This window comes from Pollicipes pollicipes, unplaced genomic scaffold (genome assembly GCF_011947565.3).
Source record: "Pollicipes pollicipes isolate AB1234 unplaced genomic scaffold, Ppol_2.1 Scaffold_5724;HRSCAF=6776_pilon_pilon_pilon, whole genome shotgun sequence".
NCBI lineage: Eukaryota > Metazoa > Arthropoda > Thecostraca > Pollicipedomorpha > Pollicipedidae > Pollicipes > Pollicipes pollicipes.
This window is the reverse complement of record NW_023596746.1, coordinates 14141619-14284370: the sequence shown is the minus strand read 5'-3', so window position 1 is coordinate 14284370 and position 142752 is coordinate 14141619. Positions and strand designations below refer to the sequence as shown.

At 53.5% G+C, this 142752-nt stretch overlaps 3 protein-coding genes across 3 annotated transcripts in view; all 3 read left to right on the top strand.

The window, feature by feature from the left end:
- Nucleotides 1–16705, top strand: part of LOC119102699 (uncharacterized) — a 26139-nt gene extending 9434 nt beyond the window's left edge. Inside the window, exons 3-13 of the mRNA XM_037226157.1 lie at nucleotides 586–717; nucleotides 2016–2093; nucleotides 3530–3667; nucleotides 5207–5281; nucleotides 5603–5842; nucleotides 6033–6174; nucleotides 8438–8650; nucleotides 11645–11799; nucleotides 12312–12432; nucleotides 13990–14126; nucleotides 16686–16705. Of these exons, the coding sequence (XP_037082052.1) occupies nucleotides 586–717; nucleotides 2016–2093; nucleotides 3530–3667; nucleotides 5207–5281; nucleotides 5603–5842; nucleotides 6033–6174; nucleotides 8438–8650; nucleotides 11645–11799; nucleotides 12312–12432; nucleotides 13990–14126; nucleotides 16686–16705 (1451 nt within the window). The remainder of the gene's footprint in view (nucleotides 1–585; nucleotides 718–2015; nucleotides 2094–3529; nucleotides 3668–5206; nucleotides 5282–5602; nucleotides 5843–6032; nucleotides 6175–8437; nucleotides 8651–11644; nucleotides 11800–12311; nucleotides 12433–13989; nucleotides 14127–16685) is intronic.
- Nucleotides 16706–17195: 490 nt separating this feature from the next.
- On the top strand, nucleotides 17196–46381 carry LOC119102489 (uncharacterized). Its single transcript, XM_037225861.1, has 11 exons — nucleotides 17196–17253; nucleotides 17508–17643; nucleotides 19680–19822; nucleotides 20646–20750; nucleotides 26343–26429; nucleotides 31507–31608; nucleotides 37907–38060; nucleotides 39347–39498; nucleotides 39993–40097; nucleotides 45222–45326; nucleotides 45999–46381. Exons 2-11 carry the CDS (start codon nucleotides 17573–17575, stop codon nucleotides 46160–46162), a joined length of 1188 nt encoding a protein of 395 aa, XP_037081756.1. The 5' UTR covers nucleotides 17196–17253; nucleotides 17508–17572; the 3' UTR covers nucleotides 46163–46381.
- Nucleotides 46382–62706: 16325 nt separating this feature from the next.
- LOC119102698 (uncharacterized) lies at nucleotides 62707–131175 on the top strand. The gene is made up of 19 exons (XM_037226156.1): nucleotides 62707–62840; nucleotides 72662–72766; nucleotides 79854–80029; nucleotides 81504–81604; nucleotides 82663–82714; nucleotides 89346–89517; nucleotides 98830–98959; nucleotides 109125–109211; nucleotides 113267–113294; nucleotides 115214–115285; nucleotides 118031–118217; nucleotides 120164–120265; nucleotides 121667–121740; nucleotides 126484–126563; nucleotides 126618–126678; nucleotides 127429–127573; nucleotides 128087–128247; nucleotides 130348–130446; nucleotides 131155–131175. Exons 2-19 carry the CDS (start codon nucleotides 72697–72699, stop codon nucleotides 131173–131175), a joined length of 1818 nt encoding a protein of 605 aa, XP_037082051.1. The 5' UTR covers nucleotides 62707–62840; nucleotides 72662–72696.
- Nucleotides 131176–142752: the final 11577 nt, after the last annotated feature.

Sequence of the window (142752 nt, the reverse complement as noted above, 5' to 3'; positions counted from 1 at the left end):
TTTTCTGAGAAAAATTCTGGGTACGTGCCTTTGCTTATCAGAACCACTTCACACTAATGGGATACGATTCAACGTGACGTCGTTGGCGCCGAAGCTACAGACTCCAACAATGCCACCGGTTCGCACAGCAAAGTAAGCGAGAACGTATTGTGCTAACAATGACTGTAGTTTAGAGGAATGAAGTTTGACGACATCTGTATCAGTCACAACCCCTTCAAGACACTTCAAAAGAGAATGAGTAGTTTTCTGTTATTTATTATGCATTCGTTTGTACCCGGTACTTATTTGCGATCACAAGAGTGTGTGGTCACTTCTTCACATTCCATAGGACAGGGTAGAAAATACAAATTTAGTCACGCAGTTTTCGCTAGCTGGTCTTTTTAGTTCTAAAACATAATGATGCAGCTGCTTAAAGATCGGATGCACGTTGAGCAAATTCCAAATTGAATCGTAGATCACTACAGGAAAAAGTAACGAAAACACCAGTTCAGCATTTGAAGAAACTGAAGCGCTGAGGCATTTCTGCCTCCAAGTATGTCAAGTTGCATCCCGGGACAACTTTTAACTGGACATTTCTGTTTTCAGGGATCGGTGTGCTGGTGTTGCCCTGTCTAGTTCAGACAAAGGTCATGCAACATTATTCAAGGGCAACACGATCATACACTGGCTATACGAGGCTGTCCAACGCCAAGGAGATTTTGTCTCGTCTTGATGCATGTAAGTTTCTCTATTCTGCTTTTGTCAGCAGGCCGTCATAAGCCAATGACAGCAAGGTACCTTCCTGTTTCTGCACGCAGACACGCCCCGAAAGACGCGTGTCGGTACAGGACCAAAGTTTGATACGGGACCGCGCCTTCTTCTCTTGGCCGGGCTAATAGATGACGGGTATACCAAATCAAGAACTAAGATTTCTGTATTATACTATAAATCTACTAGTCATGCAATTGTGTCGCAGAAATGTAGTTTTCATTCATGCATTTCGCAGGCTTTAGCTGAAGGCTAAAGGAAGCATGTTGCCAATGTTACAACAGTGAAAATGTTTCGAGTTCAAGCGTTCTTATGTCCAGGATGTTTGTAACAAGATCTCTAGGAACTGAATACTGCGTAACACCGACAGGGTGCGTCTGTTGTTAGCATACAATCCAACATATATAGAAAACAGGAAGAGAAGCTCCGGACCAACTCAGGCACGAACGCATGACCTTTCACTTATGGGCCCGACGCGTCGACGACTGTCCTCAGTCCGGGAGGTGCGCCTCGAGGCTTGAAAGTCGGAAGATTTCCGACGAACGATGCAAGAAAGCGTGACGCGGTTGGCCATGGAGCTTGGTATCTCTAGACAAAAAGTGACCGATAGATTGGCGCAAGATGCTAAATCAACCTTTCGTTTGATGGCGGGCTCATCGGCATTGGCAAAAAGAATTCGTCTACACCTCTGTGAAAAGTATGGCGAAAACCATATTGACTGGCAGGAAAAGAACGCAGCGGAGGTGGATATGCTAGCAACATACTTCAGTGGCGGCCGGTTTTGAGCAGACTGACCGTCACTGATTCTCTCATCTGGAATTTGTCTCCAAATCGTAACACTTACACTCGCCCCCCCCCCCCCCCCCTGTCCTTACAGAGGCCGCCGGAAGCGTCATTTGTCCGCAAATGTTTGTCCATCACTGTGGTTATTGTCTCTCATGGCGTGATTTTTGCTTTCACGCTTAACAAGCTGTTTTAACGTTCCACGTATATTCGTCCCGCATGCATTTCATTCTATCTGGATGTCAGGTCAGAGACGTCGATCATTGCTTGTTCCGATTTGATGAACACGTGCTGAAATAGTAAGCGAGGCGCCCGGAAAATATGAGGGGAGCGCACGAGAGAGGCAATCATAACCGAATCAAGATCATACTAAAGGATGCATTTCGTGTTGAGTTTTCTAGGATGCCAAATGATCAAATAAAAAAAAACGTTGCCAGCATATTTTGCCAACTGCATGACACTATTAATTGAGCTACGTATTTCAGGTGGTCCAGACAATGTCGGCAATGAGTGTGCGTCTCTTCATGGATTGTGGTATACTGCAAAACCATTCAAACGAAGCGGTATGCCACCAATACACTTCAGTTGTAAATCTGATGAACAGAAAGAAAAATCATTCAGTTACTGTACATGTGTATAGGCCAGGAAGCGTTACGGACCACGAGCCAGAAAAACACATGAGTTTTTTAAAGATAAACTCGGATTAGATCAGTCAGTGGATTACGAATACGGGTGGAAGGTTGGCCGATACAGCCATACACGTGACATTTGCCGGATATTTTGATAGTCCTAACCACAAACGTTGGGGTTCGTTAGTCCATGACCAACAATGCTGGCGTGAAAATGAAGTCCGGTTAGTTACACACAGTTTGATAACACGTACACAACGATTGAGAGGCGCTATGTGCTTGTGCAAGTCTTTAAAGCAATGCTTTATTATTGTATACTGCATCTGTTAAAGACTATACGTCGACTTGTGCTGGAACAAATCGCAATTTTTCCGCAGCGACATCACCTCGGCAGATCGTCGTCTCATGCCCCGATCACTCGGAAGTCTCATGACCTCTGGGACATCCTACTAGCCCTGTGACGTCACGCCGTGTCGGGTCGCCCGATTCCCAGGCTGCTGGTAGTTCTTGATCGAGTTAGAACCCTGACAGATTTTAGCGCACTTTAACAGAGTTTAAGCCAAATGGTTTGCTCGGGTAGTTGCGTGGTGATATTGCACATACATGTGGATCAGATGAACCGCTTGTCGTAAGCGTGCGTCATGAACCCACCACTCAGTCGTAAGCGTGCGTCGTGAGGCCACCGCTCAGTCGTAACCGTGCGTCATGAACCCACCACTCATGTGGGTTCTTCGGGAAGTTCTGTGTTGACTACACTGTTTATTGGTTGGGGAACAGTGTTATCCTTTCTTCCGTTCACAAAATAAGACAGGTGCTATTCCACCTGACAGTGGTGAGTATCAGAAAGGCGTTCAGTCCTGGTTTGCAACAGTATGTCATCAGAATACTTATGCTGAGTTACCGACCTAGTTAGGAGCTACTCGTTAAGCAACGCCTTAGTGAAGACATTGCATAAATTGATAGCACTTGACGCTTCAAGCTGCGCTTGTACTTACCAGTCTCGTGTGGGAGGTAAAGACCCTGCACTGATAATGGCTATACTTTCCTTCGCTAGACTGGCATTCATGACGCATCATCTATTCGTAATTGCTGCCAGTCTAATTTTCAGTGACGCCATTGTGGACATTGTCCTGAAGTTTAAGTAACTAGATTTAATTAGTGTTCCACCAGCCTATGGTTTTGGCATGTGCAGTGCAGTGCCAGTGCGGAGTGATGAAAGTAAAGTTCTTGAGTGCAATATTCCGAAATAATGAGCACCAAACGTTGCAGTAGCTCTATCACTTAGATCAGTTTGTAATACATGAATAAAATGCCTGGTGAAAGTGATAGGGTCTAAAAGTCGTACAAACGCATTGTTTCATTGATTTCAGAACGTTATGGAGACCTTCCGGTTCCTCAAGATCGTCGAAGGTTTTACCGCTGCCGTGGAGACGTTGTCACAGTTAAAGACTGCGGCAAGAACTATTTCTTTGATCCCAAAAGGCGATACTGTGTTCCAGAAATGAAAGGCAGGTTGACCCAGGGGCGCATCGAACTGTTTCAAATGGGCTATGAATCCCTTAAGATCTCCGAATGAAGACGCCTTTACCGGAATTAGTTCTCGAGTGACCCAGCAAACTTCGGAGCCAAATGATCGATGTTTCTCGTAAATGGGTACATGTACATAAATATATAGGCAAAGGTAGCAATCACAAGGGAACTGATTAAGCGCAATAGCCACTTGCCTGATTATAGTTCAGAGGGGGAAAACTTTCTAGTCTTTGACGTGAGGAAGAGAGAGAGAGAGAGAGAGAGAGAGAGAGAGAGAGAGAGAGAGAGAGAGAGAGAGAGAGAGAGAGAGAGAGAGAGAGAGAGAGAGAGAGAGAGAGAGAAGAGAGAGAGAGAGAGAGAGAGAGAGAGAGAGAGAGAGAGAGAGGAGAGAGAGAGGAGAGAGAGAGAGAGAGAGAGAGAGAGAGAGAGAGAGAGAGAGAGAGAGAAGAGGAGGAGAGAGAGAGGAGAGAGAGAGCGAGAGAAAGAGAGAGAGAGAGAGAGAGAGAGAGAGAGAGGAGAGAGAGAGAGAGAGAGAGGAGAGAGAGAGAGAGAGAGAGAGAGAGAGAGAGAGAGAGAGAGAGAGAGAGAGAGAGAGAGAGAGAGAGAGAGAGAGAGAGAGAGAGAGAGAGAGAGAGAGAGAGAGAGAAGAGAGAGAGAGAGAGGAGAGAGAGAGAGAGAGAGAGAGAGAGAGAGAGAGAGAGAGAGAGAGAGAGAGAGAGAGAGAGAGAGAGAGAGAGAGAGAGACGAGGAGAGAGAGATGAGAGAGAGAGGAGAGAGAGAGAGAGAGAGAGAGAGAGAGAGAGAGAGAAAGGAGGACGGATAGAAGAGAGAGAGGAGAGAGAGAGAGAAGAGAGGAAGAGAGAGGAGAGAGAGAGAAGAAGAGAGAGGAGAGAGAGAGAGAAAAAAGAGAGAAGGGAGAGAGAGAGAGAGAGAAGAGAGAAGAGAGGAGCAAGAGAGCGGGAGAGAGAGAGAGAAGAGAAGAGAGAGAGGAGAGAGAGAAGAGAGAGAGAGCGAGAGAGAGAGAGATGGAGAGAGAGAGAGAGAGAGAGAGAGAGAGAGAGAGAGAGTAGAGGAGGAGAGAGAGAGAGAGAGAGAGAGAAGAGAGAGAGAGAGAGAAGGGAGAGAGAGAGAGAGAGAGGAGAGAGAGAGAGAGAGAGAGAGAGGAGAGAGAGAGAGAGAGAGAGAGAAGAGAGAGAGAGAGAGAGAGAGAGAGAGAGAGAGAGAGAGAGAGAGAGAGAGAGAGAGAGAGAGAGAGAGAGAGAGAGAGAGAGAGAGAGAGGAGAGAGAGAGAGAGCGAGAAGAGAGAGAGAGAGAGAGAGAGAGAGAGAGAGAGAGAGAGAGAGAGGAGAAGAGAGAGAGAGAGAGAGAGAGAGAGAGAGAGAGAGAGAGAGAGAGAGAGAGAGGAGAACTTAATGATAATAAGTTTAGTCTTGGTGGCATTGAATGTAAAAAAAACAACAGTAGAGTGTTCCAAGACAGCGCAATTTAATATATATTCGGCGCCTCCAACTCGCCAGAGACGACCAAAGAGAACAAGACGAAGCCAGCGGAGGAGCAGGCGGCAACCGCCGTCATCAGCCTCCCACCTCCAAGTGAGTTATCATTCAAGAATGCTGACATGTGGATGCCATCCTCAATATTCATGGCTAAGCGTTTGTTTTTTTGTTGTTGTAAATCTTTGATATTAAATCACACATACACGAACACACAAGCATGCACGCACACACACACACACACACACACACACACACACACACACACACACACACACACACACACACACACACACACACACACACACACACACACACACACACACACACACACACACGCACCAATCAGTTTTTGTGTTCACCTTCATAATTCTACCCGTGCCGTTTGAGGGGCTGACTGAGACGTGCCGATACTGACAGACGGCTGGGTATGCACCGGGCAAGTGCCGACTTCCGACTGGGACAGCACCACCACCTCGATGGACCAGTGCTGGAAGAAGGCACTCGCTCTGAAATCCGCAGTTCTGGTGGTAGGACCCTCTGGTTGTCAACACTGGCCGACACTTTCTATAAAAGTCTCCGTCGAGAACTGCTCCAGCACGTCCATCCACGTTCTGCAAGTGGGTGCCTTTCGGAAGGACCTGACTCGTCTGAGGCCAGGTGGGCACTGAACCACCGGATGTCATTTTGTGATGCATTGCACCATTTCTGTTCACGTATGCTACTATAAGCTATTGTGGCCCCATCATAGTGCCAGTGCCTTTCAATGGCATGCACGATTTGTATAGCACATTTGGGGGGCACATACCAACTTTTTCTGGCTAAGGTAACACGTCACCTTGATCCTCAGAGTCCGAGGTTTGGATTACAGCCAAGCGAGCGGCCGGGGTAACCTGGCAATCCGTTGATGAGAGTCCTGTCGATGGGACAACACTGCCAGACTGCGTCGAGCGCTGTATGAAGATAGCCAGCGACTTCGCCCGCGTTGAGAGGTGAGCAAAATTTTAATATTGATTCCGAACCGATGCGGTTTTATAGAAAGGCAGCAAGGATCACAGCCCTACAGCCCTTGAGATTTTCATGCACCGGTTGATGTAGTTAAGCATCTGTACATGTACATAGAAATAGACAACTGATGGGAGACTTGTGGCCTATTGGATGCTAATACTGCCGTAGCCGCGACCGGAACTCTATGTTCCACAAGGCAAAACGAACGCCATGCACGTCATCGCGGCCTCTTTTTATGGATTCCTCATTTGTGTAGGGTTTCAAAATGACAGCCATTTTGAATATCATTCAGTGCAGTTCACAGCCATGTCCTTGTGAAAGTGTAGACCGCTATTGTCTCTGAGCCTAACCCCGCGAACTTGTACAGACTTTTCCGTGCACGCCATTTCAAGGTCACCCAGACATGCATGACGCCGTACAAATGTGATACAACTACTGCCATCTCATTGCACATCTCGTGTTTAAGGTCATCGAATAATTCGTGTCTGGCGTACGTCAGCACGGTTTCTGGCATCAACAGAGAGCAAAAGACTGGCAACAGACAGGCGTCAACTTTTTAGTAAACATCCTTCCCAATACTCGAATACTCCCCCCCCCCCCCCAAATACTCCCTGTGTCGTGTAGCACAAGACGTAGTTCGTATCTGAAGCCTACACTGAGTACTAAACACTGATTAAGAGCCAAATGAAGCCCGTTGTATCTGGAAACCGTGCTCACGTACGCTAGGCATGGATGACCGGGCCATTAAATATGACTTGGCTTTGAATGCGGCATGGCCAAGGTGATGGTAGCATTCGAATGACGTTTCTATGACGTTACACATGTTTGAGTGCCCTTTAAATGATTTACACAAAATGGTCTGCAAACTTGGCGAGCGTACAGCTCGGAAATTTGAGCTTTTTTAAGCTTTAAAGAAGTGCTCCAAATTTATATGGGATCTTGAACTGAAATGCTTATTTCAAAGATTATTCGGTGCAGTTCATAGCCCTGCCCTTCGAGTCTTTAAGACCTAAACCCATCTAGTTTCTGGCCACACGCCGGCGAAAATGTGCAGACTTATTCGGGGAGACTATTTCAAGGCCCCCCAGGCATCCATGACGCCATCATAACGCTCTTCCAATCTTGTCATTTCGTTACCCATGCAGCGATCAAGGTCAATACAAATTTAATTAACATCTGGCGTTCGTGAACACGACTTCGAGATGCAAAGGACGCCAATTGGTTCACAAAAGATGTCGTGCAAGGCACACTGACATATTGAGAGGCGTATTTACTTGACAAACAAATTGTGTTGTCTAGAGCAGTCTTTTTTGCTTAAAAGTATACCAACGGATGCAAATGAGCTTACTTCATTTTACCTGATGCTGGCGTCAACATATTCAAATGTGAAACGTTCTGTTTGAGAAAGGCGGGGCTGTGAACTGCACAGAATGATCAGCAAGATTGCTGCCAGTTCAAAACCCTATTCAAATGTTTAACCTTCCTTTAAAAATAGTGTCAACACTGAGCATGCAAATGTAAGTAAACAAAATGAAATGATAGACAAATATGCAATATTTGTCCATCATATCGCTAGAAAGGACCAAACTACGAGCGCATGACGATATTCCGCACCACAAACAGGCTTAAACGACATACCGCTACCTTTCGGTAAGTTCAGTAAGGTAGGTACTTCTGCTTACTTGTAAGTACCACAAATGAGCCAGCCTGTCGCCGCGTTAGGAATTTTGACGCGGCCTGTCTGGTAGCCTCTCTGACGTCATGAAAACGCTCCATAACGTAGTTAAATGATGACGCATTGATGAGCTTATTTATTAAACACGAAATTTTCGCTGTTAGAGAAATTTTGCATTTTAAAGCATACCAATAGTTGGAAGTGAGTTCATGCCATCATATCTGATGTTTGCCAGAATATCTCCAAATGTGGAACATCCCTTTAATAGCAAACCAGGAATTATAAGTGGGCTTATTTCATCATATCCAATACTCGCATCAATGTCCTCAAATTTGGAGCATTCCCTTTAACTTGCAGGGAGCACGTCTCAGCAGGGATGCTTCCCGGGTGTTCCGCTTACATGCGAAAAAATATGCCCAGCTGTAACGAATGGGAAAGTATGCAAAGGGCAGCCACATATACATATATATACATACACATATACATGCCATGTAGCGACAACATCCGCTATTGCCATGGCGGGGCGGCGTGCTGACTAATCCGGCCCCCTCATGAGCTATGCTCGCCCCCAGCCAAGGGTGCTCGTGCGGCGAGCAGTCCGGTCCGAGCGCCGCCGTCCATCACGAGGACGTGCACTTTGGCCGGACACCGCTGGCGGATGTCGACCCGGGCTTCACGCTGCGTGTGCGGTTTGGTCGAGCTGACTGTCCGCTGAGCAAGGCGGACAGCGCCGCCGACAAGCTGCCAGACTGCGATAAACAGCTGAAACCGAACGCTACAGAGAGGTGAGGCTCTAGAGCTTCCTCCACGCTTCGCAGCGGTCACCAGCCGTGTGTGCTTTGCTGTTCACGTGACAGGCGTCTGGGCCAGAGGGCAGCGGTTCAGTGCATGCACTTGCACGATGAAGGTATTCCACCCTGGGTACAGTAGATCTGATTTTGTTTTATGCCATTGGAGAAACGCTTACATATTTTCATAATGAATGCAGCGAATGCGCAAAAACTTACATATTCTGCTGTATAACACTTAGCGAATTTACTTTTTAGAATCTGCAGTGGGCGGGCTCTCTAGAATGTAATCTGCCAGCCCATCCGTCATTTTTATAGTTTTGAATCCAATTCTCCCTGGTCCAGCTAGCCAACATGTTCATTAAAAATGTCCGCCCAAATCCATCTTGAAGATTTGTTTACCCTGTTATCGTAGAGATAAATATCGCACATCTCATAGCAGGAATTGGCTTCTCTTTAACTTATCCATTATATGTAAGAAATATCAATACATTTAGGTTGATTTGGATTCGTTTGGCCTCAAAATGACGCAAGTTTTGAAGTGCATTGTTGAGGAACATTATGCATATATATAAGGCGGTAGTGACAGCATTATTCGTCGTAAAGAACAGGAGAATGGAAATGTAGATGCGTTGGTATTTCGGCAGCATGCCCTTATCGAAATGAGTAGCAGAGGTAACTTAAAATTTGCCTGCCGACGATTCTGCTCGACTTGTTAGATTTAAGAAACAGACAAGTATAAGAAGCTGATAAAAAACATGCAAACTCAAGTACAATCACTGACAGGCAACTTTGGATTTACTTCTGCGATTCGCTTTGAGAAAGACATAATGTCAAATGTCGTCCCATCCTTATCTTCATTCTCCTGGTTTTTGTACATGGAATAAGGCTATTACTACTATCTTATTGATGGGCCTCAAAATATTTTTTTACTTGAAACGTCCTGCCTTTTCTAAGAATGTGCATATGTTATACTGCATGTAGTGTTAGCAATGCACAAGATTGCGAGTTCCCTCATAGGTCCAGTAAATTTTCATTTGATTTCTTTTCGGCTCGGAGAGACAGGTTCTCGTTCTCTGACGTCCTAAACCTTGACCCTCTATCGCCTTAAATTATAATGACCAGATTTTCTCGCTTTTTTGTATTACGCCAGTATTACGTATTAGTAATCATCTATTAATACGTATTATTACGTATTTACGCATTACGTATTTACGTATTTACGTATTATAAATCATCTTGGCACTAGCGTCTCCTGCGAAAGTGTGTTTTGGAAAGACATTACAGCTTTTTTGCATTGAAGTTAGGTGAATACTGGGGGATGATTTATGAATACTAAAAACTACATTTAAAATAGGGAATACGTTAGAATGCTTTATTTACATTACATTTTTTAGTTTTTCGTTGTGATTCCCCAAATCTCATGCAGTTGTACTGTGGCAGTGGTGTCACCTATTGTTCCCGGAGTCTTCTGTCGTCTTGGCGATTTGATGTACTGTCACTATGCCTCACCTAAGACATATTTGCAAGCAACTCAAACTTGACCCGCGCCGACCAGGGGTCGGAGACAACCACACCCGGCCAGGAGAAGTTGATTTCTCCACTGAAATCCTCATTTTCTAGACGCTGTGTTTCAAAGGTCACGTCAAATCATGACGAATGCACGCTCAATTTGAGATTTTAGTTTAGGTATGAGGTTACCAGTGGTCACCAAAGGTAAAAAGATGCTGATAGATGCACTTAAAATCTATGTCAACTTGTCATAACGGATATTATATATCCGCAAAAGGCTAAGCGTGGTCAAAGGTTTAAAAGGTGGACCTATTTGACCTGGCTTAGGTACCTGCTCCTGGTAGCTCAAAACTTCAATTTGCACAAAGGATACTAAATTGATAGATGTGCAGGCTTCACTCATAACACAACTTTTATTATATATGGGATGAGAAGTGAGACATGCTCTTTAATCTGCTAGTTATGCGGAAATAATTCTCGTAATCGAATAAGTTGAGAATAACGCCATAACCAAGTGTGTGAATGCAAGAAAACATGTTTAACTCACTGATGAATGTGCAGGAACACCAGAGAAGGGACAAAATACGAATACATAACGATATTTGGCCCAGCGAACACTCCCAGGCAGTGCTGCTATCTCTCGACGAGTTTGAAGTACGAATGGCAATATCGCACCGGTAGTGTTGCAGCACCTCATGTCAAGCAACCTTCTATGACGCAATCGAACAATGCTGTATTTTTTTTTTTTAGCATATTTGCTAAACAGAGAACATTTGTTATTGAGGGCAGCCTTTTCCATTTTTTAGTACGCAATACTTATAACTCACCCTATTTCATCACATGTTTGCTTAAATATCTTCTCGTGATGAACACTCACTTTAATACCATTAAAATCAAACGCGACGCATACTCATGGAACATCAAGCCTGATGTTCGCTCCAGTATCTTCTCGTGATGAACACTCACTTTAATACCATTAAAAACAAACGTGACGCTTACTCTTGGGATTTGTTGGTGCTGGCCGGTTTGGGGCTGGTGTCTAGCTAACCAGGGACCGGCGGCTAGCAGGCAGGCTGATTTCGAGGTAATGATGGCTGATGACTAATGCAAATTGTCATAATTGGTTCTACGTGTTTTTGTGAAATTCCACCGGCTCAATGGCCATGGTCTGAAGAACCTTACTATCTTTTGGGTGAACGAAGGAAATAAATGTTACTAATAAAATATTGTCATCGCATGCCAACTAACGAAAACCGCACCTGGGTTTCATGATGTAGTCGCCTGACCTTCACAAACTAAAATTATTCACAGTTATAACCATAATGATATATTATGGAATGCATATGTTGTAATTCTTGGATACTATAGCTATAATAATAGAATTGTTCACAAAATAGCCGGAGAACTGTTATTGCAGATATATTTTCTCAACCGCATTAACGGTGATCACTGTACTTAACGAACGTCGTCTCTTTCCAGGTTGCGGGCATGCGCTTTTAGCAGGAGACTAAAGCGTCGTTTGACACGGGCAGGGTGTGAAAAGCGCAAGGCGTTCACGATCAAAAACAGATCGCTGACAGGACTGACATCGGAACACGCAAGAAATATCAAGACAACGTACCTTTATAGAGAAGGCACATACAAATCCTTTTCGAGGCAGAAAAGATGGATGCTTTTAACGCATACCTATATATATCTATAAACTGGATTATATGGGGAGCAACGTTTCTCTCATGCTTTGTTGGTTGGGGAGCACAGCGTGTCTTTGAGCAAGGTCATAACATTTCGCGTTTTTGACCTACTTGCTCGTCATAAGAACGCCCAAGAGGATGTAAACATGGAATTTTCTCTGATATGCAATAAACAATACATATATATATATATATATATATATATATATATATATATATATGGGGTGGGGGTGGGTGGGTGTGGGTGTGGGTGTGGGCGTGGGTGTGGGTGTGTGGGGTGTGGGTGTGGGTATGGTGTATGCGTGCGTGCGTGCGTGCGCGCGTGTGTGTGTGCGGCTTCAGAGAGCGTCAACTACGCTGATTATCTGCACCCGGTACCTTGAAAGGCCGAAGTTCCTACATGCCTATGTTTCATGTGTTTATGCCATGACTTGATGACCTGCCGTGGGTTTCAGACTTAAGGCTATGGTGGGTCTCCAAAATCCCCCTCCGGCTAGTTTGGCGATCTCCTGGATACGTCACTACTTTGGAAGGGTGCATGGAGGCATGCACGGATCGCTTTGTAATAGCTGGGCCGTGAGTGCTAGTTTTAAGTTGAGCCGTCCCGTTTAAAGCTGTTATTTTCCAATCTGACTGCCGTATTGTATTGTGTTGCATTGGATGGGATTGTGTCGTATTGTATTGTGTTGCATTGGATGGGATTGTGTCGTATTGTATTGCTCGTCCTGAGTGTCCACACGTCGTCGACATTGAGCTCTACGACGCACTCAGCCGCTGAGGCTACATGGCGTCGCCTGCCGTCACCCTGGCAGGGTTGGCTGCCATTGCGGAGAATCGAACCCGCACCCCTAGTTTCCTAGGTGCGCAATAGTTAACGCAGGCGCGTTAAAGGAAGTGATCCACATTTGTATGGGATTTTGAACTGGAACAGCTATGCTGAACCTTTCGATACCGCTCACGGTCATGTCCTTTTTTAAGACATAAAACTTTCTGGCTCCCGAGCCGAAAGGGCGTTAAATTTTGTAGAGTATTGGTGGGAGGGACTTCAGGGTCACCTTGGGATGTATGACATCATAATAACGTCATCAGAATGCTGTTATTCCATTATCTATTTGTCGACCAAGACCAAGAAAGATAAAATTGTCGGGTCGTTCATATCTGCTGCTCGTGAGCACCATTTCCAGAAAGCAGGGCCGCCAATCGGCTCCTAATTAACGTTGTACAAGGTATAATGACGCAATCTAACAAACACGTATTGAGGAACATATTTACTAAATAGAGAAATTGTGGTGTCTGGGGCAGTTTTTCCACTTAAAAGTATATAACAGTTATGAGTGATAATTTTTAACGTATTCCCTGCTTGATTCAATATCTTCAAATGTGGAGCACTCCCTTTAACCACTACCTTACCGGCACCCCCAGGTGTTCAAACGGTTAGCGTCTATCATTGTTCAGCGTGAACAGAACAATCAAGATCTATATCCTGATAGGTGGATATCACAGGGAGTATCACAGGCAGACCGTAGACGATGGCTTTCGCACTTCCAATTCTATGACACAATTGCCATCCAAAGTAAACGCATCTCTTTGATCTTGGATGATTTATGAACAGGCAGCCGCTCATGCTCACCTGTCTTATACCCATAATTGCGTCAAGGCTCGCCCACTTCACGTTAAGATGGTTCACATATCACGTAAATAAAGAGACCAGAACAGATATGAACACCAAGGTGCCGCTCTAATTGGCACGGCACGTGACCTTGGCCGTACCTGACGAGGCGCGCGTAACATTGAATACCTTCCCATGTAGCAAGTTTGATCAAGGCGCAGTAAATCCACACAATGAGATGCGCTTCTAAATGAAATACGTCGTGGGAGTGGGCAGATATTCCAAAGCGGCATTGTTTCAGAATTTGACCTTGGCCTATGACCTTAATACAAACTTAAAATCAAGTTTGTTGCGTGGTTTGAGACCGCACGCTACGGTGCTATCGGTTGCGATTTAACTTTGTGAATTCGGTCCAGCCATTCTTGAGATAAACAGGGGAGGGGTGAAATCTATCCCCGCCAGCCAATGGTGTGCCGCTGAGGAGCCCGGTCAATGTCGGGTTAACTGCTGGCGGATGCACCCAGGATGACCTGCGCCTGTGGAAGCCTCAAGGAGGATGACCCTGAAGTCGACGTTGAAACATGGGTGGAAGCTCAAAGCAGCAAGCCGCTTTCACCCGGAGAAGGGTTCCTGCTTCACGACAGAGAAGCGTTCGTTAATGGTATGTGCGTCCAGACCCTGTCAAAGAAAGTTTGATTTCAGATTATGAATAAAAGGATGCGAAGCGGTGTCTGTTTATTTCGTTGGCTTCTAGGAGTGATCACGTGCCCTAAAAACACTGGTAATACTTAGTCAATGAAAAAAGTCCGTGCTTTTTTACATCTTTTAGAATTAAGAGAACTCGAAAGGTTAGCGCTTTGCGGACTCTACGATGCATGCAGATGCATGATGCAATGCATGGTGTAATGCATGAGCATTCGCATGCAGTGCGGTGTAAATGCAAAGCAGGCAGGCGAAGCAGCAAGCAAAGCAGGCAACGCCCGCAAATCCCGATGAACTGTATCGCTCTCCAGTTCCAGGGGGATGGAGCTGCTCAACGGAGCCAGTGAGCTGGTCGAAACACCCCGTCAAGCTGTTCCGGCACTGCCTGGACGCCTGCAATGCAGCTAAAACAGAATTCGCTGCTTTTGGAAAGTAAGCACGGCGATGCAACCATCCAGCTTCCTTGGATTCTTGCATTCATCAAGACCAGCATACATTCAGACCAACTTGTGCGCATGTCCGTGCCAGTAAGACAAGGTGTGGCGTGGCACGAGGCAGGAAACTACAGGGCTGAAAATTCGCGATAAATATCACTATACCGATGATACCGAATTTTAGCTGATAGAGCTTGCAGATCCAACCTCGCAAATCCCTGCGATTGGAAGGAAGCATGCCCATGTAACGGAAGGTGTAATGAAGTTTACCGGGCCGCGGTTCACTTGCGTAGAGCTTGCCCTTTAGTTCACAACGTGCATCGCTTGCCAGTTGTCCAGCTGTGTCTGGCTTTGCCATGCATTTTTAATTTAATTAGTAACGCTCAGGCACACAGCAAGAGCACTGGCAAGGGCAGGGCACAGCGTAGCGTTCGGTGGCGGCATCACCAGCACGACAAACGGGAGGGCCTGGAACTGGAAAAAGCTGAAACCTGAAAAAAATGGGTATGGTAATCACTCTAACCCCAGAGGATCTGACGTGATATCACTATGCTTATTTGTAATTGTATGCTGTTTAACCTGTACCCAGCCACGTTGGCCTTACTGCCTTTCGCCTTACACTATTTCCTAGACACAGACAGTCTTGCTTTAAATCAAAGTCACTATGATGGGGCTTCAGGAACTTTTGGAAAATCGCGAATGAGCGCGCAAAGACCTCTTTCTTCATTGTTTCTACTCCCGGATATCAATCTAAAGGAGCCCGATTTGTAAGCTAAGATACCACATCCTGGCAGAGTCGCCTGACATTCAAAGCGTATCGCTTTGCAGCGACGAGTTTCCAAATGGACACTTAAGTTCATTGCAGCCGACAGTACATGTCTATGTATGCATTGCAGTCTCATACACACATACGCCGTGTATATAACACATTAGTCCATATTATTATGGTTTGCAATACTGCTGCTGCTAGTTGTACCTTTATGAGCAGTACGAGAAGACAACAAACGGCATATATCAGATTACTTTTAATCACGTTTGGTCTTCTGCTTTCAATTTGGCCTTAAGCCTTTTGCTTTCAATTTGGCCTTGACGTTGACCGCATACATTAAAAATGACTCTAAAATTGGCTTCATGCCATCGAGAATCTCTCTTAAATAATGTCACACGACCCTCCAAGTCGCCAAGGTAAACTTTGAAACTGGACCGGCATTCAACATGGTAGTAGCGGCCATTTTGAATTCTGGGAAATGTGCAAAGTTGCGGAAGTAACAATCAGATAAACTTTGCTCTTCTAGCTGCATCTAACTAGTTACATAAAATATTTCCGCCAAAAGTTCGCGATAGCTACTCGACTGCACGTACCCATTCGCGTGAAAAGCGTGTTTTATAGGGCATGCATGGGGTATGGAGCACATCTTTACAAAATTAAAGTATATAGCATATGCAGCTTTGGTGAGTGGTACCCTTGCAATGAGAACGCAAAGACGACAAATGCCATACATCGATCAATACAAATAATTTTGGTGACTTATGACAAAGTTCAACTTTTAGAATTTCATTTGACCTTAGTTTTGAGCTCTTGCATGACAAATAATTGCAGAAATGTACTCCCTGCCATAGAAAAAACCCAAACTGGTGTCACACGAACCTCCAAGCCATCGAGAAAAAAAGCTTTGAAACTGGATACTCAGGGATGAAATTCAATATGGCGGCGGTCGCCATCTTGAATTCCGAAAAATGCTCGAGGCTGCACAGGTAGCAACTAAGCGAATTTGGATATCCTGGCTACGTAAAACATATTTCCTGGAAGGAAGTTCGCGGCAGTCGACATTCCAGGTTCTCATATAGGAAGTATGAGGATGGCAACTCGAGTAATACCAGCATTTTTTTTGGTGTTGAAGATTAAAAATTTGATTTGATTCGAACCTTTTGAATGGATGGAATCAAATGGAGTTTTTTATTCTATTAAATTTGTAACAACAACAAAAAAAGAATCGAAGGAAATTTCTGGGAAAGCGGAGCTCACGCTAAGCATTGCTTGTTGTGTGAGCCATGACCCCTACCATCCGATCGCGCAATTCCAGGCATCAGCAGAATGTGGTAGCGAAAGTTAAACGCGCCGCAATGCTCGGCACGGTCTGGGCTGCCCTGTGACGTCAACTGACCTTTAGCGCGACCGCTGCCACCGACCGCAGGCCATACCTGTGAAGGGCAAATAGCGAGCGTCTAAAGCGAGTTGAGTCCACTTCGCCACGGGTGTCAGGACCCGAAAGCAGGCGCTCTGACCAACTGAGCCACCGGGGCGGGAGTCCAATTATTTAGGCATTGCTCCTGTCAGCAGTATAAAAATAAAACTGAAATAGGCTGGTTGCTTCCATGAGCTGCTCATTAATATATTCTGTGCATTAGGCGGATGTCAACCATGTAGTGAATTCTGAATACTCTTGTTGCTTTCTGTGAGAGGTGATAACGATGCGTTTGATTTCATTCTGGCTCATAGGGGCGGATGCAGATGCGGAAACGCCACAGCTGCCGGACCTGGCTTTCGGCCTCTACCAATGTCGTTCTGCAACGAGCACGTGGATGGGGTAGAAGCCTACTCAGTGCTGGCTGTGATTACCTGGGGCAAAATAAAGAAGACTGGCGCCACGCGTATGTTACTTGAAACATGCACAGGCATTCTGCTATGTATGTTTTATGTCTATAATAAAGGTGAAGACGATTAATAGATGTAATGAACACCAATGTCTTCTGGCAAGATGACGGTCATCATCCTAAGAGTTTCGATGGCACTGAAGTTGTTATGAATGTAAAGAGCCTTGGCATGTGCAGTTGCGCACCGTCATGCTTTGAATGTTGAAATGGATAAACCTGTGCCGTTTTGTTCCATGCTCACAATTCTTCAGCTGCAAAACACTGGCTTTGGGCCAACAGAAGACCAAAAGGCATCACCTGGAATAAGGAGCCCAACATGCCTTTCATCGAGGATTGCTGGCGCGCGTGTTTTGAAAAGGGCACCGCTACATGGATGTCCATCGGAGTGTAAGCAAACATGTAATGTGTGACTAGGCACAGCACAGGTTTTAAATGGCATGCAACGAAAGGTGTATCTAACGACGCTTTACAAACTTGTGCTTCTTTGTTCTCGAGGCTAGTTAATGGGCGCTCAATGCAATTTGTATGGAAAAATGAGGATAGATTGACTACTTCCAAGCGCTAGAACAGGTGCCGATCCCATAGCGGCATTGTTCCAATAACACGAAGTAATGAGCTGACAGGCAAATAACTCAGAAATTGATTCGACACGTCCAGATTCAGGACGATAAACACCGATACGATTTTCGCCAGGGCTACGATATTTAAGCAGCCCGGATTATTCGTATTAGAACTTTTGCAACGCATTCAGGTGTTGTCAAGCACATCGTGAAAATGACGAATTCGATTGGCATTGTTTCATGTCCCCACTTTCCTGGAGCTATAAATATATATATATATATATATATATATATATATATATATGCTTTATTTCCGTTTTCATTGTAATAAACTGAACATACTTCCGAGCAGTTGAAACATCCATCATTTCTTTACAGCATGCAATTTTGTAAAGCCTAACCTGTGGTTTACTGAGATGGGGAGCTAGACTGAAATAATGCACATCTTAGTGATGGCCCATTTAAACTTCCCAGTCCTTTCTGATTTGCAGTGGAAGACTGACATCACAGCGTTTAAGCTGCACGGCGGTACCAAAGAAAATTCATAGGTTCAGGTGCTTTGCTCACTGCTGTTTTAGCAACATTATTGGCATATGGCACAACATGATCTGCATTAGATGGCAGGGGCACGCTATGTTATGCTTACTATGCATGCGTCTTAAGTGTAGCAGCTTTGGTTTTGAACCAATAAAAGGAAGTGCATCAACTGCAACAAAAAATACAAATTAATAAGAATGACAGCAACTTGCATTTAACACAATATATGCCGGCCAAGCCCTCACCCTAGGCCAGCATTATAACTCAGCTGGCTTTTGTGGGTTTGATCCCCAACTGACCGAGGCGGTTCGGTCTGCGGGCGGACATTTTGGGAAGAAGATGCGTCTCTGGTCCACTCACACGACAGAGGATACACAGACGTGCGCTCACGCACGCACGCACAGATATGATATTTGGAGAGATTTTGCATGCGCACATGATGGCACTTTAACGCAGATGGCCCAAATTCGTTTAGGATAGTCGTGAAATGTGTCCAATGCATTTGCACCTGGTGTCTGCGGGCACTTCGGACTGCTAATCTCTACAGGTTTCGTACCTGGCAGTCATTGAGCATTTGCGTGTCTGACTGATGTGTCTCGTAAGACGCATTGTCAATAAACACATGGTTAAATCCAGGAAAATCAGAAAAAAGGTTTTCCTGGCGAATCGTTCGTCTATCGCACGTTTTAGTTGTGCTGGCAGGTTAAAATGTGAAAATGCGTAAGAAAGTGGGCACAAGCTCAACTATTTCGAAGAGTATCTCGCTCCGGAAGAAAAGGACATTAGTTCAACTGCGTTGCGAAAAGCGTTGCATGTTGGCGTAAGTAGCAGATCAAGCACATCTCATTGCTTGTGTTCCGCTGTTGGCGTAGCAGTTAATATTTCTTCGGCATGCCCTTGTGTGCTGTTTTTGTCGTAGCAGTCCATATTCCTCTGACTTGTCTTTGTGTGCTGTGTTTGGCGTATCAGTTCATATTCCTTTGACTTGTCCTTGCGTGATGCTTTTGGCGTAGCAGGTCATGTTCCTTTGACTTGTCCTTGTGTGCTGTTTTCGGCGTGACAGTTCATGTTCCTTTGACTTGTCCTTGTGTGCTGTTTTTGATGTAGCAGTCCATGCTTCTTTGACTTGTCCTTGTGCGCTGTTTTCGGCGTAGCAGTCCATGTTCCTTTGACTTGTTCTTGTGTGCTGTTTTCGGCGTTGCAGTTGGTGTTTCTTTGACTTGTCCTTGTGTGCTGTTTTCGGCGTAGCAGTTGATGTTCCTTTGACTTGTCCTTGTGTGCTGTTTTCGGCGTAGCAGTCCATGTTTCTTTGACTGGTCCTTGCAGGACGGGCTGCGAATGCGGGACAGCTGACAGCGCCGTAGTGGAAGATGGCTTGGACTGGAAGATCGCCTCACAACCCGAATCTGACCAGGGCTACCCAGCAGCCCGCGGGTTCGTGTTGATGAGCAAGAAGGAGGGCACACGAAGTAAGAGACACGTCAGGCGGCGAGTGGCCAGCGGTCGTGTTGGATCGCAGCGGAAAGCCGTAAAGTAAACCTTCAATGGGACAGAGATCATCGTACTTTGCATTATATAATATATTATAGAAATATAAGGTCACTCATGAGTTCAGAGGAGGCCGGCAGTTCACTTTTTTATTCACGCAGTACAAGATCACAGCCCTTATGCTAACAACTACTGACCGCTAACATATCAGGAAATGCCGGTTAGACGACCTTAACCGCAAGTATTTTTTGCGGGGAGGGGGGGGGGGGGGCATGCTCCGTGTTTTAAGCTTGACATCAAATAATATTTCAACGACTGGAAATGTTCTTCTGCCGCCGGCATCAGCCTTCAGACATTGGTGTCATCGGTCGCATTTTATTCGCTTGCTCCTTCCGGCAAGATCCGTGGTGCGCCTGCTAATCAGGATGGCGCTAATATTTAAATCGTTGTTGGTGTGGTTTCTTCAAAGGTCATGTACAAAGTAAGCTAATTGGCGCTCTCGCCGTGTGCTCCATTGTATTTTGCTGCGCACAAAACATTTCACTGAACCGATATTGCTGTTCTATGATGACGGCGTTGAGTTTTGGCATCAAACCATGTTAGTGAAAACTGAGATGAAGGGTATACAACGTTCAGTCAGATTTCTTTGAAAATTAATTGTCATCCATTATAACTGAACTAATCGTAAAGCTGATGGACAGATCATCCGCGATGTGAAAAACAATGCACACACTGAATGGTTGCCGGCCGACTTAAGTTATGGCTTGTACGAAACGCACCGCCTGTAGCGTGCTGTATTTACAGATTTCGTGCCCCACAAGTTCACCTGGATACAGACAGCATTTAATACTGGGAAGCGTGCGGAACTTGAAGACAAGCCGGTAACGAAGTGGGTCCCCGGTGCACTGGGTAAGATGCACCACGCGTCTTCTCGTATAGGAAACTATGGTCGTCATTTTACGGTGTGGTTTGCTGTGTTATGGTGAATCAAATTACAACACACTATAAGGTGAAAATGTGCAATATCTTGGGTCTATTTTTGGTTACCGTGTGCAAAGGAGTGTGTCACGAGTTTTGGCACATTTATATCGAGATTTAGAGGTGTAACTAAGGAGGCTGCATTTCAGAAAAAGCGAACTTTCAGGAACTTAGCGTTTCCAGAACGGTTTTGTGAACAAATACGTCAGTTCAGCATTGCATTCTGCAAATAACGCGAAATCATTTTGGAAAACAATAAACCGAACAATGGCAATTAAAAGCAGCGATTCACATTAACAGTCCTTGTCCTGATCTGTGCGAGGCTTGCACTGCTGGAGGCGAAGACCTGGCTGCTTTCGTCGGTCATGCTGCAGCAGTGAGCCAGCAGGCTCCCTGGAGCACATTCCAGAAGTGCTGCTCGATCTGGCATAATCAGTCTATGTCCTCGTCCGCTTTTCGCCGCTAAGACGAAAAGCGGGGACGCTCGGGAACGGGGACGGTCATGTTCAATGCCCATTCCCCTATTTCTTTTTTTTGGGGGGGGGGATTTCGGCTGGGTCATTGCCGACGTTGATGCCACGCACGTTCGCCAGGCCCGTCTGGAAAACCGTTATGACTCACGGCTTGACGTTAGCGGTAGAAAAGCCGAATCGATGCACAGGCGCTCCGTGCCAAACTAGCGGTCTGAACTTGCGAGGTCTGCCCCTTAAGAGGTCGGCGAGTGCTGGAAGCCTAGACTTGCTAGAACCAATGCCAGAGCGCATCATCGCGGCTCGCGGTGGGGGATTACTCAGCTCATGCTCTCGAGGAAAGCGTCTGCTTGTGCACGCCGCTGGGCTTCTGGTTCATCGACATGGAAGAGTGCCAAGGGCAAAATCCCACCCGTCATGTGCCACAGCTGCTGCACCAGCGCCGTAATGGCTGATTCTGCAATGCCTTCATAAACCCACGTGGAAGCGTGGAGATGACAGTAGTGTCAGGTCACTCCTGGAAGCATCAAAAGTCTTGTCAAAGCTTATCCGCAACATCGGGTAAATGTAGTCGACAATGTCAGGTAGCAATTCTGGCCTGTGGAGGGTGGCATGTTGAGTTTGGCCAGATAATTTTGGCGTATACAGGATTAATTCTAACCTGTGGAAGGTGTTTTACCGACTGTGGAGGCTTCATTCTGGCATGCACAGAAACCCATTCGGGTTTGTGGAGGGCCCATTATTGACTTAGAGGGCCCGGTCTGTTCGGTAGAGGAGCCATTATTTACTGTAGGGGGGGGGGGGGGGGGCATTCTGGCCTATCCAGGACGAATTCTGGTCTGTACACGATCAGTTCTGACCAGTGGAGGGTCCGTTATTGACTGAGGAGGTACCTTCTGGCCTGTGGCGGGCCCATCCTAGCCTGTGGAGGGCCCTTTACCGACTGTGGGTTTCATTCTGGTCTGTGGAGGGTCCATGCTGGCCTGTAAAGAGGCTGTTCCGGTCCAGCGAGGACCCATTCTAACCCGTAGAGGTCCCGTTCTGACGTAACGTGGGTCCATTGTAACGTGTAGAGATCCCGTCATGGACTGCCTATGTCCTATTTTGACCTGAAGAGGTGCCCATCTTAACGCTATGGCATGGGTATTGGACCAGAGGGCCGGAAGGGACTATTGTCTCTCCGCTTTCCAGTGTGTGAATCAGTATTGTTAACTGCCCCCCCCCCCCCCACACCACACGTTTCAGATTTAATTCGCATTTAGCTTGCTTTTTTACTTAGCATGCATGCCACTTTGCCTAGCTCACCAGCCATCTACCTCAATTGCTTAATGTGGCAGATGATAAGATCTTATCCTGTCATGTACGATGAATGAGATAACAAATAGCAAACCCGAGTTTGCTCTTATACCAAAGAGCCCGTTTCGTCTTTTTTAGAGCCTTGGTGAGGTGGACCTTCGCGTTTTCATTGGGAGTGAGGGTGAGAGTCCGTGAACCTTACCCATCCTATTTCCCATACGCACCTCTTCCTCTTCTCGTAATTCTGTGGTTATGGTCATAATTTTGACTTGATATAAGAAAACAGGCCTTCGGTTTGTTTTTTCGGCTTTATTGGCTCGAAGTTCTTATGTTGAGTTATCGACCTTCAATTTAACAACCAGAATGCACTGGCTAAACGACTTAGTAGTGTCAAAAGTCGATTATATTGACGGTACTCAATCTTTCGAGTTGTGCTCATGCTCAAGAGGGCGTATGCTGTGGATGAACGCAGAGAAGCAGATGGGCGTGATCATCTCAGTAATGTGTCTCCATTAACGCCTCAAAATCTCTTAGTAGTACTAAAAAAACGATTATATTGATGGCACTCAATCTTTCAATTTGTGCACGTGCTCAACAGGTCGTATGTTGTGGATGAGCGCAGAGAAGCAGATGGGCATGATCATCTTAATAATGTTTCTTCATTGACGCCTCACAACTTCTAAAAACATGATATAGCGATTTTTCATCCTGGTCTAGTTCAAAGTCCGACTATTTTCCGCAAAAATACAACCACCATTAGCACATGACATCTCCCTGTCTGAGTGGATGCTGTGCAAGACCATGAATGGCGCGTTTCGAGACCATTCCAGGAGGCTGAGGGAGAGCAACGATTTTGAGTAGCTGGCCATGGGTCCTCCCGGAAGCACCGGCCGCTGAGGCCACAGAAGCTACTTCACTAAATGGTGTGGTGGCAATGCTCCACGACCGTCGAAACTTGGTTGTTCAATTGTTCTGCTTGTAATCGGTAATGCAGTAGAAACAGGGGTAGATCTAGAGAGGGGGGGGGGGAGAATCCTACCCATCCCCTTGGACCACCAATAATTTCTTGACGTCCCTTCGTGGCATGAAAATATAATCGTGGAGAGATACCAAAACTTTCATTTGGAGACCCATAGCGCTTAGTTCCAAGGGGCATCAAATTCAAGAGGCACCGCAAAGTGCCTCAATCGTTATTTTCGAAGCCACCGAATCCCACCGGTACCACGATCTCCATGCCGCTTCCACTTCATGAAATTCTCGATCGGCACGTTCAGTAAAAGAACGCTAAACCATCATGCCGGGCATCGGACCTTTCATTTTTGCTTGTCACCCAATTCCAAAGGGCACCACGAAGGGCCCCAAACCTTAATTCTCATGGACCATCAAATTCCAGGAGCGCAACAACGTTACGCTTCCCACTCCAAACTATATCTTGGATCGTTCTCCTGGGCGAGGGGCGTCAAAATCTTCATTCCAAGGGGCAAAAATTTCCGGGGGCACCGCAATGTATATACTTCCGATTGGTGAAATCCGAGGTTGGCCCCAGACTGACATATCGGCGATGGGTCACCAACATGTCCATCTTGGAGCGCCACAGCCTTTACTTAATCCGAACGGGGCATTTAAAAGACCCTAATTTGCGATTTTGTGATAGCGCGATTTCGAGGTTGATTCTCTGAATGAAATTATCAGTTACGGCAACAAGAGTGATCGCGAGTACGCCATTGCGTCATGATTTCGTGATGCTTTTCATGTTTATCTGTTCCGCACATCAATCTTAAAAATTGCACAAGCGAAATCTACGCGGAAATACCATCTGAACGTATACGAATTTATGGTATAACGCGTTTCAAAGTACCAGTCTGCTACACATGGTCGTTTTTGCCGCCCGTTCACGCCCACCGAGTGTTGGCTACGGGACCGACGCCGTGAGGCCCATGGAGACTGCAATTCCGAGCGTTGGTTTCCTTCTCCGTACACAAGCTTAAAGCAAAACCGAGCGGCGTTGGTCGCTGCAAGTAATGCCAGGCGTCGAGTGGCGGGCGCAGGAGAATGGCCGGCTTGAACTATGCTTCCGATAGTCTTTCAAAATAAATTTGAAGCATTTGAATATTAGAATGAAGCATGTTTTAAAAATGGCCTTGAGGATGTCCTCTGGCCAAGTTAACAGCTACAGCAGCACGAAAAATAGCGATTCTACCCTTAATCTTCCAGTCCCAATATCAGATTCCAGCAACATTTCGCGGTGCTGTAAATGCTAATTTGTCCTTCCTGCCAATCACAAAAAACACACTGGTGATTTATATTCGGAACTACTTTCTAAACATACGAATTGCTGTCCAAAAGCCTACAAAAGTACTCTCCCAGATGTGTCATCATTTTCGCACTGCCTGTTGGCCGCCACTTAGTGTCAGCCTTGAGACCGACGCTGTGCGGCCTATGGAGACTGCAACGTCGGGCGCCAGGGTTGTTGCTAACTTGGCGAGCGCGCATGCATCAAACCGTGTTACATAAATGTTTCTCAGTGATCGATTCTGGCTGAACGTTGAACAATGCGAGACAAACACGGGTTCGTAATGCCAGTACAAATTCTGGACCCCATCTTGATCTGTAATCTACATCCAAGGGGGGGGGGGGGGCACCGATGGCGGACAGGAGCAGGGCTCAGGTAAGGATTATCCGAAACAATGTCGCTCATTTTGTGATTCGTTTTTACAGCAGAAGCTCTGTTTCTTTGCCACCTCATTTTTGGCAGCGGGTATTTGAAGCTTCCGAATTTTTTTCCGCCAAGAATGCTGCGACAAATGTCATCTCTGAAAAAGCAGCTGGCGAAATCTAGGCACACGAAAATTCCGGTGTATTACGACTCGCTGACCAGCATGCAAAACTCTGACCAGCCTATGCCCAGGCGGTATTTTGACATTTACCTTGTGAAGACAGACGCCTCCCCAGTTACCCAGAATATCCACCTGCTCGTGGAATTTCGTCTCCCCAGGAAAATAACGTTGAAATTGACGAATAATCTCAGGAAGCCGGGTAGCCTTATTTCCCAAATGACACTGATGAATCAAATCATTGTACACCAGTGGGAAACAGCTGTAGATGTACATTTAGCGTGGTGAGCGTGACAATGACCTATTTCCAAAACTTATGACGTAAATAAAGAGCGCACAATGTCCTTCAGCTGTGATCGCCCTCCTCCCCCTCTAGTCACCGGGCTTGCTTCCCCGCAAAAATTCTTAAGCACACCCTGAGCCTGGTATCTCAGACTTTTAGAGGCTTCCTGCGCCTATGCACTGGGAGGCCATTCTGACGAGGGTCCATTAGTGACCTAAAGGGCCTATTCCTACTTGTCAGGAACTCACTATCTAATATCGGAGAGCCTATTTTGGCACTTGAGGGGTTGCACCCCCCTCAACTCGAACATAGCTCCCGGGCCACTGTTCCCTGCAACCCACAGTCATACCCTTTTTAAGGGGTTGCGACCCCCTCAACTCGAACTTAGCTCCCACGCCACTGCTCTCTGCAACTCACAGTCATACCCTTTTCTAAGATTTCACCCTGACGTCACCGTAGCCAAAGCGTTAATGTTCTGAGCCTATTTTCAGCAGAGGAAAAGTGACATTGAAACGTGAATAGTTATTACTGCCCATGCTCTGCTCATTGCTCGTGCTCATTACTGCCCATGCTCTGACGTCATCGCTTTACGTACGGTATCCGTGCAGCTTCCTTTATTCGAACATCTTACTCTTTGTAGGATCAAAGATGAAGGAAAAGGTCGAGAAACTCCATGGAGATATCAAGTTTGAAGAGCTGAAGAACATCGCCAATCTAGGTTCTCAAGGTAAGATACCTGGAGGTCGTGCGGGTCGGAGAAAAGTGAACCACTCGCGATGGGATAAGTGACACCGCAAGCAAAGTTCGAATTTCTCTTAAAAATGAAGGATGTCACCCGCGATAAGATGCCCGCAAACGCCCAATGTGCTTATTGGTCGCCGTTCACCCGTGGGAACGTTTTAACACGCGCCCGGGTGGTCGGTTGGATACCCATCGCACAGATGGGGGGTCATTATGACCCCTTGAGATCTCAGAAACTAAGAGAGATACAGACACTTGCTCACAGGGTGCGTTATCCTGGTTATGAACTCACTTGGGTCAACGTTTAAGGCTCCTAGCTTATGACCTCCGGGTCAGATAAGGTCAAACGAAATCAATTTCTAGGTTGGCCTCCAATGTGTCCTAAAACCTAGACACCTGTTCTAAGCAAAAGGTCACATGCAGATTTAAGATCAGTGACCTTGTCTGACCCCTTGAAGATCATGTCAACGATAATCATACAGGACTGCCTTCAGTTTTGCATTTGAATAAGCGATAAAGATGACGCTTGGCAGCATGTTCCTAAAAATAGTTTGACCCATATCATTTCAAGTCAGTGACCCATTCCGACCTCTAAGAAGTCCATGGAAGATGTATAATGCAGTTCTTGTTATCCATTAATCCGAAATGAGCACCAAAAGCTATCTCATACAGCAGGCCCTAGAGTAATAGAACAGGTTGGTTTTGACCCTGGTCTGACCTTTATACTGACCTCAGGTCAGTGGAGTTCGCTCATTCAATTGTTGTGTTGCCTAAGAAAGCATCTAAAAGGTGTATTATTTCGTCTAACACTTCGTTGTTTCATCAGATTGATCGATTTCCTAGAAATTGACTATGCCGAATCCATAGCCGGATTTCGACTCGCTGTAGGTCAGCGACGTTACGAGGTGTCTGAATCTTTGATCCAAACGATCCACTGTTCAATTATTTACAGTATGCAAACTTCGACGCAGCTACGCCGTGTCTTTCTGAAAGCATTCTGGAAAAGGCTTCGAGGGGTGGTCCATTTGACCACCACACGCGTATTGAGAATGTCTTTTGAGCTCTATGCCGGGAAATTTTGTAGTTAGTTGCGTGGACGCACGCACGCACGCACGCACGCACGCATGCACACACGCACGCACGCACGCACGCACGCACGCACGCATGCACGCACGCACGCACATACACGAAAACACGCACACACGGAAACACACATACCCACACATGCACTTGTTGGTCATTTTCTCCTTCAATGCTTCTGATCCTGTTTCAGGGAAACAACACAGCCCTGGTTACATATCGCGTTAAAAGTGTGGCCAGATTGACATGAGACGTTGTAAAAGTAAGCATGCACACTGACCGTTGTAAGAGCGCCTTAAATGGGACGGACACCGATAGAATGCTATGTTCTAACTTACCAAGACGTTCTTTAGATGCCTTGGATAATCATTACCTTTTAAGCAACAGCTTAACCCACCAACGGCATCCGCGATCGAAGAAACGCGAACGCAAGATACAGGGTTTGAAATTCTTGCGTCTGTGTGTGTCTCATACCTCTAGGTCTACGGTACCCAGCGTTCCACGAACGTGGCCGTACGGAACAGAAGAGGTGGGGAACAAGACTCTTCCGACCTGCTAGCTGTGGGATCAGGTGGCATTGGGAGGCAGCGGACGTGACCGAATGGAGCCAGACGCTACCGAACGGGACCAGAAGGAACATTGTGGAACGTGATGGGTTCAGACGAGACCGGGTGGAACCGGATGGGTCTGGATGGACTGGTCAAAGCCTGGCGGGGCCAAATATAACCTGGCGCGAAGATGTGATTGCACGGCATGAAACGTAACCAATAGCAAGAGGACTAAACAGGTCGGAAATGGACGGGACCGACCAATACCAGGCGGGCTCGGTCTTATCACATCCGGTCTCGTATGGTCCCATATAGCCCATCTGGCCTTGTTTGGTTCCATTCAGTCCCACTCCAAACTGTGTGGTCCCACCCGGTCCTGCCTGGTTTTGTCTGGTCACATTCGATTCCATCCAGTCTTGTCCCGTCCTTTCTCGTTCTGTCAGTCCGTTCGATGTCATCTGGTCCCGTCCCGTCCGGCCCCAACGCGTCAGGTTTCGTGCGGCTCCCGTGCCGCCTCGTCCGGTCCAGACCGGTCTCCTCCAATTTCGCCCGGTCCCGTCTGGGCTCATGAGAGAGAGAGAGAGAGAGAGAGAGAGAGAGAGAGAGAGAGAGAGAGAGAGAGAGGAGAGAGAGAGAGAGAGAGAGAGAGAGAGAGAGAGAGAGAGAGATCATCACACTCGATCCGCTGCCACCACGTCCCATCTGATCCCTTTCCGTCCCATCCGATTTCTACCGATCGCGTCCGGCGGCACTCGCCGTTTGGTTCAATTCTAAGTGTTAACAGTTTGGCATGTCCTTTTGTTTTGTTTTGTGACATCACAAAGCAATCAGCTGAAAGCATTTCTACCCTCCTCGCTTAATCAAGCGCCACTTGCAGCGCAGATTTATGCGTCGGCTGATGTGAACTCGCTGGCGATGGATGTAAGGTAAAACGCTATTTGTTCGCAGCATTTGTCACATAGAGCAGAATGAAGGAGCTAGGAGTACTCGAAATTGTCTTGTTCGTGTACTGGTACCAATAGCGCATGGCTTTCGTGCAAGGTTGTTGATTCACATCATTATAGGGAGTGGGAAGCATACGCCGGTGATACCCATGTGGTATTACTGCAGCAAACTGAATCTCAGACTGGGTGACTTTGTTATTTGCCAAAAATGGGGTCAAGTTCAGTTCAAGACACATACCAAAACGTACAACTCGTCATGTTATTGCCCTTTGAAGCTGCCATTTTTTTAGTTTGTATCTATACTTTGAAGAGCTTATATTACAATGACGTGAAAAAACTACCTTTGCTGTGCAAGGCCCTCGTAGGACCGCACGTGGAGTACGGTGATCTTGTATGGGGACTGTTTAACCGTACGGACCAAAAGCTTGCTGAGCGGGTGCAACGGCGCACGACGAAAATGGTGGCAATTACCAGAGATAAACCATTTATATATATACATATATATATATATATGTATATATGTATATATATATATATATATATATATATATATATGTACACAACGAAAACAACAGTTTGAGCTACTGTGCATTACCGAAGATGTGATGAAGATATAATGGCCACGTACCAGCTCCTTCATTCGGGATAGACTTGAATCCTGACGACTTCGTGCCTTCATCCGCATTGGGGGCTACTCGAGAGCACCACTGGAAACTCTTTAAGCCGCGGAATTCGTCCAGCGTCCACAAATATGTCCACAGCGTGTGCGCGATCAACGACCGGAACAGTTTTCACTGGACGGTAGTTTTGTATGGGTATCAGTCTAGGATAAAATACGGCAGCAACGGCACACATTCCATGACTAGGAAACATAGGCCCATGTTAAAATGACATGTTGAAATGCCCATGTTGAAATTTTTTCGGGTCCACGGCTTTCTAAATCTTGAGGGTATAAGTGCATAAAAAGTACAAACATGTGAAGCCTCCGCCTTTATTTTTTTCAAATTCCGGATCAAAAGTGTATGCCGTTGCAGTCCTTTAAATATATTATTGACAAACAACAATTTTCTCAACTCCAGCATGGATGAACCTTAGAACATGCTGACCAGCCACTTACCATGCAGCACTCAGGAACCGGTAGCCTTAGCCAGGCTGTTCGCAGCAGAATCAGCGCGCAGGAACTGTCATAATGTGATCCATTATGCTGCAGAATTCTTACATGAAGCCGTAATGTGTTAACTGACGCATAATGTGTAGGGGCGCAGACCAAGATAACTTAACTTAACCAGGTGCATGTGAATTCCTGTACAACAATACGACACGACAGCCCCTAGCCGTACACTACCCCGCCCAACTTCAAGCGCTTCACGACTGATAAGATTACGCGATTACAATTACGCGGTTCGCACAGCTACACCAAAAAATGCCGCTAGCTCACCACTGTCAACTTTTGGTACCCAATAACAAATTTCATCTTAACCTCGATGCTGATATATTTATAGTATATTTTGATGCCTCCTTGACGAAACTTTGGAATAATCAGTGTTCGGTATTGCCCTGGTTCTGTCTAAGTCCCTTCGCTTCTTCACGTTCAGGTTGAATCATCACTTCTCTGCAAAATGTACCATATTTCAATCCAAGACCAAGCCCGGTTATTAACCACATATGAGCTAGGCGCGAACGGGGTCCGAAAGCTTGTCTCTTTCTAAATACTGAAAAGTGCAAGGTGAGGTAAGATACGGTGTTTTCTGCAGTGCTACCAAATCAAGTGGCTGAAATCCCGTGAGAAATAAAGTGTTCTGGTATATATCGCTTCGATTCTGGATATATTGAGTCAAGTTCGAATGGATGAAGAAATAAAGTGTTCTGGTATATATCGCTTCGATTCTGGATATATTGAGTCAAGTTCGAATGGATGAATATTGCCAACGTAAGTGCATCACTATCAACGCGCACCCGGGCGGCGGGTCAGTTTGACGCCCCCGATGTTTCTTTCCAGAATAACTTGTAAACGGCACAGCGTAGCCGCGTTGAAAATTGCGTAACTATAAAAACTAAACAGCCGGTCTTTTGGCAACATAATTTAGATGCACCTTTTAAGGTCGCTGTCCTATCACATGTCAAAGTTAGGTCACGGCTGTCAGCGAAGGCGATTCCGAGGGAATCGTTTACTCTGATGCGACAGCGTAGTGTTAGGCGAAACATACATCTTTGAGATGGATGCTTAGGCAATTAGACAATTGAATAAATGATCACGATATTTCCATTGAACTTGGGTCCGGTATGAAGGCCAGTGGGGGTCTTTGATCTAAAACTACCAAGATAAACTTTTTGCTTTGAGGAACATGTCGCAAAGCGTAATCTTTGGCGGAGTCGCTGTGTTGGCCAAAGTAACACGTTTGTGAAACACAAAACGGAAAACTCGAAGCAATGAGCTCTTGTGCTCAAAGACCCAAAACGCCACCGACACGTTTTTTTTTTCTTTCCACAGATAGAAGAGAAGTGGAAACTAAACGAACAAGAACCCTCTCCGGCAAGCATACTGAAGACACGCATAATGAAGACGGCTTTCTGAAACGTGCAACATTACGGGGTGAGAATTCACCTTTTGCTAACTTAGTGTTTTTCTTCTCATTTGATTAAGCTGTCCCTGTTATCTAGAGCATTCGAAAACAGTTATATCCTAACTTGGACGGTCTTTCCCTTAGCGTTTCCATAATCTGGACATATAACCGTCCCATAAAGGAAGGGGCGTGTTCTTGGCTCCCCCTCCCTGGTAGCCGTGCCCATGCCGGAAAAAATAGGAGTTGAGTCATATTTTGTGCGTACTGTTCACGATGCTAATTTCATTTAAATTATAAGGTCGTTCACTGCATTTGTGATAACCAACGTTCCATGAAATATTGACGGTGGAAAACTGGCCACAAAGTTTTGTGTTGGTGCGCGCTTTAGGTAGTGTTACCGGTGGCCTTTTTGTTGGTGCATTGCTGACGGGGTTTTATGAGGCCTTCAGCTGCTGACACTGTATGTCATCGCCCGCCCCTCACCCTTGGAAAAAGGGTGGACACCGCGGAGAATCGACCCTGTGCCTCTGGCTTCTAAGACACTTTTGATACACCAATAAAGAACAATATCATAAGTCACGTGATATATATGCAAAGAGGCCAACAACAGGACAGCACAAATAGCGTGCACCTCCGGCAGTCATCGGCGGCGGTGGCGGCGCGTAGTCGGCCACACCGAGTGACGCCCCAATGGCGCCGTTCCGTGTCAGCTCTTTTGCCCATTCTAAGATGCGTCGTGGCACTTATGGCTATGGTGCCTTTTATAGTCATAGTCTCAAGTATCGGCTTCTCGGTGCGGTAATGGATTGCGCATTAACAGTTGATGTTGCATGAACGTATGTGTAATGTATGTATAATACATAACTAGAAATGTATGTGTACTGACATAAGCTTTTACGCCTTACAGTCAAAGGGAAAGGATACATAACAACCAGTGTCCTTTTTCGGCTGTATGAGATGTCACCGTCAGCGCGAAAGGCAAGCGAAAACATAACTACAATTTGCGGCCTTAAAGCAGGTATGCACAATCGTGGTTTGCAAACTCCTTAATGTATGCGATGCATGCATAACTTTTACGTCGCACATGCGAATACCTAGACATTTGGTTTCTGGGCACATACATGCACACTTGCAGTTTTGCGCACATACAAACATGTATCCCTCCATATATGCTCAACGTGAGTGCCTTCGCGCAGTTTTCTACAGATCTGTTGGACTATTAGAATGGTTTCCCACGTTTATTGCATGAAATGAAAGAAATCGAAACGATCTAAGGAAGGTAAGAATCTGTCCAAATTTGGGAAGCTACCAGAAAGTTTTTCAATACCTGCAAACATGCTTCGGATGCTAGCAAGCCGTTTGCATCAAAGTGGGCTAACAACAGAGCACATTAGTTTGATGCAGGACTCCTCGAAAGTGTCCCAAAATATAACATGACGTTGATGTCTCAGCGAAAGAGCATGACATGCTTTTCCGTGACTGCAATGCGAACACGGCTCGGAGGAACGACGACTGGCGCCAAACCAACGAGACCAGCGCAGGTCACATTTTCTACAGTGAGTGCCTGTTATTTTGCCGTCAAATGTAGTTGTTTGCCCTTGTTAACTAAAAGCAATCAAGAAGACTCCTCTGAGGGTGTCATGGCCGAATGGTTAACGCCTTTGACTCCCACGTGGAGGACCGGGTTCCAATTCCGTTTGCGCCATGTTCCCGGAGCGCTGATATGGCCATTGGTGCTCGATAGAAGGGGAGTGGCGACCTAAATCATTGTCTCTTGTCATAGTAGATACATTTTTTAGTGGCACGTTCTGGACTTATCACCTTATTGATGATACAACTATGATCCAGATTCACACGCGGGCAAAAGCTTCATCCGCATAGTTCGGACGCTCACCACTCCGCAAAGCGACGGATTACTTTCCAACCACCTACCGTCTTAAAGGAAATGTCCTCACTTTAGAACATGTCTTAAAAAACATATTCTGATGAAACCTTAGCACCGGTTATATCAAAACTGTTCCGCATTTATGTATGCAATTTTGAACTGAAATGGCCATCTTGAAAACCTTTCGGTGCTGGTCGCGATCCTGCCCTTCTTGAGACTTAAGCCTCCCTAGTTTCTAAGCTACACGCTCGCGAAAATGAGGAAAGGTATTTCGGGGAGAGTATTTCAAAGTCACCTTGGCATTCAAGACGTCATAATAATGTCATTCAAATCCTGTCATTCCATAAACCATGCGGTGAACGAGGCCAAAAAAGCAATTGCCGAAGTGTTCATATCTGGCGTTCGTGAGCGCGGTTTCCAGATATAGCGACAGTCAACTGACTCCCAATCAATATTGGACGCGGTTCGATGAAGAAATCAAACCATGCTGCATTGAGGAGCATATTTACTAAACAGAGGATTTTGCTGTCCAGAGCAGTCTTTTCCGCTTAAAGATTATACCAATAGTTATAAGTGAGCTTGTTTTTATGACATCTGATGCGTGCCTCATCTTCAAATGTGAAACATTCGCTTTGATACGAGTGTTCTGCATTTAAGAGACAAGCGACAGGATCATGAAATAAGTTGACTTATATATATATATATATATATATATATATATATATATGTTAATGTGCCTTTAAGTAGAAAAGACCGCGCGAGACAATACAATTTCTTCATGAAGTCACTATGCCCCTCAATAGGTGACCATTTTATATTGTTATAGAACGTTTGCACCACGTTGAGGTGCTGCCAATCAGCCCATGAAATTGTCATCCTTGCACTCACTTCAAACTCGCCGAAAGATCTCAGTATGGTGCCGGAAGTGTTTGCTGAGCCAACTATCGTTACTGGCTCGTGTTTTGGCTCCTTCTAGTGGTGTTCTTGCGTATTCACCCGCGAGTTTTGGGAGTTTCCTTGCATTTGCACACTCCGTTATGGCGTTACTTGTAAGTTATTCCATTACAAGTTCCATTCCCGTAATAACTGGAAAAATGTCCGATTTCTCACATTGCATAGCACGATCGTGTTTCAAGATTATAGTTCGCGCGGCTAGCTCTTTATTAATCGAGAACAATAGCGCAAGCAAGGGAAAACAGGGAGCAGGCCCCTCCCCCTCCTTAAGTTCTGAGGGGCCCGAAGGGCCCTCGGAACCAACGACTAAGGGTCAGAATGTCATGCCAAAGGCCGCATTCAAGAGCCCCGGCCCGTAGGGCTGGGCACTCCGATGCCAGCCAGAGAGCCCTGTATGTTGGTTAGAGGCCCCATGAGGCCATAAGGGCCTGTATGTCGGTTAGACACCACCAGTGATGCGAAGTCGCCTCCGTGGTGGCATTGGCCTGAGGGCTCATTTCCCAGGCAGGAACAAAACCGGAGAAAACGATTTACATTGCTCGGGGCCCCAGCGTCTGTCAGGGCCTTATAGCCACTAACGGGGCCCTGTGTTGGCAAGGGGTCCGAGTCGGCCAGAGGTAGTGCCTGAGAAGGCCCGAAGAGCCTAGAGGGCCCGCCGGGTCCGACGATCAAGGGCTCGATTGGAGGATCCAAGGGCACGAGGGGCTAGTCGGACTCTTATGTAGGGGCCCAGCTTGCGGGAACGGGCGCTCAAATGACATTCAGAGGGTCCTTTGCGCCGATCGGGGACCCCTGAGTTGGTATGGCCATATATGTCGGCCAGGCATCACCAGTATCGCGTAGTCGACCCCGTGTCGGTATGGGCCCGAGGGCCCCCCATCCAAGAAGCGAAAAAAGGCCGGCCAGTGATCTACTCTGGTCGGGGACCTTGTATCTGCCAGGGGCCCACAGCACCTAACATAGAGTCCTGCGCTCGCAAGGACCCCGCCCGACCTAGGAAAGTGTTCGATGAGCCCCGAAGAGGGCCCGGAGCGGCTCACCAGAACCGACGATTAAAGACCCAGTTGGATGTATAAGACCCCGGATGACCCGCTGTAGGTCTCGTAAAGAATCGTGGCCCGTAGGGTCGTGACCTGAAATTTCAGTCAGAGGTCCTCTTGCATCGCTTGACAAGTTGGGACAAGACAAGACAAGACACCATGACACCCTGAGACAAGTTGGGCGTCTAAGTCGGTTAGAGACCACGAACACGGAACAACCGGCTTCATGTCCGTCTAAGCCTTAATACCCATCTCTCAAGCAGGAAAGAGGCTGGGGCCCGCGATTTGCAATGTATGGGGTCCCTGATACAGTGAGAGACTGTTGTGTCGGCCAGGGGCCACAGTGCCTAACAGGGGTCCCTTGGCGACAAGTGGCCGGGAGTCGGAGAGGTGTTTGACGGGGTCCGGAGAGGGGCCGAAGGGTCTCTCGAGACCAATGATCAAGGGTCCGATTGGAAGGCTAAATGGTCCGAATGGCAGACTGCGGGTCACGTTCAGGAACCCCGCCCGCGGTGCCATGATCTCAGATGTCAGTAAGAGGACCTCTTGCACCGATATGGACCCCTGAGACAGAGCGTTCCTTTATGCCGGCCAGAGATCACCAACAACGAATTGTTGGCTTCATGTTGGTCTGAGCTGTGGGGCCCGTTTCCCAGGCAGGGACAAGGCCGGGCCCGCTGTTTACATTGGTCGGGCCCCTGTATTGTTCAGGGGCCCACAGTACCTAACAGCTTATGACGTCAACAAGGGTCCATGAATCGGTCGGGGTAAGATTTGCTCAACAGGGACGGGGACGGGAGCCCGAATGACAGAGGGCCTCTCGCATTGGTCAGGGCCTGTTGACAATGAAAGGAAACACGAAAACTGGTGTTGGGTGCCCACATTACAGCAATGAAAGGGCCCTACGCCATTCAGGGCCCCCCGTGCCGAGCGGTGGGCCCTCCAACCCAATTTCCAGCACGGGCCTGTTAAGCCGAAGTGGAGTCTATGCGCCGATTATTTGACCACCTGCGGTGACCAGAGACGTTGCTGCGCCAACGCGGGCTCCTGCGTCGATCTGGGGTCAACTGGGCGGGTCAGAAGGCCTCCCGCGTCTGGGAGAAGAGTAATGTGACGTAATGTATCCCTCTAAGGGCCTCTGGGTCGGCCAGGGGATCCTGCCCGTTGTCCCCAGAATGATGGCCGAAAGACACACTGCGGCGGAATGGAATGACCGTTGCGTCCTTGACCGGGAACGGTAATGTGCTTTGCAGTGTGCTACTCAATGGGATCCCTTTCCAGGAAATAAGGGGTCTCATTAGCGTTGAATGCAGTGGGCCGAAATGAGTTCGAAAACGCACAAGGCTCTCCCATGTTTGCTTGAGAATGTTCAGTCATTTGCAAAATCGACCAGCGAAATAAATTACACGACAAGGTTTGAGTCTGAGCGTCGGGCGCCGATGGTGTGGTGGTTAACGCGCCTATGTTAACCACCGCGCGTCTGGGAAACAAGAGGTGCGGGGTTCATTTCCCGCGATGCCCGTCCTCCCTGCCAGGGTGAGAAGCGGGCGAGGCCATATATATATATATATGTATATATATATATATATATATATATATATATATATATATATATATATATGTATGATATCAGATAAGCACATGCCATCATGAACACATGGGTCATATCCGGAAACTTTTCTGGGGGCCCTTTTACTACCAGGGGCCTTTTGCCAACCCCGTGGCCCTCTTGCCAAAGCGCCGCCCGCGCGCCTGAGTAAGAGTTTGAACGATACGTGACCAGTGGCGAGACAGGATATGAATGACGTCGCTATGACGTCATGCATGCCCGAATGGCCTTGCAAGAGTCTGCATATCTCGGCGGGCGTGTAGCTCAGAAACTATACGGTTCTAGGCTTTAAGAAGAACAGAGCTCTGAACCGCACTGAATGATATTTAACATGGCTATTTCAGTTGAAAACCACATACGGATGCCGGACAGTCCCTTCAAGCTTGGTTTTGAAGCGCCGGCGGTGCGATTACTTTGTATTCTTACGTTCATCATCAGCTATACCAAATTTTCCACCTTCAGTTGCTGTCACCGCGTGGTCGTAAAAAGGCTGATTGATGGAATAGCGAACCCTAATTCTTCCCGCCATGGTTGACTGTGAGAACCGGTGACGTCATGACTCATAGCGCGTGGTCAGCTTCGCTGAAGCACGTCTCAGCTTCCCCACGAATTAGGTGGCTTTGATGCCAATATACCAATACACATGCCGACAGCATTGAGCAATTTTAACGAGCGAGAATGTTCGTGTGCGACTAATTAAGTTGCATTTAGTGTCAGTTCTGTCCTAAACAGGGAGCTTTTTGGGCATAAAATCGCACCTTACTGGACTGCACATGGAGATGAGGGTTTGGATACTCAGTCAGCACCTATGTCTGTTTTAATTCGTATTTACTTTTCAGTACGGCCATCACTATTTGGAGAATGTTTCACCGGCACAGCCAACGAAACCGGTTGGGTAGACTCAGGGACCAAGGCAGATACGCTTAACGAATGCATCTGTGCCTGCCGGCGTTCAAAGCTGGCCAAAAACGTAACTGCCTTCATTCTGCAAAGGTGAGCAGTCAGCCTGCCGTGAAAGTATTACTTGTGTTATTTTGGGGCAAAAACTAAACCGGAGTCGTGGGTTTTGATATTGCAAGGCAACAATAAGGTCAGCTGACCCGTCAGGTCATCTGGCGGACCATCAACTGACTCGTCCCCGGGCGGGCCGAGGCTTGCAGCGTTAATCTAGGCGCGTGCGCGTGCGCATCGCTGTTGTGTCGTTTATAGACCAGCCGAGTCAATATCCAGCCGGTGAGAAAAGAGCGCTCTCTCACCTTGTACTAGTTGGAACAAGTGTAAATTCGTTTGCCCGAAGTGCGGATTTAGAACTAAAGAAAGCGTAAGGCCATATGGATACTGCGGAATAAGGTTTTGCTTTGAGGGCGCGTGTTAACCCCAGATGCGGAAATATTGTCACTTTTCAACTTAGAGGACTTTTGTTTCCGACACCGTCATGGTTTACTTCGACAATCGTAATCATGAGCACGCTGAAAAGGTGGTTAAGCCATTTCCTTTAACGCACCCGTTTGGCGGTTTTCAGTGCCTTATGGCTTTTCATGATGTATCAGATACTGGGACAAGACAAATACCAGAGGGCCCCTTCAATTTGAAGACATCTAGATTCCGAGACGATCTATGGTCGTCACCTTCTTTGTACTGATGTCATTACCCTAAACTCTTCCCATCACAGGCCAATGTTCTCGTCAAGACGCTTGTTCCAACATCCTGAAAAGTATGGTTACCTACGGCAGCCAACGTGACTGCGTTTCGGCAGTTTTACTCTATGCAGCTGAGAAATAGCTGTTCGATGTGACCAAAAACTTCGCCGACAACTTATATAGTGAATAAGTATGTTTACGAAAATTAGGTGGTAATTGCAGCAAATATAATGCCTACGAAGCTATGTCCTTGTTTTTCATGATTGAAGTGCACTATTGATCCCTCAAGTTTGGTGTTAGATAACATGCCACGCCTGATCGAACTTCTGTAATATCTTGCACGATGACGTGGACGATAATTCTGAAGCACGAATACCAACTAGCCATTGACCAGCTCAGTGGGCGGAAAAACGATCATGACTGCTAGCGACGGGAAGATCGAAACCTTGCTGAAATGATACTTTACTGTGCTTATGGAATTATTGTTTTCCTATCCGTGCAAATTTAGCACCATACGGTACCCTTCAAGGACAGACACCGGTGAAAAACGAGGTTTTTAGGCAATGCACGTTTCTATAATGTCCAGATAAACCATCATATAGTATCCACGTAATACTCATTTCGCGTTTATATTCACAGCGGCCATTGCATTTGCTCTGCGTTGTCAACATCGATGGGTAAACTCATCGGAAGAGTACCACTACCTGCCACCTGTCCTGCGGATGCTGCAAGGCAAGCATATGTTGGCTCCGACCACCTAGGTCAGCTCTGCGGACCATTCAAAGGAAAAGGTATGACAAGAGCACTGACGATCACACGGCCGCAAATAACCAGGGTGGTTGACGCGCCTTAAGCCGACAAATATTTGATGTTGCCTGACCAATGCTGCCTTCAAGGCAACGTGGCGCGTATCATGTAAAAATGTGCAGCAGAGTGTAATCTCTTCCTATGCGGTATTATGTGGTATGGGTACGACTTGTCTGTGAGGAGGTTTGGGGCATCCAGCACAGTGACCCAGGATCACATTCCATATATGCTGACTTTTGACAGAACGAGCTGCTGCTCTGGGCTTCAGGTCACCGATCCATTTCTCCGTGGGGACGTGGCTGACGTAATGCGTTAATAACGACCCACTTTTGTGGGGTCCAATATAGTAGAACGTTATGTCTGATTGGTGTTTGTTTAATAGCCTTTTCGGGGAGAAACATGCCCAAACAAAAGCTCGTGAAATTGATTGGACGTATTGCATTGTCTCCTATGTCAATGATCATTTGCTTCATTTCAGATGTTATTGGCCCGGGACAAGCGGGTATGCATGGAGTCTCTACAACGCACCGTTTTCTACATCGATCAACGCAAGGATATGCTTTTGGGGTGAAAAAGCTGCAAAGTAGGTGTCTGCTTGCAGGGCACGATGTTAACACTCAGAGCCACTCATGTTCCTGTCTGGTCAAGCGGGCAGACTGCTAATATCGGACGGCCCATTTTTAGTCAGTTATATTACGTTAACTAAGCGTTAATATGGTAACACACCAAACATATCTGCAAGTTGGATCCATGTATTTCTCTCACAGTATGTTCAGTGACCCTGTCATTATGTATACCTACCAGTCGCATTGTTAGTGTCTCAGATTGTCTTCGCGACACCTGGTGTCCCTGTGTCACTGACATTTGACACTTTGTTTCCAGAGCTCTGGCTGCTCACAGTCTTTCATCTCTTTGAATTCGCGTTCGCTCTTTCTAGCTTTGCTGACAAGCGTTTTCCCTGCCATGCACTCCCGGCAGTGTCGCTCCAGGGTGGAATGCGGAATTATGTTTAACCGAATGCCACTTTGCTGGGTATAAAGAGCGGAAGGTCTTTGCCGTCATGCGCGGATGTCGATTAGTATTTTTGTGTGAGCCCCCAACGTTGGCTTGCCCCCTCGCGATACTTCTGGCTCGAATATAGCACAAGTATAGGGGAAAGTTGGCCATCACTCAAAGACTACCTTCTTTGGACACTGTTCGCTGGGGGTCACTGCAAGACCAGATCCAGAAATTTCGACGGGGGGGGGGGTGGTTTGTCCACAAGGTTTATTTGTTTACTCCTTTATTTTCTTTTATCGCCAATAGAGCAGCACTCCCCCAACAGGCGAAGTCACTTAAAATGCAATGCACGCACGCACACACACACACGCACACTCGCACATACGCACGCACGCACGCACGCACGCACGCACGCACGCACGCACACACACACACACACACACACACACACACACACACACACACACACACACACACACACACACACACACACACACACACACACACACACACACACACACACACACACACGCACACTCGCACATACGCACGCACGCACGCACGCACGCACGCACGCACGCACGCACGCACGCACGCACGCACGCACGCACGCACGCACGCACGCGCGCACACACACACACACACACACACACACACACACACACACACACACACACACACACACACACACACCACACACACACACACGCACACACACACGTACCGTAGCATGAGCATAACTAACACGCGCCCGGGTGGTCGGTTGAACACCCTTCGCCGGGGTAGGGGTCAATTTGACCCCCTGGGGTCCTAGAAACTAAGAGAGCAAGATACACCAAATTAGAGACACCAAATTCACAGAAGGTGTTAAACCTGTACGTGAACACACTTTGTCAAAGGTTGAAGCTCCCAGGTCATGACCTTCGGGTCAATAAGGTCAAAAAAGGCAGTCTCCAAGTTAGCGTCCAAAGTGACCCAAAGCCTAGACACCTGTTCTAAGCAAAAGTTCACGTGCCCATTTAACGTCAGTCATCTTCTTTGATCTTTGGAAGGTTACGGTGATCAAAATGATACAAGACTGATTTAAATTTTGCACTTGAATAAGCGACAAAAATTACGTTAGGCAGCATGTGTTTAAAAGAAAATGTTTACCTGGGTTGTTTGGGGTCAGTGGCTTATTCCGATCTTTAAGAAGTCCGGGGAAGATTTATAATGCGGCTCTTGCTTTCGATAAATTCGAAATGAGCACCAGAAACCAGCTCATACAGCAAACCATAGACCAATAAAACAGGCTATTTTTTAACTTGGTGTGACTTTGATGCCTGGCCTTAGGTCAATGTAATTTGTTCATTCGATTGTTGTGTTGCCTAAGAAAGTATTTCAGAGATGTATGGCTTCGTCTAACACTTCGCTGTCGCAGCAGATTGAAGAATTCGCTAACAATTCACTTCCCTGAATCCATGGCCTGACTTTGACCCGCCATAATTCAGTGGCCTTACAAGGTACATCTAAATTTGTATGCAAGACGATCCGCCATTCCATTGTTTACAGCTATGCAAAATTTGGTGCAGCTACGAGGCGCATTTCGAAAAGTGCTTTGTGAGAAACCTTCGGGGGAGGGGCAAATTGATCCTCCACCCGAGTGCCTGTTTAAGGATGACATTTTCTAGCTGAGTGATGATGCTGCAGACTAAAAATTTACTTGATCACTTGACCTTTAAAAATGCCAAAACTATCGCGAAAAATATCCGCGCTGGCGTTGCTCGCTAAGAAAGTGTTCCCAACGCTTGGCAGTCAGCAAAACACACCGCTCTGTACTCTTTGTATACAACTGCGCGGTACTCGCCCCGGGAGATGTCTCCCAGAAAGAGTAAATCGTGTTGCACCCTCCGTGCTGCTAAGGATGTGATTTTGAAATAAAGCAGGAGTTTGTCATAAGAAAGAGAAGCTGCTCGCCCGGAGAATGTGAGCGAGTAACCAGATACGAAACTTGTGCTGCACTCGATCGACCCGTACTCTGTGGGTATTGGCCGCCCTGTCCGGACCAGGCTGGAATATGCTAAAACCGATCAAACGTTTGCAAAATACGCGGCCACCACAGCGCTTCGGTCGAATTTTGACCAGCTGGTACCGACTAAGAAGGACGGAATAAGGAGACTAAGTGCTCGATTTCCCCTACTGACTATGTCGAAGACATGTGTAGCGAATGTTAGTTGGTATCCAGCATTACGTCAAAATCCCTGATTTTGCACACATGTTTAAGCTCACTTCTATTAATATAAGTCTTGGTCGGAACGGAAGCATGCCTGAATGTCATCGTGAACGTTTTACATTTTGTAGGGCTGAGGGTCAGCCCCCACCTGACCGACCACGCTACCAGATGATCGAGGTCATTCTGCAGCAGCAGTCCATTAGCTGGAATTTTACGGAGAAAACTACGCCGTCGACATACGAACGTCAGCCGGATTCAATGACACATGAAAGATCATCAATAAATAATGAAAAAAGGAGCGGAGCCAAGAGTGGTCATACCGGGACGCCGGAGGTCACCAGTGTCCAATCGGAAGTTTTTCCGTTAACCACAACCCTCTGACGTCTGTCGGACAGGCGGCTAAAGGTGCTAAAGGTCAGCTGCAATCAAGACGATGCCGATCTTACACAAAAACCCAGATTTTGCACAGATTGTGGCTGCACTGTTTTATGAAATGGCGGAAACAACACGAGGTATAGGTGTGCACGCGGCTGATAAAACTCGATGTAGTAATTAGCCAAGTATTAGTGACCCGAAATGTGTATTGGTCGAATGTCAATATTCCGAAATGGGGCTTACGTGGAGGGCGATTATAAAGTTGGAAAGCGCTGAATGACCAATTAACCAGATGCAATTCTATCGGAAGGTGAATTTGACAAACGGCAGTAAGAAGGATGTATACTCTACGAATAGTCTTTTCGCCGACCTCATGGTGTAGAAATGTGAATGGAAAGACCACGAATTTTCGGAAATGGTAACCCCAGCGAAAATATCTTGTGACACGTTTTACAGTTCACAACCAAAGCCTCTGAGCTGATTCTGTCTACCACTTGTTAACGACATCCTGACCCATAAACATTCATTTAAGAAATCTTTGTTTGATTAGCATGAGATTACAAAACCTTTCGGGGAAATAAGATTTCGGCTAAAGAGGAATTCTGAGGTTAACGTTGAAACAAAGAACATCTTGCGTAATTAGCTTTCCATTTAGGAGCATTTCGACAAGTAAGCATGCGTTTAAATGTTACCGCAGCAATAAAAGCCGGCTAGAAAACGTTTTGGACCTCACTCTGCTCTTCCTTACGATATACGGTAGGCATGACAGGTCAGCAATGGATCAGGAAATGAGGAGTAGCGTAGAATGACGCTTGTAAAAGTTACAACGCAAATACGCAACGTCGTGACTGTGTTTTTCTCCGAGCGTGCATGGTGTGGATCTGGCAGCAAGTTGTACCAAACTTTCCCAACCCTTGCAACCAAAGGCGGAACAGACACCGAATATATCAGAGACAGCAAACACGTATGGCGCACTGAATCCTATTCAAATACTTTTTGCTGGTTCGTCAGATGATTAACGGCAATGACAGCTTCAACGTTCTCATTGCTCAACCTCAGTATCATTCTCAACGCTCTTAATCTTTATTCCGTCGCCAAGATATGCCACTGGCTGCTACCACCATCCTAGACATCTCCACTACATCAAACGGATCTGATGTCAGGGTTTGCCCATATTTCTTAATGATGTAACAATGCTTGTACCCTGGATCCACCCGACATAAGACATGACAAATCCGATCATCGCGTCTTCGGTGCACTTGTAGCATGGCCTCCGAGACTAATGACAAGCGATTGGAGCGAGGGTGGGGTGTCTGACGTTTTTTTGTGGAGCTCGACTAGGCCCGGCCCTATGAGCAGTACATGGTTGAAAATGTCGTTCAAACCCCGGTGACCTCGTCCCAACGTTTGATGGCAGGATGGCTACAACAACGCCTCGGGTTGCACCGGGGCGGTCTCGACACACCAGTCTGTAACTGGGAAATACCATTATTTTGTTCGTGAGGGGATGCGAAAGCCACGTGACACATAATGTCAAGCTTTTGCTCACGAAGAGGGACGCTGAGTCTACCTTAGGCACCAGTGATTGGACATTCGGTTGACCGGTTACTGGTTTACGTACCGGCTCACCAGAGTGGGTAGTCTGACTGCTGTTGGACAGGTCACGGGTCTGACGAAGGGAGGGTCGAGCCGGTCGTGCAAGGCGGCGCGGGGCGTGGCCCGGGTGCTGAAGGGGACGACTTCATCGGCGTGGGATCGGTTGCTTGTTGGCTTAGACGTGTTTTGAGGTTCGGCGATGTTCGTTGGCTACGTATTGGTGGTTTACGATAACCGGAATTGGTTTAGTCGGGTTGAGCTTTTTGTTTAGTCTTTGTAATGGTTTGGTAGAGCGCACAAAAGTAGTTCTAAATGTAGGAAAACACATCCTGATCTTTCATTTTCTTCCGCAGAGGGACCCCAGGAAAACAGATGTCGTGGAAAGGCAGGAAGGGCAAATGCCGTGGGAAACTCTTCCTCGTTCCTTTGGTGTCAAGACCGCAGCTTATCGTTATGGCCGTGTTGTACTTCATGATTCATTGCATTTTTCAGCTGTCTGAATGGTGGCCGTGCCTCTCGTTTCAGTCTCCACGATGGATCACTCGGCGACCTTAGAAAGAGCATTAACTGTGGTAGGACACATCAAACATGGAGCTTCGCACACTCTATCTCTTGCCCTGCTGAACCGGAGTAAGTACCTGTGTTTTAATGAGCGTATATATGTGTGATGTCGAGCAACTTCATGCACGATGTGTAAGGGCTTTGGGGATTTACAATATTTGGAATACTTTTTGTTATGTTGCTGTCGAGTGCCAGTTCGGGGGACGCGCACACGCGGTATCGCCAGGTACGAGGCCGTATTGATGCCGACAAAGCATTTACGGCCAAAGCGCTGCCACCTGATATAGCAGCACTATCATTTCTCTAACGTAACATAACACCGGCGATACGTACAAAACCAGCGACAGTCAGAAACAGCCAAGTGCTTCTTTCCAATGACTTCTCTTAAACTTTACTTACCTCTAGATTTGTAGAAAACTGCCTCAGTGTAATGTAAATGACAATGAGGTCTTGAAAGATGACCAGTTGTGATGACTAATTACTGGAAGTGTGACGTAGTGTTTTGTGAGGATGATTTGTTTTCACCATGTCACATGATGGTGCAATGAGGGTGATGAAACCCCGTGACAACTGTGGGCACATTGTACAAGGATCGTTGGCTCGAGACTGCCTACCACTCCATTTGCATCTTTGTTCTTGTGCATGTTGTTGCAGAAGGCAACAGTGATGGAACAGTGGTTACGCGTCGAAAGCATAATTGAAATGGCTGTAGTCCCGCTGTAACGTCTTCTCCGACAACAGGTCCGTTCCCGAGAATGTTCCGGCTGATGGCACACGTTCACAAAACTGCCGCCTTCCACGAAAACCTGACCTTCTACCATGACCAGGAAGAATTCCGGAAAAGTTCCATCCGTCAACGCCTTTTCGTAGATAGTGCAGGGGCGATGAAAACTACATCCAGATAGTCGATGTACCACGAAAGACCGCTTAACTGTCTGATCCCACAAATGTTTACTTTCGGTTCTAGCGTATGACCTACGGCATTCAGCGTGCGCACGAACGCGGCGAATCGGTTTTGTTTCCGCACTTTCTTGCACAAACTCGCGGGTGTGTCGGCTGTACATATCTTAAAATGGTTGTGGCTTGAGATAAACGACCGCATTCGACGGAACACAATTAACAGTCTCCACAGTGTTTCCTCTACTGGTGATCCAGGCACGCCAACGGTCAGGATTAGGTGAGAAACAGACCACAAAAGCGAAAATACGAGCGCAGACACGAGCTGATTGCGGCAGGCGCATTTGCGACTTGGCACATCTGAAACCAATGGTTTACGAGTTACGGATGAGACGAATTACACCATCAAGCCGCGTTCACAATGGATCAATGCACTGATTTTTTCGTATTCTTTATGCTTCTATAAAGTGTTAGTATACATTAAACCCCCTGACATGAAAAAGATTGCTTGCATGGAATGTCATGAGCACACAAACAGTAAACCACGTGTAGCCGACTAAGCATAAGCTTTGTTCAATTGAGCGAGGCCCTTTATATATATTTCTTCACCTAATGCCTTCAGCTCACCCAAATTATAGGAAGGTACTACGCATGACAATCAACAGCGTGTATCGGGCGAGCGCGTTGGGTGCTGGCTGAGCCATGGTTGTTTATATTGTTGGGGTGTGCTTAAACCATTCTCATTTGCTCGGCACTCAAGAACATTTGTAATTATTTCCAAAGACAGTATTAGAAAGAATACTTATACAAGGGAGGCTTTATGATTGTTTAGTTCTAGTGCAACATTGACGTTGTAATTCACTGACAACGCCGATTAAACCATGCTTTGATTTGGACCGCAAGATCCATGGCTATGTCCTTGAGTTCCCTGTCGTATCCGAAGCATGAATACAAACCCGATTCCCGCAGCAGTTGAGTATTACGGCGGATGATGTTTGGAAATGGCTTGAAACTGCCCGTACGCAATCATGCTGCTCTCCATTTGAACGCCTCCAAAGCCTCACTTCAAAGCTTCACTTCACGTCTAGAGTGATCTTTCAGCAGGGCTGTTTGGCATCGAAATGCAAGTTTCATTGGAGGTATGTTGGTACCAGGCATTGTGCTGGGAGTGAGTAAGGTAAATGTGTTAATGCATAAATGCTAATATTTTTTCTTGATCCGGGGTGTTTGAGCCATGCTTGCTACCCAACCCTCTTTTGAAAGAAATCACTCATTCCACCCCTGATAGGTTTTGTTACTCTTATTTTTGACAATACAAAGTGCGTACATCTTAAATGCCTGTGTGATACAGGTACTGAAAGTGAGGAACAAGACTCAGGCTGTGAGGTTGTGTATTGAACTCCTGAGCAAAGTTGGACGCTGTTTAAATGTCAGGTGCTAACAGTATTCTAACTTTTTCCGAGAGTTTAGACCACACCACGTGAGGAGGTGATTTCCAGTTCAGTCTTCGCCCGAGATGACGTTAGAACCACCCTTGATTTTGATGAAAAATCTAATTCAGAAACAGCTTTGTCAATAGGGGAGGGGTCTTTCCAATCTGTCTACTAAGTAATGTAAATTGGAGTAAAGAAACTGCATAAAAATCGTCATCAGTCCTATTGTCTGGCATTGAACTAAAAATGCAATATTCTCAGACTGTTCCTAGCATCCTTTGCGGGGTTGCCATGATGCAAGAGGAAATGCCTGCAGCAGTGGCATAGCTTTGCAAAACTGTGTCCCTGTTAAACTTGGGGGGGGGGGCTGGGCACTGAAAAACAACAGAACCTACCCCAAGATATGCCAGCAAATGGATTACTCTCCGGATCTGACCAAGCCTTTTCTCAAAGTTTAGGGGGGGGGGGGGGGGGGCAGGGGCTGACGCCCAAGTTGGGAGTCGAAGAAAACCACACCTGCTTTGCAATTGGACCCATTGCTTCATTGTTGTTGTGAGGTGTGAGAATGCCGCACAAGTGACTGTGCTGAACTGTTTATTGAAATTTATCAAGTGGTGCTGATGCAAAGGCATGCGGCTGCTGGCCACATTTAACACCTCTCCATCCAAAATCACATGAGATCATGCATTTTTGAAGATGGTGGTGTATTTTGAAATCAGACGTTTCGGTCAGCGCAATATATGTTGATGAAAATATTCAGTGGTGTTTGCAAAACTCTGTACCGAATCCAGTTGATGATACAGCTACATGCAAACTAGGATCCATATAGATGCTTGAATGCGGCCAAAACCACAGACACAAGTATGCATGATGCGTGTCGATAGCATCTAAAGCTAATCGTGCTATGCTACGATTCTCATTTTTCCTCGTCTTCACTCAATTCACATTCCATTGTCTTACCGGAAACGCAGTCAGTGCATAGCACACAAACTTGCTTCTGCTGACCAAAGACATCTTGATTATGCAGCAGTACAAGAACATAAAGATGTACACCGTCCACAGACATGTAGCCAGGCATTTAGCCAGGTCACCACCAGGCCTGATAACAATGTCACAGAGCGGCACGGACGAACACTGCCGAAATTGGTCAGGGGTGGCGAAAACCGACTACAGAAGCTGAACTGTGCATCGCCACGGCTATGCACAATCACCGGTGATAGATGAGCTAAGGCCATTCGTGCCGGCCCCAGTTATGAGCGCTGATGCGCCGTTAGGTTATCAAAGTGGCCTGGGCGGCCACGTGGCCGGGGATCACCCCAGGTCCAGTAACGGACCTCCGTACAGGCTAGATGCTAGACCAGCCAAAACAGCAGAAGCGTGGTACGCATGACATATGGAGACACGTGCCAACCAGTCTGACGCTTTGATGATAGAACATAGAGTGTCGTTGTCAAATCTATTCAGGATAAAAAGGTCTTGATGCGCTCGGTTAGCCGCCCGTGATCAGTAAACGAGACCTTTTTCCGGCGAGCATATCAAACAATCTTACTAAGATGTTTCCTCTGGACTACAGTCAATAATAAACTTGTTACAACTCCACAATACCACATTGGCTTTAAATGGGAGATCATGTTTTGCAAAGATTATATCGGGCGATGAAAACAATGATCCTTGACGTCGGGAAAAACAATTTAAATGGTTGAAGTGGGGAGATAAATCAGGTTTTGGGGTAGGTTTAGTCAACCTTATTGGTTGAGCCCTCCACAACCCGATTTCGATAAGTAACACCCCTGGGGCTAGCCACCGAGCTCGAGTGTCAACTATCGGTGACCTCGGCCGTCCGGCCAAGGTCACCGCCAGGTGGCGTCCAGGTGAGCGGTGCGCCAGGGACCGGAAAGGCCTCCCCACACACTTCTGGGAAAGCTGGCGTTGGCAGGGAGGAGGCGGATTCCATCCAAATTGGCTACAGCTACAGGCGGTTATAAAATTCCAGTATGTGGTAAAAAAGACGGCTTTCTCCAGCAATCTGCAGGAACAAAATTTTGCATTGAGTGTTTGGAGGTTGAACCGCAAAAAATCTGAGAACTTCCGCTCTCTCAAAGCCGCCACCGTGATTTACGCGGGACTTGGCCATTTCTTCTCAGTGGTGGTGAAGGTGGGGAGAGGGAGCAGAAGTCTTTCTATTGTGAGTTGTCGAGGTTTCGCATCTCGCCTGCAGCGAGATGTGTTGCTGGATGTGCGTTGGTCCTAAACCGAGCGGCCACCTGTCACTCGAGCACTCTTAAAAAGGAAACAGAACAATGTCATCCCAGAAAGCGATAGAACAACCAAAACATGTCTTCATATTTCATACAAGTGCAAACGTGCATCGCTTGCGCTGTTTTGGCTGGTTTTGCATTTAGCCTGCAGGGAGTTCTTTTACTGGACTAGAGCAATTCAGCTAAAGTTGCGCCTCATAATGCGTGAGTATGGACTCAAAACGATGATACGGTCGCTGCAGTTCTGGAATTTGAACATCTACGTGCACATGTGCTACGTTTGTACCAGTTGTGTGGCCTTTCAACTAACTTGTGGGAAGCTCCATTGTTGGACTAGAAACAATTTTCGACCGAGCGACCGTCTGCCACTTAGAACAGTTGAAGAGAGAAGCTTAACAAAGCCGGCTACCAAAGACATTAAATGGCCGACACCTGCCTCCGTATGACACATGTGTGCGCACGCGCCACCTTTGCGCCGTTTTGGCTGGTGTTGCATCCGTTCTGCAGGGAGGTCTCTTAAAGGACTTCGCGCAATCTAGCCGAAGTAGCGCCTCCTAATGTGTGAGATTGGGCCCGAAAACGATGAAACGGTCGTTACAGCCCTGCTTTTTAAACATGCATGCATTCGTGCTATGTTTGCACCAGATTGGGCGGTCCTGCACCTAATTTGCCGCGAGGTCCGCTGTTGGACTTAATTTTCGACCCGCCGGTCGCCAGCCATGGAGACCGCTTGACATCTGCAATCCCAAGGCGACAGCATCGTCGACACAAGGCTCCATGTGTCACATGCGTTCACACGTGCCATGTTTGCACGGTTTTGGCTGGTTTGAGGCGTAGCCTGAAGGGAGGTCGCTTACTGGACTTGGAGCAATCCAGCCGAAGCGGCGCCTCCTAATGCGTGAGAATGGTCCCGAAAGCGATGAGGTGGTCGCTACGGCTCTGCTGTTTATATGAGCATGCACGGGTGCTACGCTTGCACCAGGCTGGGGGTTTAAGTTCCCGGGAGAGGTCTGTTGTTGAACTTGACAATTATCGACTGGCCGGCCGCCAGCCGTTGCTGCACCTGCTCGGGTGCATTCTGCCGCTGCATCGCCGGGTGGGCGGCCGTCCGCCACCTGGTGGTAGACGGCGCGAAGGAGGTCCCTTAGTGGACCTAGCCCAAAAGTTGATCGATCACACAATTTGTCCTCCACCAGAAATGCCTCGAGAGTGTACCCAACAGACTACTCGGATTCGCCCAGCCTCCGCAAGGTCTACACTTAACGTTCACGACGGAATGCAATAATGATTGGCATACAATTCATCACGCACGTACATCACGCAGAAAAACTTGACGGCCATCCAATCCTTCCTTCGCCCTGCATGCCTGCTCTGACGTGCTCCATACCCACCACCACAAACGCCACGCCACATCCACGCCACACGACACCGGAAGGAGACCTCGCTGGAAATCAAACCGCATTACAGACTCACGATACAGTCTCCCAGCGATATGCACTCAGCGCGAGCCACTGCGTGGTGTAACTGGGAGTAACTTTGTGGGCAGCTCGGAGCGGACACCGAATTAGCGGCCGTGACCTCAGCCACAGGGCACCTTGGACAACAAATGCCTCCCAATTTAAAGGAATGCAAGACTATGCTGCGTGAATCATACGGAGTCGACATCCAGCGTCTATATTATTCATGCAGTCCATTGAGATCCGCTCCAGGACCAGTCTAGCCTAAATAAATGCAAACTTATCGCCACTATTGATTGTAGACTAATATTGAAAACAGATATCACTATCAAAACATTGAACAAGTGCCACTTTTATGAAAACTTATCGCCACTGTTAATTACAGAGTCCACAAGTGTATTGCATTTTTGGAGCTTGGGTATTGCGCTCAGACCCGGCCCAGACAGCTCACTCCTCGCTTGACAATCGTTGAACATCAAAATGGTCGCTGGATCATTGATGTGGGGTCCAGCGAGCGACTCCCAGTGACGTCACTGTGTGCAGGGGCGGCGCCGCGGATCATGAGCTCGGGGGGGGGGATGGGCAAGAGTTTCTAGGGGCCTCCTGGAAAAAATAGGACGTCTTCACAGGAAGGCCGTCTGGGCGGTGTCTTATTCAAAGGGTGTGGGCACTGAGTGCATGCGCCCACTCATCAGATTGTCGATATCAAAATGTCGATAAAAAAATGTCGATAATCATGACATCTAAAAAATGGAGGCGTCCTGACTATCCAATCAAATCTATTGCTATCCTATAATAAGGCCGGCTATTTTAGTAAGGGCCTCCTGAGGTATAGGACGGGATTTATCCAATTCACGACATTGCTTCCAAGTCTGAGCAGCACATGCACTAAATAGAGACATTTTGCTGTCTAGAACAGTCTTTTCCACTTCAAAGCTTACCAAAAGTTAGAAGTGAGCTTATTCCATCGTGTCTGATGTTTGCCAAAATATCCTCAAATGTGGACCATTTCCTTGAAGGGGGTCTGGGAGTGACACTGCTCTAAGTGTCGTCACCGGCATCCTGACTTTTTGAACAGTGTCACGTTTTTCATGACTCCTCTGTAATCCTTGTGCGGCGTCATAAGACTCCGGCATGAGGGTTTTAGGGTGTCATTAAACATTTCAATAGGTATCTTCTGAACGATCAAAAAGTGACTCTCCAAAAACTCCCGGGTCAAGGTGATTGCACGAGCCCTTTTCACAGTTGGCAACGATTAAGGATTCAAAACACACAAAACACTCCCTAAATACGCTGTTTCCAGAATCAACATGACGCATTTCAGAACTTTCACTCTCTCATTTTTTTTTTTTTTTTTTGCTGGAACTGGAGCTTTTTCTGGGACTCATTTTTGGAAGGTTTACCCTGGGGAGTAGGTTTTTCTCAGTGTAGTCGGTTACGGGCTTTGCTTGAGAAGGTCCGAAGAGGGTACCTAATGGCCAAAGATCAAGGGCCCGATTGGACTCGGACTCGATCCCTACTCGTAGTCCCGTGACCTGAAATGCCGGTCAGAGGGCTTCTTTTAGTACCCTCTTATAAGGCTTTCTATCCCTTATATAATGGGCCCCGACGCCGAGCCAAGTAGTCAGCCCCATGTCCGTCGAAGCCCCTGAGACCCAGTTCTCAAGCAGGAACGAGGCCGGAGCCCGCAATTTGCGTCTTTCAGGGTCACTGATAAAATGAGGGGCTTCTGTGTTGGCCAGGAGCCACGGTGTCTAACATGGGTCCTGTGGCAGCAAGTGGCCACGAGTCGGACAGGAGCGGTGTTTGTGGGGGCCCGAAGAGGAGCCGAAGGGTCTCTTGAGACAAAAGATCAAGAGCTCGGTTGGAATGCTGAAGGGCCCAAAGAGCTGGCTGTAGGCCATATTAAGGAACCCAACCCGAAGGCCTGCGATCTCAAATGTCAATCAGAGGGCTTCATACATCGATTGGAGACCCCTGAGATATAGCGTTCCTCAGTTTCGGCCACAGCTCACCAACAACAGCGGGCTCCGTGTCGGTCTGAGCTCTGGAGGCCCATTTGCTAAGGCCGAGCCCGCGATTTACATCGGTCGGGGCCCCTCATGCAGGCTTCCTGTGTTGTTCAGGGGCCCATAGCGCTTAACAGGACGTTCTGTGTCAACAAGGAGCGTCGAGTCGGTCACGGGAAGATCTGCTCAACAAGGCAGGGACAAAACCCCGAATGACTGAGTGTCTGAGAACTTGTATTCTTTTGAAGAATTGACTAGTGAAACAGATTACATCAAAAAGTTTGGGCCTGAACACCCACTATCCCGGGAGCAAGGATGGTGATGGCCTGGGTTGCAGTTTCCGTAAAACCAAACGACGTTGGCTACTGCACCTAACACCAGGCGGCAGGCGCCGTGAACCGCCTAGTGTTACTTGCAGTAGCCAGCAATATAATAACCGTCGTAAAATGCTGGTTACGAGTGTCTTTAAAAGTTAATTCGCACCATTTAAAGATGAGGCTGGGTGCATCTTTTCACAACTTTGCGGTTGTCCTCTGAACGGATTAGCAGTTGCAGCAAAACAAAACATAGAGATTCTAACGTTACTCTTCCGGTTTCACCACCAGATTCCAGCCCTACTTCGCGCAAAGGCTCATCCGTTCTTATCATCCATCTAAAAATTGCACAAGTGAAATATACGCCCAGAGCCTTTGAAATGTACAATTTGATATCCTAAAGTGTTCGGAGGTACTTCTTTTAAATACGTCATAATTTTAATCAGCCCGTTGGCCTAGCTTAACACACGCTCGGTTGAGGGCCAAACTGACCCCGGAAGGTTTTTCCAGAATGGTTTCCGAACAGCTTGGCGTAGTCGCGCCAAAGCTTGCATAGCTGTAGACAGTTGAATGGCAGATCGTGTGGCATTAACAATTTGCATGTACCTCGTAAGGTCGCTGACCTACAGCAGACCAAAGTCAGGCCATGAATTCAGCGAAGTCAATTTCAAGGGGATCGTTTAATCTGATGGAACAAAGAAGTGTTAGACGAAGCCATTCACCTCCGAGATACTTTCTTAGGGAACACAACAATTGAACGACCAAACAACATCGACCTAAGTTCAAGTACAAAGGTCAGATCAAGGCCAAAACCAATCTGTTTTATTACTCTAGGGCTTTCCGCATGGGATAGTTTCTAGTGCTCATTTCCAACTCATTGATAAGAGGAGCCGCATAAGACATATTTCATGGATTTCCTGGAGATTTCATGGATTTCAAATAATCCAGGTCAACATTTCGTTTTTGGGGACAGCGTAATCTTTGTCGCTTATTCCGATGCAAAACTCAGAGCGGTCTTCTATAACATGGGTCACCATGACCTTTGAAAGGTCAAACAATGTCACTGAACTTGACTGAACACGTGACCTTTTGCTTAGAACAGGTGTTTAGGTCCTGGGGACACTTAAGGAGACCAACTCAAAGTTTGCCCTTGTTTGACCTTGTTTGACTCGAAGGTCACGACCTAGAATCCTCAAAATTTGTCCTAAATGAGTTCACGTAAAGTTCAATACACCCTATAAATTTGGTTGCGTCTAGCCCTCTCAGTTCTTGAGATCTCAGGGGGGGGGGGGTCAAATTGACCCACCACCGGAGCGAAGGGTATCCAACCGGCCATCCGGGCGCGTGCTCAGGTTAGCCGCGGGGCAGACACTGCGCAACCTATAAAGGCTGCAAGGTGTATCATCGAGGTTTTCGTTGCCAGGATTTGTGAGCGCGCTTGTTAAAAAGTTAAGCTCATCGTTTTAAAAAAAGTTCACTGGCCCATTGTAAAATGAACAGCACCGATGATTTATTTTGTGCAGTCGCTTAATGCGTGATTTCTTCAGGTTTTTAACCATGAAATTCAGACAGAATCGATGCTGTAGTAGCTTATGGCTTCATTTTCTGTTATAGAAGGCAATAATCAAGTAAATAAAACACATACCCTCATAAACAAGTGAGTCATATCCGGTGATTTTTTGGGGAGAGGCCCTTTTGCTATCCGGGAACACTTTGTCAACCCTTTGCCCCTCCATGCGAGGCTCTGGCCGTACGCCTAAACAGCAAAATGGTGTGCAAACCTTTTGTGGGTTCATTGCAGTCCACACTTGACAGGGGAGTGTTGAGGTGCAGCTTAGAATTGTGGAAAATGTTTAAAGTGGAAAATATCCTAAAAATGTCAGAAATTGTTTACATGAACGTTTGGGAACAATCTGCAGTGAAAGCTACTGCAACCTAACTTCTTTAGGCTGCACACCATTTTGCAAAAGCACCCGAGGTATTTTCAAACAAAATGGCGTGTAATTCTGATTCACACATCTTTCCAGGACATTCTAAGACAGTTCCAGGCTCACATAAGATTTTTCCGCACAATTTACAACGGCTGTAAGACTCCACACAGCCCTCCAATAAAACCGCAGTGAATGCTGAATCCCAGAACATCGTTCAATACAATCTAAAATCGATCCTGGACCACGGAAGATAAGGGACACAACACTCAGGGACCCGATCCCGGGATCCTGGACCGCGGAAGTTAAGAGACACAACACTCAGGGACCCGATCCCGGGATCCATTCCTCTCATCCTGGCACCTGCCTCCTGTGAAGTGTATGACGTATCACGCACATTCACCAATTACTGCACAGCCGTCCCCGGCAAGGAATCACACACAATTCTCACCGCAACGAAAGGTATGCATAAACCTGGCACGGTGCGCCACACCCAGCAAACGCAAAATCGATTACGCAATGCGCATTCGAGCTGAGATTGGTTGCTGGACAGACTAAGACCCTGATTGTTGGACGGACTAAGGCACTCCAACTGGGGAGCTGTTTGGGGGAGAAGGCCGGCTCATTAGACCGCCTGTTTAGGCGTGCTCCCTGCCAATACGTCGACCAAGCAAACAGTAGCCGAGAGTCGAGGTACGGCTTTGCCAGCCGACGTGGCTCGTGTGCACTTGCAGCTTTAGGAGTGGGCGGCCGACACGCGACCTGCGGAGACTTTGCTGGAGATGAATCTTTCTCTTTTCGGCCAGTGACCGTACAAAAAGAGCGCACATGTTCCGCGTACCAGTCGCTAACATGCCCATAAACTATCGCCCCACCGATGCTATTGCTGGGGCGAACGAAGTGGTTTGTGGTTAAATGTTCAACAGTTTGAGCCTGCCACGGTTGGAATATTTTATCGGCTGCTTTCCCTGCTTAGACCGGCTCCACCATCCTCCTGTGGGCCTCGTCAGCAGCGGAAAAAGGCTGCCGAATGTCGCGCGGCGGACAAGCGGGCGCCTCAGTCTGCATAGCTGGTAGCGCCATCTATTCCACTACGGATTATTTGCAGCGGCACCGGGTCGTGAATTAAGGCAGACGGTAAGGCTGTGAACCGTGGAGTGGGTCATACCCATTCCTGACGGCTGTATCAGCTGGCCCGCAACCTCGTTTGCCTGGATGGAGCTTTCGGTGTGTTTTTAGGACCGGGTAGCCCAACGCTCGCTCAGCTCTTTACCGTCAGAGATGCTGCCTCTTTCTCCACGATATCATTGAACAGGCGCCAGCGTGCACTTTGCACGCATTTTTTCAAAAATATCTCTTTCGCTTCTCAGCAATGAAAAAAACAAACATAAGTGCTCCCAAAAAGCCTCAGCCATGCTTCCTGTTGCAGCTTGCTTCCTGTTTCACCGTCTGCAACCGGGGATGAGCCGGCACGAGATTCCCCGGAGCCGCATGGCGTCAACACCCGGACCGCACTCGTTCCCCGTGACGGAACGCGTCGCGCACTACGGCCCATTCAACCCCAGCACTGGATTTACACAGTGCTATTGGTGATACAGAATACGCGCAGATGTCACGCCGCTTTATAAAAATGCATGCAAATACATGTACGCAAAATGCATGCAGCTTTGCCGTGCCGATTGTCCTTGCGGCCACCACGGCGAAGCTCAGTGTATGCTCTTGGGTATTTACATGTTTATCAGGAAACGGCGAGACTTTTCGGCGAACGAGTCTTTGAACGAATTTACAGCGAGTCTGAGAAACTAGAGGTGCGGGGTTCGATTCCTCACGATACCTGCGCTTCTGTCAGGGTGAGAGTTGGACGACGCTACGTTGCCTCAGCAGGTGAGTGCATCATCAATGGCGCCATTGGGACTTTACGACGCCCTCAGCTGCTGACAGATTCGCGTTCGAATTAAATGTTGTCAAATCTTGGCTAGAAGCTAGATGATACTGCATGGTACAGAAACCCTGCATTCCCATATCCTGACCCAAAATCAGCGAAAGATTGTCTGCTACCTATACAATCAAAATAAGAATCGCATTTTTCATTGTCAATTGCCACATTAACGAAGTATTGTACGCCTGATCCCCATTCACCACTACCTGAACTGCTCCAAGCTTGCTTTTTCTGAGGCTATATAAAATAAACAGCGAGGTCGTCTTGCTTCATATGGGCATTGTATGTCGCACATGACCTCCCAGGTATATCATCAAAAACAATTTTCATGTACCACACAGCTTGTAAAAAAGTTGTCTCCGAATTAAGTCGCCTTGGTATGCGGGTAACCTGACGCACAGCACTGATTTCTACGCCATGCGGAAACCTTGTCCATGTAGAGTTAAACCTTGTCCATTTAGTTTAGGTCAGGTCCTTGCTGGCTGGAGCACGCGGATCATGTGAAGTGGATTTTTACTGGGATCGTGTGTGAGGTCTGTGTGAAATGCAATCCTAATAGATAACGCTTCTTAAGCTCAGGTAAAAAAATAAGGCCATATCATGTGCATGACTTATGCTAGCTTATCGCTATGTAGAGCTGTAATCTGATGTTCAATTGTTGACAAATCTGATTTCGTCGCCGATGGCGTGGCTGGTACTGGCAAATAGAAATGAAATCACCTAGCTGTGAATGTACTTGGCTAGCACCTGACAGGTGATGACTGCGAAATGTCAGGTTTAGCGCAGTCAGGTCCACACCGCATGCCGTCTTACTAACGGGTCTGGGTTACAGGTGCCAGATAGAACATGCTAGCCTTATACTGAGACATGAGAGAGCTGGTTGGTATCAGGTGAGAGGAAAACTATTGTTTGCAACACTGCATTTGCTGGGCTCGAACGACATACTTGCTGCTGGTCTATTTGGACTATTTCAGGACAATTCTCTATTGCATTTCTTAAATTTTATTTTGGACCATTTTATTGCATACAAGGCTTCTTGATTATATATATATATATAAACAATCCAAAACTGTACCAGATCTTTGATTCGCAAGCCGTATGAGTCATGCGTCAAATGACTCAATGCAAGCAATGAGTCTGAGCTGAGTCGATTAAAAAATGTGGAATAGCTATGAGTTGTGAGCTGAATTGGATCCCAAAATATGCACAGTGGTTGAGCGCGTCCGAAAACCTCAATGACACACAACGATGACTGGTGATCCGAGTCGTGCTTATCTTTGTTGGTGTATGGGAGCCAACTTAAGCCCGTTTGCCAATCATGTCCGACGTACTTAGCTCAGAACTGTATGACCCATCCGTCTCTGGTAAAGATAAACTCGAGCCATATGCTTATCGACCAACTGTATTTTTAGCCCTCCACTAGCACGAAAAAGTTTTTTTTAGTAAGAGATAATAACGTAAAAAAGGGGTGATCAGAATCTGGGGACTTTTTTGTGAAGTGGGGTGGGGATGGGGACGGGGATAGGGCACACCGGGCTTCTGGGGGCAACGCAGTTAAGTGTGGCCTTTCCTTAATGAAATCCGGGGCCCGCCCCTGATTGCCCATCGTTTAAATGTGATAATATTTCATGCATTATTCCTGTGAACATCATACTTAATACTCAAAGACGTCAGCGTGCAAAGCTCTATAGTCATTATATAGTGGGATAACGTGAACAAATGAGTCGCCGATCTCTAAAATGACACAAATGTTTTTTATCACGGTAAAAATATTCATCCTGCATTCATTGCTTGCTCTCGCAACTGGCTTTCACTGACTCACTGCCTTGTGAATCGTGGCTCATCTGGTCATTATGGGTTAATGCATAGAAGACCGCCGGAAGACCGCTGTAGCGTGAAGACGGAGGAGATGACGATGGTGAAGGTGCAGAGGATAGCGGCGGCCGTGCTGCCGTGGGCGGTGTCGTACAAAGTCTTCGCTCAGACACCGGGCCGGGGCGATCGCCGTCGGTCGCCGTCTTTCTGCAACACTTTGTGCTGCAGGCGCACGCTGCGGCGTCGTTCATAGTCGCCCTGGACTATGGCCAAAAGGCGGGACTTAAAGGAGGAGGGCACAAAGGAGCTCCCTGATCGGTGGTGGTGACACATATGCCCAGTGACTGTGTGCGACGCTAGGGCGTCGCTGAAAGCTGACACGAGCTTGTGTTGCGGCTGATTTGGAAACCTGATCTCACGCGCATGTCGACGGAGATACGTCGTTCTGCTGTAGGTTGTGTTGTTCTGCTTTGGAACATGTTCTTTCGTGCCGATTGAAATGCATCGTTCTGCTGTGCGACTTTATGACGACACAAGTTTGCTTCTATCGCTGATTCGGAAGTTTTGGTTTTTGTCTTCAGCGCACGTTAATAGAGACGCGTCGTTCTGCCATGAAATACGTCGTTCGGCTGTGGGATGCCTTGTTCTGCTATGGGACGCGTCATTCAGCTGTGGGATGGGTCGTTCTGCTTTGTTGTGTTCTGACGGCACGGTATTGAGCTGCGACGCATCTCCGGCCTATGTCGATGTAAATACGTCGTTCTGCTATGGGATGCGTCATTCAGCTGTGGGATGCGTCGCTCCGCTTTGTTGTGTTCTGACGGCACGGTATTGAGCTGCGACGCGTCTCCGGCGTATGTCGATGTAAATACGTCGTTCTGCTATGGGATGCGTTAATCTGCTGAAATGCATCGTACTGCTGTTCCTGTGCAGCCACCACATTCTGTTGGGATGCGTTATGACGAAACGAGTTCGTGTTGTTACACTGATCTGAACGTCTTCGCTTTTGTCACTGGCGGGTGTCGGTTGAGTGCAGAAATATATTCCATGATTGTATGTTGCAAGTTAATCAACATGATAAAAAGGGTAACACCCTCGAGAGTGCTCAGGAACCCCAAAGGCGTTGGTTTTGTGCCAACAGAGAACCACATTTTACGAGGACCTTGGAAAGGGTTTTGGTCTCGGGGCGTCTCTATTTACAAAGCCCTCGGCGTCAGTGCAGGTTATCTCGCTCGAGAATGCTCGATTGTCTCAATATTCCAACTGGCCGATTATGGAGTTCAAGCATTCTCACGAGAGATATTTTGCGACGACGCAGAGAGTCTCCTAAAAAAAGAACGTCCCGACTCAAACGACCCCATCTTAAGTTCTCGTTAAGTATGGCTCTCTGCAGAAAGAAGATCGATCCCTTTGTACCAGTAGTAAAGACATTATTCTGCAGTTCTTTGACTCATCAATCACTCTACTCACATTAATTGAGGGAGCTTAGAAGAGCATTGGGGAACTCAGATCACCATGGCGGGCTTAGCTCCCTTCCCCCCCCCCCCCCCTCCACAGTATGTGAAGTGACGCCCCTTATCCCAGTGGTGGATCCAGGATTCCCTAGCATTCCATGTTGAAGGGATGTCGTGATCGAGTACTGGAATATATTGAGGGTTTTCCAGGCTCACGTTCGCCCCCGCCCCCCCTCTCCCGTCGCTTCCGCCGTCCCCACTGACGTGCAGCGGCTTCCTCTCGCTTCCCCTTCGCGCGCATCAGCCAGGCGCGCTTTGCCGTCCTCCGCGGGCCAGCTGCGCCGCCAGGCAGTCCGCGCAACCGCAGCGCATAATTGGTCGGCCCCGGTGCGCAGCGGCAGGGTTCGGAGAAGTCCGTCCGAAGCGCCCTTGGTGCTCGGCGAACGGCGTCGGGAACCGGCCGCGGCGTTCGCTCTCGGCCCTCCTCTCGCACGGCGGTGCGCTGCGGGCTCTGCGGCCGGCTGCGGGTTTCCTCCTGGCTGCGTCCTCAGGCATCAGTCGCGGCTGTGGGCCCGCCCTCTGTCGGTGCCTTCAGGCATCAGCCGCCCGCTGTGAGCCCGCCCTCTGGCTGCGTCTTCAAGCATCAGCCGCCGGCTGCGGGCCCGCCCTCTGTCGGCGCCTTGAGGCATCAGCCGCCGGTTGTGTGCCCGCCCTCTGTCGGTGCCTTCAGGCATCAGCCGCCGGCTGCGAGCCCGCCACTGCCGGCATCTGCAGTCATCAGCAGGTGGTGAGGGAGGGTCCCGTCAGCTGTCACCGTTCTGGGAACGCACGGCACGAGTAGCGACGAATGGGCACGATATGCATGAGTAGCGGCAGGCCGTGTGTGGGTGGCGGCGCCAAGCTAGCCGCCTCGACGCACTGCCTTCCCCATGCTGCTCCAGCCTGTTTCTGAAAGGGAAGAGGCGGCGGCGGGTGGTGCCTTGGTTCTGCTTGGTTCTGGTTGATTTAAGCGACGCTTGCTCATTGCGAGCCATGTGTTCCCCGCGCATTGTTAAGTATATTATACTCATTTCCGCTCCGGTGCGCGCAGATCCGGAATGAAAGTCCACATTTTTCAAAAGCAGTGCACCCATAAAACCTGCGGGCGCTGTAGGTGAGGTATGCAAAATTTTCTTCAGTAACATATCAGGATCCCCAATTTATCGCGTGGTCAAAGTTAAAGACGATCGAGTCACTTCGTCTCCGATTTTATCTCGATAGAGGTTTTATATCTGAGCAACGTTTCGTTCGTTTAAAGCTGCTCCAGCGATACTCGACCCTAGCTCGAGGTCCAGAATAAGAATAAAACCTCCAGTTGCTCTAGCAACTGGAGGCCTTATTCTTAAAGTAAAGAAACTCCACGGGAATATAGCTCTGTTATCAAAATGATATCACGTAAATCCAGAACGTCACAGAAAAACCGTGAACCACATCGGCACGCTCGCCACTTGTTTTATTTATGCCCCAGCGACCATTGGCCTCAAGGGAAGTACCGTTATCTTTTCGACGAGGCCATACAGCAGTCAGCTGATGCGCTGCGTTGTGAATGAAACCTGCGTTCCCTTTTTGTCGGAGTTTTTACCTTCATTTTTTGCCGGCGCGTTTGTGCTACGCTCGGAGTGGGCGGCCAGCACGCCGGCGCACATTCCACGCGCTGCTGTCCGCGGCCGGGCACGGGCCCTGCGGCGGCCACCGCTCCGGCGACCGGTGGAGTGACGTCAGCGCCGGCTCGATGATCCGCGAAAGAGGAGCGCGGTGCGCAGCGCGCGCGGCCGGCGCTCGTCGCTCCCGCGGACCGTCTTTCACTGGCGGTGGCTTTGACCTTGTTTCGGCGGCCGACCAATCGGAGGGCGCGCTTGCCGGCCGCGGTGCGCGGATTTTGTTGTCGGTCGGCGGCGGCAGTGGTGTAGGTGCCTGGAGCGGGGTGAGGGGGCTGCCGGGTGCCGCGACGGCTGGGGACAGTGCGCGGATCGGTTGTGGTCGCTGGCGCTCCAAGGTTCGGGCGGAGCGCTCGTTGGATACTGCCTTGCTGGCTGAAGGGTGAGTGCCGACTGGATGGCGCGGGGTGCACTGCATGCAGTAGTCGGCCGCGCCTTCGTAGTGTGTATTTCCTCATTCTTTCACTATGCCAGATTTCAGTTAAAGGACCTGTTTTGCCAGTCATGCCTCTTTCTGCTTTTAGGTCGGCTGCTCAATAAAAGTGATTGAACACGTCAGCTGATGCACAGTTGCAGGGACAGCGCACCAAAGCGGATTTATGTTGGGTTGTTGTGTTGCCTATTACGTTTGTGGGTGAGCTAAGTATGCATGGGCAAACGGACATACGTTAACTAAGGACAAACGATGCCATTTACGGCGCAGCACACAGCAATATCAAAAGTTACCGCACATTAAATCGCTGGCTCGAGCCGAGCACGGGACTCCCGCTGGTTGCCGCTACAAATGCACGATAATATGAGGACAAAATATTGACGGCGAAATAGCTTATGCCGACTGCGGGGATGCGATCTGTCATTGGTGCCAACTCGGTACTCGTACGTTTAAGGACCAGAATTTTCCAACGAACACGGCGAGTCAGGCAAAATTTTTGATGGAGGTTTCAGATGAATCCTTCGCGGCGTGCCCATTGCCATTCGGCCCTGGCCGCTGCGTCACAAGGATGTTACGTTGTCCCTGGCGAGCGCGCCGGTACTGAGACCGCAGATAACCGTCAGAGCACGACAGGTCGGCGCTGACACCAGGACGTGAGGTGTTCCCGGAGGCCTGCAGAGAGCGCGTTCTCACGTTCGTTCGGATGGGTAATGGTACTCCGAATGCCAGCATAACACACGGCGCGGTTTCGCGTGCCGCCGGGCCGGCGAGCCTCGCGATTTCTGCTATTTGAGCCTGGACGGCTTCGGTTTCCGTTATGCGCTGATTGTTACCAACTGCTCTGGTGTTGCCAACTGCTGCTGATGGTGTGGTCAGTCCTCAACAGTATTTACGGAGCTCACTTGGAGGCACGCACCTGGAGGTCACAGGAGGCTCTGCTTGGGACTGTGGTATTTACTTTTGCCATGTAATTGTGGTGTTTGAAGTGAAGTGAAGTGAAGTATTGTTTTTTGTCATTGCTTCATACCTTCCAAGCATTAAATGTGAGCATGAAAATCTACGTGTGAGTTGAATATCATCGCAATCTCTACGTGCTGATTGAGCGTCTCATACGGCGTTATACAACGACATTTGTGGCAGCTGGGATGCACGCAATCACACGTGCAATACGAATTGACAGATGATAACGTCTTTGAAAGGCATGTATCTAAAACGATGGCCTTTGACCCAGTTTTGGCTTCTTTCCTTATGGATTGCTGGAATGTGGTGCCACCCAACTCATGGGTTTGTGTGCATTATTTCATGAGAGTGGTACCCCCAATTTTAATATACCGTACCCCCCCCCCCTCCCCGATGCTACTTTTGGCCCAATATTTTATGCTGGAATATAACAGGATTGCGTAAAAAGTAACTATCACACAAAGCCTGCTATCTTTGCTAGTTCATGAACATGCTTCCTTTCCTGCTCAAATAAAGAAATGCTGATACAGTCGTGTTAAAAATATCATCGTTAGAATGGAGTGGGCTAAATTCGTTGAGGAACGCACATTTCAGGAGAAACTGGACTTCCAGATATGTCCAGTGCAATCGTTCGAGGAATTATCGTACTGAATAGGACCCGTGTGGTTACCAGGCCGCTCAAGGAGAGGAGACTGGAGATTGGAGACTGGAGACTGTGGCTGCAGACTGACGGCAGAACAGAACAACGACGGAACAAGCTATAAAAATCACTTACCTGGCCTTCACAGGGCTTCGAACACGCCGAGGGCCAGGCGTTCGCGGGGAGGCCTAGACGGGGAGGGGGAGGGCATGAAGCGGCGGACCGACGCAGGGACCTCGGCGGACACGGACGGGAGCGGCGCGTCGTGCGCAGCGGCCGGCGCCAGCCGGGACCGGCCGGTCAGACTCCGCCGGCCCGATGGAAAAATAATGGGCTGGACACGGAAGCCGGGGGCGCTGACCGGCGGACACCGGGCGTCCGGCGTGTCGACTCCGGGTCTCGAGAGAGGGGGGGGGGGGGGAGAGTGGCGAGCCCCGTCGACGCCCGCTGCACACCACTGGTGCCGATTCGTTGGTCGAGCAGCCGGTGGTGGGGAGGACTTAGGCCGCGATCGGGCCGGAGTTGCCGCGTTCTAGAACAGATGCCTCGCTGGAGGATGCGGTCGGGTGTGGAACGGCAGCGGTTTGGGGCAGTCTGGGCAGAGCCGCAGCGGCTTGGGGCAGTCTGGGCAGGGCCCGCGGAAGGCGAGGCATGTCCTGTGCCAGACCAAGGCCCTGGCAGATCGCCGGTGGTCACGGCCGAGCGCCTGCCCGAGCTCGCTGTTCGAGCCTGCCAGAGGGCTTGCAGCAGAGACGCACGTCGGTTCGAACATGCGGCCATGTTCATAGGCTGTTGGATCCAGGTCGCAGTGACTGGCAGGTCGGACCATTTTCATGTTTGACCATACGAATGGCACCAAACCAGAAGCAAGCCCCGGTAGCAGTACAGATGTAGTTTATCAGCGTCTCGCCGTAACGGCGGCAGTTCGCCAGCAATTAATCATCAATCGGAGACTGCGGCAGGAATGTCAGTCTTCCCGCCGCCTATCGGACGACGCATTTCTGGGTATCCTTGGGTATGCTACATTTGTGGGTATCCTCGGGACAAACCTTGCTGTCTTTCAACCGCAGGTAAGGAATGCAAATGCTCTGTACGGAAAGGGGCGTCTCAATAATTGTCACTTATGGTTGTTTTAGAAACCCCGCAGCTCAGTCTGGAAAATCTGATTCGTTCAGGAAAGGAATGCTATTGAAGATCACGAATAGGTCCTGAAGGCTAATGTTTCACTATGGGTGCAAACCAACGTACCGTACTTTGGTACTTATCCGATGATACTAGAATATGAGCAGCCGAAAAGTACCGAAGTGAAAGTGGATCGAGTTACATCAGCATCTGCGTGGTCTGTGCATATTATAAAGAAATTGCACGAGTTAAGCCAATTTCTTACTGAGCTGCAAAGCTGCGTTTCCACCCGCACCAAAGCTGCCTGAAATGAAGTAAATTAATCTCTGTCTTACGCAGAAAGTTGCGCTTCAAGCTGTGGGTCACCCTTGTCTTCTTGAAGCATTGTGTAGGTTCGAGGAGTATTCAGTCAGCTGTTCTGTGGAAATGACAGCGAGCTGCTCCCTGAGATCGCAGAATGCGGCGACTGAAAACTGCGGTTTGCTTTTTTTTATTCAGCGTTTTCCTGTTAATCCGTAGATGTGTCAGGAGTACGAGGGTTTTAAGGTTTTTAGATGCATATAACTGTGATTCGCCCTTAAAGGGCTGACATTTTTACATTCTGGAATGGGAGATGAGATACCATTTTAATTGTGAGCTGGCAAAATGCCTTAACGAGTTACTGCCTGTAAAACCATGCTGTGCCACTTTTCACTACGACTCTTATTCGCAATGACGTGGATGAAACAATGTACGGGCTGGTGTACGAGGTGACGCTGTGTGGGGCCGCAATGTACGAGCGGCAAGCCCGAGGCCGGTCGCGTTTCGCCGGCTTGTCGCCGTACTCAGGTCACGCAGAGAGGCGCAGATAGGCCGCCGCCCCCGCGGGCGGAGAGGGGAGAGGGGCGGAGAGCCGCCGCCGCTGCCACGGTCGGCTGCTGACGGCTTGCACGCGCCCTCCGTCAGCCGACGACCATCGATTTTCGACGCGTCGGCGCGGGGGGAGGGCGTCCCGCCGCCTGGGGCCGCTGGGGAGGGGAGTGGGTGGCAGGGAGGAGGAGTCTCCTCCTTCGAATCAAGGAACGGACTTTTCTGTCTGCTAGGGACAGCCTCTGTCAGCAAAGCGCGGCTGGCGCCAGCGGCTGAGCTTCGGCCACCGAAGCCCACGGGAGTTACGACCGTGACCGTTCGTTTTGCGTGGGCGGTGGAGAAGATTCAGATTCCGCGTAGCTTGTTATATTACCCGCTCAGTGGTTGGTTTCTAGGTACCACTTCTCAATCCGTCAGACGTTGCAGAGGCGGCCTCACGTACATTTGTGGAATGAGTCGGAACAGTGGCGTTTTCGGCGAAATTGATCAACTACTGAACTTCCCAGACCGTTCTCCAGGAGCCAGGCGACGTTTCAGAATGCCCACATGGGCAGGCGTCGCACGTGGCATGCCACGCCTCTCGCGGAACCCGTTGCCTGGCATGGGCGGAAGCGGCCGCCGGTGACCGCCACCTCAGCACCGGCTGCTGCTGGCCTGTCGTGAGCGATGGTCCACACCACGGAACAAACGTGACCGCCGGCACGCGGCGGACAACCGGCGCGCGTGCCCGCTGGAGCGTGACGGACGTGCACACGCCGTGCCGGCGGCCGCCCATCTCAGCCGCGTCCCCGCACAGCCCGGCGCCGGATGACACCCGAGGGTGCTCTGATCTCCAGCCGGAGATTCGATCGTTTATCATGCCGGAATGAATGGAATTGCACGGAGTCGAACGTGACGCCCAGAGCAGGCGTGGCTCTGGTGACCCGGCCGGCGCCATGAAGCGGCCCCGGTGAGTCATTGATCCCTGACGTAGCTGCCGGCTACTGTGTCGATCCAGCTCTGCGCTCGCCTGATCACCCGGTGTACGATTGCACCTGCGCGGCGCGCCCCGTCCGAGCCGCGGCTGGCCGGGGCAGAGGCGCCGCGGCGGCCCCCCGGCGCCGGGCTCGGCCGCGGACCGGGCTCGCTCGCCTCCGGCCCAGTTCGCCGGCGGCCATTATGGTCGGACACCAGTCGGCTTTGAAGCGGCGTGGGTCCGGTTACCGGCGGCGGGTGGAGCGGGATGTGGCACCACTGCTCTGCGACGCCGTTGCTCCTCCGTCGGCTCGCAGCATTGTCGGGGAGTTCGCACATGACGAGCGTTTCGTCACCGGTTCGGGTCCCGAGCCCCGAAGGCTAATCGTTCACAGGTGCCGACAGGTCCGTTTTTGATTCATTCACTATTTACGATAGCAGAGGCGTCAGGTTTGCGGCGTCGTCGCTCGGCCCGCGAGGGGGGGGGGGGGGCGGTCGACTCCGCCGTGCCCTTTTGCCAGAGGGCGGCGCGTTTTTTGGCCCCCAATAGAGCGCTGTGGGCGCGGTGGGAGCGCTGGGAAGGGGGACCGGACCGTGCGTTGTGCTGACGCGGCGGTGGTCCGCTCGTCCGCTGGCTGTCGTCCCGGTTGGCTGTCAGACTCCGCCCGCGCCGGCGGCAGTTCGTGTTTCGCGCGGCCGAGTCGCTCTACGCGCGGTGTGGGGTCGTCGGCCTCACCGGCTCCGACGGGGGGATCGAAGTCGTGGAGAGTTGGTGCGTATGGGACCGCGTATGACAGTGTGGTTCCGAGTGGCCGGAGGGAAATAATGCGTTGACATGAAAGACTATCGATGGTAAGACAAACGCGCACCCTAGACGTTAACTTGCTTGTCCCTTACAGTTTGTCTCGATCCGTCGCCCCTCGTTGTTGACCACAGAGATCAGACCAATGTAGGCGAACGCTTCACAGCCGGGCCTCTGACGAGCAACCTTCGTCACTGGCGCTCCCCGTCGGGAGTGAGTCGGGTGATCCAGGGTGACTGCGGCGGCGCGTCGAACGTGTGGCTCCGAGAAGCGCGTCGAGCGTGTGGCTCGGAGAGGCGCGTCGAGCGTGTGGCTCAGAGAGGCGCGTTGAGCGTATAGCTTCGAGCGGCGCATCGAGCGCGCGACTCTTGAGCGGCGCGTCGAGAGTGTGATTCTGAGTGGCACGTCGAGAGTGTGACTCTGAGTGACGCGTGGATCTTATGGCTCTGAAAGGCGCGTCGAGCGTGTGGCTCTGAGTGGCGCGTAGATCTTCTGGCTCTGAGAGGCGCGTCGAGCGCGTGGCTCTGAGAGGCGCGTCGAGCGCGTGACTATGATCGGCGGGCGCGAGAGGGCTCAGAGTGGGCGGCTGGTGGCCCGCTGCCGGCCGGCCACTCCGCCGGCCGGAACGGACGCGCGCGCTGAAGGCGCGCGGCGATATTAATTTGTTAGGGCTGTGTCGACGCGGGCGGAAGGCGCCGCTCGCCCGAGGCCGATCCGGGCCGCCAGGCCAACCATCTGGCGCGAGGCGATGGGCCGCTGGAGACGGCTGGGAAGCACCACCGGGCCGATCCGTGCAGGAAGTTGAAGTCGAAGCCGAAGCGCTCGGTGGGAGAGGAGGTGCTGCGCAGAGCGCTGAGGGACGACGGACGCGAACTGGAAAGGGATCCCCGTCTGCGTGGGTGCGGCGGGCACGGCTGCTTGTCGGGCGCGTGCGGTGACTGGGACGTCATTTGTGCGGCGGGGAGGACTAAACCGACTGACTGTGTCGTGCTGGGCTGTGCTGGGAGGGCTGGGCTGACTGACTGCCGTGCTGGGCTGTGCTAGGAAGACTGGACTGATTGACTGTGCCGTGCTGGGTTGTGCTGGGAGGACTGGACTGACTGGCCGTGCCGTGATGGGCTGTGCTGAGAAGACTGGACTGACTAGGTGTGCCGTGCTGGGCTGTGCTGGGTGGACTGGACTGACTAACCGCCGTGCTGGGAGGACTGGACTGACTGCCTGTGCCGTGCTGGGCTGCGAAAGACTCACTCGTGTGTGTTCCGACGGCCGTGCTCGCAGCGCTGAACATTGTGTCAGGCCGACGGGATGGTGACCCTGATATGATTTGACCCACTTGGACGGGCTTCTGGATCCGCCGTGCACGCCAAGGACAGGGGCTCAGAGCAGGGGCGTGTGAGGCTCGTGGGGGCGAGACTGAAAACAATAAATCATTCGCAGCGGAGGCGAACGTGAAGTGTGAACCGCCCTCGTTAGTGAAGCTCCGGTGGCAATGACCAGCTATTGAGCGGAGATGCTCCAGACGTCGCTTATGACCTGTCACAGCTGCACTGGACATTCTCCATGAAACGCTGCTGCGCTGTCAGGTTTCAGCATTCACACATGCAACTCGTCAGATGACTGCATCGTGTCCTCCGTTCAATGCGCATCTGTGCTGCGCGGGGTGTCGCGCTGCGTGCGTGCGTGCGTGCGTGCGTGCGTGCGTGCGTGCGTGCGTGCGTGTGTGTGTGTGTGTGTGTGTGTGTGTGTGTGTGTGTGTGTGTGTGTGTGTGTGTGTGTGTGTGTGTGTGTGTGCGCGTGCGCGTGCGCGTGCGCGTGCGCGTGTGCGTGTGCGTGTGCGTGTGCGCGTGCGCGTGCGCGTGCGCGTGCGCGTGCGTGTGTGTGTGTGTGTTCTGGGAACGCGGCCAGCGCGCCGCTGCTCGTCGGCGGGCCGCCAGCCGGTGCGCCCGGCTCCACCTGCGGCTTGGCGCCGTGGTCAGCCGACGCGCGGCACGGCGTCCTGTCCCGCCGGACAACACGGCGACCCGCCAGCTGGCACATGACGCGGCGTAACACGACTGGGCACGGCACGGCGTGGCAAGACACAGCACAGCACAGCACAGCATGGCACGGCACAGCACGGCATGTCACTCCCATACGGCACGACACGATGCTGTCTCATACGGCACGACACGACGCTGCCCCATACGACACGACACAACACTGCCGTACGGCACGACACGACACTGTGTCATACGGCACGACACGACACTGTCTCATACGGCACGACATGGCACCGTCCCATACGGCACGACACGGCATTGTCCAATACGGCACGGTACGTCACTGCCCTTTGCAGTGCGACACGACAATGTCCCATACGATATGTCGCGGCAATGTCCCATACGGCATGGCACGACGCTGTCCTATACGGCACGACACGACACTGTCTCGTATGGCACGAACCGACACGACACCCCCCGCACCGACACGACACGGCCCGCACCGACCAGCAATCCCAGCGGCGTAACGACGGAGACGCCAGGGCACTTAACACCGTGCAGGGTTTGCGGTGACGAATCAGGCTGGGGTTAGCCGTACGCGCGCCCCGGCGGGTACCCGCGGGGTCGGATCACTCACTGTCGAGATGACGGGCGATCGCTACCGAACGGCCTGGGACGTGCGATGCGCACGCATTGGGCCTCACGGCATTGACTCGAGTTGTGCAGCCTCTGCATCTGTGCACCCGACGCGGATGCTATGGCAGCGTCACGTATCGCTGGTAGGTGTTTGCGATTCGAAGGCAGCGAAGGCATTTCCTTGGGAGCGGAATGGAGTGGAGCGGCATTGATCCGCGGCTCGAACTAAGCCGCTGTGTCCACATTAGTGAGTTGCACCGCGCAGTGTGTGCACTGCTGGCTGCAGTGCCGGTGTAGTCACGCTGTGTGGTGTCCTCGCGTACGTGGCCACAGAGCGATGCCCTCCCCCTGCATCAATGTTTGACGTCCGTGCGGCGGCATGCGACGCCGGGGCGCGCATGCCGCCGGCGCACACTCCGATCGGAGAGTGTGCGCTGACTGTGCGGTGTCGTCGACCCGAGCTCCCCTGAGAATGTGGACTGGTTGTGCGATGTCGACCCGAGCTCCCCTGGGAATGTGGGTTTGCTGTGCGATGTCGACCCGAGCTTCCCTGGGAATACGGGCTTGCTGTGCGGTGTCGACCCGAACATCCCTGGGAATATGGCTTGCTGTGCGGTGTCGACCCGAGCTCCCCTGTGGACACGGACTTGCTGTGCGATGTCGACCCGAGCTTCCCTGGGAATGTGGGCATGCTGTGCGGTGTCGACCCGAGCTCCCCTGTGCACACGGACTTGCTGTGCGATGTCGACCCGATCTTGCCGCACCGCGATGGCAGACCGGCGGCGGCGACGGGGGACTGCGGCTGGTCATGAAATGAGTCTCTGAGGTGGGAACGGGGCACAAACTGTTTGGTGGCCGGAAGTCAACTGCGCACCGGTAATGATGACTTTATGGTCATTTGGAAAAGTTAGAACCGAGGCTTTGCGAGAGCTCACAGCTCAAAAACGGGCTTCTGAAACCCTCACCACCTGCAGCCCAATTTGTAATTACGCATTGCCTTTTGGTTCCATCGATTGAAGCCTCGGAGTACATAATAGGGTGCTTTTGGATCACTGCAGTCCACAGCCAACAGGTTGGATGGCTAGAAAAATGGAACGTCCCCCCCCCCCCCACGATACCAATCCGACGTCGATCGCTCGCAGCGTACACCCGGCTGCCGCGTCTCGGACTCGCTCGGCGCGGACGCCTCGGGCCGCCCGCCGCACCCCCGGAGCCCGGATGGGAGCCAGATCGGAGCCGGGCTCCGAGCCGGCGTCCGCCTCCCGGGGGCGACCAGCAGCGAGGCGTCCTCCCGGCGCCGGCCTCGGGGCGGCTGGGCGCCCGGTATATTGTCGCTCGTCATGCCATATGAATGTCCGTGCGACTGTGCGTGCCGCGGCACCCACCCAGGTCATGTGCCGCACGCTGGCGCCGCGCAGGGGCAGCTCCGCGCGCGACACGGCCGCAGGCGACGGGGGGCAGTACTGCGCGCGAGCGGACATGACGACATCGTGGACATCTTGTACGACTGTGCCCGCGCAGAATCTAGTAGCCTCCCCCTCCCCCCGACTTCTAAGAAGATAAGCTGTGATCCATTTGGCACGAGCGCTGGCGTCCGTCCTCTGTTGTACACGACCTTGACTTTTGCTTCTACGCTGCAGATATGGCACTGAGTATTTGTTTTATCTTGCAGTTGACTGCGCCACGCATGACACTGCGCTGCGGATAACCGTGAGCGCTGATTCTGTGATGATCTAACTGGTGCCCCGCGCCGCATATGCCCCAGTGCAGCAGGCGACGGTGACGGCCGCTTCTGTGTTGACCTGACAGAGTAACTCCTGTGCCGCAGATGACTACAGAGGCCGCAGGTCGGGGGCCGTGAAGATGGCTCTCGGGCAGGCGCTCTGGCTGTGTACGATCTTCCTGGTCCTGCCCGCCGGTAGCTGGGCCAGCGGTAAGTGGCACGGCGACGGAGGGGGGCATGCGTTCATATCGGGGGCGCGTGCTGTCCCAGCGTTGTGCTTGGGAGAAGGGGGGGGGGGGCAGTTGTCGTGAGTTATGAGACCTTTGGTTGGTGCGAATGCACCATAGTAGAAGATTGCTGGAGAAACCATGTCGCTCTTCGCGTTGCTTATTCCAGAATTTGTCATTTTGCTGTTCGCCGCGCGCTGTGGAGTTAAGTCGGGTACAGCGCCCGGAGCTCCAACGCATAGGAAGGAGACGACATGCGATAACAAATGCCCTGCAATGAGACCTCATTTACTTCGCTGACCCAGTCCCCAAAGATCACATTTACATCGCTGACCCAGTCCCCAAAGATCACATTTACACCGCTGACCCAATCCCCAATTTTTTATCACGTTTTTATCACACTATCACATATCACACAAAAAATCACGTTTACGTCGCTGACCCAATCACTAAAGATCACATTTACGTCGCTGGCCCAATCCCCGAATATCAAGGGTCGGACGTACCTTGCGTCTGTGGCGCTTTCGATGGTTGACCCGTGCGGATCACGGCGTTAACTCATTATTTAATCATACAATTACCAGCTAAGCACTTTTGCACAGATACACCCATGCTGCCGTGTCAGAATTTGACGCCGTGGCTGGACCTGCTTTGCTTTAATTATACTCGGGCTGTGTTTCCCGTTGTCGTGAAATACTGATACCAATGACGGTAATGGTGATGAGTCGAAATATCTGATTTCGTTGAAAGAGTGAGGCCGTTGATATTTGCGGGTCCGGGCCGGCCATGCATGGCCACTATTGAGCACATAGCCACGCCTCTACAGAGGAAGATGACTCGATGTTAGCAGAGGAACACGGCCGTTCCATCGCAGTAAAATCGCTCGCACGTTGCTGGTAAGAATAGGCTGTTGGTTGGTTCAAAACATATCAGCTACTGGATAATTCCCGACCCTGTTCAGGCGTTCTGGTCTGGTACAAGTTACGGCTAAGCCAGCATGACGCAGACGGCCAGAATATCGCAAAACTGTGGAATTAGCCACCAATTAGAGACCGGCTTCCCAGGATCGCTGCCAACGCTAGTCGTCCGTGACACCGCATTGCTGGCAGGCCGTTAACAGGTCTTTTTGCATAATTGGTGCCGCATTGCAGGCGCTGTGCCATGTGACACAATTCCTGGCAGTTGCATGCTTTATGGGTGTCAGGCTAACCAACTGGCCGTTGGGAGTTGGCTAATCACGTGCTGGCGCGTCCGGTGTACGGACCTGTCGCATGGGCGCGCTTCACACGGACTGCTCGGGGCCGCCGGCGAACGCAGGCCGGCCGGAAACGCTCACTCTGTCGCCGCCGGAAACGGCGCCGGCGGTAACCGCCGCCGATGGCCGCCATGTCAATCGGCCTGCCGTTGGCGGCGGCGTCGCGCGCCGCCCGCTTCCCGCGAATTCGGGGCCGGTGGCCGCGCGCCGGCGGGCGATTACACCCGCGCTGCACGGCGCCGGTCGCGGCGGCGTCACTCCCATATCGGCCCGGCCGCGGCTGTAATTGAATAATGCGCCGAGCGACCGGAAGCGCGGAGCGGCGCCGGCAGCGGCGGCGGCTCGGACGCCGGCCGGCGCGCCGCGGCGTGCAGCGCGGCGCTGAGCCTCGGGCGGCGCGCGGGACGCGAACGCTGGCGGGCCGCGCGGCGAGAGCGGGTGGGTCGGGGCAGCCGGCTGGCGTCCGCTTCGCTCGGCGCGAGCGAGACGGGACGTGCAGCGATGCTCGCAGCTCGGAGATGCGAGGCGTGCCTTCGCATGCATATTGGATTTGGCCGTATGCAGATTTTGACTCGTTCGTGATAGGTCTGAGCCCTGCAGGGATCGGAATATGCGTAAGTCCGTGGGGGCAGAAGTTAGCGCGCAGGCTGTGCGTGGCTCTCATATGGCACGGGATACGCACGTATACCGTCGGAAAAATGCACCCTTACTGTGGGTTCAGAACGACATGCAAATTGCGTGTTGACTTACGCACTACCCGACTCACGAGCTGTTGGTCCCTCCCTCCTGGGCATCGTAATCGGGTCCTCAGGGGCGCAGTCACGTGGTGTCGCCCGGGTCAACCCCCCCCCCCCCCCCCGTTATGAAATCGATGGGATGCATTTAGATATGCGTTGATAAATGTTGACGTTTTGATATTCGTGTTGTACAGATACAACTGAACAGATAAAAAATTAGTGGCATTGTTTTACGCCAGGCATAAGGTCCGTGCGTGTATGGCACGCTTAGCCGGGTTTTCAGCGAAAATGTGAGTTGAGATCATCCCCAGTTGCTACATGCGCCCCAGCCGGTCCTAACATATCACATTATCCCGACCATATGTCGCCAGTTGTATGTGTCAACTTAGATCATATGCGGTCGTTGTTCCATGACTGCAATCTTGGAAACACGTCGAGATCGGGCACCGAGGTGTTCGTGCATGCTCGCACACCATGGGACATCAACTCGGCGCGTTGTACGCATTGTTTTTTCGACGATTGTTTTCGCTTCTGCTCAACGATGTTCTGTATTCTGAACTTTGGGGCCATTCCAAATCTGATGGATTGATCCTGCAAAGAAAACAAGCGTTTTTGTCAGATGTTGTGACATATGACGCGCTGTTAAACGATTTCATGTCATAATCACTAAGTCTGGGAGCGAGCTGAGGAGCGGTGCGCAAACCTCTTACGAAATGTAAAGGAGCTTAAAGTTGCAATTGGCGATTGGACCCAACCGGACCTGTGCCGACCCTATGAAGTGCTCTTGACAGGCTTGCAGCCACAATTATTACTGATGGCATCGCAGACGTCATGGCATGCTAATGGCATAAACCCATAGGCGTAAAAGGAGGACGCTTTGACAAGAAGATAGCGTCATGTTTTAAGGTTTATGACGTGCGAGTAACGTTATTTCATTTTAAATGGATGACGCACACGAACCTTTGCCGTGCAACATCGTATGACGTCATTTGCTGATGGGTCAGTTAATTTGCCAACTCGTTATGATAAGAATCAGTGCGGCAACACGTAGCGTCATGCTAATTTGATTTCAGATTTCTCGCCGCAACATAGCCGCTTGAATCGAGTCAAGATCCTACGCTTTGTAGGTCAAGTTCGAAATAGTGTCACGTAAACCTATATTCGCGAAGTCAGGTCAGCTACTTGAATGACATCCCTCCCGATACAGCAGTTGGCTAGAGCGTCTGCCTTTCGTTCCACCCACCCGTAGCGAAGTGGGATCGAGTCGCTTCAGGCGCTTGATTATTTGCCCTGGCTGGGATGGCCTGCGGCCGGCGGAAGCGGCCGTGCCAAAGGTTAGGTGATGTCAGAGGGCAAGACGGACCGTCGAGCATTGCTACATTAAATTGCTGTTACGGTGCGTTAAACTTTGTCACCAAATTCTGCCTTGGACCTGGAATTTCACAATCGGGTGGTAGGGGCGGTGACTCGCCCGTTACGCGAGACTCACCGGTTAGCGTGGGCGCTGATCTCATGAATCCATCCATTTAAATAGTTCGCACCAAATCTTTAAAATATATATGCAAGCTATATCTTGGCTGGTGGCTTGAAGAAAATGAGGTTGATGATGTCGTATGACCCGTGTTTCCAAGTGCATGCGGGAAGGGACGTGTTCGTCAACATTTCCAGTTTGGGGGCGGGCTCTCAAACCTCTCGCGAAGTGCCGCCACCTAAAGCCACCAACGACTGGTGCTGGCTATGCGGCTTTCCTGGTATAATTTCCCGGTATTATTTCCGGACATTTCTGGTGATGAGTAAATGGCCGCGGACTGGCAAGCGGGTGACTGATCTGACAGCGGTCCCGCCCTGACGCGAGCTTCTCAAACCTGTTACGGTGGTAAAGGCTGGCGAGGCATGTTTCTGGGCTGGGCGCATGTACGACCGCAACCAGATGTTCATAACCTCTGGGTGCCTGTTCGCGGATGACGTGGTTATGACCGTGAGAAATAGACATGTTTTGTGGGTCGTGTTGGCGTGATGTGCTGTTGCTGATATATGTTCGCTCCATGAACGGCAAGCGTTCTCAGTTAGATGTGGCTAGTGAAATTCAACGAAATTTATACACTTCTCATCATCCTTTAAACGTGAATGACATCTTGCACGGCGCGGAATTATCCGCTGATGCGGCTTTCCTGGCCTGCACCAACAGCCGTTTCACATTAAACGTAATGAGCCGGCGCGGCAACCATCTTTCCGGGAAAAGATTAGCTTTCAAGGTCTGCAAGGACCAACTCACCAGAGCATGGTTCTATCATGTTACCAACTGATGGAATAAAATGCTCCTGGTCGACTTCTCTAAGCCAGCTATGCCTTGAAAAGATGATGTTGGTCCATTATCTCTCTCCTATGTTTCACAAACGACTCGGCACCGCAGGTCTAATGGAATGTCTCAAACCTTCTTGGAACGAATATTTCGCTGATCCGGAGGGCAAGAGGGCAGAACACGGGTAGCTGCTGATCACTAAGTCACCTGCGGCAACGCTGCGATCAGTCGCATAGTTCATAACGGAAATGGCTACACGACACATTCTTGAGGCGGCCGCTTTCCGTCCCTAGCTACTTGCCAATACATTACTTCCATTCATGAATATACAGCCGCTTTTGAGCGTAAATGTCGGGCGAGTGCCGTCTGCAGGCCGCCATAGTGAGCGGATGCTAGATGCATTCTTCATGGCTGCCGGCGTGGGGTGGCCTGCCACGGTGCGGGCGTGCGGTGCCGCTGGCTTGGCCTGCCACGCCGCGACATGGCTCGGCATGATCCACGGCCCGGTGTGGCATGAAGATGCGATATTTCCGGTGTGGTGTAGCGCGAGCGTGCCGCACCCCCGGCGCGACCTGCTGCGGCATAGCGTGGCCTGCCGCGGCCAGGCACGGACCATGGTCTGGCGTGGCGTGGGCGTGCGACGCTCCGGCGCGCCGCGGCGTGGCCTGGCGCGGCGTAGGCGTGCGACGCTGCCGGCGCTCCGCACTGCTGCGGTCGCGGCTTTCCAGCCGGTCGTTCCCAGTGCACGGCGGCTGTTTGCACGGTGATCGACGGCTGGGAAGGCGATGCGCGGAATGCGCGCGGCACTTCCTCTCTGGGAATGCCGGCGCGGCGCGGCGCAGTGGCCCGTCCAGTTGCGGGGCGATCGCGCCGCCCGGAATGCGCCGGATTTGAATGCGCCCCCGCGCGCGGATTGGCGGGGTGGGAGGAGCGTCAGTGGAAGGGCCGCAACCGCTCCGTGGAAGGTGGCTGGATGTGTTTGTGGGCTGCCATCGCGTCAGTTTTGCTCGGGCTATTGCAAGCCTCACACATTAAAAATGGTTCGTACCGCTGGGCAGGTTGGATGCTTTCCCCAAGTCTGAGGATTCTGATCCTTGGCCGGGGTTTAAGGCTCGGGCCCAGTTATCAGGCTTCTAACAAGTGGCAAGTACTGGCGTTCGTATAATTGTAGTTATTTGTATTTTCCTAAAGATAGCAAATGCTGTCATTCATTATACATGGACATGTAACACGCGACCGAAAAATAGCTGTTAGATCTCACTCCTTTTGAAAAGCAGTGCCGGCGGCGTTCTGTTGACCCCGTACCGCATCCATTGCCTTTCCACGCCATATGGTGCCTACGCTACATATAGACCTATGTGAACCAAGTGTTCACCTCGGCTTGAGGGTCTTCTTCCCATCATTTGCTCCGACCGCGACCTAGAAGCCATGATGATCCGTTGGTACAGGTCGTGTGCCGCAGCGAGGCGTGTGGTTACCGGGCACGACTGGAGAGACCGGGCACCACGCATGCCGGTCGCCACATCTGGAGTCGGTACGGGACAGCAGGCATCGCATTTAGCATCGCATTTAGCATCGCACTGGCGGCATCGCACTAATGGCATCGCACTGACGCGTGGTGCTGGGGCAGTTGAGTCCGACATAACCATATAACGCGTGTGAGCAAAACTGCGCTACTAGGTTGTACGCAATTCTGAATCAATGACCTACTTGTGGTATGGTGCTAAGACTTCTTGGAGATGACAAATGTCAACAGTCATTGCGCACAAGACACATAATGATGAAACCATCCAAGTGTTCCAAGCCATCCAAGTGGTATGGTGCTAAGACTTCCTGGAGATGACAAATGTCAACATTCATTGCGCACAGGACACATAATAATGAAACCATCCAAGTGTTCCAAGCCATCGAAGACAATAGACCAAAAGCAGCTTGCCTTGCCCCTGACGTTAGAGACGAATTGGAAGGACCTATCAAAACCGGTGCACTCCTTTATTTCAGTGTTGTCTTTCTTCCTCATCCTCGTCCAACGGACTGAACGCGTCCTTACACAAATGGCTCCCTAATTCATTGTCCGACCTCTGGACCGTACTCCATCCACAGCTCTACGTGCGTGTGTGTGAGTGTATGGATATGTCGGTGTATATATATATATATATATATATATATATATATATATATAAATTGTGTGTGTGTGTGTGTGTGTGTGTGTGTGTGTGTGTGTGTGTGTGTGTGTGTGTGTGTGTGTGTGTGTGTGTGTGTGTGTGTGTGTGTGTGTGTGTGTGTGTGTGTGTGTGTGTGTGTGTGTGTGTGTGTGTGTGTGTGTGTGTGTGTGCGTGCGTGCGTGCGTGCGTGCGTGCGTGCGTGCGTGCGTGCGTGCGTGTGGTCTCCGCCCACAATGACGCGTTAGGCGGCACATTTCTCATTTTTTAAATGTTTGATGAGCGGTCGGCGGGCGGGGGCGAGAGCGCGGACGCTTACCTTCATCGCTCGGCCGTACTGATCGATTGTCGGGCCCGCCCTCCTGACCCCGCGGAGCCGGGCGTGGGACCGGCGGGCCCGCTCCACTCGCCGGCCCGTGCGCTGTAGCTGCGGCGCCATGTGCGCAGCGGGACCATCGAGCGCCGCTGCGCCGAGCTGAAATTCTACGCAGCTGTGACCCGCGCCCGGTTCCATTTCCCCGGTGCCGCGTGGCCCGGAGTAGTGACCCGCTCCCTCCCTCTCTCCAGCGCTGCCGTAATGGCGGCGCGCCCTGACCCCCTGCCGCCGTCTTCAGGTGGTCCGGAGCTATGCGTGGTGACCCGGCTGGCGTCGCCGGACTTCTCGGCCGAGTACCACCAGCCGGTGCCGGCGTTCGGCTGCTTCAGCCGCTGCGTTACGGCCGACGGCCGCGAGGTGCACGCCATGCGCCCGTCCACCAAGTACAGCAGCCGCGACACGCTGCCGCCCCAGGTGAGCACACGCCGCCCGCCGCTCGTAATTGCGGCTGGGGGTGCCGCACAGCGCCGGGGACGATTAAGGCCTACCTGCGTCGATGCCGGGAGCGCCATCTGGCGGCGGTAACCAGATCATGAATCATCGACACGGGATGGCGGCGGCGCGCCGCTTCCGCCGCCGCATCGGACGACGCGAGGTCGTGGCGACGCCGCCGGGTGCCCCCGTTTGTGGGGGAGAAGCACATGTGTAGGGCGCGTCAGGGTACGCCCAGGTGCCGCCGGGTGGTAGGCATTTGTGCCTTTCGGCGGCAGTGTCAGCGCCGCGCGTTCCCCCGCGTCGGCCTGGCGGGTTGACGACACGGCACATGCGTCAGCGCGCCGGCTGTGGGTTATGCGCAGCTGCTGAGTGGCAGATGACTCCGGCTAGGTGTAGCCGGCCGGCGCGGACTGGCGAGACCAGGCCGCCGGGCGGTGGCGACGTGCCGCGGCGCACGTGCCCCGCGCCGCCACGCCGGCCACGTCCGCCGCGTGGCCCGTGCGGCGAGGTGCCGTGCGCCGGCCCGGCGGGGCGCCGCGGGCGAGCCGCGCCGGACCGCCGGCCGCTCATCGATCGGGCGCGGTGCGCTTCGGCCAGCTTCATTCAGGGCGAACCTGGCCGCAATCAATGCGCCGCGGCCGGCCGTCCGGCGCCGCGTTCGCCTCCTGACCGCTGGGGCAGCGGCGCCGCTCGTTTGTCCGCCGCTGTCTGTGGCACGCACGATCGGCTGTGTTGAGTTCAGCCTGGGATCTGTGTGCTGGATGACATTTATTGAAATGATTGCGTCGATAGCGGGTTTGAATTGCCTGAAGGGCTTTCAAAGAGGTTAAGTTTATTACGACTCTCCTTTCATTGTGCGATAATCCGAGGCTTTGTGAATGGAATGTGTTTTTGTTTGCTCATAATCGCCTTCGTAAGTACTGCGATGCACGACTCATGTTTATCAAATGGTTCTAATTGGGAATCAATATATTTCCCGGGTGCCGCCTATCTTTTCAGGTAGACCTTGTGCCGCTTGAGGTTCCCTACATTAACACCGGCAAAAAAAAAACAAAACAAAAACAAAAGCGTACTGCCATGCCCTGTCTCCAAACCGTTGCAGGGCTTGCGTGTCAGCGTGCATTTTGGATACGCTATATCGAGTGAACATACGACAGTGCGAACCCCACGACACGCCACACGAGGCAATGCTGTCTTTTCACACCACATCTCCCTGTCTGTTGTCATGTGTTTGTGGTGAACTAGGTCATAAAGGTCCGCTACAATCGCCAAGGCTTGCGCCGACACAGCAGTGCACTGAGGTGGGACGCCGTCCGCCCGTGTGTGTGTCACGCACGCGGATACACGTCATGTGTACGCCATTCATACGTCACATTCATCCGACCGCTCGGTGCTCCACGCCACGCGCCTGGAGTGGAGGGTTTCTATTCTAGCATGTGTCCGTCGCCGGCAGGATCGGCCGAAGCTGGTGCTGCGGGTTCTGCCGCCGCCCGAGGGCACCCCCGTCAGCAGGGATATCGTGCTGATCCTGGACGCTTCGTCGTCGGTTGACTGGTGAGTGGCTGGCGCGGCCGGTGCGGCTCCACGCCACGCGCGGCTCCGCGCTGTCGGCACGCAGACTGGGGTGGGCCGGGTAGGGATGGCGATGGTAGATCTGGCGCGAGCTCGCCGGGCGTCACTGGCCAAAGGACTGGTCATGAGTACGCATCTGGCGGCGCTTTCGACGGTGCGATGCTACCAAGGGGAGTGAATGTCGTCTGCAGCGTTGCTCAGATGCCACGTGGCGTTTGGCGTCTAGCATTTGGTTATCACCTTGATTAGAGCAAGCAATCTTGTGCTGGCTTTAAATCATTACATAACAAACCTTACCCGGAAGCCCGCATGTCCGTGCCAAAGTTAGGTAAGGCGACCGTGAAAGGCATACAGCTTACGACGGCTCAACGACTCGGTGAGCCGTCGTAGGCTGATATGTTTGATGTTTCGTGCTGGTACATACCGCAGTTGAAAAACCAGCCGCGTTTTATTGACTTGCTTAACAGCACTGGGGATTTGGAAATCGTGTCAGCTGAAATTGACGGCATATCCTCGAACCCACACTGCCGCCCAACTGTCCACATTCCATCAGCTGGCAAGCCAGCCAACGACAAAACATCTTGTACTTGGCCGGCGGCCCGGGCCAGCGGCACCTGCCCTCTGTAGGCCGTGTGGCCGGCGCTGCCAGACCCTCGGCGGCCGCCGGGGTCACAGCCGGCACATGTCAGCCGGCGCCGCGCCGACACGGGTCAGGTGCTGAGCTCGGCCACGTCCGGGTGCCTGATCAGATAAGACGCGTGCCTGCTGCGTGCGGCGCCGCCGCTCGGCTCGGCTCGGCTCGGCTCGGCTCGGCTCGGCTCGGCTCGGCTCGGCGTGGTTAGCTGGGTCAATGCAGCTTATACCTCCCCATTCACAGCGAGTAGTGGAGACCAACGCGCATCAAGCAGGCACATGATCGGATAGGGTACCGGCAGGCAGGGTGGTGGGAAGGGGCGAAGGTCTGAGACATTGTGACTGCACATTCCTCGCGTGTGTAAGGAAGCGTTTGCGTGACACAGCGAACCCCTGTGTGTCCGCAGGACTGTCCTGGGTAACGGCGCCTTCGACAACGCTACCGCCTTCCAGATAGTGGTGAGTGAACGGGAGAGCGGCGCTGTTCGATATGCGTGACTGCGCTTGCTGTGCGTGTGCTGCATGCCAGCGGACCCATCCATTCCTCGCTGCGTTCTTCCCACCGTAGGTAAGCATGTAGTTTTCAGGCTGTCCAAGAATGAGGTTCCCCGAGACTCCCAGATGCGATTCGACTTAACTGAGGCTCTAGAGATTTTAAGAAACTCCCGGCTACTCTCTGAGGACTCGGATACTACCGGATAATTTTATTTACCTGTGACGGTGTGGACAACGCTGTCACAGGCTGCCTGGCGGTGAGGAGACCCACCTGGAGGTCAGTGGCCTCTCATGATGGCGCATTATCGACTTGGCGAATACCTTGATGCGCCACAAAAGGTCAATTTGTCGAGATCGTCATTTCGAAATAGCGAGCGGCCACGCTGTTGCCGGGCGCAGGCGGTTCTAGAAGCTGGTATAGCAACTGGTACGTCGCAGACCCCCAAACCGCAGACCCCATGCGGCAGACGTTCCAAGTGTCAGACCTCTAAGCGGCAGACCTCCCTAGTGGCAGACCCCAAGCGGCAGACGCTCCAAGTGTCAGACCCCTAAGCGGCAGACCTCCGTAGTGGCAGACCCCAAGTGGTAGACCACAAGTGGCAGACCCTCAAGTGGTTCAGGGACGGCAGAAAAAAGGATAGTAGAACTACGCATTTGTACATGGGGGAGGGGGATGGGAGGGGGGGGGGGCAGGTTGGAAAGCGTCAGCAGACGTCACGGACTGCGCGGGCACATCCACGCGCGGGGTGCCGATTCAGCATCAGGTAGAGCACAGATGATTATGGCGAGCACGTAACCTGAAGGCGCTGGCGCCGTGCCCAGGCTTTTGCGTGGCCTTAGCCGTGCACTTCAGCTTCCGACGTTGGCCAAGGATGGCCGGCGCGTAGACGCCCTCGTCGCTGCAGCTAGCAAGGCAAATGTGCTGTGCATTAGGATGTAAGCGCCATACGCACACAACGTACGGGACGCACACAACGTACGGGAAAATTAGGTCGTTTGAAAACCCTGGGAAAATGGGGCATTGCATGTCAGCTGAAAACACGTGCACCATCGCATATAACAGTTGTGCTCACGACATGTTTCAGGTGGCACCATTGGATTTTAAATGGCTAGATGACGTTTGATGTCTTCATTTGGTCCGTGCGGGATTAAGGCATTATCGGAGCTGGCTAAACGCTCCGATCCATAGGGTCCCAAGTCACATGCTGTTTAAGCGTCTAGTCACGGGCGGGTCTTCGTGCATAACGCGTGTCACGGCACGCCGTCTGTCACTTTGACGAATCCCATTTTCCATTAGCTCTTCGACGCTTATCTGACCAGAGATTCAGGTACATGATTATGCACTTATATGTGTCACCATTCAGCCGGCTGGCTGTTTTTCAAGTGAGTCTCGAGACGTTTCGCCTGTTGGCGGGCGATAGCGGCCATTCAACAAAAGGCGTCCGCTGCCGTACAGTCCGCCACCGTCAGCGGTGGCCGCCGGCCGCCCACCTGACTAGCCTGGGCGTTGTTTGCTGCGCGGAGGGCCCGGGTGGTGCGCGTGCCGGTCGTCCGTCGGGCGGCCGGAGCACGCACCTCCGGCCGCCGGTGCGCCTGCAGCGGCGCGTCGCGGTCGTGTTTGGAAGCCCGGTGACGGCCTGGCTACGCGTGACGCGGCGAGGCGCGCGCGGCTCCGGTCACCTGAGCTGGAAGAGCCTGGTGTCCTGTTGACCAACGTCGGGGGGGGGGGGGGGAGGGAGGGGGAAGGGGGACGGCACGCGGCCCTTCTTCTGCGCGGCGGCGGCGGCGGCGGCGGCGGCCATGTCGGGGCGTTAGGCGCCGCTGGGGCCCCACTGAGCGGGGGCCCACTGCGACGGCCACAGCTCGTCAGTCGTGCTGCAGGCGGCGTTGGTGTCATGCCGCAGGTCGTGCATCCTCATCTCATGTACCGCTGCCACTGTCCCCTGGGGAACAGGGCCTGGCTCGCGGAGCTCGGCGGTCCTCGGGCGGAGTCACGACATCTGAGCTGTCAGCACCAGTGTATATAGGCCATTCATTACATTAAGGTCAGATGGCATCTGTACGAAAAGGTCAGTCCGGCACTGTCCGGCTTTGTCGTGGCATTTTAGCATAAAGACTGTCTCACCACAAACCCGTCGAGCTGTCAATCGGTACGAGCTACCTGTCGAATTGAACTCGTAGTGGCGGCCGGCTCGGAATAAACGCAGCGGTATCTGTCTCTCAGATGATGCACGAGATGCCGAGTGTCCTCTGTTGAAATCGCTCGATGACAAGCTCTTTAAAAGCACTAAATACTCAAGCGCGGCGTGCGAGTACCCGTAGACGAACCACTAGTTATCTCCAACAGCAGAGCCATCCGGAGCCACGTGTCGATTTTCGCTTGCAGTGGTTGGCAGTGCTGTGTTCCGTGTTCCGCGGGAAGGAGGCATGACGCGGTGCTCTTTGCATTGTATTCCGTGGAGAGGAGGCATAACACGGTGCTCTGCTCCGCGTTCCGTGGGGAGCAGGGGTGACTCGGTGGGTTGGCGGCACTCGGGCTGGTGGCTATTGCCCTGTCCTACTCAGCGCTGATTTTTTTTTAGGCGAAACAGGCGCGCGTCACGGCCAGCCCTGCCTCGCTCGTTATAGTCGCTGCGCCTTCCCAGTTGCCCGAGGGCAGAGCCTTACGATTTTCGTGGGGCGGCGGAAACTGATAGACTGTGGACTGATTTAAGACTACCGCATTAAATTTGCAGATGTGCGCCGCAATAATTATTTGTGTGGCTGAAAACGTTATGGTAGATATCCAGACAAGGCGTTGCACGTTCACAGGCACGCCAGTAATGATTTTAAGGTAACGAGAAGGCACACAAAAGGCGGCGGACTTTAATATTCGGACCATCATCGGTTCACCCCAGGACTCACCTTAAGCAAGGCGTTGATTGATGAACCTGTTGTCTTACTTGGCCTTTTTACGTGATTATACAAAATGCAGTCATTGGCGTGCTGGAGATGACGTTTTTCCTTTTGATATGCCCACCGCCGTCACAGGAAACTGAAAGCCAATGATATCGTCCAAGATGAAAATAAAGCCTGCGGCATGTTTTCGGTATTGCGGCATACATCAGTGTTGTCATAAACCTAAGTTGTCGTGAACCAGTGTTGACCAGTGACCAGTGCTGTCATAAACTAAACATACCTCGTCCATCAGTGTTGTCATAAATTTTTGCGTCTCAGTGAACATTATCATTATGTAACAAAGCTGCAGAGTTGCGTGACGGCTCTGGCCTTTCCAAACCAACGTCCTCGGGAGCGGGTTAGTTGCCGGTATGACTCGTTTAGCCAGAACAGGCATTTCGGCTTCAGACTTTTTTGTTCGGAACACACGCATAAGCTCGATGGAAGTGCTTTTGCGTGGGTGTCAGTACTGACGGGCTGCACGCAACCCCGCCTTACAGTCTTATCCGCTGAGCGCGTTGAAAAGCTCCGATGTACGGTGAAGTCCGACTGCTGTGCTCGCCCATTACAACTGATGCGAGGGGTGGAGGGGAGGAGCAGCGCAGCCGACCCCGTCCCAGCAGCCGCCCTGAGTGGCTGGCGCCTTCCCGCTAACTGAGCGGTCCTCACAGGACGGGTGTTTGAACAGCTTTTTTAACCACGCTGGCCGAACGGCTCGCTCAGCTCCGGCAGGTGACTCAGCAGTTGCCTCAGCCCGGCAGCTGAGTGGCTGGGCGGCTCGGCCCCGCAGTCGAGCGACTGAGGAGCTCGCTCAGCCCGGAGCGGAGCGGAGCAACCAGCCCCGGCAGCCGGATACCTCGCCCAGCCCCGGTGGCCGGATGACCCGTCCAGCCCCGGTGGCCGGATGATCCGTCCAGCCCCGGTGGCCGGATGACCCGTCCAGCCCCGGCAGCCGGATACCTGGTCCTAGCCCCGGTGGCCGGGTGACTCGTCCAGTCCCGGTAGTCACATCCAGCCCCGGTAGCCGGATGTCTCATCCAGCCCCGGTAGCCGGATGTCCATACAGCCCCGGTAGCCGGATGACTCGTCCAGCCGCGGTAGCCGAGTCCAGCTGCTGGTATCGTACGACTCGTCCAGCCCCGGTAGCCGGTTGACCTCGCCCATCCCCGGTAGCTGGATGCCTCGTCCAGCCCCGGTAGCGGCCCGGGCCGGCCGGCGCAGCGGCGGCCGGACGGACCATCTGTCGACGGCGGCGCCCCGGCCGAGCGCGTCCCCGGCCGCCGGGACGGCGGCGCGCTTCTAACGGGCCCGCGCGGCGCCGCCGGCCGTGGCGCGCGATGCGCCGGCCTCCCGCCCGCCTCAGACCGTCGCCGAGATAGCCGCCGATGCAGAGGCCGCTGGTCATAGCGCGCCCGGCTTTTAGGAGCTGGACACAGCCTTGACATGCTAGTGGTTGGGGCCCCGCGATGTTTGGGCGGAGGCTGTTCGGTACAGGTTACGAGCAATGCACGATGTGTATTGTGGGCTCTGTCTGGTGTGTGTTAGAGGCTGGTTTATTCTCGTGAAGGAAGCAAGAATGGTGCGTCCCACCAAGACATGACTGATGGTTGTGCCGAGTAGATAAATGGCTCGCGTCCCGCCATGCATTTCCCCGACGAAGTCAAAGGAAAATGTCCGTGCACGCCGGCTTTCGCTGAGGCATGGCTTAACATAATCATTCACGCCTCCGCTTGCAAAGCATGGGCGAAGCTGTTTGCATGCCTCCGCTTACAGCAACACGCATGACAAGGACCCATGATGGCACGCGGATTGTGCAACATGACGTAACAGTTTGGAGCAGTTGCTGCCGTGCCGTTGACGCGTTTATGCGATGGCTTGGGAGCACAGATTGTGTGTCTGTGTGTCATTTTGGCTTTGCGACGCACTGCTGAGGCTATATGGCGTCGCCTGCCTCTCACCCTGGCAGGAAGGGCGGGCACCGCGGGGAATCGAACCCCGTACCTCTGGTTTCCCAGACGTGCGGTGGTTAACGCAGATGCGTTAACCACTACACCACCGGTACCCCTAGCACAGATTGTTGCACAGCAAAAGCAGATATCGTTATCCAAATTTCGCCAGTTCCTGCTCATCACTAGTGTTCGGACAGTTCACATCTCATTGTAAACATATGTTTTCTTGGCGCCTTTCAGTTCGTAGTTATTTGGTATTTAAGATGGCAGCCACATCAGAAAGGTCATCAGATTCAGACACCGACGCTCGAATTTTGTATTCTTAGCCGTAGTTGGTGCAACAACCAAAACATGTCCCACAAATTTATATTTTCAGCCAATATATCAAAATCACATTGGCAAAAGATGCCAAGGAAACCGAAATGTCCTCGCAGAAGCCCCGAAGGTGACCGAAATAAGAAAGTGTCCATCCATGAATGGGAGGTTTACAGATATGTCTCAGATTACGAAGAGACCCGTAACTGCGAAAAGAGTCCGAGAGCCCGGTGTCGCTCACAAAATGCGCCATTTCCAACGAAAGTAATTGGTTTCGTCATTCTGTGCACTTTCCTTGTATAGCTTGGCGGACTTCACCAGTCCTGGTCAGCACTAATGACGCCGCGCGAGTTTGCGACTTAAGTACTATGATGACCATCGCCATCCCTCATGCTGGGTGTAGTGACGTCACAAACTCGTCCAGTACGCGTCTGCCATGTTTCACGTATGCGTGTGGTGCTGGAGCGTGCGGGCATGCGGCCGGAAGGGCGAGCTCCGCAGGCAGGCCAGTGGCCCGTGTTCTTGAAGACGTGAGGTCATCGATTCGGTGCTGGCGCAAACCTTTGATCCGACGAAGCGCGGCCGATGGCAGCGGACGAGTGGCGGCGGACTCCGCGGCCGTGGCGTGCCCCACCGGCCGGCGACGAGTCCCGGAAGAGTAGAGTGCCGGTCAGTCGCGGTCGCGTGCGGCCTTAATACGGCCGCCGGTCGGCCACGGCCGTCCGCTTTACCTGTCATGGGGTACATGTGCTGGCACTTGCCATGCAGCGTCACTGGCATACCGAGCCGAGGGTGGCGCCGCCATGACTTGCTAATGTCGCCCAGGGCCGCCCGATATCTCGCCGGGGATCGCCGAGCGACGACCGCTGTGCGCGCGGAGCGCGCCGGCCGCCCCCCCACTTCCTGGGAAATGGTCCGCTTATGTAAGCGGCCGGCCGACATTCGGCCGGCGCCGAGGCGTCCGATGAACACCTCCATACGGATGCGGCGCGGCCGGCCGCGGTGGCGGCGCCGGCGGGCGAGGCGGTGCCGCCCCGCCCCCGCGCGTCGTGACCGCCGGCGCCGGCGTCGAGTCGCGGCGGGCTTTCCGCGAGCGGGCGCGGGGGTGGCGCGGCGGCGCGCGCGCCTGTGCACGGCCCATCACGACGTCTGCCGGGCCGAACACGCCTCGTTGGAGCATTGGTCAGGCTGGTGACGGCGAGGCATCCGACGCGATACATCAACGCATCTTTGAGAATGGAGTTCAGCCGCAATGTCGATGTCTGGAGGCGAAGCGCTGACTCCGTTTCGTGTCCTCGTCACTGCCGTCGGCTGTTGACTACACGCCTGCCTGTTTGCGGCCAAGCTCCCCGCCCTCGCCGCCGCCCCTGACTGTCGCCTGCCTTTTCCCGCAGCTGACCAAGCTGTCGGCGGTGGAGCGGACGGACCTGCCGGCCGTGTCGGTGACGCGACAGCCGGCGCGTCCGCGCGCCGCTCTGCTCGACTTCATCGTCAAGGAGTTCGGTTGCATCACCTCGTTCACGGACGTGACCGTTGCCGACCTGGTCCGGCTGCAGATCGGCACTGGTGAGTAGCTGCTGGCCGAGAGTCGCGCGAGGTACCCCTTACCCCTAAGCCAGCGAGATAGGGTTCCTTGGTGTTGGCAGCGCGCCGCAGCACACATACAATGGGGAGCAGGACGGAGACGCTGGCATGTATGTGAGGTTCGTTTTGTGTGTAGGACTGTTGCACGGTTGCCGCATTTTTTGACTGATTTGGGCGGTGGACCACGAAACTATTTTTCGACGCATGTACTAACCCTTTTATTTGCGCTATGCCGATTTTGGTCACCTGACGTGCTTACTTGCTTGGGAGCATGACGATTGCTGTGCAGCCAACATTAGACCTTGCTGTGAAGCCCAATGAATATGGTGTCCGGGACAAAAACTGTACACCTGATTATTTACATCGCTTTTTATCGACCTACGATAGCGTAATCATTCAGGGATAGGCCTTGTCTTCTCTGGTCATGTGTTCATGGGTTTCAGTTTTGGCTGCGTGTAGTTGGCAGTTTTCTCACACCCAATGTTCGTTTTTTTATTACTTAACTTAAACTGGAGTTTTTGTTACCTTCACTGTTCTTTGTAGCTCGGCCAGGATGCGCTTAAGTTTAGCTCGTTAGTTTGGTGGTGTTTGCAATCGTCACCGAGCTTGAATGCCGTTGTTTCGGTTTTCTTCGAATGTGCAAATTGCACCGACAAACGCTGTGTGCTCCGTTGTCGTAGTCTCTCGAACTATGCGTGAAACTGGTGAAATTGGTTTAAGCCGCTCAAGCACCGGCTGTTGAAAACACATTTACAAGTTGCCATGTAGCTGTCATGTGCATTGTAATGTTCTGCACAGATAAATGTTTGCAATGCAACACACATATCGCCGTAAAGTCCTGTTGTCGACGATTCCTGCCATAATTAATGGCTTCAACACGACCAATGAGAGCGCGCCACAAAATTAGTCCTTGAAGTTTTACGCGTTTTGGTGCCTTGCGAACGCAGAAGCACGTGATACGCCGTAAGGGAATGGTCCTACAGGTGTGATATGTTTCCGGTGGCCGATCGAAATGTCCGCATGCATCAAGACCGTCGCACGTCGTCGGCTGGCTCAACGCCAGCTCCGGCGGTAATCGCTGGCGGCAGCTGGACGAAATGGGCTCGAGTGCTTCGAAAACCTTGATCGTTCTGACACGTCATGAACACGAGCGCTCTTATCTGCGTATTCAGAAGATCGGCATGAAAGTGGACTGAGCCGACGTTTGGGCCGGCCGCACCAGCGGTCTCGAAGTGATCGCCGCGTCCATTAGTTTAACCTGGCGATTGGTGCTGGCCGGATCTTCCGGTTGTACGTGCCCTCGAGTACAGTCAGCGTTAGCTTCGCGACAGTGGTGCGGTGCTGGTACGTGTACCGGCACCAGACCATCACGCAAGTGCACGCAGTGCTGTGACGGAACTGCGAACGATACCGACGACACACGTGGTCTAAACTGACAATTGAAACCGTAGTGAAATGGCGTTGGCATGCCGTATGTGCACGTGTTTGGCATGCGGTATGTATGTGTGTTCGGCATGCGGTCTGTGCGCGTGCATGAGCTTCCACTGCAACAGACGTTCAAAATCACCAATGGAGATGTTCGATAGGCCCAGTGGGTATTCAGCAGCCCGCTCGAACTACGTGTTTCTCCAATTGCCTGTCAGCGGCGGCATTGTCAAACACATACCTCAGGTTATTTTGCAATAACGACACGACAAGACGAGAGACAAGGCAGCCTTTCAAGTTTGCTCGTCTGCTTGATCAATAAGAAGCCCGGCGCCCTTCATCTCGACCGCAAGCGGACGCTAACAGGTGCTGCACGCTACAATTTTATTTATTTTTGCGCCACTCGCTGCTCACATCCGGGTCTTCGGACCTGAAGTTCGTCGGACTTGAACCGGCGCTGCTTCGAGCGGACTCAGGCAGGCAGCATTTGATGTGAGAGTGTGTAGCCACGGAAGAATTTCCGTCTTGTGCTGCTGCGCTGGCGGCTGAAGCGCCTTGGTGCTGACACGGAGACCACGAGATAGCCGATATTAAGGCTCGGTGGAGGGGTGAGTTCTGAACCCGTGAGGAAAGCTTCTATGGTATAGGTGCAAGCCGATGGGCGAAACAACAATATTTTGATAAAAGCAAGAATGGCATTGGGCATCTTGTTTTTGGTGTCATAGGTTCAGAATTGTCATCCTTACAGTTATCGACCGTCAGTACATCGGAGGTACTAGTTGAACGGCGTCAAGCAAACATGGGCTACATTTTCGGTAATGGCCGTTTTGGAGCTGTGCGTATCGTCGTAAGTACGCCAATGTTTACTTGAGAGAACTTCGCTTAACCAGTACCTCCTGGTATATCGACAATTGATGACTGTCAACGTCAGAACTCTGAAGTCATAAGGGGAAAATCCGAGGTTAGAATCCACGAACATCATTGTAAAATATATTCATAACGCTCCTGACCATTTCAAGTCACTTGCTTATTTGTTTATTTGTTTATTTTATTTTACTTTATCGCCAACAGAGCAATGCTCCCTTCACCGACAAAGTCGTTTAAAAAAACAAACAATAAAAACACATAGGCTTTTCGTGTCTTTCTTATCTTATGTCATTTATTTGTGATCGGCTTCATCCCAGATGAATTCCATTCAGATCATATAGATCCAGTTAGCTTTGAGCAGCAAGAATTATCGTTTGCCACGAACCCGTGCGGCGGAAATATTGCCGGTGCCGTTAACAAACCGAGGTGGCTGTCCAATTAGCTTGTCAAAACAGACAATCAGCCATGGTCGTCGTCATCTGGTGATCCCGCGCCAAGACAAGTTGAGCTTATGCATCATGCACCAGTTGTTCAAAGACAGGATAATCAGTCAAACCTTTTCAGCTGAGCGTCTGGATCAGCGTTTTAAGTTCAGAGCCTTTGCGCTGAGTTATTAACTTTCACTTTACCAGGAATTGATGGCTAAGCCAAGTCCTAGAGCAAGCATTGGTTGAATTGGCAGTGTTGGACGCTGCATGCTGTGGCCATGGTCACTCCTGATTAGCACGGTCGCTGTTAACGTCATGGAAATAGGACCTCCTGGCATATTGGAGGTCGATAACTCAGTACAAGAATTTAGAATTTTCAACTAATGATGCCGAAAAACCAGTGGCTGAAAGCTTCTCTTGCCTGTCTCACACATCGGTCATCACCGCGACAGACAGATACACTGACACCATGTTAAGGTAACGGCGGCTCGGACGCTCTGAGATCGGTATCCAGGCTTCAGATACCGTCTTTGTACGTGGTGAGAACCACATCTGTCTATTTTTATGTACCGTTGTGTGGTCCGAGAACATTTGCTCTTTAATGTGAATGACAGATGTTTGCTCCCATTCGAGGCATCCTCGCGTGCCCTGCGTAGCCAGCAGCGCTGGACATTGGGCCGGCGCAGGGTGGCGGCCGTGCTGACCTTGCCATCCCGTCCGGTGAGGGCTGATCGGTGGTTTAGAAGGAGGAAGAGCCGGTCAGCGCTGCTGGACTGGCAGCACGGGTCGGCCCGTGACGCTGACCGACTGGCTTGCTCACCTCGCCGCTGGCCGGACGTGTGTTCCCTCCCCGGTCGGCATCGGCGCTGACGGCGGTGTGCGGGCGCCCGGGCCCGCCGCGGCCGACAGGGCGCCCCGTCTCTCAGCCTGTCGCTGGCATCGGGGCGTGCTCCTCGGACTCGACCAGGGGTTGGTCTGCCCCGGCGTGGTCTCAGACGGGACTGGGAGTGGCAGAGCGCCTGATGGGCGTTGCTCTCAGACGCTGGCCCGCCTTCAGGCCGCCACTTGCCACCGTGCGTCAGATTTTGTGCCAAACGAATAGTTGCACGTATGGCCGAAGTATTAGATCTGGCTAGGGTAAATGCCATGTCTGATGCGAAAACGATAACACAGATTCACTCCTGCTTAAGTGATGCTGTACAACAAGCAATGTATAGAGGAGACGTGTTCACGTAATCCCAGCGAAGATCGCTTTGGAAGGGGAGCATGTGCCGGAAGCGTGCCACGGTGAGGACGACCTGGAGGCGCGACCCGCGCGCCAGGGCCGTCACGACCTCTGCAAACTGCCGGCCGGCCGGCTGGCGAGCGCGCCGCCTACGTGCCTCGCGTTCCGACCGACTCGGCTCCGTGCGGCCGGCTCGGCTGGGCCGGGCGCGTACTACGGGCCGGCAGCGGGAGCGGCCCTGGCGGCCGGCCCGGCGGCGGCACACCTCGCCGCCCGGTGCGACGCCCGGCTACTCGCCGGCACCCGGCCAGCTGACTCAGCTACTCACGCGCCGACCGTCAGAGTCAACCGCCGTCGGCCGGCGCGGCGCCGGAGCCGGAGCCAGAGCCAGAGCCAGAGCCAGAGCCAGAGCCAGAGCCAGAGCCAGAGCCGTCGCGCTGGGCACCGGCGCGCATCGATTGTGCACGGGCCGCGCGGCCGCGCACTGTCGGGCTGTCCCGCGGCGACGGCGGCGGCGGCGGCGGCGGCCTGGCAGCGCTGCGGGCCCGGCCGGCGGCAGTAAACAGAGCCGCCGCGCGCTGGCGGCCGCCCGTGTTTCGCGGCCTGCCAGGTGGCTCCTGCCGGCCGGCCGGCCCGGCCAACCGGCAGGCCCGGACACGGCCGCGGCGCGCTGCCAGCCACGGTCGATCGATGCGGCGGCCGCGTGAGCGCCGCCGCCGCCGCCGCGTGCGCCGCTCCCATGGCGGCGTGGCCTTGAAGTGGGGCCGGCGCCGGGAGACGGCCCGGCGCTGCCGCCGCCTCCGGCGCCGGCGCCGCGCCGCGCCATTCACGGCGCAGAGGCCCGGCCGCCGGCGCCTCTCCTCTGCGACGGCCAGGCCGCGCTCGAAGCAGCGGGGTAACGGGACGCCGCGCTGGCCGGCGCCGAGCCGGACGCTGCGGCGTAGTGGTGCCGTGGCAGGATCGCGTGATCGGCGCGGCGATGCCGCCTTTTGTCCGTCGGTTTTGGACATGCGACCATTTGTCAGACACGGCATGAAAACTTTAATCGAGTTTAACGTTTATTGGCGCTCGACCCTAACGGAAGCTGTTCATCGTTGAAACACACTTGGAACGACTTGGTACGCGGTTTCTAGTCGACCCAGTAGTCATGCATGATAAATGCGTTGCTGGAAGGTTACGTGCAATGCTTCTGCGTACGCCGAAGCACAGCAGCTCTGAAATTATAGTCACGAACCACAAGTGTTGCGACCACCGAAACTGCCGGGGTGGTTGCGATAGGCTCCCTTCCCATCACTGCCATTCTGGCTGCATCGCCGTATCAGGGGCAGCTGCTGGAATGGTGCCGTTCGATGATTCGCTGATTGGAGCTGATGCGCCTTTCCCGTCGTGCTGAGCCGTTATCAGCAGACGCGCACGGCTGGGCCCGACACTCGGGCCGAACAGCGCGGCGGAGCGGCGCCGCGCCGCCAGCTCCACGCTGTTGTCGGCGCTGCTCTGGGGAGGTCCGTGTCGACCGCGTGCTGCCGGCGAGATCAAGCCCGACTGGACCCCGCGTCGTGAGACGGAGGCGTACCGCGGCGCGCTCAGTCCGCCCGGCCGGGCCTGCTATCCACTGCAGCACGCAACTGGCGCTGACTCGCGCTGCATGCGGCCGGGCGCCGGCAGGCGTGCGCGGCGCTCGGCCGCGAGGCTCCGTGCAGCGGCGTGCGATGTTTATGTGCTTTATCTTCAGCTTGCGCGATGGGAACATCTCGCCCTCGAGCGGGTGTGATAGTGCAGGCATGCAGTGCGGCATGCAGGTGACTGGAAGATTTCAGGATGCCCTAGTCTTTGGTATGCCGTCGTGTGATGCGCGGGCATCCTCATTGCTAATGAACCTGCATAGCTGAGTGCCCTGGGCTAGAATCGCCGGCTGCCTTTGGTCACAGAGCCATGGTGGTCCAGCGAAGTGGAAGTTGCTGACGTCAGTGCTGCTGATAACAGGCCAGAGAGACGCCCGGGAGATGGATGAAGACTGGCGGCCGTCTGAGTTATGCATTTGAAGTTTGTATTTAGGGAGTTCGTTTGTGCCGTGTTTACGGGCACTTCGACTACGAGGCCGTTTTGCTCGTTCTGAGAATTATCGACCTACGATACAACAGGGGCGTAAAGCTTGGCTTCGTTTGTAAAAGCGCTTGAGTTTTGTTTATAGTTTAAGTTTTCTTAGCCTAGCTAATGCTCGCCAGGTGGTCAAGGCCTTTCTTGATATTAAGCAACGGCCAAAATTTTTAGATTTGACCGCAGACGCCCCTGCTCAAACCCCGCCTAACGCAAACTCAAACCTCCAGTACCCTACACACACACACACACGGGATCGACCCGACATGGGTCCGCGGCCATACGGGCGGCCGGAGACAGCTGGTGAGAGGCGGGACGGCGACTCTGCCGGTCCGTTTTGGGGTGCCCCAGGGGTCTATCGTCGGGCCGATGCTCTTCAGCTTGTTTATGAACGACCTTCACTGTCATTTACCGGGCTGTCGGGTGATGACTGCGCTGACGACGCCCAGCTGCCCGATCACTCGCCGGCCGATCCGAAAATCTGAAGGATCACTAAATGTTATGTTGAAAACTCTGTAGACACGTTACAACGCTGGTTCAAGATCAAATTCACGAAATACGAACCCAGCAAAAGCAGATTTCACGTAGTCGGAACGCGTCTAAACGTCAACGGAGTTAAAGACTTCCACCTGAGTATAGCTGGCCCGTTGAGCAAACCGTCGTCGGCTATTCGACTGCTGAGTGTGGCCATCTACCCTTGCATGTCCTGGGACATTTACACCGCCCACATTGCCAGAAGGTGCAACGCGCTTTTGATGTTGCTTTACCTGCTTCGCCACCGTGTTAACCAGGAGAAGTTGTTGATGAAAAGACACGTAATTCCCCACATTGCACGTCGCATCCCCGTGTGGGGAGGAGCAACCAAAAATCAGCTAGATTGGATTAGGAAGATGATAAGCTGCAGTGGCGCGTCGCAGTGGCGCGGTGGCGCAGTGGCGCATGCAGTGGTCGTTATTGGCGCATGGCGTCGAAGAGGGTCGGCCCGGCGTTGGCGTTCCTGGGTTGGACCCAGGCGGAGCAGCTGGTGCGAGAGAGGGACTTCTTTAGAGTGTATAAAGTCCTTCATAACCAGCTCAGCCCGCCGACGATTTATCGCATGTTTGTCCCTCGATCCGCGGTGTCTCGCCGGCCCCCCCGCTCATCCGACGCCGGAACTCTGGAGCTGCCGAGGTGTAAACTCGCGGCCATACAGAGAGGGTTTCGGTACCGTGCTGCCACCCCGTGGAACCTGCCGCCTCTGGCCGTGCCGTCACCGAGCGTCCGGCTCTGTCCGCCTTTTGTGCACCGCTTAAAACATTGAGGATCTGAGAGCCGCGCGCTCTTTGCTTGTCTGCATCGGCTTTTGGGAAACTCCACTGAGTAACAATTTTTACTTGCTATGTGTGTAGGTACTTGTGGATTGTTCCCACGTCCTTTGTCACTATCTTGTCATGATGTGTGTGTGTGCATTGCTTTATAACCTTTTTGTACCTTGTGCATTGTGGCGCAAATCTTGAAGCGCCATACTGCATGGATGGGTTAAAGGCTCGATACAATTCAGTGCAACGCAATACACAGTGAAACGGGAATGAGCGACCGGAAGGCACTTGCCGGTTTCAGTCTGTAAGAGATGCCGGGCACTTCTTTGTGGTGACGTTCGTGAAGAAAGCAGTCCTGTATGGAGACTCCTGCATGGAAGAACGCAAAATCAGCGTCACATCCATGTTTCTGACGATCTGCTTGAGTGCACCATGTGCGTCGGGCGCGCGGTGCGCCCCTGGCAGCTGGCCGTTGGCACCGCTCCGCTCCAGCCGCTGCCGCCACGCCCCGTCCGAGAGCAAGTGCGCGCTCCGAGCTTCCGCCGCTGGCTGGCCATGCGGTTGGCCCATACCTCAAGCGCCCAGCCCAGCTCCGGCGCTGAGTCCAGGAGCGTGCTGATCCGCGCCAGAATCGACTCCCGTCGGCCGTAATCGGGCGTTTATTAGACGGCGTAACGCCGCCGTGTCACGCCACGGACCAACGCTACCAACGAGACATTTACGGGCGCTAGTGCGACCGTCGCTATGGAATTTTAATTCATCCGACCATAACGGGGGGCATAACTCAAGGCGGCGCGAAACATGACTGACGCGCGCCGCGGCACCGGCTCGGCGGCGGTCCCGTCCTGCGGTCCCGTCCCGGGCGGCGCTGGTACTACGGTCCGGTTTCGGGCGGCGCTGGTACTACGGTCTGGCCCTGGACGACGCTGGTGCTACGGTCCGGTCCTGGACGGCGCTGGTGCTACGGTCCGGTCCTGGACGGCGCTGGTGCTACGGTCCGGTCCTGGACGGCGCTGGTACTACGGTCTGGCCCTGGACGGCGCTGGTGCTACGGTCTGGCCCCGGACGGCGCTGGTGCTACGGTCCGGTCCTGGACGGCGCTGGTGCTACGGTCCGGTCCGGGACGGTGGGCACCTGACCGGGTCATCGCGTACGGTGCCCCGGGCAGGCGGTCAGGGGCACGCGTCCGGCGGCGTCCGGGTCGGTCGCGCCCTTGCCACCCCTCAGCGGCCCGCTCCCTGGCCAGGTTTGGGGTGCGAGGGGTGGCGCGCGCGGACGGTGTGCGGCCCGCGGAGCGCGGCCCGACAATGATGCCTCGGGGCACGGCCTGTGCCGCTGATTGAGCTCCCTGGAATGCTGTCCGACGGGAGGGAAGCGAGCCTGATTCTGCTGATGTCTTGAAGGCCCTTTAATGGCCATTAGCCCGTACGGCCCAAAGCCTTGAAGGCCCTGTGATGTCCGTGACTCCTGCCAGCCCCGGTGGTCGGTTCCGCTGTGGCGCCGGTTTGCTGGCTCCTCGGGATGCTCGGCCGCGTGTGCTCTTCCAGCCGGTCGCAGGGCTCGTTCGAGAGGGGGGGGGGTCAAGGGCACTGGACCAAGCGGCTGACACCGAGCTACCGCCTCTTCCCCAGATCGAATGCAAGTCCTTCATGACGTTGTGGCGTTTGGCAAACCATTTGAAAAAAACGATGCTTGGCTCTGAACAATGCTGTGCAGACTGTAACGCATCTGCGTGTTGACCCGCGCCGTGGAGGCCGTCTCGGTCATGTGCGCCGGGAGGGGCTGCTGGACGGTCGGAGCCGGCCGCTGCCCCCGCTGACGCCGCCGCTGACGCCCCCGCTGACGCCTCATTGACGCCCCGCTGACGCCTCGCTGCTGCCCCGCTGACGCCTCGCTGCTGCCCCGCTGACGCCCCCGCTGACGTCCCACTGACGCCCCCGCGCTCTGTTCGCAGCGGCGGAGGCGCCGGAAGAGTGCGACGCTCACCACGTGCTGCGGCCCAACGCCGAGCTGACGGCCTATCAGCGGCGACCGGTGCCGCTGGACGGCTGCTACCACCGCCACCTGGCCGGCATCGGACAGCGGTGAGTGCAGGGCGTCGCTGGGCGTCGGAAGCCGGAGACGTCACCAAGAGGTCAGGGGTCGGTTCCGGGCGAGGGGAGGCTGGTGGCGCGTCTGACTGTAGATCGAGCGGGAGGCGCGGGCGTCGGTGCTGCTGTGAGCGTACTAGCGCGGACCGGAGGTCGAACTATGGCCTCGCGCGGTCCACCTCGACCCGATCGCAATCGGTCAACAGTCATTTGCCACCGGCGTCCAGCACCCACGCCGGCCACCGCCGTCCCCCGGTCGTCGGCAGCGCACCCGCGCCTGCTGGACAGCTCCCCGGCCCCCGCCAGTGTGACCTGGGGTGGCCAGGGCGCGCGGCCCGTCACGCCCCGGCGGCGTGAGGCGTGAGCCGCTGCTTCCTGCGGCCTTTCCTGGCGCTGGGGTCGGCGGCCGGCCGCGGGGGGCCACCCGGCCGCTCGCCCCGCCGTCGCCTCACGGGCGGCCGGGCGGCGGCAACTGCCTGCCGTCCGCGCTCGCATGTATAAACTAATCGTGGCGCGTTTTTGACGGGATATCTTAATGTGAAACCAGTCCAAGCATTTTCGGGAGGTTAATGACTCGTATGGTGAACTCGTGGTGGGTGTTGGTTTGCATGCGGGAGTCATGGGCCGGGTTACATCAGCAGTACTTCATTCTTCTATGCTTTTTTCGTGATGGCTTAAGTATATCTATCGGGTAAAGCTTCGCTTAGCGCCCGGCGTTTTGTCATATTGTCAGGGTCCTCCGGAAATGTAATTGCTCGTCGCTGCCGTTTTCGTTTGTCGCAAGAGTAAAAACAATTTCAGAATCTAATTTTAATCAGAGTTTTTACACTGGTGCGACGAGCTAAAATCAACTAGGAATAGGCCATTTCGAAAGTTGTGAACGTTGATAAACCAAAATGTGGCCTGGTACGAAGCACGCTGGTAATATTTCCATCTGAATGAGATTTTCTCACACATTAGAGCGTATGCTGTGGCTCTTACACCGCAGAGCGTAACAATACGGACGCTGGAGCCCCGCTTTGTCCTAAGTTGAAATTCGTGGGCTTAACGCAAACTGGATGACTGTGCGAAAAAATGTGTACCCTACTGTATATTTCTGCGGAATGCGCCCTCCATTTTCCACCCTGCACTGGTTTTGTTCGAGAATGCATATGCTCCGTTCAGGTCCAAATTACGACATAAACAGTGGTGACTGGTCAAAAACCCGGCTAGTCGCCTTATTCATGGCGCGTCCGTGGTTTCGCGCTACGGTACATGATTTCTACACTCGGTGCCCAGATGTGTGACGCGATATATAGCCTAGATAGAGCATGAATGGGTGTAAGGAATGCAAGACTGAGGCGATGGAAGACTGTCAAAGAGCATGACTGGCAGGTGTTGTGTGTGCTTACCCGAGCAGTGCAGTCGCGACAAATTCAGCTAACATTCTGGGACCACAGAAGTAAATGCCAGATTCAGAGTCAGACCCATGGGCGCCCTGTCGAGCATGCCATGCTGGGCGCCCTGTCGAGCATGCCATGCTGGGGCGCCCTGTCGAGCATGCCATGCTGGGGCGCCCTGTCGAGCATGCCATGCTGGAGCGCCCTGTCGAATATGCCATGCTGGATCGCCCTGTCGAACATGCCATGCTGGAGCGCCCTGTCGAGCATGCCATGCTGTGGCGCCCTGTCGAGCATGCCATGCTGGGGCGCCCTGTCGAGCATGCCATGCTGGGGCGCCCTGTCGAGCATGCCATGCTGGAGCGTCCTGTCGAGCATGCCATGCTGGGGTGCCCTGTCGAGCATGCCATGCTGGGGCGCCCTGTTGAGCATGCCATGCTGGGGCGCCCAACTGAGCGTGCCCAACCCGGCGGCTGGCATGCGCTCGTGGAAGCAAGACAAACGTGGTCGTTAGAAGAGCGGGGCAGGCATACCTCGGCCAGGGGCGGTGCCACGGATTGTCAGTTGGTGGGAAGGCAGAGTTTTCAGACTTTCCAGAGGGCGGCCTAGACAGAATGGAGCCTCCTCACAAGGAATCACGCTTGGTAGTGTCTTTTCAAGGGGTAGATCACGTTTTCTGTGATGATGTTGTCTGATGTGTGTCATAAATATCAAAATTGGAAATCTTGAACAGAGGCGGCCTGATTCAGAAAGGATATTCCCGGTCCAGGAAAGGACCTCCCATCCCAAGACAGGGCCTCTTGTGCCCTCAGAGAGCCTTCTGATACATAGAGAAGCCGCCTTATCCAGATAAGGACCCTTCCGATTGATGAAGGGGCCACCAAATCCGGAAAAGGCCTCATTATCTCCAAACAGGGCATCCTGCTTGGGATTAACGGCTTCAGACACATGAGAGGGGGCTTCCTGTTCTAGTATGGTGGCCACCCAGTCTAAATTAAGTCTTCTTGTCCGGGAAAAGGGGACTTCACAAAGTTTGAAAGGGGACACAAGCATGCCCCTACCATTTCCAGAAGGAGTAACATCCCCCTCTGTCCCTCCCCCCCTCCCCCCCCCCCCCCCGCTGCGCCAGCTACGTCCCCGGCGGCACCAAGTTGAAGCGTTGCGTCATGCTCTATGTTGCCGGGGGTCTGCCAGCCGTTTCCCAGAACAGACAGGTGATTTTTCGGCCCCGAGCTCCGGAGCTTGTTACATGACGGTCGGTGGAAGTAATATATATACATGTACTATACAATGCAATTTTGGGCGCGGAGATGAGCAAATGCAACACCATTATACAGTTATGGCGTAAAAGGTACCACACTGCTCACGGCCGGTCTTCAGAAGCGTTCGGAGTGGCGTGATGTTCTGCACCAGTGCATGCGATACTTCATGCACAGCGAGCGGCGAGGCGGATTTTGTTTTGAACTAAGCCACTGGCACACCTTGAGCACGGCGCCTGTGGTAAGATTACGTGCAGCTGCGCATGCATTCTGCGGCACGCTTCACGTGGGCAATTCACCGCGATGGCTGATGAAGCCACGGCAAGCGCTGAAACGTGAAAATTGGCCCGATCTGGGCGAGCTCGCGCCCTTGATTCACGCTTCCGGCGCGCGCGCTATCTATGAATGTCAAGGGCAAGGGCAACGCTCCCTCCCTGAGCGTTTTTTTCTACCGACCATAAAAACGCCGTGTTTACTGTTTTTCCGCCGTTTTTTGCGGCGCCGCGCCCTGGTCGGCGTGCTACGGAGTATATGGCGGCGGGTAACAGGTGACCCGAGTGGTACTCAGTGGCGCCGTTCCCGGCGCGTCTCAGTGCACCACTGACGGCCCTCTTCGAGCCAACGGCCGGGGGCAGAGCGCGCGCGGTGAGACAAACTCTCGGCTGTGCTTAGTGCCAAGAGCGCGCGGCTGCGGTGGGAGCGCCGCTGTTCGGGGAAGACCTTCCGCCGCCGGGCTTATCCTCGCGGGCCCAGGTGTGCCAGCCGCTACCCGCACGCCAGCAGCTCAGAGTATCGAACGCTTATCGCGACCTAAACCCGGCGCTCAGCTCAGCGGAGTGTGACCCGCTCGGCATCCGTCCCCAGCGGAGTGTGACCCGCTCGGCACCCGTCCCCAGCGGAGTGTGACCCGCCCCGTGCTGGTCTCCAGAGGAGTGTGGCCCGCCCTGTGCTGGTCTCCAGAGGAGTGTGACCCGCCCTGTGCTGGTCCCCAGAGGAGTGTGGCCTGCCCTGTGCTGGTCTCCAGAGGAGTGTGGCCCGCTCTGTGCTGGTCTCCAGAGGAGTGTGGCCCGCCCCGTGCTGGTCTCCAGAGGAGTGTGACCCGCCCTGTGCTGGTCTCCAGAGGAGTGTGGCCCGCTCTGTGCTGGTCTCCAGAGGAGTGTGGCCCGCCCTGTGCTGGTCTCCAGATGAGTGTGGCCCGCCCTGTGCTGGTGTCCAGAGGAGTGTGGCCCACCCTGTGCTGGTCTCCAGAGGAGTGTGGCCCGCCGCGTGTCCGTTCCGAGCGGAGTATGACCCGCGCCGTGCTCGTCCCCAGCGGGGTGTGACCCGTTTTAAACGCGACGCTCGGCGCAGCGAGTATGCCCACCTCGGCCAGGCGCTCGTGGAGTGCACCCCACCCTCCGCCTCGTGCCGGCCGTGCAGCCTGGCCGAGCCGTCACGCACGCATCGCATTCCAGCGCCGGCCGAGCCGATTAACCGGCCGCCTAATGATGCGCCGGCGGCGCCGGCGCTGTCCGCGGCGGCCGCACGCCGGCTGCCAGGGGTGTGGCAGCGCCCCGGTGACGCCGCGCGCGCCGTGGGTCCGTGTGGGGTGTGGCAGGGCCCCGGTGATGCCGCACGCGCCGTGGGTCCGTGTGGGGTGTGGCAGCGCCCCGGTGGCGCCGCGCACACCATTGGTCGGTGCGACAGTGCCCCGGTAACGCCCCGCGCGCCGTGTGTCGGTGTGGGGTGTGACAGGGCTCTGATGACGCCCCGCGCCGTGTGGCCGTGTGGGGTGTGGCAGGGCCCGATAACGCCCCGCTCGCCGTGGGTCGGTGTGGGGTGTGGCAGGGCTCTGATGACGCCCCGCGCGCCGTGTGGCCGTGTGGGGTGTGGCAGGGCCCGATAACGCCCCGCTCGCCGTGGGTCGGTGTGGGGTGTGGCAGGGCTCCGATGACGCCGCGCGCCATGTGTCGGGGTACGCGTGGCGCCGACTCTTCCCGACAGGTGATGGAGAAGTTGCATGACAGGTGCGTCAGCCGACATGGCAACTTCGAGCGAGTCAGCCCAATTCTGACATTTAGCCGTTCAGGGATGGTCGTTCCAGCAGCTTCGCCGCATTAACTTTCGTAAACGTTTTCGGCGCGTAGTTGGTGACTCGTGAACTAGGGGACCAAGAGAGGCTGAACCCCTAACTTTCTGAAAACTTAGCCCTAACCCTTTAGGCGTTGTCCGTAAATAGATTATCAAAGAATCCCCCTTAGACTTGGCAGAGCTAGCTTGCTCCCGTCCATGGACGCGGCAGAAATGGAGGCTGACGCTGCGGAGGAGATCGGCTGGTCGGTGAGACTCGATGTTGTTTCAGATGGTTTGTTCTTGTCCCAAAGCGTCAATCACCCAACTAATCGAGCAGTATAGAGGAGATACACATGCAAAGGAAGTGCGCTCGGCTGCTGTGTGTAGGGAGATCTTGTCAGTATCGTGCCTGGTGAACAAGTGCTGAATGCCTGGCGTCCCCGCCACGGACTGCGCAGTGCGGGTCGACGGTGTGCTGCTACTTGCAGCTCTTCTCCACTGTGGGGATGGAATGGGCCCGTTGCATTGACCCACCAGGCCGGAAAGGAGCTCAGGGTGACTGCGAACGGCCCATGGAAAGCTGGCCGAGAAACACGCTGGAGTGCCTCCCCCCCCACCCCACCCCACCCCACCCCACCCGCTGCCCCCTCCCCTCCCCTCCGTCGCTCCACCGAGGCTGACGGGTTCCAGTCTCCGTGGGCGGGCCGCCCACGCACTGGACAGCGGCCGGCACCAGGGCGGCCGGCCGTGTTGAGCCGTGCCGGAGGCTCCGTTTGTCGAGCGTCGCCGCCGCATAAGGCGTCTTGCGTGTGGGCCTCGCGTGCTGGGACAGATAACGCAGAATGGTTCCGGGAGGTCTGAGTCATGACGCCGCGGCGCCGGCGCCGGCAAGGGGAGCGTCGCGGCGTGCCGCGGCGCCCACGCGGTCGTCTGTCTCAACGCAGCGCTGCTCTGGTCGGGTGCGGCCCGGCTCAGACTCCAGCCGTCCCGGGCTTGTACGACGCCCCCGCTTCCTCTTATCCAGACCAGGCTACGTCGTCGGGCACATTTTTTGTCGTGAAGAGCCGCTCGTGCGTCCGGGGAATTCCAGACAGCGGCCGCCGTGCGGGCCCGGCCGTCCGTGGCAGGGGCCAGCTGCGCCGCATTCTGTGCGGTCTGGTCTTTGCCGGAGGATGACGCCCGCCCGAGAGACAGGGCCGCGCTCCGGCGCGCTACTCGGCAGTCACTTGCCTGCCGGTGTTCGGTGACCTTTCGGCGCTCATTTGGGAGAGGAGCGGCGCGGCTACCGTGCAGTGCCGCCTGTCTGCTGGAGCCGGCGGAGCGCACGCCACCGGCTGCTGCTCACGTGCGGCGTTGACAGGCCGGCCGGGGTCGGGTGAGCACCGGTCGCCAGCCGGCCTCGGCGCCGGTCACGGCTCTCGCAGGGGTCACCGGGTACGGCGTTGACAGGCCGGCCGGGGTCGGGTGAGCACCGGTCACCAGCCGGCCTCGGCGCCGGTTACGACTACCGCAGAGGTCCCGGGTACGGGGCTGACAGGCCGGCCGGGGTGGGGAGAGCGTCGGTCACTAGCCGGCCTCGGCGCCGGTCACGGCTCCTGCAGGGGTCACCGGGTACGGCGCTGACAGGCGGCCACTAACTCGAGTCTCTGCGTGGTGGGATGGCGTCGACAGTCGATGGGCGTAGATTAGCCGCGCCCACCGGCAGGTGGCGGCACTCGCCAAGGCAGGTCCGGCTTCCCGGGGCAGGTCCGGCTTCCTTGACAGGTCCGTCTGCCCGGGCAGGTGGCGGCACTCGCCAAGGCAGGTCCGGCTTCCTGGGGCAGGTCCGGCTTCCTAGACAGGTCCGTCTGCCCCGGGCAGGTCCTGCTTCGCCGGGCAAGCCCGGCTTCCCGGGGCAGGCCCGGCTTCCCTGGACAGGTCCGGCTTCCCCGGGCAGGCCCGGCTTCCCTGGACAGGTCCGGCTGCCCGGGAAGGTCCGGCTTCCCTGGACAGGTCCGGCTGCCTCGGGTAGGTCCGGCTGCCTCGGGTAGGTCCGGCTGCTCCGGGCAGGTCCGGCTCCCTGGGCTGGTCCGGCTGCCTCGGGTAGGTCCGGCTGCTCCGGGCAGGTCCGGCTCCCTGGGCTGCTCCGGCTGCCTCGGGTAGGTCCGGCTGCTCCGGGCAGGTCCGGCTCCCTGGGCTGGTCCGGCTGCCTCGGGTAGGTCCGGCTGCTCCGGGCAGGTCCGGCTCCCTGGGCTGCTCCGGCTGCCTCGGGTAGGTCCGGCTGCTCCGGGCAGGTCCGGCTGCCTCGGGTAGGTCCGTCTGCCTCTGGTAGGTCCGGCTGCTCCGGGCAGGTCCGGCCCCCTGGGCTGCTCCGGCTGCCTCGGGTAGGTCCGGCTGTTCCGGGCAGGTCCGGCTGCCCGGGAAGGTCCGGCTTCCCTGGACAGGTCCGGCTGCCTCGGGTAGGTCCGGCTGTTCCGGGCAGGTCCGGCTGCCCGGGAAGGTCCGGCTTCCCTGGGCTGGTCCGGCTGCCTCGGGTAGGTCCGGCTGCCTCTGGTAGGTCCGGCTGTTCCGGGCAGGTCCGGCCCCCTGGGCAGGAGCATCGCGTACTTGCTTCGGCTCACTGCCGGCGCTGTCATCTGTCTCCGTCTCCGTGACGTTTACGGCGCCGCCATCATCACACAGTGTAGCTTGACTGTCCTGGCCCATTACCGGTGTGATCGTTTCGCTGAGCTCCGAAACCATATAGCCTATTTTTGGCAGTGTTGTAAATGGGCAGCGGAATGTTTAGTATGGCCAGGAGCTGCTTTTGGACAATGCCCTTAATACTTACAATGGTTATATCTGGCGGTTATTTGGCAAGTCTAATGCCATGGACCAGGGGTAGGACTTCATACCAATGTCCAACACGATTGACATGTCCTACTGTGCTGGTCAGGTGACGCGTTTCATTTTGGCCCCGCTGTCTGCGCGGTCCCCAGTTCCGCTATGTCAGTACTGCACTTACGAATATCGGATGAGCTCATGGACATCCAAGCTTCACAACCGAATGCGATATTGTTTGTGATAAGAAATCGGAGGACATGGCAGCGACGTTTTAGCTTGTAACTTGTGAAGGCCACGGCTTTGATAAGCTCGATGTTTTGGGGTCAGATCGATCAACGCTTGCTCCTTGAGCTTCGGCGGCTCACTTGATCATGCCATTTTCAAGCCGTTGAATGGTGGTGGGCCGGCGAGCCTTGTTATACATTGCCAAGTTGATTCGGGATGCAAATGACTCCTTTGCTGCTCGGCATGCAGTTTGAGATGGTTGGTGAGTAGGATGATCAAGCTGTTTACCGTGGGTACTAGACGGATGTGTGCAATATACGCCACACCTCTTTGTGCTTCCCATCTAGGTCGCTTCGTCCCCTTTCCTCTTTGATTTGCTGTTGTCCTTGGTCTTTCCTCGTAGTGTTCCCGGACATTTCTCCTTGCTTGTTCACAAGTGTGCAGTAGTCTCATGCACCAATGCGGTGAATGGCCGCCGGAGAACGATGACCTCCGGATTAGGCTGGCCTGTAAAGTCGCGTCTGCTCCTGCTCCCGGTCGTCGTCCCCCAGCCCATGATCGCCGCCACCTGACGCGCCGCTCACGCGCCGGCGAGCGTCGCATCGCGCGGCGCGCCTCTGCAGCTCGCCGCCACCTGACGCGCTGCTCACGCGCCAGCCTCGCCCCGGGGCGGCCGGCTGGGACCGGCGAGCGTCGCATCGCGCGGCGCGCCTCTGCAGCTCGCCGCCACCTGACGCGGTGCTCACGCGCCAGCCTCGCCCCGGGGTGGCCGGCTGGGATCGGTGAGCGTCGCATCGCGCGGCGCGCCTCTGCAGCTCGCCGCCACCTCACGCGCCAGCCTCGCTCCGGGGCGGCCGGCTGAGACCGGCGAGCGTCGCAGCGCGCGGCGCGCTTCTGCAGCTCGCCGCCACCTGACGCGCCGCTCACGCGCCAGCCTCGCTCTGGGGCGGCCGGCGGGGACCGGTGCGCCTCTGCAGGCTGGACCGTCCCGCTGCCGATTCGGCGGCGTCCGACGGCGCCCCTGTCGCGGCGACGGAAGCCAGGCGCGGGCGCACTCGTCGCGTCCGGCTGACCCCCCCCCCCCCCCCCCGGACGGCCGTGACCCTCGGCGGCGCCACCCGACCCTCAACAGGGGCACGGCCACTGCTGGGCTCCTCGGGGTCTACACCGCTTGAAGCGTCGGACAGAACGGCTTTTTGCGTTTTGCTCACCTTAAAGACATCGAAGTGCGTTGGAGCCCGGCAACCTTTAGCGCACGGCTACGCAGCTGACGCGTCCGCACCGGCGCCGGCGCCGGCGCAGGAGCCGGGCCCGGAATCCGCCGTCCGTCGGCAGCGTTACCGGGCCCGGAATCAGCCGTCGGCCGGCAGCGTTGCCGGACGATGGTGGGGTGAGTCAGCCCGGGCCAGCCACTGCGACGGGAGGCGACGCGACGGCCGCTGGACACTGCCGACAAATGGGCGCGCCGGACGTAAAAGGGCAAATGGAATTGTCATTAGGGTAATTGCCCGGACCACTCAGTGCTGAAGTTCAGGCGGTGGCAGCGTACGCTTTTGAACGCGCCTGGCGGGTGGCGACGCTGGGAATCTGTCAAAAGGCGTAAAATCTATTAAGCGTGAATTGTTGTTGACTGTAGGGCACTTACGGCTGTAGGAGTGTCACTTGATGGCTGAGATATATCATTAACATAACGGAATCGGTGGGAAATGCGTTGATGTGGCCGTTACTGCCGCGCGGGCGGGCACGGCCATCCCCGAGCGTCATCCTCATCGGCCATGTTATCAGAAGCGCAGTGGAACTTTCCAGCCTCCTCGGGCAAAACTTGCTGTGCTGTGAGATTCGCAGGATATCCTGAGCAGCAGTCTGTGTGACATGGCACGTGCTTTCGGCTCCTGGCTAGACAAACCGTCTGTTTAGTCGCTCTGAAAGGGTGTATTCTATCTCCGTGCCCACTTCAATGGAAGGGGAAGGCTCTATTGCCGGTGTCCTCGCGCTGTGAGGGGCTGCTCCAGTGTTGTCGTGTCGGACGGATGTGTCTGCTGATAGGAGCAGGAGTCAGGCTCGCTGGCTGGAGTCACGACTCGTAGTCACGGCAAAGGCCTTGTCCTGGTCCTGGTCCGTCAACACGGTTAAAAGGGAGCCCCAACCCGCCGCTCCTTCGCTGAGTTCTGAGAAGGCTTCCTCATCTCCTGCGGCCCGTGTGTCACTTTCATTTGATTGATTATTTATTACGGAAAGCTGCTCCGATGGGGTCTACATTCGGCCGGCGGCTGCAGTCTTGTCTCGCCGTTTGTCTGTCTCCACGGGGCCCGACAGCTCGGCCTCAGCGGTGGTCGGTGCGCTGCGTGTTGACCTGTGCGCCCTGACGCGGACACGGCTGGTGCGCCGCGGCCGCCGGGGCGGGTGCCGCTGACGGCTGACGGCGACCCCCACCTGTTGCAGGGACGTGTACGTCATCGAGGTGGCCGAGACGGACCGCACCTTCAGTGACAGCGACGTCACGATCCGCCTGTCGCCGTCGGACACCAGGTGGGTCGTGTTCAGACACCGGGTGGGCCGTGTTTGGGTACAGCGTAGGTCGCGTTCGGGCACAAAGTGAGTCGCGTTCGGAAACAGCGTGTCCGTTGTGTTCGGACACATTCGGACACCGAGTGCCGGGGCCGTTTTCAGACACTAGCGGTCGTCCAGGCTCAGTCATTGCCCCCCCCCCCCCCCCCCCCGTCTTCCCTCCCCGCCGCCCTGGGAATGGATGGAAAGACTGCTGAATTATGTATCGTCGCGTCCAGCTGCTAAGGTCTTTAGCGCCGCGTCATCTCTCGACTAGCAGGGCCTTGAAGCGAGCGCAGTATGCAGCACGCGACGTGATAACGGCTGCCAAGAAGACAAGGCGGTCGACTCTCAATAGCATCACGTTTACTCGCCTTGTTTTCGAACGTGTCCTCACGCCAAGGCACTCAAAGAACGCTGCGAAAGGGGGACCATAGCCACGTGTGTGAATACCAATTGGAGCACGACCAGAAAGTTGTTGGATAGATACGCTTCATACCACTTGAAATTAAAGCGTTCAGAACTCAGATTCCGACCCAGGGCCAGCGTCCATTCTTGGAGTTATGCGATGCTTTGCAATGCGATGCGATGCATCTGCAATTTTATGTGACGCCGTCAGTGGTTTGCACTGGGCTTCGAACGGGTTAGTGTTAAGAACTGCAGGCGTGAGGCGAGAAGGGAAGGAAGCTCTGCTTGAAAAGCGGCGATTGCCATGGGCACGACGTGTTCCGTCACCGCCGACCGACCCGCTGAATGGAAAGAAGCGCGATCAGACTCGCTGTTCCCAGGGATGTTCCATCTTTGGATGATATTGGGCGATCTTTGTCCTGCGGCGGCGTCACTCAGCCGCTGTCATTCTGGCTTCTGGAAAATTTCTGGGACGAACGCGTGCCTGGTTTAGCCTTGAAAGTGAGTCTGTCGTGTCGGCATATGCTGTGTTGGATCCGGTATGGTGCTTTTGAAGGTGAAGATCATTCGGTTGTGCGATTCGTATATTGTTTCTTTGTTAAGGGCGCGTGGGGTACCCAGCATACTAACTTTTTGGGGAGGAATGCTTGATTTGTCGTGACGCCTCGCTCATTTATCATATGTAGTGTGCAAAATCGTTTGATCTCCTCGTGACTAATATTTACCACCGGGGCAGCTTTGGTGTGGTGTAAAAATCCACCACGTTCTTATCAGATCACGGCCAAGATGCAGCTGCACGTGCAGGCCGTGTGTGATGGTATTTTGCACCGCGATTCGGTTGGAGCGAGAGGTGCATCGGGGTTGTTTTGATGCAATGCGCCGGGAAATTTGGCGTGCTAGCGATGCGTAGCTCAGACGTGTCAGCAAAACTGCGATGGCGTGACGTGACATCATGGCGTGACGGGCGGACTGCGTGATCGGCTTAAGTCCTGGCTCGCTGTGACGTCACCCGCCCCAGCGGATTCGCCTGTGCGCCCGGACGCCGACCGCTGGTTGTGGGGGCCAGCGGCGCGACGCGCTCGTGTTGGCGTCGCGATGGTGACAGGCGCGGCTGGGCGCCGCTCAGCCCGGGGCTGGCCCAGGCGACATCGCGCCGCGCTCCGGACCGCGGCACGCAGACCGCGGCACGCGCCGCCGCAGAGGCAGCAGGCCGCCTACGCCCGGGCTGCGACGGCGTGCTGCGCGGAGCGCGCGCCCCGCCCCGCCGTCCAGGCCCGGCGAGCCCGCTGCTGCCGGGTGCTGCGTCACCCGCCCGTTTCAGCACTCTTCAGCGCCAGCTTATCGCTGCCGGACGGCTGGCGGCCGCCTTTCTGCCCGCTAATGCACCTCTGGCATGGCGCGGCCGGCGACAGTCGGCGACGCGGCTCGCTCGCGCCTGCCGCCCCCTATCGGCCGATCAGCTGGCGCTCAAGGTCGACTCGCACTCACGGCGGCGGCGGCGCCGACGACAAGAGCTACCGGAGCCGACGGTGCTGGGCCGTGCCGGCGGTGGGGAGGGCCGTGTACCCAGCAGGATGGCGTCACGCGATTTTCTGTTGGCGAGGTGCCGAGCGGCTCAGTACAGGGTGATGACGTCACTGGGGCCTTTCGGCTCCGCCGCTACCGCGCCGCCGGCTCCGTCGCCACACCGCGACGGAAATGCCGCACACGGCGCAGCACACGTCGTTAAGTGTTTCAGATGTTGAATGAAGCGTGTAGCAATGCTGTAATGCTTCTCTCAGCGTTTGTAATTTCTCGCCAGTGAGGTATGCCACGGAGCTGTGACATGACGGCGTATGTGATTCCTGGCGGCGGAGGTTGGCTTCGCGCGAGCTTGGACTGGCGAGCGGCCGGCTTGGCCTGGCTCGCCGGCGTCGATTCATTCGCTAGCGGCGGGGCTGCTGCGCTGGCGGCGATGTTTGGCGCCTCGGCGACGGGACTGGGAGCCGCGACGGCCGCGGCTGGTGCGCCGGCCGCGGCTGGTGCGCCGGCCGCGGCTGGTGCGACAGCCGCAGCTGGTGCGACGGCCGCGGCTGGTGCGCCGGCCGCGGCTGGTGCGACGGCCGCGGCGGGTGCGACGGCGCGAGCGGAAGTTGTCCGGTGCTGGCGAGCTCGACGGAGCGGTTTTTGGTCAGCCAGTGGGCTCAGCTGCCTGCTCTCCCACAGAATGCTGCGTCGTCGTTTTGGATGTCGCCGCTTGGGGTGCCTGGCATGAGGTGTGCCGACTGTAGCCGAGTCCCTGGCGTCGGCTTAGAGCTGTTTGAGAACTTCGTGTTGGAAGTCTAGGGCTGAGGAGAAGCGAGCCGCAGCGGCTTCCGTTCTCACTGTTCCGGACCAAAAGCGGAGGGGCGGGCCGCGGGCCTGCAGTGTAGGTCAAGTTTGTTATGAAGCCACACCGAGGCCACTTTTTGATAAGATAACATCTGTCAACATCGCCGGGATAAATCCCAGAGAGAGCGACCATTCACTCCAAAGTTGACGGCGGCGTAGCTGAGATGACAAACCAACAGGCGAGCAGGTGTTCCGTGCGGATTTTTTCGCAACGCGCAGGGCCGTGTGCAGCACCTGCTGAGAGAATGATCCAGTGACGTCACGCAAACGTTGGGCGGATGGTGCGCTAACATCGCCGGACGATTCTACCCTCCTTACACGGTTTCGCCTCTACCGTGTCCTTCCGGGATCAGGCTCTGTCCCCGCCGTCAGCTCGGGGGGCGGCAACGGAGGCGGCAGCGCGCGGCGCCTGTTCAGCGGGCAGCGCGTGCTGCGCCGGCGCGGCTCGCGGGAGCCGCGGAGCTCTGATCTCCGGTACTGAGCTACCAACGGCTCTGATAGCACGGCCGTGTGACGTCGTCGGCTGTAGGCGGGGCGGCACGCTGGCGGGTGGGTCCTTGTGTGCGGCGAGGTTGGTGATCCCCGGCCATGGCAGAGGGGGAGGGCGAGGGGCGCGCGGCTACCCTACAGGCCTGCAGGGCTGGTCAGTCAGGTGCTGGCAGGGACATGGGAAACAGGCGACCAGGGTTGCTGTTGCCCCTCCCCCACCCCCAGCTTGTGGAAGTGAAACGTAAAACCATGTTATGGTGCATGACATAACTGGCTGAAGACGTGCACTCCCCCATGCTTTTGACGTCTTCTGTGCCCCAGGCGCCTGTGCTGGTCGTCTGTGCCAGTCGTCTGTGCTGGTCGTCTGTGCTGGCTGTCTGTGTCGGTCGGCTGTGCTGGTGGTCGCCGGTGCCGGTCGTCTGCACTGGTCGCCTGTGCCGGTTGTCTGCGCTGGTTGTCTGTGCCAGTTGTCTGTGCCGGTCGTCTGTGCCGGTCGTCTGTGCGGGTCGCCTGTGCCGGTTATCTGTGCCGGTTATCTGTGCCGGTTGTCTGTGCCGGTCGTCTGTGCCGGTCGTCTGTGCTGGTCGCCTGTGCCGGTCGTCTACGCCGGTCGTCTGTGCTGGTCGCCTGTGCCGGTCGTCTGTGCCGGTCGTCTGTGTCGGTCGCCTGTGCCGGTCGTCTGTGCCGGTCGTCTGTGCTGGTCGCCTGTGCCGGTGCTGTGTCGGCGGGCGGGTCAGGACCCGCAGACTGATCGTCAGTTTCTGTTTCAGGGAGCGGCAGTCGGGTAACGTCACCCTGGTGAGTGTTGCCGGGCCGCGGCCTCCCGCGCAGCCGGTGTGTGCGGCACGCATCGACGCTGGGGTCACACACGCACGGACTCGCTAGTCACGCTGGGGCGGGGCTGAGGCTGCAGCGGCGCCAGCGGCCGCCCTCAGCGAAAGCTCCGGGAAGTCTTGCGTGCTTGCCGGCGGGCTGGCGCTCAGGAACAAAGGCCCGAACCGGTGTAGCCGTTCACGCCAACTCTGTTATGACTGTTATGCCGTTGAACATTCGCTGACCACGCGTGCGAATGCTGCGTCGCAGTAAGGCCTCGCGCCGTTTAAGGCCGAATTGCGGCCGTTGGTCGTATTGTGCCATGAAACACGTGCCGAACGGGTGGGACAAACGAGCCATTGCACGCGGCGCGTTTGTTAACCGAGGACAGCGGAGCACAGATCTGAATGGCATGCCGCCACCGCGCCTCGGGGTACGTACACGGCGGTAACAGCGTTATGACCATCGATCTCGAACAGTTCAAGGGTGTAATGTTGTCAGTTTCAATGTTTTCCTTGGAATGCCGCACGGCCGAGGGTCGGTGCCGACGACACTGTCCGAGTTGGCCGGTGCCCGGTGACTGCGCCGGTTCCGTGTCCGCCGAGGGCGCACGGGCGCAGCTGGCGGTGTTTGTAATCACGAGCGTACCTGGCCGGGGACCCACCGGAGCGAGTTCACGTCGTATCGGGCGCTGCGTCTGTGGTGAAAATAGCATCGAAGAATGTGTTCATCATTCCGGAGCTGGTTTTGCGTGCGCTGGTTTTACCCCGCGCGGTTGTATGTGGCCTAATCCCAAACCATTTCTGTACTTGAGTTTGTTCATTAGGCTTGCATTAAATATTTGACTTGCATTTCGACTATTCATAATCAGCCACCTGGCGGCGACACACCGCATAGAAATAGCCTGAGGGCTTTGATGCATTGGCTCAGGGTTTCAGGCTATCAGCCGCGGAAGGTCACAAGATTCGTTGGGGTGCGAGAGCTAGGCTTACGAGGCATGTATTAAGTGTCCGCTTTTGTAGTGGCTTCAAGTGACATCGGCTGATTTGGCTTTAAATTGGAGTCATCTAGACATATTTCGCGAAGCAAAGGCCGCAAATAGACAAGAACAAGTTGTGCACGGCTCTAATGGAAAGAGAAGCAGAATTGGCCCCCAGAATGCAATGAACGCCTAGTCACCAGCCGTATTTTGACACTGGAGGATTTCAGTTTGTAATTCCAAGACAAATTACCATCAATGGTTTCCTCGTAAAAGCGGCAGCCTATCGCAGCCGCGCGTTTGTCCGGCCTGTCTTTTGCCCCAAGCTGCCTCGATACGAATAAGCCGTGTTGCTGTGCGCTTTCGGGCTTAGACGTATTGAGCGATGCGGGTGAGAGTGGTGGTGGGTCAGTGGTCCGTCGCAGAGAGGCATGTTGCGCAGATTGTGACTCACCCACAAAAATAGGCTGAAGAAGCGGCCGGTTTACCTCAGGCGCCTGGCCAAATAGTCCTGAGGAATCTGTAGCGCTTGCACGCGCCCCTCTTTGGGCATCGGTCCCGGCTTTCCTAGAGGACCGTAGTCGGAGTATGCAGCTGGATCTTTATCTAGGAATCGGACCAGCCGTCTGCCTTCCACGCAACGCCCACCAGCACGTCTTGCGTCCATTCTTGTTTTGGCTGCTGAGCGGGCGTCATGTCTCAAAACAGTTGCAGCTCGATATATATCCACCGACACATCTCCACGGGACTGGGTGCCAGCGGCTCCTTTTATCAACTTTCTGCCTGCCGCGTGTGCATCTCTGTGTGTGTGTGTGTGTGTGTGTGCGCGCGCGCGCTCTGGCCGCCGCGCGCCCGGTTACCGAGGTCAGCTCGAGCGGCTGACGTCACCACGACCGACTCTGACGTCAGCACGCCCCCGTTCCAGCTGCTGAAGGCGGCCATGCCGGTCACTTGGTCGCTGATGACCGAGAGGTTCTCCGGCGACATTTTGGTGGTGGTGAGTAGCCCCTAGCAGAGCGGTTTGCCGTTGCTTGACATACGGTTGATATGGGAGAAGCGGTCTCAATTTATAAGTATGCATGCTCGCAGAGTTGTACGTGCAACGTGTCATGCCACCGCTGGTAACTAATCACTGCGATTGGTGCTATTCTGGATGACATCCCAGTATCGATGAAGAGCATCTGTTGTAGTTGACGTAGATTTGTCTTCGATCGTAGCTCACTTGGAGCACTGGCGCCAAAGGTTAGCTTTCGAGGCTGCCACAAGACCGTCAAACACGTTAGAGTTTGTGTCTAACAGCATCCGTCTTCGTGTGCACTCGCTAGCCAAAGCACCGTCTCGGCTGTTTTGTTAGTCTGCGTTTTGTTGCTTTGTTGTGGGCGCCGCCGGTCATGATGATAAGTTTAGATCAGATCAGATCAGATCAGATCAGACTGGATCAAACGCCATCGGATCGGACAGAATAGAACGGAGTCATGATGTGGCGAACCAATACAAGACGTTCGGGACCAATTTGGATGAAATGATGATTCGAAAAAAACTTTGGAACACTGCTGGGATGCCTTCCCATTTTTGGTGGTAGCATTTGAGCGGCGCTAGATCGGAGTCGGGGTGATATGCTGGGTGACTTCAGCGGATAAGCTAGCGTCGTGCCTTGATTCCTGCCGACTGTCGGCTCGCCCCGGCCAGCCGGCGCTCGGTGCGGTGAGACCGAAAGCAGGCTGGACTTGATTGGGAGCGTCGCTCAATTACTCCGAGGCTGGAGCGTCGCGGCCTTGATCTTCTCGCTAATTCAGTAAGGTTGTTCTGTGATTTACGTTTCCGTCCTAGTTCCGAGATATCTACGTCCAGATATCTTGATCCGTGCCATATCGCTGAGGACGGCTGCCACGACCTCTGAAATTCGTGCACGCCAGTGTCGCCAATCCGGCGGCGCGGCTGCGTTTGATGATGGTCACCACCAGCCGCCTGAAGATGGTCTGCCTCGTTTGTGGAGCTGAGGAGGTCCTGGCATGGGCCTCAATGCTCCTGGTAATCCAATGAACGCTTAGCATGCTGGACTACTATTTGAACTTCAGAAACGGTGTGAAAACGCTGCCCGAAGAATTAGCCTCAGATTGTGTAGCTGGCTGTGTGTAGCTGATTTGTTCGCTATCCCCTGGTGTTCTGGAGCGCGGCTCCTCCACGGGTCGAGCGCAGTCACGGCTCACTCCATCAGGGTGACACTCTCCTTCACGCTGCCGACGACGTGACGCCAACCCGTACTACCCCTCCACGTGCACCCTGTCGACCCCGGCTCAGGGCGGTGGCAAGCCGGGGCCGAGTGCGCTCGCGCCGCCGCGGCCTGACCGGCAGCGGGCGGCTCCGAGGCATCGAGGCCCCGAGGCCGTGCGTGGTGACCGAGCGCCGGGCCACACCGTGGCCCCCGGCCGGGGCGGAATGTCACGGTCGGGACCGAAATGGCCGCGCCCCCGCCTGGCGCCGTCCGCCCCCCGGCTAAACAGAGGCACGGTGGGCGGATGGCACGCGGCCGCCGCCACGTGCTGGCCAATCTAAATTTGGCGTCATGTTTCAGATATTCTGAGCGGCGGCGGCTGTCGCCGGCGGCCGGCGGACGGGGGCCAGCGGCCCGCGCCCGATGGCGCCGGGGGTGGGCCGCGCGCCGCCTCCAGGGCGGCGGCCACCCCTGAGCCCGTCAGCCGGTCGGCGCGTCGTTTGGGAAGACTCTCAGGGTGGGAACTCCCGGGGTGGGGGGCGGGGGAACGACCTTTGCTCCGTGGCGTGGCGACGTTTGTGGCGCAGTGTTCGGGCGCTGCGCTGCGCTGCGCCGGTCGGTCTGTGCTGTCCCGACCGCCAGCGCTATTCAGGCCATTGCTGATTGCGGGGCGGCGCTCTGAGCTCTTAGACTGGCTGCCGTCATCCCTTTAAAGGAGCCGAGCGGCCAGGCACTCTCAGCCCGGTCCGCGATTAGCGACGGTGGGAGCCGTGCACTGCATCCAGCCGTCCGGCTCCGGCCGCAGCTGCACCGAGAGCGCTCGAGTGGCCCGGCCGCGGCCCGCTCTGCACCGTAGCGGGCAGGCTGGGCCGCGGCGACAGCGGACGCCACCGAGTGGCCGGCGAGACGCTCAGCTCGCAGGGCCCTGTGGAGTCGCAGAGCCGGCGCAGGCTGGGGGCGAGTGACCCCGAGTTTGCCGCGGGAACGTTACCCCCGGCTTACGGGCCTGACGATGAAATCCTGCGCCGATGCCGCGCCTGCTCTGTGACGAGGACAGTGTCGTGCGCAGACTCGGACGAACGGAACTGGTCGCCGCCGGAGTCGGTCGGGAGGTCACTGCTGCGTTTGCTAACAGGCTTCACGGACGCTATCTGAGCTGTGTCCACCGTCTGTGGACGGACGCTCCGCCGACGCCGCAGCCGACACGGCCGTGCGGTTTGGTCGGGTCGATCCGCCTGACGCCGATGGCTACCATCGCCCAGCCGCCCGCAGCCTCGGACGTGCACACCGCTAATGCGCCCTGCGCAGTATGTCCCAACGTGCGCAGGTGTCCATCGGCCCTTATCGCTGCGTTTGCGTCTGCATGCGACGCGTCCGAGCTGGCTCGGCGCATGGCGGTACCGGGCGCCGCCATGTACGTCCCTGTGTGTGCGTGTGCTTGCCGCGTGGGTGGCCCAGGATGATGCAATACTGCAGCGGCGGCGGGCGCGCGGGCGGCGGGAGCTGAGCGCGTCGTCTCTCGCGCAGACCGAGTTTCCCGTGGTGAACGACAGCCTCGACAAGTCTGTGTCACTGAAGGTGAAGTTGACCCGCCTGCCGGACTCGTTCAACGACCTCGTCATCTTCGCGGTGGGCTACTCGAGCGGGCCGCCGGTGGCGTACATCCGCTCCCTGGCCGCCCATCGGCTCAACATCGGGCTGCACTCGGCGTCAGGTCAGTGAGGATGGCAGATGGGTCAGGTCTCAGGTCAGTGGGAGGGGAGAAACGGGTCAGATCTCAGGTCAGTGGGGAGGGGAGAGACAGGCCAGGTTTTAGGTCAGTGGGGAGGGGAGACGGGTCAGGTCTCAGGTCAGTGGGGAGGGGAGAGACGAGTCAGGTTTCAGGTCAGCGGGAGGGGAGAGACGGGTCAGGTTCCAGGTCAGTGGGGAGGGGAGACGGGTCAGGTCTCAGGTTAGTGGGGAGGGGAGACGGGTCAGGTCTCAGGTCAGTGAGGAGGAGAGACGGGTCAGGTCTCAGGTCATTAGGGAGGGGAAATAGATCAGGTCTCAGGTCAGTGGGGAGGAGGGAGACGGGTCAGGTCTCATGTCACTGAGGGGAGAGACGGGTCAGGTCTCAGGTCAGTGGGGAGGTGAGAGACGGGTGAGGTCCCAGGCCTGTCACCTGAGGCTGTGTGAGGTCAAAAGTCAGTCGGCTCCGCCTGGACGACGAGCCGGGTCACCAGGCAGGTCACGTCAGGCCGGCAGACTGACCGCGCCGGGGCCGCGTGTGTCGCGCGCCCCAGCGCGGCGCCGGCCCGGCCGCCGGCTCCGGTCTAGCTGCCGGGCGGATCCTGGAATGCAGCCCGTCCAGGAAGCTGGCGACGGCCGGCGGCGTTCACATTCCACGGCAGGTCGACTGCAGCGCGCCGGCCGCCCGGCTCGCCGCTGAATGGACGCGTCGGTCGCTGCTGGCAACAGCGCCGTGCCGTGCCGCCCGGCTCGACGAGGCACGGGCACGGGCGCTGCCGGAGCGGGACGAGACAGGACGGGGCACACGTTCAGGGCGCCGTAGACGCTGGTTGGGATCGCGTTGGTTTCGGCGGGGAAGGCTGCTTGTGCAGAGAGGTAGCCGGGCTTTTATGGCGTCAGTATGTCGAAGCGGCGCTGGGTGGATGTGGAGTAGCGGCTTTGCGAGCGGGGAGTCAGGGGCACTAATGTGACTGCTGACCCACATTTGAGCCCGCCACGTGTGTGATGTAGTCCTTACCGTCGGTGAGTAGGTGTAGTGGATGCTAACTATGCAGGGCTAGTTTGCTCTATAGGGAGGAAATAAACTAACCCCCTCTACCCCTGCTGCATTGGCCTTCGGGCAGCGATCGCACAGCGGTCGGGCGTCCCTGATGGGGCAGTTTTGTACAGAAGTTTTGAGAGGGGTGGGCACAGAAAATTGGTAAACCTCAGCTGCATAGTACAGACTATGTTTTCTCCCTGAATTTGATCAAATTTCTTCTCAAAGTTGGGTGGGTGGTGGGCGTAGAGTCCCATCTACTGACAAGCAAACTACACCTCTGGTCCCAAATCAAATATATCGTGGTCGGTGCAAGGCTAGGTGGGTGTCACATTACCCTTGCATATGAGGCGAGAAAGATTCATCTTGGCTGGTAGGTAGGTGCTATAACTGATATGTGCCAGACGTTCTTGGCCATAATAAAGTGGCTTGCATGACATTTCAACCATAAATTTGTTGTGATGCGCCCTGGGTGATTATGCGACGGGTGCACAGTATTGTAAGCATTGTTTGTAATACCGTTGATAGAGGCTGACACCTTTGGAATAAAACTGTCAATATAAACAGCTTTCTGCCAGCTCAATAGCCTTAAATGGCGCAACAGGTGTGAGCATGCGTTTACAAAGCGAGCACTCACTTGGGAAGTTCGAAACTTTCAGAATCACAAGCTGCCAGTCTTCAATGGTTTTGGCAATCACTGAGGCCAGCTAGCTCATGGTATTTACTGCCAAGTACTGCTAAAGAAATGCCCTTTGGTACCAGCGGTGTACACAGCGCAAATGCATCTTTTTGTTTCACTTCGTAGATATTTTTGTTCTCTCTCCTCAAGAGCCAAGACCAAATATGAAATACCGGTCGGTGCGCATTCAATTCATACCTCCGTGTAATTTCAGGTGGTTTCATGGACCAGGCACGAACCTCAAAAGGTACCCGGAGGGCGTCCAAAAAGAGCTCACCAGGCAGCAAGCGGGACATGCGACGGCCAGAGGCAACCGGTGCGTACTGCGTCTGCCTGCATGCGGCCTGCAGGGCAAATGGCGCTCACGTCCTGCTGGAACAGCGCTCCGTGCACTCGGCCGGGTCCCCTGGGAGCCCAAACGGCACACGTCTCATAGATACGATCGGCGCGGGCGCGGCCCGCTGCAGGAGGATGAAGGGAGGGAGGCAGGCGCCGCTGACCGGCCAGCTGTAGCACGCGGCGCGCCGGCGCGCTCGGCCGGCGGCGCAGTTAACGACCAGGCCGCGCGCGCGCAGGAGAGGCGGGCGGCGTTTCACACGGCTCGCGCGGGCGAACGCCGCTACACGCCGCGCCCCTCGGCCGCCGGCCGGTCGTCAAGAGGTGTCGGGAGGGAGCGGGGCGCGCGTAGCACGGATCGGACCGGCGCTGCGAGTGCGCACCGGCCCTGCAGCACGCGGCCGTGTTCCGAGGCTGAGCCGGCTGTGTATTGATACGGGTACGGCGGATGTTTTGGCCGCGAACGCCGGCGTGACGTGGCGGTTGTCGCCATGGAAACGGACGCGCGTGGGCCTTGGCACTCGCAAAGCCTCGGTGGTCTCGGAACCTGTCGTGTCGTACGGACGACGTGGGGAGTATGGCGCTTGCGACAGTTGGCATTGGCGGAGTCATATATGGCTATGACGTTGGCCATGTCGTCATTGACCGTTCAGGAGCCGGGGGATTAAGATGGTATCAAGGGCAGGAGTAAAAATCACTCACGATAAGCGCCTTTGCAGGGCGCCTGCACGCTCTAGCGTCCGTCGTCGCCCAAGTGATCGCCACGGAGAGCGGCGGCTATCGCCACGTTGACACTTGACTGACGACTTCCTGTGAGGGTGTGAGAGCGCGGGGGGACGTGACGGGAGATAGAACGGTTATATATATATATATATATATATATATATATATATATATATATATATATATATGTGTGTGTGTGTGTGTGAATATGTGTGTGTATGTATATATAGTTGCAGAGGGTTTGTAGAGGCATCTAGTCAGCCAGAAGGCGTTTAACGTCCCGGGGTAGATGCGCTGCTGTCGCCGCCGCCGCCATCGCCACCGCCTTCGCCGTACGTGGCGGTGCGTGGTGCCGGGCGGTCACGGCCGAGCGAGCTGCGCTGTGACGTCGCACACGGCGTGACGTCGCCACTGACCGGCCGGACGCGAGCCGAGCGGGCTGCGCTATAAACAGCGCGCACGCTGCCCTCTGATGGGACGGTGGGGACATTGGCGACGATGGGTGACCGTTCCGCGCGCCCTGAAGGCCCGGAGAAAGTTTGCGATCGCTGCGGATGAGCAGGTTGATCCATTGGGGCATTGGTTTGTCTGGTTGTGCCGTGCCAGCACTTCTGACCGTTCAGGAGCAGCGATGACCCGCGTGTCGGCGCTCCGGCAGGCTGGCGCGCGGGCGCCGCGTCAGGCGTGCTGCGTCGCGCGCTCTCCGTCACCTGCGAGCTGGGCCGGCTCGTGGTGGCCGTGCCGGCCGAGCGGGCCGACGAGCGGCGCGTGCGCGCCCTCCGGCTGGCCGACCCCACCTGCCGCTCGTTCCGCAACTCGTCCCACCTGGTCATCAGCCAGCCGCTCGACGACTGCGAGACGCGGCGGCGCGTCGTCGACGGCAAGGCGGTCTACCTGAACACGGTACGGACGCGTGGGACGGCGGAGGTGGGACGGGGTGGTGGCGCTGTTGTGTCGGCAGCGGGGTGGTGGTAGGGTGGGATACGGCGGTCACGATGTTGTAGGAGTACGGCTGACCAGCTGGATTTTGTAGATACGCTAGTTATCGTTGTGTTGCGTGTACTTTTTACAAGTAAACACGGGCCTGCTGCTTACCGGATATCGCTTTGTTGCTTGGAGTGTCCTGTCGGTACGCACTAGTACCCGGTAATTTCGTGTCGTGAGTGACGGCCGGATGTGGGAATCCCTGTTCGTGTTCGTGGCTTTTATGTAAAATTGTGAGTTTATTTCCCGTTGACACCGCCTACTCTAAAAGTGTCGTGTTACAACGTGCGATTCATCCTGCTGATATGTCGCTTCCTTTTGTCTTTGTTCACACTGCTGAGGCAACGGTGGTGCTGATGGCCTTTATTGTACCACTTCCACGAAGGCCCTGTTACTTCGAAATGCCATTAAAAACAGGTTTTAAGTGTATGCTGACTAGTACAGTCGTGAGCCGTCCTAAAGTACGGCCGTCCGGCTTCTGGAGTGGATCACACATTGGGTGCTCTTCCACTAAAATTTAAAATGTTGCCGTGCCGAAACGGGCTCAATGAACTCAGTCAAGCGGAAGCTATGGAAGCAAGATCCTGATGTCCTCGCACGTCGCCGAACCGGTTTATTGGCGTCACTTTGACGCTCGTTTTGTTGCGACTTACCCGGTTGCGTTGGTACTGGGAGGACGTGGTGCGCTTGCGCCGCGTTTTTTCCCTGGCACTCAGCTGGTTGGGGCTGATTGGTCGTCACAAGTACGGCGGCGGCGGCCGGTCCAGATCGGCTGATGTCGGCGGGCCCCACCGACCCGTCTCGCCCCGGACCACCACGCAGTGGACGGGGCCGGCCTCACGGCCCTCGGGCAGGCTCCTGTACCGCAGGCCGGGCTCGCGTACCGCAGGCCGGAGCGCTGTAGCGCAGGCCCGGCTCGCGTACCGCAGGCCCGGCTCGTGTACTACAGTCCGGAGCGCTGTACCGCGGGCCCGGCTCGTGCACCGCAGGCCGTAGCGCTGTAGCGCAGGCCCGGCTGTACCGCAGGTGTACGGTCAGCTGGCCCGGCATGTTGCACATTGTCATAACTATTAGCACATGCACTGTGGATGGTAATAACAGAGGCAGTTGGAAGGCGACGCTTTTCGGCGTAATGGCTGTCGGAGGATTTATGGCCCCGAGCTAATAGCTAGTTATGTTTTGCTGGTGTAACGTGAGTTTATTTATTTATATGTTTATTTATTTCATCGCCAACGAAGCGGCACTCCACGAACAGGTGAATTCGTGTAATTAAAACACAATAAATACCGATACACAGTAGTATGAGCATAATTTTTGAGGATGACATCTCAGAGCTGAGTAAAAATGCTGCAGAGTTCAAGCAGCCCGATCACTTTAACTCTAAAAATGTAAAAACTGTCACGAAAACTATTCGCGCTAGTGTTGCTCGCCGAGAGTGTTCCCAACGCTTGGCAGTCTGCAAAACAGACCGTTCTGTACGGCTCGCACGCGAGCGCGAGGCACGGCGGGCAGAGTTGGCGCGCGAGTCGATCGAGGCGGCGCAAGCAAGGGGAAGTAGCTTAGCAAGACGGAGGGTCCAGCTTACTTTGGAAGATGTTTCTCAGAAAGAGAAATTCGTACTGTACTGTTCGTGCTGCTAGGGATGGGATTTTGGAAATGAAGCGGAATGATATCATAAGAAAGAGAAGCTGTTGACCCAGAGAAAATGTGAGTAATCAACCAAAGAAGAAGTTTGTGCGGTTTATTATTTGCGCGGTTAAATTTGTCGATCTACGCACACTGTGCGGGCATTAGCCGCCCCCGTCCAGACCATGCTGCAATATTCGTAAACCAATCGCACGTTTGCAAAATACGTAGCCATCACTGCACTTCAGTTAAATTCTGACCAGTTGGTACCGACCTGGAAGGACCTAATAAGAAGGCCAAGTGCTCGACAGCCCCTGCGACCGTGTTAGAGACATGTGCAGTGAAGGTTTGTGTGGTATCCGACGTCACGCTAAGGTCCCTGATGGCGCCACGCATGTTTAAACTCAGCTCTATTGACAGAAATCTTGGTCTGAACGGAAGCACGCCTAACTGTCCTCGTGAATATTTTACATTGTGTAGGACTGAGGGTCAGCCCCCACCCGACCGACCACGCTACCAGATGATCGAGATCATTCTGCAGCTGCAGTCCATCAGATGGGGACGTAATTTTGCGGACAGTTTTTACGCCATCGGCATGCAAAAAACAACCGGATTCAATGACGCACGGAAGATTTTTAATAAACTATGAAAAGGGAGGGTAGCCAAGAGTGATCCTTCCGGGACGCCGGAGGTCGCCAGGTTCCAGTCGGAAGATTTTTCGTTGACGGTAATCTTCTGATCTCTGTCGGACAGATGCGAGGCAAACCATGGCAGTGCACTCAAGTGGTATGATTGCTTTAACTTGTGGATCAGGACCTCATGGTTAACGCTCTGAAAAGCATCCAAGTAATCAGTGTACGTGACATCTGTTTGGTGTCCGTCCGACATGGCCCGTTAAACTGATCTCTAAACGCACGAGTTAGTGCTGCACAAACGCCTAAGGAAAAAAAACCATGCTGATGATGGCACAATACAGGTCAGGCGTGGCGAAGCAGCTCATCAGACGCAGCCCGTTCCAGTATCTTTTCAAAGAGTTGAAGCAAGGATATACTTTGCTGGTTTGACTGCTCCTTTTCGTCGCCTTCATTAAAATTGGTGTGATGTCCTGCTTCCACCTCCCCGGGAAGACACCGGAACTCATCGAGAGGTTTCAAATATTGGTGGGTGAGCGGAGTACCTGACTCGTCCGCGCACTCGATGAATATGTGGGCACCGATAATGTCAGTCCCGCAGGCCTTGCTGGGACCGACCACAGCTATCGCGGATCGCAGGGCCGACTCGGAGACTCGCAGCTGGCTCAGTGCCTCGACTGTTGGGCGATATGGTGCGGAGTGCGCACCAAATCCCACTGCTAGAAGTGGGCCGCCATCTGGCATAGATGATGTGACTGCTCTGATAATGAAATGACGTAAGATATTTGGCTTCCTTTTAGGGCCCTTGCTAACGCTGCCAGAGTTCGCATGACTCAGAAATGGTATTGACGAAGCAATCACGCGATTGGCAGTTGGTGGGTGGGACAGTGGAATATTGGCAGTGGAAAGCGAGCGCTGACTGTTGAGCCGGCTGGACTGTTGGAAGTGGTGGCGGCTCTTTCCCTCAGCACCAGGAATGAACGTGACGGCTAAACTCGTGCTCTTCTGAGAAATGTTGCTCAAAGTTCAAGCGATAGGAGGCGTTACTTGTTCCAGGGTTACGTACTTTTTACTTTGTTTTTTTTTTCGAGACCGAAGTGGCGCCACGTGATGCAGCACCGGCCTGCTGCTGAATAGTGGGTTCCTGCACTCTTTCTCTGAGTTCTGGGCTACCTCCGTCTCAGTGTGCTCTAGGCTATCTCCGTTTCTGTGTGCTCTGGACTATCTCTGTCTTTGTGTTCTGGGCCGTCTCTGTCTCTATGTTCTGGACTTTATGTGTCTCTGTGTTCTGGGCTGTCTCTGTCTCTATGTTCTGGACCATCTCTGTCTCTGTGTTCCGTGCTGTCTCTGTCTCTATGTTCGGGACTATCTCTGTTTCTGTGTTCTGGGCTGTCTCTGTCTCTATGTTCTGGACCATCTCTGTCTCTGTGCTCTGTGCTGTCTGTCTCTATGTTCTGGACTATCTCTGTTTCTGTGTTCTGGGCTGTCTCTGTCTCTATGTTCTGGACTATCTCTGTCTCTGTGTTCTGGGCTGTCTCTGTCTCTATGTTCTGGACTATCTCTGTCTCTGTGTTCTGGGCTGTCTCTGTCTCTGTGTTCTGGGCTGTCTCTGTCTATATGTTCTGGACTATCTCTGTCTCTGTGTTCCGGGTTGTCTGTCTCTAGGAGTAATATTTCGACCGTGAAAGGAAATTTGCGCCCTCTTTAAGCCCGAATAGCGGCGCCGTAGAACGAACTTTAGATGTGGATTCGTGCCGCTGTTTCGTCTCGTCGGTGGTGTGATCTACACTAGTTCAGTTTTCCTCTGTGGACACTGCCACCTCCGGAGATGGTGTCGGTGCTGCGGTGCCCTGTGGCAGTATGCGTCGCCGGCCGGCGTCACGCCCTGCCTGATGGTGGTCAGTGTTCGTGGGTAGGCCGTGTGGCGCCGCGGAGTTGGCACTCCTGTCCGCTGTGATGCCGGCGCGTGCTGACTTCCCCGAGCTGATCTCGTCCCCCGGCGCCGGCCTTTCCGTCGCTGCGGCGAGGGGAGGATCCCTGGCGGCTGGGCGCCGCGCGCTAAGGAGGCTAGCGGGCGCCCTTCGAGACGGATCACGTGCACCGCCAGCCCATGCGCTGCGCGGGCCTGTCTGAGACAGTCTGGGCTCGTTGGGCGTGCCCTGGCACCTGGTGAACAGGTGCGTCCATGCGGCTGTCGGCCGCCGCGTCTGACGCGGCCGGCGCGCTGCCGCAGGTGCACTTCGTGCCGTCGGGCGCGCCGCCGGACGACGAGGACTTCGAGGGCTCCGGCTCCGGCCTAGGCCTGGCTGATCCGTGGGAGGAGACGGCGCCGGAGCCGGACGACGACGGCGGTCTGGTGCCGGTCAGCTGCACCCACCCCGGCTGGACGTCCCCGGAGGTCACCCTCAACCAGAACCGGCGACATCAGGTCAGGCCTCTCGGGCATCAGGTTAGGTGGTCAGGTGGTCATCAGATGGTCCCTAAAACATCAGTGTGGCAGAAATCTAGCTGCTTGCGTGATAGGTAGACTAGTGGCGACTTCGTGTCAGATCTTCAAGCGCGTCAGGCGAAGGTAGGTCTCGTCGGTCTAGAGCTGTTGCTATCCAGTACCTCACACTTTCCAACAGTCACACCTCACCACAGTGCCCACATGCACAACCAACAGCATCCTTGCGTCTTTGAGTCTATGAGCGTATGAATATATAGTGCTGAGGGTGGCATTTTAAAGAAGGTATCAGTTCATATTGCAGATGGAATGTATAGTTTGAATTCCGACGGAACAGATGGCATGTGGTGAAGTGATCGGCCTTCCAGGATGGTTGGATGTTTTTATGCATGTATTGTCCTTGAGGCTTATGAGGATTCTGGGGATTATATTCTGAGAGCATTTGAAGGTTCTTAAGGATTCTGGAAACGTTACTGCCGTGAAATATGCCTCGTTTCAACCAAGTTAAGGCCCGAGGTGAGGTGTTGTTGGCGCAACAAATGCCGTGGATGTGCCTGTCTTGTGGCTGAAGTGATGTAGTTTGAACTTATCAACGTATTTTTGTTTTTCCTTGATCAAAGAAGCTAGCTCCGAAGAATTCTGCATCCGTTTTGAGGCGTCGACTCCGCCACCGTTAGTGAGAAGTGAACTCGTCATCAGCGGCGTTGGCAGTGCACGCCTCTCTGTTTCCAGGAGGAGGTGCTCAGCCCGGACGATGTGGACTCGTCCGTGTACTCGCTGGAGCTATTCTCCGACGAGGTCTTTGCCGCTCCTATTGAGCCAAATGCGCTGGTTCCTGTTATGCATAGCATATATGCACGCGCTACTATTCGTATAGGTAAGGACCCACGCCGGAGTTTTCGTGTGGCTTGTGATGCGTTCGGTTTGCGTTCTCGTGAGGCATGAATGTCGGACGACTTGAAAACTGCGATGGGGTGCAGCAGGGGACATCCTGTTCTGCCATGTGTATGGCAGTGACGTAGGCTCTCCGTACACAGGCTCCGTCTGATTGATGCATTGGGCAGACACTTGTCTGTTTTGTGTGATTCTAAACATAACCGTTTGCTCGGATCATTCTGTACATCGGCTGGGCTCTGTCATGGATTGTCGGTAACTCGCTGGCAATGTCGTAGTATGCCGCCACCACTCCCATTTTTCACCACACGCTTGTACCCATGAGTTAAGATTGTGCCGCCCCCACCCTCTCGCTGCTTGTCGCGCGCCAGTGTGCGGCCATCCCCGGCGCGCGACCGTTGCTGTACTAACCGTTGCCGTCCGATCCAGCCCCCGTCAGTCCGCACCCATCCCTGGCGCGCGGCCGTCGCCGTACTAACCTCGCCGTTCGCTCCAGCCCCGTACCTGCAGCCCGTTGTGGAGGAGTGTTGGGTCAGCAAGGACAGCGACCCAGACACACCGTACAAGTTCCTGATCATCCGCACGGCGTGTCCTGTGGACCGGAGTGTTTCGTTCATGGACGCCACGCCGCCCGACAGCGACGTCTTCAGCTTCCAGGTGAGGCGCGTGCGGGGCTGCCGACGTCATACACGCCGGGGTTTGTGATGTGGTCTCGAACGCGATGTCTTTGAATGCTCGAGGTGAGCTCGGCTGCCGGCGCACCGTACGGCCCCGACGAGCAGCGACACTGCCCCTCAACGCCTCTTTAGACGCAAATGAGGGAAGAGATCTGGGCGGGGCGTGAGGCACCACCAGGGTGTGGCGGGATGCGGAGAGAGAGGGCCAGTCGAGACCGTGCCGTGGCGAGAGGCGAGGAGACCGAATCCGGCCTGGTATGGCAGCGTACCGTGGCGAGAGGCGAGGAGACCGAATTCGGCCTGGTATGGCAGCGTGCCGTGGCGAGAGGCGAGGAGACCGAATTCGGCCTGGTATGGCAGCGTGCCGTGGCGAGAGGCGAGGGGACCGAATCCGGCCTGGTATGGTAGCGTACCGTGACGAGAGGCGAGGAGACCGAATTCGGCCTGGTATGGCAGCGTGCCGTGGCGAGAGGCGAGGGGACCGAATCCGGCCTGGTATGGCAGCGTACCGTGCCGAGAGGCGAGGAGACCAGGCCGGATTCGGCCTGGTATGGCAGCGCGGCATCTGGCTTAGTCTCTGAAGCTTGGAAGTTGCGAGAAGTCCGGATCTGTGCTCGAGCCAGTGCGATTATGCTAGCAGTTGCGTAACCCATTTGGAGAAGGGTCAATTTCTTTGAAAATGTTTCTGAAGAACTAGTTACTTATGTAAGCTTTTAATGCTAGTTACACGAAGTGTGCTTACATTTCAGTGCTTCCGTGTTCTTGAAACGGGTCACTGGTGAAAGGTCCTTCTGCGAATGTGGTGAGCGCGAAGAAACCAATGTGCGGTTAAGAGCGTCGCGTAATGGACCATATTCGCTTGTTTGAGTAAAGATTGTCGGCCGTGGCAATCAGCTCAGCACTCGGTGCCGCCTGCTCTGCCATAATCCAGCGGCGCACACGCAGCGCCACCGGTGGATTTGGTGGGCCGCTCCGGAGCTTTGAAAGTGTCTGGAACGTGGCGTGCTTAGTGAGGAGTGCTCTGTGGAACTGAGTGATCTTCACGATCTGATCGCTTGTTGATAGGCGTGGGACTTCATGACTGGTAACTCATCTTACGCCGACCTGACCACATATTAAATACTGTTCTGCATTATACAAGAACTATGTAATTGTCGTTTCCTTACACGAAGTAGAATGCTCAACTGATAGTGGTGCTGAAAACGCAAAATTTGTACCTTCTGTGTTTTGTTCACGATTAGTCATCGGGTGGTTGATGCTCCCAGTAAACTGTCAATTACGACTGAAAATATTAGGTTGTTTCCGGCTCAACATGGCAGGTTACTGCCATTGAAAAGCGCTGATATTCTCAGCAACGGTACGGTTTTGTGCCGTAATAAATGCGATGCGTTATATATGAGATGCATCATAAAATTCAAACAAGGACCCAACATACTTACTCCTCTGGACCAGTTTCGGCCGCCTTGGTGTATCTCATACCTGTTCGGTATCGTAAGCGACTCATTCGGGGGAATTTTACAACGCGTCCTCGTCTGATTTGTTTCAATATCTAGCAAGTATGGTTGGTTTCAAGGCCAAGACAAGCAGCTGTTAAAAACATGACACCTTGGGTGGGAGCTTGTGAGCACCTTGTGGTACTTTGAGCGTAATAAATGTGTTTAGTGCGGCGTTGCAAGTGGCTGCCGTGGTTTTACGCTGTGCTATCGCGGCCGCCAGGGGCATTTGTGCTCGTTTGATGAAGGAAATAAACGCTTGCAGCTTGATTGCGGCATAAAACCCCGCTGCATTTATATTTATATATATATATATATATATATATATATATATATATATAAATGCAGCGGGGTTTTCACTCAACGTGAGCGTGGAATTGGTTACGCCGGGCCGGGCCGCGTCCGTGGCCCGACGAACATAGGCACATTCGTGTGTTGTATCGCGCACCGCTGCTATGCCAGCTGGAGGCATGCTGTAGCTTCCGCCATGGCCTACATTTGGCGTGTGGCCGGTGTGCGTGCCAGCATGAAGACTGGCGCGTCCGCCGGAAGGGCCTGAACGCAGCTGACCGCCGCCGGGCCGCCAGGTGTCGCGCCAATACCTGGAGCTGGGGCCGTACTACCTGCACTGCCGGCTCGGCGTGTGTGTGCGGCCTAACTACCCGGCCAGTCCACACATCGCCAAGGTGAGGGCGCCCTCGGGCCAACAATTGCCCATACCCATGCGGCGACTGGGCTGCCGAAACAGTCGCGCCACTCCCGGCTGCGATGGAAGCAGAGGTTTATTTGGTGTCCGGTAGATGGCGTTATTGTAGGCGGTCTGGAAGTCAGCTCTTAGGCGGGAAAGTTGCCCGGCTTGGCGTTTTTTCCCCGGGCCGCTCTAGGCGCAGTATCATTGGTATTTGTTCATGGTACTGCGTGAGATGGTGTAGTTGTCGCGTTGCCATCCATCCCCGCGATTGCCAGGTTTCCGCCAAATGGAAGCTGTTGCTGTGACTGGCTGTTTCATGCCGGACTGCGCCGTACCCGTAACGGCGCCCGTGCCGTACCGCACTGCACCCGTGCTCGTGCTCGTGCTCCTACTCATACTCGTACTCATGCTGATGCTCGTACCTGCACCTGCACCCATCTTGTTCCGCATCTGTACCCGTACCGGCACCGCATCCGTTGCCCATACCCATGTCCGTACCAATGGACACACCAATGCCCAAGCATTCCTCTTCATGTGCGTGTACCTGCTTCCGTATTCGTGCCTGTTTCCTGCAGTGCCGGAGTACTCGCACTGCGACAGGCAAGGAATGGGTGGTGGGTGTGATGGGTACGAGCACCCATTGTAACCCAACTCGCGGCGAGGCGTTGCCCGTGTGTGACATGACACGGTGTCGTCTCGCCAGCGCGGCCTGCGTGTGGTCTGACTCGGTGTCGCCTCGCCAGTATGTGATTTGATACGGTGTCGTCTCGCCATTGTGTGATCTGACACGGTGTCGTCTCGCCAGCGTGGCTTGCACGTGGTCTGACACGGTGTTTTGCCTCGCCGGGGTGTGGTCTGACACGGTGTCAGCCTCGCCGGTGTGTGGTCTGACACGGTGTTGTCGCCTCGCCGGTGTGTGGTCTGACGCGGTGTCGCCTCGCCAGTGTGTGGACCGGCGCAAGCACTGCGCGGAGTTCGGCGGCAGCGGCGGCCGGCCCGTGGCGTCCGGGGTGCAGGTGGTGACGCGGGGCCCTCTGCTACCCACCGTCGCCGGTCAGTCCCGCTCGGCATCTGGGGTGCAGGTGGTGACGGGGTGGGGGGGGGGTTGTTACCCACCGTCGCCGGTAAGTCCCACTCGGTGCCCGGGGTTCAGTTGGTGATGCGGGGGGGGGGCCTCTTTGCTATTCACCTTCGACCGGTCAGCCCCGCTCGGCGTCGGCGCCGGCGCTGCCCGCGGCGCGCCATCCCAAATGATCGAATGTACGCAACTTGGGTCGAGGGGCTGGCCTGACCCATGCGCATGCGTTTGTGGTCTGCTCTTTGTCTCTCTCTCTCTCTCTCTCCTCTCTCTCTCTCTCTCTCTCTCTCTCTCTCTCTCTCTCTCTCTTCTCTCTCTCTCTCTCTCTCTCTCTCTCTCTCTCTCTCTCTCTCTCTCTCTCTCTCTCTCTCTCTCTCTCTCTCTCTCTCTCTCTCTCTCTCTCTTCTCTCTCTCTCTCTCTCTCTCTCTCTCTCTCTCTCTCTCTCTCTCTCTCTCTCTCTCTCTCTCTCTCTCTCTCTCTCTCTCTCTCTCTCTCTCTCTCTCTCTCTCTCTCTCTCTCTCTCTCTCCTCTCTCTCTCTCTCTCTCTCTCTCTCTCTCTCTCTCTCTCTCTCTCTCTCTCTCTCTCTCTCTCTCTCTCTCTCTCTCTCTCTCTCTCTCTCTCTCTCTCTCTCTCGCTCTCTCTCTCTCTCGCTCTCTCGCTCTCTCGCTCTCTCGCTCTCTCGCTCTCTCGCTCTCGCGCTCTCGCGCTCTCGCGCTCTCGCGCTCTCGCGCTCTCGCGCTCTCGCGCTCTCGCGCTCTCGCGCTCTCGCGCTCTCGCTCTCTCGCTCTCTCGCTCTCTCTGCTCTCTCGCTCTCCCGACTCAGCTGATCGGCTCGCGTCTCCATCGAGCCTCCTGACCTGCCCCGTTTATGACCCGACAGGCGGCCCGGCAGACCGTTGCAGCGCCGCCTGAGCCCGGCCCCGTCGCCGGCCCGGCCGCTGGATCAGGCGCCCGTGGTCCGTCTCGGGGTCGAGCCTGAGACCGTGGCCGGCATCGGCGTGGCCGCCTTCCTCCTCGGCGTCACGCTCATGGGCGGCGTCTGGCTCATACACTCGAAAATCGGTAGGTGTCGCTGTGTGTGCCCCTGCGGCGTTCGATGGATTATGGAGACAAGTGGGTGGCATTGGGTTGAATTGAATTTGAACTTTGAATGGACTGGTTTGGTGTGTTGCGTTGTTTCTTCTGATGCTGCCTTTTTGAAATGGGGCTGCAGTTTTCTTTTACCTGCCAAAGATATTGGTGAAGTGCGCCGCGGACGATTTTGATGCAGTGTGGAGATTGCGGCTATCTACGGCTGGCAGTGAGTGCATTGTTGGTATGCGTTTCGTGCAACTTCTGGTGCGCTCACGACCAACCCGTGCCTCGGTGTGACGTCATCGCGTGTGTGTTGCAGGGCCTTCGAAGCGGCACCAGTTCCAGGCAGTTCCACAGAACCCCACCCTGGAGGTGGCCGGCCAGTCGGCCAACTCGACACCCAGCTCGCAGACACCAATCATCGTCTGACACATTACCCACGGTCTCGCTTCGGCCAATCGCCGGCAGCCTCCAACGGACGACATGCGGCTGACGGCCAATCACCATCGTCAGCTCCACCTAGGAGCTGACCCCGGCCAATCAGCCGAGGCCGGAGCGCTACCGTGAAGGGTGTGGGCCGGAGCGGCCGCCGGCCACGAACTACCAGTAGGTACTTCCTAGATCGGAAGACATTAATTTGTGCAGTACAAATGTTATTACCTCAAACATTTTAGTTTGTTCCTATCAGTTTTCAGCCATTCACAGTCATACGGTGTCCTGCGCAGTAGTGGCGCACGCGATGGGCCGCGGCGGGCGGGTCACGTGACCTGTTGCGCTCATGGGCCCTGGTCTGTACCTGCGCCGCTTTATCTGGTGAGGCCTGTTGTGGAAGCATGCCATCGGTCTGATGTGGCGCCGGCTGAGCGTCTGCCGTGTACTTACTGTGCTGACGCGCGTCCTAGTGTGCTTCCTCTGGAGGGAGGGACGGAAATGCGGAATTTGCGATTTTTAGAGGGGTTGAGGTACCTGCGTTGCTGACAGAAAAGGCGTTGTGGAGACACTTCCGGGATGTCTCCTTCGTTGGCCTTTGTTGTGGAACTGTGGAGCTCGGGGTGAGAGGAACTTCTTGGAGGAACTTGGTGACAGGTGCACTTGATTTTGGGGTATCTGCCGCTTTGCTTTAACAGTGACCTAATATGATCTGTTGTGCCCAGATTAGTTTGGTACATGAAAAGTATTCGCCCGTATTAGAATGTCCTATGCACTCGTTTCTTTTTGGCTATGCTCTCTCTCTCTCTCTTGCGGCGCCAGTGTCTGACGAGTGGGTAGGTGTCTCCGTTTTGTGGAGGCCGGCGCCCAGCGAGCGTTGTTCCTGCCGTGGTGGGCCACAGTTCTGCTCTGAGCTGTCATCACGCTGATATCCATACGGGTGGAGACCGGACTTTGCTCCTGCCGGTCGGCAGATGGATCCAGGCGTGGCGGAAGGTGTTTGTTGTGGTTTGTATGCTGTTTTGACGTCGCCGAACGTCCTTGTATGGCCCGCCTCGCATGGGCATTTCGTGGATGCTGGCTTATGATTGTGTTATCGCCGAACATGGTTCCGATGAATATGTTTCGCGAGTGCATGCTGTTCTATTGTTCCACGGAATCTGTGAAAGCTTTAGCGCTATATCTCCATACATCCAAAGAGTCCTGTATTTATAAAAGCCAAAATGGCATGGAGGCCATGCAGCTCGCAGAAATCAATTTAGGCCGCTACATGTCAATAATGTGCGAACAGTTTGATGGTGCTGTCTTAATTAAACACGTTAATTGTGGTCGTACCATTACCTCGTGTAGCCCTGCTCGCATTTCCTTTGCATTTGAATGACTGCTGCGCAATCGCGCATGGTAATGCTGGTCCCACTCTTAATCAATCCATGCTTAAATTTAAGCCGACAAAACAGTTGCGCCTGCGTAAGCCGGCACCAGTTGGCCGCTGTGCGTCGGCGGCACCAGCGGGATGTTGCCTGTCGGTGACGCCAGCTGGCTGCTGCCTGTCGGCGACGCCAACTGACTGCTGGTTTTCGGCGGCACCAGCTGGTCACTGCCGGTCGGCGGCACCAGGTGGCCGCTGCCTGTCGGCGGCGCTAGCTGGCTGCTGCCTGTCGGCGGCACCAGCTGGCCGCTGCCGGTCGGCGGCACCAGCTGACTGCTGATTTTCGGCGGCACCAGCTGGCCGCTGCCGGTCAGCGGCACCAGGTGGCCGCTGCCTGTCGGCGGCGCCACCTGGCTGCTGCCGGTCGGCGGCACCAGCTGGCAGCTGCCTGTTGGCGCAGGCCAGGCTCGCGCGCCGGTCTGACCACTCTCAATTTGAGGCGTCGCGCGGAGCCTGCTGAGGGCCCTCCGGACATGTCCAGGTACAAAAACAGTTGGTCCTACTGCCTACCTCCTGAGTAGAGACAGGTGGCGTCACGCGCGTCATCCACCAGATGGTGTTGCGGCAGGCGCGCGGCGCGAGCGGTGCGGTCGGCTGCTGACAGCGCGGCGTAGCATAGTAATACGCAGGCCGCCTCAACGGTTGGTGGGCTTCGTGACGGGTGCCCAGTGAACATTGTGCGTGATGTGAGCGTTTTTTAATCATCAACATTGTTATGAAACGTTGCTAAGAGTTGAATACACATGTGTTATTATGATGTGACCGATGTGTGTTCCCTGACGCGTACGCGAGTCGTGATGGCGAAGATGCTCTGTGCCGCTTGGGTACGCACGTCACCGTAGCCCTGGTCCTGAAGATTCAGATTCATACTCTGCGGAGAGCGTAGCGACGCCTCGGAAGGCCAAAATGTGAGCCTTCGGTCGTGACCGTCTGTCCTCGGGTCGGGTCGTTTCACCTCACCGAGGCGCCTGCCCGATGAGATTGCAGGGCCACCGTGCCTCGAGAGCGGTAAGGTACGCCGTTCCCGCCGGGGAGGCGAGGAATGGTGCCCGGAGGGACCGACGCAAGGCGCCAAAGACAGCGGTCCTCTGCGACGCGCGGCGTCGTCGCGCCCTAGCCTACCCGCAGCGAGCTCATGGAGCCTGTTCGATTTTTCATCGCCAAATCGTAAAGAGATGTGATAATGTGGGGCTAGTTTCTTGGAGTAAGGTGCGAGCTGCAGGGTGGTATGTGATTGGGCACGTCGGGCATGCGTTTATACGAGCTGAACTCGACTAATCCGCAGCTGGTTGGCTGTGAGGACAGCGTTGCTAACTTTCTCCACGTTCTCAGTGCTGCGGAACCGCAGACTTACACCTCTCGACTCCGAGTCAGTCCTGAACTCCAAACTCCGAATCCGATCTTATCCATCAAATCCAACCAGTCGATCAAATCCAAACTTAAACCACTGGACACGGTCTCCGGCACCAAAGTTTGCGGCCCGTGTTCTTTACATGGCATGTAGTGGGTCCATGGCCCAAGCTGCCCAGTTGTGGTTAGCTATCATCTATCCAATTATCCCCTAAGCTGCTTTCTAATTATCTAGTCACGGATCTTGATGTCACTGAATATCATATCACTGAATTATACTAAAGACGTATGCAATAGCACAAAACTATGTCATAGGCAATAAGCCGTATTAGTCGTGTAATTAAAAGCATACATCATGTAGCCAAAACATAGAAAATACTCAGGTAAACATGGTACGAACACGAAACTTTTATAGTGTGATTAGCTCAGTGAACTGCACACAGCTGAGCATGACATCGGATTTTTCACTTTCTTTGCCACTTCTACCTGCGCGACAATATGTAGAAACCTTCTTTAAGATTGATATAAGCTTGAACTTTCATTTCTAATGCCCTGTTTGTACTCCAGCCGCAGAAAGTTGGAGGGAGGGACAAGCTCACCGTTGGGGGGGGAAGGGGGGCAAACCGGACATGGGAGGCAGCGGCCTGAAATAAAGAAATACAGATCGACACCCGTGCACAAACGTATGCAAACCCGCAATGCAAAAAAGAAGAAGTCCGCATGCAGTTGAAGTGTAGGCGTCGTCTAGTTTCTTCAAATTACACGACGCTTTACGCAATAAATTGCGGCCACAGCTAACAATTTGTGGGTGAAGGCAGGACAACTTCTCCTCTCCCTTCTGACAAGAATAAATGTCGCAAAGCGAATTTTACAAAACGGTTTACCTACGTGGCTTCAGTGTAACATGGCACTGGTACCATGTCACGCTGGAGCCCTCCTTGCCATGTTACACGGCGGCTGCCAGTGCATAACTCTGTTGCCTATGAAACAGCGAAGAAAAACACTCAAGGAACATCAAAAGCGGAGCTTCAAGCCCTTGGTCATGTTCTAAGTTTGGATAGGTTTACTCTTTCGGATGGGTCCAGCATGTGTCATGCTACTATTCGCTTGAGTGTTTTCCGACTAAAGGTCGGCCTTTGAAGCGTCACGGTTCGCATCAATGGACCAACATGAACCAGAATCATCGAGTTTCAGTGTGCAAATTGCTGCCCCAGGCCAAGAAATTTACAAATGTGCACCAAACACGGGGCACAAATCTATTGGATGTGAGCACGCTTCATATCGCTGTCATATCAGCACGAATTATACCGTGTTTCCACCGCGTCCGCAACTAAGAACCATTTTGTTTACTCGAAAAAACTTGCAGAAGTTGCGCGTGTTTGTGCGTTTCCATACTGATGTAGAGGAGCCCTTGCTTCGGCAATGAATTGGGTTAAAGGCTCAAATAAAATAAAGCTAACTATTATCTTTTTCGTTGTGATCCAGTCAGAAAAACGTGCACGTTTGTACGAAAGCGAATACCGCAGAACGGCGTTCAAAGGGTCCATACTTTCCGCTCCCATTGGCATGGATGCACGCAATTTCTAATTGCACTGTTTGTGGTAACCTTACCAAAAACCGTACGCCTTCTTATCTGTCCCGGCCCTTCCCAAAATAGGTGTCACTCGTGGTAGTGAAACTCCAGGAGGATGGAAACTTTGGCTAAACTCGGAATGCCTATTTTGGGGGCTTTCAAAATTGGTAGAATTGAGACGAAAATACTGTTTTTTTCTTCATTGCCATTCATTGTCTCATGATGTAAGATGCCAAATAACATGAGGGTTATTTCACAGCTCTCTGCGTCTTTGAGTCAGAGAACATTGCTTGCAAAGTCAGTGCTTCTAATTGATCATGATAATAGAGCACATTGGGAATGCCGGTAACTCATGCAAGATGAAATCACGTTAATGTGCGACAACCCGTTCCCGTTGTTATTTCATGAGCAAAAGATTATCAGCTTTACTCTGCTACGAATGCCATCCATGGCAACTTGAAGCGAAACGGACGCTTTCCTTCGCCGTCTCCTATGCATGTTCATCTCACGCGAAGCCTGTCGGTCACGGCTGCACTCTTGACCCACACCGGCCGGCCGTGACCTGCCGAAGCCGAGGCGGAACCGGCGTCGGTCGTCGCCATTGTGGCACCGTCCTGCACTCATGAGTCAGCCATCAGCGGCTATCAGCGCCATGAGACGGCCATTCCCATAGCGGCAGCGCAGGCCCAGAAAGAGAGCGACCAGCGGCAACGCACCGCGACCGAATAAAGTCGGTCCGAGCGCGCGTGCCCGGCCAGAATAGGGCGACGACCGAAGGAGGACACCCGCCTGGCCGCCGCAGCGGGGGAGAGGCAGCCGTCATGCAGGTGGGTGCGATGGACGGAGCGGAAAACGGAAGGGGCCAGTGGTGTCGTGCTCAATAAGCTCAAGATGTTGTCCAAACTGGCACCGGTTTGCATGTTGACGCTGACTGATCAAAATGTTGACCAAAAACTGATCGATTTCGTTCAGAGCCCAAAAGTTGGCGGGTTTCAAGAACGCTCAATAGTGGGTTACCCTGATGTTTTTTTTAATCAGTCTATCTGGGAAACTAAGCATGCTTTCATATGTTTGTATGTGCTTAATTGGAAGATAGTCTTAAAATATGAAATGCAAGGATCGAGCTCATCAAAATCACAATCTTCATTCGAAAATGTTCCATCTCTATTGATTCTGAATTGGGGCGGCACAACCAGATTCGTGGTGTGTCTTGTTAAATCGCTTGCTTACAACTTAACGTGAGTTGTGGTTCTGGGAAGAGATAAATATGGTATTTAAATTTGCCTATTGAATGTTATTTTAAAAAGCTGCTTAAAGCAGCTTACAAAAACTATGCTAAGGTAATCAATAGCTGGAACTTTATAGCATTGGTCTTGGTATTCCTTGACTAGCAGATGTAAGCCTATGTGTTTCAATTGACAAGATGCAATGCACCCATTATCTGCAAACTGAGTGTGCCTTCTCAGGAAAACTTCTAATCCGCTCGAAATAGGCAGGTCATGTGGATAAGGTACATATAGTCAAGACAAGTGAGTAGCAGACTGAGGGAATGAACATCGGTGCTCTGATTCACTATGCACCATCCAGCTTGGTTATTCTTATCCATTGTATAACAATGGTAACACTTCAACTCCATTCACAAAACCACTGAATGACACGCGGAGCGACGTCGGCACAGCACGAATAGATGATGCTAGTAATCGAATTGTTCTCACGCTGCAGACGTAAAACTGACGCTGCCAAAACTATCCTGCCGTGATTGTGTCAAATCAAATTTCGACAAATTGCGCACGGACACGACCTATACGTTATGACCTCGAGGTGCGCTGCTCGCGGGCTTTCTAGTATACGTACATGTGCGGGTAAGCGTTGCTGGTGATCCTTCTTATCTTGCTGGGAGGGCTGTTCATTGAAATGTGTGGTAGAACTTAAAAATAAAGGTTGTAGTAGAACTTGAAAATGAAATGCGTGGTAGAAGCCGAGTCTACTTTCAATGTTATGCATCTTTTCAACACTCGGCTTTGAGATGACCTTGTTTTGTCGTTATTTTTTTGCTGCTGCAGCCAGTAAGCTGCATCTTTTACTTTTTGGAAGTGGCATGACAAAATGTCATAAGCTGGTACAATATGGGTATATTATGGGCTATGTGCACTCTGGCACGTTGACATATCATGTCTCATATACATATAATTGCCTGCGTAAGCATGGGCTGTTGGAAGCGTATTTTCAGTACTGCTGTCAGTAATTATTTCATATTATAATACATATTATAAATGTGCAGCATTTATCGTCTGTTCTTTCATCCGGTCCATCATGATTGATCCATAACGTGTTTTCCGTGCCCATTGCCAATTCAGTGCCCATTCACCATTGGCATTGTTTACAACGTTAATCTCAATGATTGGTCACTTAGACGACCGAATTTTTAACACTAGATGATGGGCTATATGCCATATATGGGTATGTGCCACACCGTCTTGCTTGATATTCCTAGGTTTGGCGTTATGTTTGAAACCACTTACTCCGCACAGCGTACTAGCTCATAAAACTGCTCGGCTGCAATGCAAAATTGATGACTTATTACGTGCATTCATGATTTCTGAAGACGTGTGACGAGTTGGAATGTGCAATACGCTTGAGATAATTTTCCGCACAAAGAAATGCCCGAATTTGCTGCGGCTGGCTCAAGTTGATTGGCTTGCATCAGCTATGGCATCATGCGTATGAAGCACCTATTCTGGCTCTAATCGACCTTCAGTAGAGCAGGGTCTACTGGTAAACTTTGGTTAACTAGCAACGGGTTTTCCTTTACGCATTGTAGCCGATGCTTCCTTTAATTAGTCGTTTAACTTTTAATTTATATTTAATAATTTGTCGTTTAACCAATGCCAGCTGGTATGTTGGAGGTCTATTATTGTATAATATAAGCAAATTACGATCCAAAACAGAAGATCTCATATCTTTTCTTGCTTAACCATAGAAATCAGTTTTTGTGAATCAATTTTTTACACTCTAAATGACATCATTAGAAGTCAGTACAGACGCTTTAGCCTCCATTCTTAGTTTCATTAATGCCTGGAAGGTAGGAATGCTCCATAAAGTTGTAAAGCAATGCATCCTTTTAGTCAGTTCTTCGGGTGCATCGCCATAGAGTACGCTTCACAAAAAGTGGATTGACATGAGTCTCCGTGTGCTCTATCATCCGCATGGAACGGAAAGCTGGGCTGCAACCTCCAGTCTTTGCCGTCTATATTCGAAGTAGAAATTGCGCACTGCTTTTTGAGGCCTAAAATTGTAAGGCGGCACTCTGTAACGTAGCCATACTCTTCCAAATACTTACTGAATTAGAGGGGTAAACCGACTAACTCGTTACGTTATTTTTTCAAAAATAACCGTTAAGACCAGCATTGTGCATGATTAAAACGCATTTAACCAAATCAGGTATAGTCACTTAGTCTAGGAGAATCAAAATTATGAGCTATGTTGTTCTCATGGCTCACAAGACAGGGGTGCTACGGCCTTGGGTATCGAATTCACCTAAAATACTGAATGCACTGATGATTATGTGTTTGAACACACCAATATCAATCACTGAGATATCGTGTCTTTATGTTTACCGTCCTCTATGCGACGTCTGATAGTAACGTGATCTATAATTTCGTTTGCAGGGTCTGGCGTGGATTTGCCTCCTTCTACAAGGTTAGTTAGCCAGCAAGGCGAGCTATTCCTTTGCTGTGTAATCTATGAGGGTCCTAAACGGGCAGCAAAATGTTTTCCGTCAACAGCCGCTGCAAATTTTAACACCGGAATTATGCAAGGAATGGCTGCATGGATTCAGCGGACATGGGGCCCACCTCTGACTGCACCTGGTGGTACCTATCCATAGACGTGCAGCCTGGAGGGGCGTGTTTTAATACGCGCCCAGGTGGGGGGGTCAAATTACCCCCCAAACATTTTTCCAGAATGATTTCCGAACGGCGCGGCGAAGACGCGCCAAATTTTGCATGGCTGTAGACAATTGAATGATGGATCATCTGACTTCAAAAATTTAGATGCACCTTGTAAGGTCGTTGGCCTATGGCAAGTCAAAATTAGGCCATGGTTTCAGCGAAGGCAATTTCTAGGGAATCGTTCAATGTGATCCAACAACAGAGTGTTAGATGGAGGCATACATATCTGAGGTACTTTCTTAGGCAACACAAATATTGAATGAACAAATTCAATTGACCTAGGGTCATGTATGAAGGTCAGACCAAGGTCGAAACCAACCTGTTTTGTTGCTCTAGCGCTTGCTGTATGGGGTAGATCTTGGTGTTCATTTGGAATTTATTGGTAACAGCAACCGCATCATGCACCTTCCATAGACTTCTTTAAGGTCAGGATAAGTCACTGACCTAGAATGACAGAGGCCAACGTCGTTTTTAGGAATATACTCTCTAGCGTAATCTTTGTCGCATATCCAAATGCAAAGCTCAAAGCAGTCTTGTATGATTTTAGTCATCATGACCTTCAAAAGGTCAAACAAGGTCAATGAGCTTAGATGAGCGTGTGACCTTTTGCTTAGAACAGTTATCTAGGTTCTAGGGACCCTTTGGAGGCGAACACTGGAATTTGACCTTGTTTAACCTCATTTGACCCGCAGGTCATGATCAAGGAACCTCAAGTTTTGATCTCAGTGAGTTTAAATGAGCTCACGTACAGGTCAACACACTCTGTGAATTTAGTGCCTGAAGCTCCATTAGTTCTTGAGATCTCAGGGGGTCACATTGACCCCCACCCGAGCAAAGGGTATCCAACCGGCCACCCGGGCGCGTGTTAAGCAGCGACTTTCAGCAACAGGGGCGCAATGAAAGGTCGTCATCGGGCTGAGGTGCCGTCGGTCATGTGCCCTCTCTCTCTCTCTCTCTCTCTCTCTCTCTCTCTCTCTCTCTCTCTCTCTCTCTCTCTCTCTCTCTCTCTCTCTCTCTCTCTCTCTCTCTCTCTCTCTCTCTCTCTCTCCTCTCTCTCTCCTTTGTTCGGCGGGAGCATTGTCCTTGGCTCCCGCTCAGCCTGTTGCGACCGTAAGCTTTGTTCTAAATCACCGAGGGGCGTTTCAGAAGTGGCCATCGGGTTTGGCCGACATTTCATGTAATAACACCACTGCACTAAACGGTCTCGACACCGCAACATACTCTTGGGAACCGGTCTTTGTTTCCGTAGTTGTAGAAAAGGTGGGCAGTGCAGCTTTCCAGGCGTCCTTTGTTGCGGGATTTTACGCCCGCTAAAGACGGACACTTTCGATCGGTGAAATCTGCGCCTGCACTGTGCCTGCTGCCACTGCGCCTGCTGCCACTTGTGCACACAGAAGAAGGGTTGCCTGATGATTA

Bases quoted from the DNA above. Each gene is read 5' to 3' on its own strand.
- LOC119102698 (XM_037226156.1), top strand. From the start codon at position 72,697: ATGGCTCTCGGGCAGGCGCTCTGGCTGTGTACGATCTTCCTGGTCCTG. The intron at 72,767-79,853 runs GTAAGTGGCACG...CGCCGTCTTCAG, and splicing joins CGCCGGTAGCTGGGCCAGCG to GTGGTCCGGAGCTATGCGTG. The intron at 98,960-109,124 runs GTGAGTGCAGGG...CACCTGTTGCAG, and splicing joins CTGGCCGGCATCGGACAGCG to GGACGTGTACGTCATCGAGG.
- LOC119102489 (XM_037225861.1), top strand. From the start codon at position 17,573: ATGCCTTTCATCGAGGATTGCTGGCGCGCGTGTTTTGAAAAGGGCACC. The intron at 19,823-20,645 runs GTAAGAGACACG...CTGTATTTACAG, and splicing joins CAAGAAGGAGGGCACACGAA to ATTTCGTGCCCCACAAGTTC. The intron at 45,327-45,998 runs GTAAGTACCTGT...CTCCGACAACAG, and splicing joins TCTTGCCCTGCTGAACCGGA to GTCCGTTCCCGAGAATGTTC.